This window comes from Vidua macroura, chromosome Z, assembly GCF_024509145.1.
Source record: "Vidua macroura isolate BioBank_ID:100142 chromosome Z, ASM2450914v1, whole genome shotgun sequence".
Taxonomy (NCBI): Eukaryota; Metazoa; Chordata; class Aves; order Passeriformes; family Viduidae; genus Vidua; species Vidua macroura.
In genome coordinates this window covers 60014198-60158376 of record NC_071611.1, presented here as the reverse complement: position 1 = coordinate 60158376, position 144179 = coordinate 60014198, and the positions used below count along the sequence as shown (strand labels likewise).

At 40.8% G+C, this 144179-nt stretch overlaps 2 long non-coding RNA genes across 2 annotated transcripts; one reads left to right on the top strand and one right to left on the bottom strand.

The window, feature by feature from the left end:
* Window positions 1-26521: 26521 nt before the first annotated feature.
* LOC128822525 (uncharacterized) lies at window positions 26522-112121 on the top strand. Its single transcript, XR_008441474.1, has 3 exons — window positions 26522-27117; window positions 53515-53614; window positions 111044-112121. It is a non-coding gene; the product is annotated as an uncharacterized LOC128822525 (long non-coding RNA).
* LOC128822524 (uncharacterized) lies at window positions 27929-33094 on the bottom strand. Its single transcript, XR_008441473.1, has 3 exons — window positions 32390-33094; window positions 29112-29452; window positions 27929-28000 (listed from the first exon to the last, which is right to left on the bottom strand). It is a non-coding gene; the product is annotated as an uncharacterized LOC128822524 (long non-coding RNA).
* Window positions 112122-144179: the final 32058 nt, after the last annotated feature.

Genomic DNA, 144179 nt, shown 5'->3' with positions numbered 1-144179 from the left:
ATGCGATCCTGTGCTTTTCAGGGGGACCTTCACCACCAAGGACAGAATCAATGGAACATTGTTGGGATCCACTGAGTGGTGATATTTTCCTTATTCTGTCTCTGTCAACCCCTTTCTGTCCTATTTTCTATTTCTTTCTCTCTCTCTCTCTCTCTCTCTCTCGCTCTCTGGTATTTACTATCAAATAAAACCCATACTATTGACATTGGCATATGGTCTCATTGGCACCTTAATTCAGGCAGGGGCATTTCTAAGAACCTTAGTACCCAGATCTTGACAGCAGCCTCTTCTAGGTCTTGACAACCCTTTTGGTGAGAAAAATGTTCCTAATATCCAGCCAAAACCTCCTCTGGCACAACTTGAGCCCATTCCCTCTTGTCCTGTCACTGGTTTTCTGGGAGAAGAGACCAAAACCCACCTGGCTACAACCTCCTTTAAGGCATCTGTAGAGAGTGACAAGGTTCCATCCAAGCCTCCTTTTCTCCAGGCTAAGCCGCCTGCAGCTCCCTCAGCTGCTTCTCAGCATGTTCTTCTAGACCATTCCTCAATTTCATGGACCTTCTCTGGTCTCACTACAGCACCTCAATGTCTTTTGGGTCGTGAGATGCCCAAAAGTGAACACAGCACTCAAGATGTGGCCTTACCAGTGCCCAATACAGGGGAACAATCTCTGTCCTGGTTTTGCTGGCTACACTCTTGCTGACCCAAGCCAGGATCCCATTGGGTTTCTCCACCACTTGGGCCCATGATGGCTCATGTTCAGCTGCTGTCAACCAGCACCTCTAGGTCCTTTCCCACCAGGAAAAGAGAAATCTCATCAGTTTCACCAAAGTGAAAGCTTTCCAGTCACTCTTTCCCCAGCCTATAGCACTGCACGGGGTTATTGTGACCCAAGGGCAGAACCTGGCACTGAGCCTTGACTCTGAAACACATGGTTTTTATAGTGGACCTCGGGAGTTGCTTACTGCCTTCTAACATATTTTAAGATGGAGAACAGAAAAGAGACATTATTTAATGCAATACCATTTTTGTATGGATTTAATTTTTCAGAATATTTCCTCATGTAAAGTGATATCCCAAATTTCTTGTCATTTGTCATTCCCTTTTTTTAATATGCCAGATATACAAGATGCCAGTTTGCTCCTTTCTAATTTTTCCTGGTAATATTTTTACATAACTTATCAGAACATAGGAGGAATGCTATTATAAAGAGAATTAGTCACATGTTTCTATAGAGAGATATAATTTTAAATGGAAAATTCTAGCTGAGAATTCATGGTCAGTCTACAGGTTGCTGTTTGGGTATGTTGTTTGGATATGCTGTTTGGATATGTTGTTGTTTACTCACAGGTTGAGTAACATCTGAATGAAGGTATTGAAAGAAAAAACATGAAAATTATAATCAACTGCTTATAATTCCAAGGCTTCTCAAGGTGTTTTTTTCTAAATTATGAAGTAATTTTCCTTAATAAGATTATTACTTTGACTGGGTTCTTCCTTCTGCTGCTGCATCACATACCCCAGAGGTTATACACTTTGTGCAGTACTGAGATGTTACCTGCTTGCAGCTTACGGTATGCTTTGTTTGAAAGACTGTGAAAAACCAATAGTTTGCTTTACCATGGCTCTTACTATTTATTCTAGTGTGGTGGTTTTGCATGGGAGGCATTCACAGAAGTGATGCAAAGCTTCCAGCCACTGGAAAGCGGTACACACTGTTGCATCCTGGGTTTTGGGTTCAGATTTGGGGTTCTGGTTCCATGTATCCTCGTGCATCCCCCATGTTATTCCCCCCACAGAAGTTAGCCCCAGGCTGCTGGCCATTGGGTATTCTCCCCTGCCACTCCTGTGACCACTCCCCGGTCCAGTCCCCGGCAGTTCCGTGCTCGTCACCTCATTCTCGCGGTCCCACTGGCCCTGAACCCCCATGTCCGCCCCCGTCGTGTCCCATTGGCCATTGTGGCCACGTCACCGCCACGGCGTCTGTGTTCATTGGGTGGAGAGCTCCAGTCCTCCCCTGTCCCACCCCTAGATCCCTCCGCGGCACCCCAGCCTCAGGGCCAGATTCATCCAAGCGAGGCTGGGAGCGGCCGCGGCTTCTCCATTGCGGCTCCTGCGACCAATAAAGCACCCAGTCGTGACACGGATGGGTTTAGACAATTCCCTGCCTCGTTGTTTCTTTCCCTTGCACCGACGACGAAGCGCGGCCAGCCCACCCCAGGGCGCAGCCGCAGAAGTGCCCAGAAGTAGCGGCGGCACCAACCCTGACGAGGAGTTGAGGCGCCAAGCCGCGTTCTCGGGAGCCGGTCGAGGCGGGAAAAGTGATGCGCCGCCAGACACACCTCTGTGAAAAACACATGTTAAAGACGAAAGAGACCAGGTGTCTCAGATTGAGAAGCAAGATGTATTCATTCACCATCTGTATAGCCGTTGTCTTCTGTTAAGTGAGCAGTTTTCCTTATCTCTTCCACAACCAAGCCTCTCTCAGGGGAGACATCTGCTGATAATGGGCTATTTAATGTCACTGCATGACTGATAAGAACTATAACATCCCATTGTGACATGCTCCGCCCAGAGGGAGGAGCCAAGCATTTGTACTGGGATATAACCTTGAGTTTCTGGAACATCAGCATGGTTTTTCCTGTACTGGAGGAACAGCTCCCTCTTCCACTGGAGGGAGACTACACCCCTTTTGTACAGGATCACTGCTCCGACAGAACCACACCTGACACTCCGGGAGGATTGCAGCCATAATTCCCAATTGGACTGCAGCCAGCACCCTGACTAGCAGGGTGTCAGGTTGTATTCTGACTCTGTCAGTGCTGTTTTGGTTCACTGCATTGTTTATTTATTTTTTTTTTAATTTTTTCTTCCCTAATAAAGAAAAACTACTTTCCCCTAGTCAGAAGCTGGAAGAAAGAACACAATAAAATGTATTTACCCTATGAAGAGGCAGTTTACATCATATTTGTTCTGTTTGCCAAACATGGAAAGATAAGGCTATATAAAGATAGTTTTTAAGATTTAACCTTAATCTAGGGGTAATTAGTTAAGATACCTTAATCTAGAGGTAATTTTTCCATAGGCATTATAAGCCTTCAGATCATTTTCATCCAATATGAAAATTGGATGAAAATTTTCTATTCTGAAAGTTTTTATAACTGTGAGAGTCTTAGCTGCCCACTTGCACTTATTTCTTCTGACAAAGCCAAACAGACCATCTGCTGTTTCTGAGAAACCTCTATAGCCATGCTGGCACCTAGAGTGAGGCTATGTAGCTGATCTTGGATAGTTCTTCAGCTAATGTCAACATCAGTCTTCTTTAAATATTTCTGTCAATAGCTGTGGAAGAGACAGGCATCAGCAAGATCTTTTCCCACTTTCTGAATGGCAACAGATTTCTCCAGCCTATGGGATTATAAAGTGTTATACTAGATTATAGTTTTGCTAGCAAGGAGAAGTATCTGTCTCTCCTGTTTCTCTATCCTGTTTTTATGGAGTCACAGAATATTAGGCTTCAGGAAGACCCTTCCTTTCCAACTCCCAGGCATTTGGATTTCCCCTTTGACAGTCAGTGATCCCAGACTGTATTGGACTACATCCAGTTACTTTAAAGAAACCTCATACTTCACCACTGCCTCCCTGGAGTTCCTGATTTTTGGAGAACAGGTCCAACCATGCTCTCCATCAGTAAGTAGTCCCATTCTTTTGATCACTATACTGGGTTTAGCCAATAAATGCAAATAGTCAGCCAGAGATGGACACACAGCCCTTGCACAGAAGCACCTTGGCTCAACCTCACTCTTGGGTGACTTAATTTCCCTGAAGTTAATGCTGTTTTATAGCAGAGTACAGTTTCAGCAGAACTGAGTTTAATTTACAGTACAAAACTCTTTTCTGTGGCTACAATATGTGGAAAAATCTCATGGTGTCCTCACATTGCCCAAAGAAGAAAGAGCAACTTGTTTTGCTCTGTTAGGTACTCAGGTGATGGAGGCACAGATAGCATTCTGATAATTACAAAGTAACTCTTTATGAATACTAGGAGACTAAAATTATAGTTTTAATTACAGAGTTAGTGAATAGACAAACAACAAGACAGAAATGGTTTTAAAAGTCTTCGTTGAAAGACTGTGAGTCTTCAAAGTCATGCTAGGCCACAGCTCATAGGTGTGCAACTGAAGTTAAGGTTGCACTGATATGCCTAATCTCTTCTCTGTTATGTAACGTGTCTGATTTGGGCCTGTCCCTCTTCCAGGCATGTTGCAAAATATATCTATTCATTAACGTTTCTTTGGACAGCAATGGAAAAGTTCTTTCTGAAGTGATGTAGGACAGCAACAAATCTTTTGTAACTGAGAGTAAGATATTTTCAGATCAGAGGACTTGATACTATTATTAACTATATGTTAGATACCTAGAAACTTTTCTAGGCAATCTTTCCACCTTAATTACCATTTAAATTTAAAGGAATACAAATTCTGCAAATCTTGACAGGGAAGCGGTTCTTTCTGCATCTCAGTTTTCTTCTCAAAGATACTCCTAACCAATTCAAGACCTTTTCAACTGCAAATGTCTAAGTAAACAAGGACAAATGGGGACATACAGACTATCTTCTTGGTGAGGGAGGATGAAAGGCTTGTGTGGCTTGCATGCTGAGATAGAAAAACCTGACTGTTGGTGGAATTTGTTCCATCTCTGTGAAGGAGTACAGAGACTGATGACCTGACACCACTTGTGTAACTAACAATCCAGCTGTGTAGACAAAGAAAGGTGAAATTAAAGCCTAATCAAAGCATTTCATCAAGACTCAGCACAGCTGTGCGCACAGCCTTATAACCAGTTTGATTGAACTGACTGGGCAGTGCATGTTTCAAGATGAACCTCATGGAAAGTGCTGGAAGGGCTCCATTTGTCTTCAGTGGGCTTTGGAGTAGGACCTTTATGTTCAAAGGCACTCTCCTAAGGTATATCAATGACATCAGGAGCTGCCTGGCCACTGCTGTGGGCAGACAGAATGTGCTTTGCCTAGCAGCGCCCCAAGCATCTCCCTTATGCATCTGCCAGTTTTGCCACACAGACCCTCTTAGTCCAAACTGTGCCCTGAATGCAGGATCTGTCCTTTTGTCTGTTAATCCCTGCTCCTGGTGCATGGGTTTCACAAAATAAGAAATGGCAAAGCAGTTAAAGAGTGATTTTTGAATCCTCCTCCTCCTGGTGGGAACTTAAACTTGCATCTCTTCTTAGTGCTCTCATTCCCAGCTCCCGAGTGAGCAGCAGGAGGTCCTTTTCTTCTACAGGAGCAGGTACTTAACAAAGTTGGGAAGACAGGGATAGGTCTTATAACACAAATCCATCATTTGCGTGATCAATCAAGCACTTCTCTCTGTCTGTGGTTGTGTTAGTAATTGTGTTTTGATAGATACGTGGCAGCAGCTCACATCAGATAGAGTAGCTGTAGAAACTGCTAGTGTTGCTTTGCTGGTCTCTGCTCACAAGGTTTTGGTAAAAATGCAGCTCGCATTATCTTCCTTCTACATCTTGGAAACAAAGACATCTGACTGTGTCATACAAATGGTATGACACAGTCAGATGAGGTATGACCTCAAATCTCTGAATGTAGAGATAGAAAGTGTGGTTTTGTTTTGTTATTTTTTATGAGTTGACATTATTTTCTCTCTTCAAAAAAGTCTGTGGTGTATTTGAAGAAACTCTGACGATTACTCATATTTGTATGTGGATTTGCAATTAAACACTACATGGTCAATATTTTCCATAATTTACTAAGATTAAGTAAGACAAATTAAGTGTGTCATTTTGCTTAAATACATAATTGTGTTATAGTTGTGTATCATTTATGATACACAATAATGGAACTTAAATATAAACCTTTAGAAGATTTTGTGAGCCTAATAAAAAACCCATCTTTTGTGCAAAGTCAGTAGCAGGTGAAAGTTCTGTCTGTTCTTTTATCTCACTGTCTTGTTCTTTTACCTCCTCAGTGTTCATGAGGGCATGTGTTTAAGATAAGTCACCAGACAATCCACACCAAAAAAAGCTGGCTACAGGGAAAAAATGTGTTCAGAGATGTTCAGGGATGTTCAGGATGTTCACCTGATTGCATTCCTTTGGGTCATGAAATAGAACAATCAGCTAACAACCTGAATTACCATCTCTGTAAGCCAAACCTGAGAGTATATTGCTGCCTGTATTTCCTCAGGGCAAAGCTAAGACACACCACAGAACTATTTTGAAGGCACTGCAGTGGCTTTTTTCCTCTCTCCTCTGATATGCAGGGAGAGGTGGCATGACCTGACAAGTTTCTGTACAAAAAAAAAAAATAGACAGAGGTGACACTAAAAAATAAGTCCAAGTTGGGAGGGCCACGTCACAACAGAGATGTCAATAAAGACAAAGAAAAAAGAATTAAGGTCTAAAAGAAGATGACAAGGCTCTCTTTTTCAAATATATCCAATTTCAGAAAGCAGTAGCTTTTATTGATGAGAAATCTTGAGGGAGGAAGTCTAGTGGAAATCCAAAGAGGTAACTCCTTTCTACTACCATCGTCTTTTAACATCTTCAGGTAGAGTAGGATGGGAGCTGGTGTTGCCAGCTCTCTTATTTACCATGTGGCTAATCAAGTGTAGCCATGGATAGTACTTCCACCAGGTCCTGTTGCTGGCACTGGAGGGGTCATCAGGCCACCCAAGGTACTGTGAGGGCTTAGTCCCAAACTGTGGACTGCCTGTAACATGGAAACACAGGAATTTTTGTCAGTGAATGTATCCTCGTGTAGATTTTCTTTGCTGTATAAAGGTGCACATGCTTTGGAAGCTGGAATTTTTGCTTCTTCAGGAACAGAGTTTTACTTCTTGGTTTTTCATGAAGAGAAGTTAGATTCTTACTGTGCTACCAGCTTTTGTCCCCCTTTGTCTTCCATTGCCTGCAGCAGGAAACCATTGCTCCCAAACAACAGATGCACATGAAACTGAACCTTCACAGCCTAGCTGTCTGACACCCCTGTCTCAGAAATTGATGTTGTGGAGCTGGCATCAAACAACCAGGTATGCCACTCATAATGGCATCTATTCCAGAGCAAAGTTTAGTCTTTCAATCACAATGTCTTGCTCTGTTTCTGTGCAGACACTGCACCCGAAATACAACCGGCTCCTGGTCCATCATCTTCCTGGAGAGTGCTTCCTGAGGACAGCACTTTTCGGATATTCTGTCCCACTCTCCGCCTGCATAAGCACTTTTGAGGCGCCTCCAGCTGCCAAGCAGCGATGTACACACATCAGCACTGAGTCACCTCTGCCTTATTATCAGTATTAGGAAACAGTGCTCTTTCTGGACATGCTGTACAGCTGTAACAGAAAGTACTCCTTCTGAAAACCGTCCTTAAATGCTCTCAGAGAGGACTTTGTCTCCCTCCAATGATTATTGAGTGCCTACAGGGAATAGCCTCCTAAATCTTTTAAAGAAGATGGTTTCAGTGATGTCCTTCAGATTAGAAAAACAGACCTAATCTGAGATCATCTCAGCTGACTTTTTGTGTCTTGTGGGAAGCAGATATTCACATAACCCTGCACTGATCTGAGTCATATGCCAAAATACACCTTTGAGGCAGGATGACAAGGTTTAAGCATTACACTTCTCTTGTACTTGTGACATCCTCTATCCATTAAAGATTTGTGCCTGCTATTGACAAATGCAAATACTTCCCTCAAGGAAGACCCCTTCAATGCTCTACAGCTGCTAAAGCTACTTTTCTTACATAGACAAGACTTGTTGTTGTTGTTGCTTTTTAATATACAATTATATTAGAACCTGTACCTGTCCTAGGCTTTTGTTTTCCCCAGCATTCAAATAGCTTTTAGATATGGTCTCCAATTTTTCTGCTTTTGTTTTTAAAAATGGATCTGAGAATGTGTGAGCATGAGGGAATATCTTCATGAGAGAATGTCCTTATGTGACGTACGGTTCCTAAGTTGTACAAAAATGCAAAATAATCTTTCTGCACATCACCTTTTGAGAAGAGGGGGTTTTGGGGTGTTTTTTCTGATAGCCTCAAGATGAGAAATACTGTAGATGCTCAACAAGGTTATTGCTTTTCAAAAGAAGTTCCCCTCTGCTGGTGGCTGCAATCATTGACCCATGATGCATGACTTCGCATTTGATTTGTATGTGCTAGAAAATGCTTTGACTGACACAAGTCACAACTAGAACACACTCTATGACTTCCATATAACTAATGTTATTTCTCTCTTGTCTCTGCAGCTGCCAGTTGTAGGGTGTTTTCTTTAGTTTAAAATAGTTAATAAAATATTGGAAAGGACAGAGCCATCAATTGAGCAGTAAGACTCGTGTCAGGAAAACATTTCATTTGAGAGTTTTTCCTCTGACACCAACTTTTGAGGTCTACTGGTTGACCACTTCCTAAGTCGTTACAGCATGTGTTGTACTGATAATCTGATAGTCTTCAGTCAGACTGTCAGGCATTGCTAAATCAAACTGCCCTGTGTAGAGCTACATAGTAAATCTTATCAGTCAACCCAGATACCTTATAAAAATCCATATTTTTTTATTAAATAAATTTTCCATAAAACTGTTACTTGGCACCCCTTGTGCTGCCAATCCTGCAATTTCTTCTTAATTAATCATACACCAGTTCTTCATTGTGCTGTGTCAGATTAACCATTAATTATTTCATTTTTCCTGTGTAACTTCATGTAATTAAAAAAAAAAATAGGGCTATGCATAGAGACAGAAACTTTATCATGAGTGATTCAGGACTGTCCTTGGTACTTTTGTTGAGTAGAAAAATATGGCAGTAATATATGTCTTTTAAGAAATGTAAATCGTCATCCACAAACACTCAAGCCCTTGCTGACAAATGGTCTTGACTAATGCCAATAATGCATCTAATATAATTTTTTTTAATTATTACAGGAAAAGCACTGAATTTTTCCACTCTCCTTCTATTTGCAGCCAGTGTCACCTTTGTTCTGAGACTGAAAATATCCAAAAGTCTATGTGCAAATTCAAATAGTTTTCCAAAAACATTATCAATTTTTGGTTACATAGAATATAACACTGTCCTAGAAAATTACTCATTTCAAAATGTATCATGAGTGAGATTTCTTGGTGTGTCTTTGGTGACACAGTAGACAATAAATATGGTCCCAAAAGCAGAGCAGACAAGATGAATGTAGACTTAATTAGTTCAGATGGGTGAAAGTAAGGAGGGAGACAGTGAGCAGTTCACCAAAGAAACCCAGTACTTCATGTAAGAGGACAGAAGGGTGATCAAAGGGCATGTGCTTGTCATCTGTTTGAGACACAAAAACTGCATAAACCACTGCCTTACAGAGAAGCTGTGGGCAACAGGAAAAAAAATCCCATGCTGAATGTTAAACATGTGATATATTTACCAAGCAGTAGAAAATGTGAGAGTCAGTGTTAGGACAATTTAGCAGGGAGGGTTGCTGCTGTTGCTATTGTATGGCTACAATATGGTGGGAAGTATTGAGAGTCTGCTTTTGTCACCAGGACAATAAACTGAGGGAAGAAAAGTTTTATAAGGAAATTTCAACACTTAGTCTTGATCCGAAAACCCAATCAGCAGTACCATCTGAAAAGAGTGGAAAATTGGAGGGAAACAAGGTTTGTCATACACTTCATCCCTATTTTAGCAGCACAGTGGAGGGGGTTTGTAAACAAACCAAGATCTCACATGAATTTTCTGTCACAAACAGAGCAGTAATGGTTTTAGGGAAAATGTGTGATACACACTTGACTGAATAATTTATTTCTGTTCCTGAAGGGGATCAGTGTCCACAGCTCAGTCTGTAGAGTCTCTGAACCATAATTGCCAGAATCCCCAAAAATGTCAGGGACAAACCAGGCTCTGCCATTCTGTCCCTCCAAAACACACACACAGGAGATCATGCAACAGTGCTAAATTTCAAGAGAGAAGAGAGATCACTGCCCTGTTGCCAAGAATGAAAAACTCCCGTGGCCAAGAATGAAACTATTCAAACTAGAAAATAAGGACTGTTCAAGAATTCCTGAACAGCTCAGTCCTTCACGCTAGTCTCATTTTAAAACAGTTAGGTCATAAGGACAATATGTGTAGCAGGAAATGTGTATGATTGTGAAAAGATGCCTATTTGTACAAAGGGTAAGTTTTCCTCATTTTTCCATTTACTAAATAGGTAACAAACCTACTTGTTTAACTCAGCACTGTCTTCCAGCAGTGCTGCAATGCTTTAATTACTTCTTCAGTGGAAATTGCTAATAATATCATAATTATTTGACTATCTGGTCTTTCCCATTTGAGAGCACAGAAAGCAAGCAGACTTCTGGTTTTGTCACTTGTTTTCTTAATCACATTCTTTTCTTCCAGTTTTAAAAGGTGATATGTTTTTAGGGGCAAGTAAGGGAGACAAGTAGCCACTTTTAGAAAATTAGAAGGCTTTTCTGTTGTCAGAAATGGATTTTAAAAGAAAAAAACTTACATTTTCTAAAAGGCAGGTGCTTGGTTTTGTTAATTTCTTCTGGAAATTGATAGATATTATTTTATCGAATGCAGCCAAAAAAAAAAAAAAAAAAAAAAAAAAAAAGTATTGAAATACTCAGTTATACTACAAAGAAGGAATACTTGCTGCTTTTTAGCCTACCCAATATTTGTCAATATGAACTGTATCAAGGATCAGGGAGAACTAAAAATAACATAATTTTACTTGTGTTTAAAATAGTTCCTTCTTCCACCTAAGGTAATTCCATCAACAAAGTAATCATCTCTTCACTTCTGAAATAAGGTTCTGAAATAATGTCTGTCTGACAGATTCTCACTCTGTCATTGAGATCAACACAGAGATAAACTGCTGCTTTCATCCACTTCACAAAATCACAAAATACATAACCTGAATTTTTAAGTGTGTGCTTAATAATTTTTTTAATTTCAACATTTACTTCTATTGCTCTGGACACAACAGCGGGGAAAAAAGTGCACGTTACTTCTATCCATTTTGATCTTGTTCTTTTTAAAGTGTCCAATAGAGAACAGAATTTGAATTCCATTTTATTAATTGTCTCTTTTCTGTTTGTCAAAATTGTATGACAGGCATTTAGGTAGAGTTAAGGAGAAGGAACTGAGCCTCTAACCATTGTATTTAAACAACTGTCAAACATAAAGTCACACATGAGGGCTGTTGTATGCATCTCTGTGAACAAATAAAAGCTTGGTCCAGAAAATAATCTTGATTACAACAATCCTTAGGCAAGAGAAATATTATTTTATTTGCAGCTAATTTGTTGTCATTGCACTTGCCTTTTGAATGTTGGTTGCTGAACACCAGATAAAATCTTTTTCATATTTATAAGTTCACCTTAAAATTCATTCAAAACAAAACAAAGCCGCATAATATTTAAGGAAGAAAACCTATGTATTTCACATGTTTGGGAAAAGTAATCACAAGCAAAGCAAATGGACTGTGTAAGAAGCAGGGTCTGCTAGCAAAACTAAAACCCTAATTCTTCATCAGAGCCCCAGTGAAAACAGTTTTGAAATGGATCAGCTGATACCTTAAATAGCAATTTTCTACCAATCTACCAAAGTTTTTGTTTTAGGCTCAGTAGCAGCAAAATTCTGTCACTGGGAGGGGGGGGGGTCTGTTACACACAAGAAAGCTAATGTTCATTAATAAACATGCATTTCCCTTCAAGAGTTAGTTCTGCTTGTGTTTTCTGGTGTAAGTGAGAGTTGGTGATCAGTGACTAAAGGGATGACTGGTGGGAACTCTCAGGTTGTGCTTCCTAAAGGAAGCTTTCCCTTTTACAGAGATTCAAACTTTCACCTCTTTCTCTGGACAGCAGCGGAACCTCTGTGGGGTTGTGCAGGTCAGTATAGGGAGGACCCGGCTGACAGAACCACTGCATACCCCTAACAGAGGGCAAAATAAAATTATTGAAATAAAATTTTAATATATAAATATATAAATAAAACAATAAAAAACCCAAAACCAACAAACACAATGAAAACCCCACTGAAGATATATATTACAAAAAATAAAAAGGAAAATAAATAAACAAACTAAAAAAAACACAACTCCTCTTTTTCATGGTGCAGATGTTTTCAGGTCTCATCTTTTTGTGTCATGTCTATTTCAGCAGCCCTCCTGTCTCCACACCTAGTCTCAGTACGATCCCCTTCCTTGGTCTCATTCCACCGCATTTGCTTCAAATTTCCTCCTCCCTTCCCTTGCATTTTCCTCTTACCCTTTCCAAATTTTCACCTTTTTGCTCTATTTTTTGCTTTGGGCCCTGGCTGATCCAGAGGGACCCTCCAGAGACACACCGCTGCATTTCCCAATGATTTTCCGAAGTTTCGAGTATCTCTTAAAAAGAAGAAAGTATCCTTTATTTTCAGACTTCGAATTTTATATTTTCCTTGCAAAGCACGGACATGGACGGTGGTGAGGCTGAACTTGCTCTCTCTCCCGCGTCACTGCCGCGTACCTTATCGTTCCAACACTATTTTTCCTGCCTATTCGGATGCTGCCGCGTTTCTTGCCCTCCACCGAGGCAGCGGGGACGGTGCTGCGCGATCCCCGAGGACGCGGCAGGATGCGCGATGCGCGCGTGCCGGGTGAGGCGCTCCCGCGTGGCGCCGCCAGGGGTAGGCAGCGCAGCAGCGCATCCGCCGCTCCCCCCGTCCCGCCCGATCCCCCCGCGCCGCGCACGCCGCTCCCGAGGGATCGCCGCTGGCACCGCCCCGGGCCCGGCACGGCCGCGCGCACCACCGGCGGCAAGGGGTGACTCTCACTGAGCGGAGAGGGGTCTGCCACTCGCTGCCTCTCTGTCCGTCTTACCGTCTGTCCTTCCGTTCCGGGAAGAGTGCACCACTCTACCTCCGGAGGTTGGTTTCTTCGACCTTTCTTTTAGTAACAATGCAAATGATGATTATTAATAATCATATTTATAATGGTAATAACACCAGGTATAGTGTAATATACTATTTGGAGGTTGGTTGTTTGGGAGAGATTATTGTATCTCCCCCCGCACCAGATGGGTAAGATGCAGGCATCGATCCGCTCAGGACAGCTTGAAAACCAGGCAGAAACAATTGCATCGTGATAAAAACACGATAATAACTCAGCTGGAGGGGGTGGGGGGCAGAGAAATATTTTTTGTAGTGGTTTTTCCTAATGCTGCAGTTTTTACTTGGTGAAGTTCGCTGGCTGTGGTGGTGTGGACATGGGGTCCCGGTGACAGCTAGGAAGCAGGTGGGGTCTCCATCATCCTGTACGAAAGTTCTCTCTGGATGGTGCTGCATCCTGGCAAACCACAGCAAAGAGTTTTCTCCACTCTGGGAGCTGTGTCCCTGCGTTCTGCTCTCCTTCCCGTCCCTGCTTTGGACAATCTGCCCATGAAGTAAAGGTTGTTTTTTCTGGAAGTAGGAGCAAAGAAGCAACGTGCAGCTAATGTCTAGGGAGAAGCTATCCTCTCAGGATGAGAATGTTTCCTCACCTGTTAAGGCCCGTGCATGGAAACTCTTCCTCAAAGCCGCTTTGCAGCTTTGCTCCCTTCTCACTAGCATCTACCCTTAACACACAGACACAGAGGCTTTTGTGCCGCAGGTTACGGGGATGCCTGCCGACACATAGGGACGCCTAATCCATGTGGTGGGGTGTGACACCTACGTGAGGGTTTCAAGTTTGCTCCTACACACAGTTGAATCCCAACTCCTGTTGGATCCTGGATAACAGGCTGGATCACTGTGGGTTGAACTACTCCTTAAGATAATTTCCAACCTCTTGGTCTTTAGCGAGTGTAGTTGTTCATATAGGTGTTAAAAAATACGTGTGGGAAAGAAAATTCATCCTGTTGTTTCTACAGTTCTTTGGGAAAATCATCCCTTTTAATCATGTCTGGAAAACATACATATACACCTAAAAAAAAATAAAATAGTAACTGAGGCAATTCATATCGCTTTTCATTTTTCTCTAATAGGAGTAATGATCCCAGCTGAAATAAGTCAGTGGAGCTCAGGGAAAAATTGGCTTATGTTCCTCACAAAGCTGTTTGGGATGAACCTATTCGTTCCTTCCCAGCAGGGAGACTCCTACCCCATTTTTGAGGTCGGGCAGGCTCATTTCTCCTTCCCACCCACACAGAAACCAGGAAGCTATCAGTAGCTCCCTTCCGACGGAAGCGTCCCGGGTCCCAGTGCACAAGCTGGACTTCCCGGTCATAGAATCACAGAACCTTAGAATCACGGAATCACAGGATCACAGGATGGTTTGGGTTGGACTGCAGTGGGAGTAGGGTCTTATCCTATTTTAAACACTTCATGTAAAACGTGCCAAGCCAAAGCATGTTCAGAACTTCTCGCTTTATTATTTAAGCACATTTTTTATAATAGCATTCTGCTCAGAGTTTGAAAAGGAAGGAAAAAAAAAAAAAAAAAAAAAAGGACTACATTTCCAAAGAACATAGAAAACTTTCTAACCCTGTTTTTGAGAAACGTTCAGTTCTCCACCAGAAAAAGTGTCCCCTCCCCATAACGGAAGTTTTGGCTGAGTAGCAGTTGCAGGACTGGAGTCTACTTTGAGCTGTTCAAATAACTAAAGCAAAAATATTACATTTAATACTTACGATACATTTGAAGTTATCATGTCTAAAGGAGAGGAGCACGAGTGTGTCCTGTTTAACGTCGAACTCTCTTCAGGAAGTACCACAGACCGAGCATCCTGATTCTGACTCTCGGTGCCAGACAGTTTTCAGAATGTCCTACTCTTATGGTTAGAAATCCAGGTGTGCTATTTCGCGATGAGAATTTTGAGGAGAGAAAACCATTAGAGGAAAGACGGAAGTAGAACTAAGCATTTCCCTTGACCAGAATCATTAAGGAGGATTTTAAGTGCTTCATCTCCTATTGTATGGTTTCAGGCTCTTAACAAGACTTTTTTATCTGATAATTATGTTCCGTACAACTGCATGGCTGGAACACTAATAAATTTGGAAATAAACTAATTTAACTTCAGCAGATTTCCTGCCCCTTTAAAATCCTTTGAAAAAGCTGAATACCTTGCCTTTACCTGCAAAGGTGAAAATTTATACATAAGTTAACAAGAGATAAATTTGAGATCTTTATTTTAAAACAAGCAGCCACACACCCTTGTAACTTAAACAACTGGGCCAAATTCTCACTCTTTAAAAATCTGGTGCACCAATTTCAATGGCTTTAGAACCAATTTGATGATTTTCTATCTAACAATCTGTTTTTTATCCCTCCTGAATTCTTAGAGTTCTATAGTAGCCTGGGGCTGACCTACCCAGAAAGAACTTAGGTGATTTCTGAAGTCAAAAGCAATTTTCGTTAATCCCTACCACACACACACACACACACACACACACACAAAAAAAAAAAAAAAAAAAAAAAAAAAATTACCCCAAAGCCAAAACAACAACAAAAGAGCAAAAAATAAACTAAAGAAAAAATACAAAAAACCTCAACCCCAACCCAAATAACTGCTGAAGAGGAAAACCTGGGCTTGAGTGTTTTCAAAAACATGCAGAGAGATGAAAAACAATGGTCCATACGAGAAAGTGAGTACATGTAATTAACAGCAGTAACGATAAACTGGGTGAGGAGAAAAAACAAACCTCCCACCATGCAAATTCAGGAGTTTCCATCTCTTTCATTCACTTCAGGTAGTGGAATATTAAAGCAATGATAATGCCAACTCTTCTCATTGTAAAATGAAGTCAGGCCTAATATGTTTTAGTTTTTGTTTTGAAAAAAAGAAAATGTTTCTGCATTCGTTGGAATGAATAGCATCATTCAAGGATTTTATTTAGGTAATTTAAGTAATAGGAATTCCAAGTAATAGGAATTCCTGGTTAGCTGTTTCTGTTATATTAATAACTGTATATTAACCCATAATCGGTAGAAACTAAAGACAATGTGTGAACATTTTATATGATACTTAAAATACTTTTTTTTTTCTGTTTATGCTATATTTATTTTCATATTAGTAGAATCTGGGTTTCAATATATTGTAATTCTTATTAGTTTAATTCGGTATCAGTAACTCAACTTCTTATTACATTATTTGGGCTTTGGGGTATAGCATATAAAACATATAAACATCCAGATATATGTTGACAAATATCACCGTTGGCCTATTTTCACTCTGTTTAACAAAACTTTCAAAAACCCCACAGAAATCACAGTCTGGTTGATGCACTCTGCTCCAAATAATTGTATGGCAAATAATATGTGTCGTCATTGGCATACAGAGGAAAGAAGGCTTGGAATGATGCTATCCTGGCATGCAAATCGCGCACAAGTTGTGATGGATGTCGCAGTCAAAACCGTGCGGAGGTACCCGCCCAGTACCGATGCTAACAATTTTCGGTAAAGCTTTGGGAGAATATGACCAGATAAAGGTCCGGCCAATAAATTGCAAGGGCTATCGGTATATCTGCAGTAGTGAAAGTTTCGAGGAGGTCTGGATCCAAATACTGAGACCCAAGACCCTCGGACCCCCTGTGCCCCAGAGTGCCGAGCACCGCCAGCTCTTCAGCAGCGACGCGCAGCGATGTTCTTCAGGGCCCCGCTGCCCTCCTGGGGGGCTGGCCGCCAGCGGAGTCCATCTTCCCCAAGAAGACTCTTGCCCATGCCCTCTGTCCCCTCCATCCCCGACGCCGACCTCCGCTTGCAGAAGCCTCTTAAATTTACCATCGGCCTCAGTAGGAATAGTACCGTTAATAACGACAATTAGGGGTGGCTCAGGAGGCGATGGACGGCGCGGGGAGGGCCATACCCACCCCAGCCGCCAACGCACCCGAGCCCCGGCAGCCTCGGCGTGGGACGCGAGCACGCCTCTCCCTCTCTTGGACCAATCTCGAGTACCCCTGAGTCCTATAGGCTAAGCCCCGACTCCTCACCCTGCCTGGCGGGAGGAAAGCCCCCTCGAAAGACGTTTCCCCGCTCCCGACGGCTGTCTGTCTTGGGGTGGGGGGGAACGGGGGAGGTAAGTGGGTGGGAAATACAGTGGCAAAGGGGAGGAGTGAGCCACGCCGCAGTCCGGTGTGAGGCAGCCTTCGTGGCCGCCCTCCTCTCTCCAAAAGCAAACTGGCCCTCCTTCCCCCCGTGACCTCTTCCTTTCTTCCCGCCCGTCCGAGAGGGACTGGGCTAGAGAAGCCTCTCCTGACATCGCTGCGAGTGATGGTGCTCGACGGGCGGCTGCAGAATGGAGGCCGCGCAGTGAGTACCGGAACGGGGAGCTCCCGGTGAGGGATGTGGGGGGAGCTCGGAGCGGTCCGGCCGTGCCGTGTCACCACGACACGTGTGTCCGGAGTTGAGGGCGAGGCGGGGAAACCCTCCTGTTCCCCGTCCTCTCTCAGATCTTCATGTCTTTGCCTTCCGAAATAACGCGCGACGGGAAAGTTGGGGTCCGGACCGAATGGAAAGAGGGGGGCGATCCAGGAAAGCATCCCTTCCGGGTGGAGGGATTCCCTGCGCCGCACCCCTTTTCTCCTTAACATCCTCCTGCCCCCTAATTTCTTGCCGTCAGTGACAAATCTTATTAACGTGAAGGGAAGCTATTGGGTTTCAAACCTGATTAGCTGATGTGGGCCCATGGGCCTCGTTAAATACACGCGCGGGAGTCCGTGGTGTATCTACACCGCACTGTCTGTGCCCTGAGTATCGCACCGCACAGGCATGGGGGGTTAGGGAGCGGCCAGACTGTCGAGTGTCCCTCGGAATGAAATCAAAATTAATGGTGTTGGAACGAGGTGGTGGGCGCATTCCACTGATTGCTCGGGGTGTGCCGGTCTGTACTGGAAAAGGATGGGGCACAGCCTGTGCCAGGGGACAAGGTACAGGTTTGTGTACAGGTCTGTCTTCTCCCGCTCAGCATCCTCTTGGGGGTGAAAAAAGGGGATCTGATGTCCAGTAAGGGCCGAGGGAGGTGTGGTGACAGCCCTGCATCCTGCTTTAAAACCATGTTCTCCTGCCAGACCTCCACAGGTCCCACAGCATGGCAACAGAACAGCAGTCTGGCATCACCTTAGCTCTGTTTCTAGATTCCCCTGTTGCTACTGAAAAGATGGAGAAGAAAACAGCAGAGGAAGTGGGCTATCATGACAAGTGGTTCTACGTCTCTGTCCTGGTCAATGTCCCGGGTTTGGGACGGGCTGCCCGATAAGCTCTCCTCCCGATGTTCAGTTCGGGAGATGCGCTGGGAGAGCTCTGAAACATTTTGTCAACAGGCGTACAAGCATCCAAACTGCGAGGTTTTAATGAGGGTGCTGGTGTCCCGGCTGGGCGGATTGGTGCTCCGGCAGTGTTGGAATCGGCAGCACTGTCCATCTGTCGTCCATTCGTCTGCAGGGCGCGGCACAGTGGGGAGACGCGGTGGGAGTGGGACGAGGACGGCGATATATTGCCCAGGGCAAAAAAGAGTGAGAACCGTCGTTTTGGTGTCAGAACAGTCATCGCCAAAATGATGTCAATGATGTCAAAACCATCATTGAGGTGGTACCAGAACAGAAGGACAACACCCTTCCCAGAAGGAAAAACGGACAAAAGCCACCACGACGTCTTCTTTCCTAGAACCTCTGCAGCCCATGGGTTCTGTCGTTGCTTCTAATCTTTATTTTTCCACCGCCACAGTGAAAGCGGCGCTCAGATAAGCTGCTCGGTCCTTTGGCTGAGATGCCTATGCTAAGAAAAACAACTCGAAATTGTTATCCTATTGAAGGGCAGATAAATTTACACTCGGGTTTTGCTATGTGGTAGATGTAGCCCAGTTTTGTGTCTTTCTCTCCGTGTGCATCGCTGGTACCTATCGGCACATGCAGCACGGCAACTTAAAAAATGCGAGGGGAAGACATATCGCACATGATTTTGCAACTGCATTTAAGCAGCGACGCTGCTTTTACATTTAAATATTTTATGGACATAAGCCCAAAGCGCCTACTGGGGAAAAAATTACAAAAAATCAAAAAACCCAAACAACTAAAAAAAAAAACCACCAACACACACACAACAGATCATGTTGTTATATTTTTTTCTGAAATCATTTCCTGGAGGTGAAGAAGAAATGTCCTATGAGAGACAGACGAGTTATTCTTCTGTCTTTCCACAGCCTGTTGAGATATGAGAAAACTACAAATTCCTAAGAGGAGATGTAAATCAATCACAGAAACGCATCGTCTTGGAGAAAGTTCAGCTAATGAGCTACCAAAATAGAAAAGAAACCGAAAAAAAAACCCCAAAAAAAACCCAAAAAAATAAAAATAAAAATAAAAATAAAAATAAAAATAAAAATAAAAATAAAAATAAAAATAAAAATAAAAATAAAAATAAAAATAAAAATAAAAATAAAAATAAAAATAAAATAAAAAAAGAAAAAGACGGGGCAGTTAATCCAATCAAATAATCAAACACGACCTCTACGTTTCTAGGACTACATATTTTTCCTGACAGTCTACTGCGTTTAGAGCTCTTCCCCGCCATTTCCTCGCATAAGAATTGCATTTCTGTAACATCAAACCCTTCATTTTCCTTACTTTATTACTTTATTACTATTAAAAAGAGGAAGGGAGAATCGAGGGAAGATAAAAGCCTGCTACGATCAGCTAATAAGAGCTTCCGAGAAAAAGGTCTTTCCACGCAACACCGGTACAAATTCAATAAAGAACGGAGGGCCATTCTGCAGGGAGGAATACTAAAATATTTTTGTTCCCTGAGATATTGCAGCTCCTCCCCCCGCTCCCTGCGTTTCGTAAGCCCGACTTCTCTTCAAACAGGCACCCACAGACCAACACCGTATTTTGATTGCGGCAAACAACATGCGAAGCGCAGTGTAGGGAGGGGAAGGAGACGACAATTATCACACCCCACCCCCTGTGGGGTCGAGGAGTAGAGAAGGGGCGGAGAGCCGAGAACACTGCCAGTCACCCGAGGACTGCTCTACCTGCAGATCATGCTTCTTCCTGCTAGGTATCTCTCTATAGCTTGGTTTTCTACTACCACTTTATTTTTTTTTTAATGATTATTTTTAAAATTTTGTTGGAGCAGAGTCCATACACGGCAGCCAGGGGTATCATTAGGACGGCGCTGAAAGGGGACGTGAGACGGACGGCAGGATCCGCACCCAGTGCCCAAGGACGGGCACCGGGAGGTGGCGCTGTTTCCCCGCCGCCGGAGAGGATGAGTGCTGCGGGGCTCGGGACGGCCGGGCCGGGCAGCCGCGGGCACTGGGCAGGACCGACCCCACGGAGGAACTGAATGTCCTCCCGCCTCCTTCCCGCCTTTTCTCCTGTCTCAGAAGTGGAGTCCGGCCTGCCCGGGCATTGTACACTGGGCGGGGAGGGAGTGGTAAACATGAACTTCGTACCTGCAGATTGAATTTAAAATCAAATCAAAACAAAACAAGGCCATGAAACAGGGGGGAAAAAAATTTAAACAGAAAACAAAACAAACAAACAAACAAAAAAAACCCAAACATAAAACCACCAAAAATTTAAAAAAAAAAAATCAAATTCACTCTGCTGCTAGGGACCATATTCACGGGAAACAGAGAGATAACAATGCATTCCAAACCTGGTCTTTCCGATGAGTTATTTTACACCTAGGTATAAACTGAATAGTCAAAAAAAAAAAAAAAAGAACAGAAATGGCATCAAAAAATTTGGTTCGTTCCTCTTCAGCCTGTGCTGCAAGCCAAAACCATGCTTTGCACAGAGTCGCCTGCTCTGGCCGGTCAGCCCGGGCTGGAGCTCAACTTGCATCCTATATGCTCGCCAAAATACATCTAACAATGTGTTTGCTATACTTCAGCCTCTGGAAACCTTAACATTTAGTGATCACATGAATTCTGGATGCAAGAAACACAACTTTCATCCCCTCTGCTGCTGCTCCTCTTGATTTCTGCCTTTGTACCTCTAATAAGGAGACATGTTCTTAACCACAAAAAAATGGTCATTGGCTATTTATTATTATTTCCAGAAGAGGTACACAGTGAGGGTATATACGCCCTGGAAGCTTGTGTGTAATTTTTTTTTTTTTCCTGTATGCACAGATAAAACTATGGTTTATTTTTTTAATTTGAATGTTTTTATCTGCACAGATAAAATTCTGGCAATTTTTCTCTTATGGGAAAAAAAAGAACTGTCACGCCAAACTTCAATTATTTCACCAAATATTATCTGTTTGACGTTCTACATTTTTTCATTTCAATATTTCCGTCTTGCAAGGGAAACAAAAAAATAAGAACAAAACGAAAAGTAAAAAGAAAAGTAAAAAGAAAAGGAAAGAGAAAAGAAAAGAAAAGAAAAGAAAAGAAAAGAAAAGAAAAGAAAAGAAAAGAAAAGAAAAGAAAAGAAAAGAAAAGAAAAGAAAAGAAAAGAAAAGAAAAGAAAAGAAAAGAAAAGAAAAGAAAAAAAGAAAATGAGAAAATACTTGTACTATACCCACAGTACCTGCACCTTCACTTCTCTAAAAGATAATGCATATATGTAGAACAATATGCAGTTCGGATTATTTACATATAGTATAAGAAGACAGGGATGAAGAGAAGTGGCAGAAAATTTAAGTGTAAAATGCAGAATACTGTGTTTAGAGAAGGATAGGTATTAAAAGCATTGGTGGGGAGGGGAAAAAAAGGGGATTATAGGGGAAAATGAATGAGAATATGGAAAAAAGGATTTATTTCAGGCATTATTTAGAATCCAGCAATGTGTCTCACGCAGCGGCCACCCCAAATCAGCATTATTAGCGCTGTTATGTATTCATTTATTTATCTATCCTTGGACAGGAATCCAAGAAATCGCCAACGTCGGTGGCATTTCAGTCACCTTGGATGATTTGTGCAGATGCGCAGCAGAACATAGGCGACACTGGTTTTAGCGGTAGATCCGATATTAGGCCGATATTAGGCAATGTGTATGCGGGGTGGCTGAGGAGGGGCAGGGGCTGTATTTATTGTTCCTACTCCACCCGTCACGTTTAAGTGTCAAGTGTCTGGGATGTGAGGGGACACGTAGCTCTCCCTATGCTGCCCGTGACCCCGGCAGAGGCGCAGGCAGGGCGAGGAAGGGGTGCGTTGCCACACTTCCAGCTCCAGGGCTTATACAAAAGTGACCGCTGTGATTCGCGGGGCCGCTGTGCAGTAAAGCGGGGCCAGGAGGGGAAAGGAGAGGGAGGGAAGCTGCGAGGCGGACCCCTAGCATCCCGTCAGGGGGTTGGTCCGGGGTCGGAGGCGGCAGCTACCTCCGTCCCGTCGTGACTGCAGCGAGGGCCGATGTAAGCCACCATGGGGTGTGGGGGACGATGCGCCATGCGCTGCAGGGACGGAAAGACGGACAGACCCACGCTCACTTTTGCCTGCCTCCCCGCACACGCTAATGCGGCTCCGCAAGGGAGCGACAACTGCACGTGCGCTCACGTGTGCTCATTAAAAGAAGGACATGGGCGGGGAATGGGTTGCATCCGCGGGCAGGGAAGCGCCGGCACTTGCTATTGATAAAAATGTGTAGAAATTGTGCTTTATTAATGGATTGCTGCTATATGAGCTAATTTGATGGATGACCGTGTCGAGTGCCGTTTTGGGAGAGTATTATTTTCTTACACGTTTTACGTGTAGGCACATGACTGTTTATTACTGGGTGACATCTCAGCGTAGGGCTTATAAAATTGGAGAGAGAAATAGCGCTGGAAATAACGTTAGAAGCGACGAAGAATTAAAATATACTTGCGGTGAAGCGGGCACAGGGTAAGAGACACTCCAATCTTTATTTTAAAAAGTACATGCATAACAGTCTTTGGAGAGGGCTAACTTTTGCCCGATATGTCCATTCTGGTAGGTCATTCATAATCTACTCATGCACTTGAGCTTTCGAAAAAGAAGAAATTGTATGCACGGCCTTTTTTCTTTTTTTTTTTAGTGGAATAACGTTGTGTGTTTAAAAACAACATTCCTGGACTATAAAAACAGAGCAATCTTCTGGTTTTGCTATTTAAACTACACTTCTTTCTTTTCATTATGCATTAAGGTAAACTGAAAAGTGTTACCTGTGATTGTAATATAATTCAAGTCCTATGGATTTCTAGATAAAGCAAGTGTAAGGCTACAAGCAGTATTTAAAAAAAAATTCTAAACCTCTTCTAAATATCGACCTCTTTCTATGAAGAATTAGGTACTGGATTTAGATATGCACATGTTAGAAACCGTATGTCACACATTTAATAATGCAGCACCTAAACCAGAAATTACAAAATGTCTTTCTCGGAGAGAGGTCTCCGTACCTGGCTCTGCATATTTTAAGAATTTTGAAATAAACTATTTCTGAAATAAAGGCTGATACAAGTGCACTTAAAGGCCGTAAAACAGCAATGAAATATTTTAAATCCATTTAAACTGCCCCTATTACACCCCTTATCTATATTGCCTTATACCTTAAAATGGGGCAGAAAGGGAGGGGGGTGTTAGTGATTTGTAAAACTTTGTTTTCTTAATATGAAGTTACTTAGACAATCAGCTTCCAGACTCCAACTAGCGGTGTGATAACAGAGCAGGGTAACAAGACCTTCCAGACTTTTAAATGTCCAATAAACATCTTGTGCACTTTGATTTGTAAAACTAGCACTGTTCATAATCTGTAATCTTATACAGAATAGAAGCATGGAGGAAACTGGATATAAAGACACATACACTGCAGAGTCTCACCAAAACATAGGGAAATAGGAGTGGGGTAGGGGAAAGGACAAGTATATTTAAAGAAGTAGAAAGGACGGAGCAAAGGACAAGTGGTAGGCTGCAATTTCCAGTAAATTAAAAACAATGCAAATATACCTTACACATGCATCAGTATTAAAAGTAACACACGCTGGAGCCAACAGGAGCCAGGAGAAGGAGAAGAGAATGGCGCAACGGTGGATCCCGGCTCACACACAGAGGCCGCCTGCGCCCATACGGGCTCTTCTACGCGCCGCAGCCCGTCCCCGATCGCTCATTTCGGGGATGTTTGTTTGGTTGATAATGATAATGATATCTGGAAGAAAAGGGGAGGCCCTGCTAATTCCCGTAATTAGCATCTTCGCAAATAGGGACGATCGCTCCCAGAATCCGCGGTCCCTTCTCCGAACAGCGGGATTTGCATATTCTTTTCTTCTTCTTCTTTTTTTTTTTTTTTTTAATGTCCTACTTTCGTTAATGTGTAAACGGATGTGCAGCCTCCAGCTGACGTCAATAGACGCGACCTCTCCGCTAAGCCTTGAACGTGAAGAGGGGATGGAGGGACTCGGGGCGAGGGCGCAGCCGCGGAGATGCTCCGCGCTGTTCCGCGGGCGCACAAGCTCCCGCCCGCACTCTACCCCATGAAATAAACTCTAGCAGCAGGAGCAGTGCTGCCCAGCCCAGCGCTTGGCCCCAAAAGAAAGCCGACCTCACCGCAGCACTGCAGAGTCCGTCCAGCCTTTTCTATCTTTTTTCTTTCCATTTTTTGTTTTATATATATATGTATATATATAAAATAGTAATAGTAGTAGTAGTGGTATTTGGACATTATTTGATGCTTCTTTTCATCAGGAGACGAGTGGAAAATAGAAATTTCCAAGCAATTTAAAATATAATAAGAAAATTCCCCCTGCCTAGCCAAAGTGTTGCATGACAGAGGAGCGTTGAGCCGGTGAGGGCGCAGCATTCATCCAGGCGCTGCTCTGTAGTGCATCGCAGGTACAGGGCTCGGAGAGAGGAAGCGGGAGAAGGTAGGCTGGCGGCCAGAGGGGTGGGGTAGCCCTCATCTCGGGTATTGCCCCGATCTGCAAGTCCAAGCCGCTCTCACTGCTTTGCAGTGATGCTTTCTCACTCCACCGAGAAGAGACGCGGTGTAAGCGGGGATTCGGTGTACCACAGACACCGTACTGGTGGGGAGTAGGTTAGAGCATTCTGTCCTCCTCTTTCCCTTCCCCCACTCCTTTTGGAGACTGCGGTGTATCGTGATGTTTGGGAGAATTTTCACTTCCTGGGGAACTTCAGACTTCGAGGCGGCAGGGTGAGATGTAGCCGCTGGCTTAGAAACCCGTGGTGTTCTCTCCTTTTCTGCTGACATTATTTACACTTTTTCAGCTTTCTATGAACTGTTGCAGAGAATCTCTGTGGAGCTTGACACAACCGTTCCTACTGCATATTCACACACTGCTTCTCCCTTCAAATATCTCAGCTAAACTTAAACTTTCTCCAGGAAGCAGAAACCTGAATGTGTTTCTGACCGGGGGAGCGGTGAGCGGTGTCGACTCTTACCTTTTTTTTTTTTTTTTCCGCGCAGCCGGGCACTCGTGCTGAATTCCTTCGGTTCGATCGGGGCTGGCATTTGCATCCTCACAGAGCTCTCTTTGTCCACCGGGTCTCCGAAGGCTCTGCCGGCAGGGAATGCCCGTCTGATCGGGGCTGCTGCGGGACTCTCCCCGTGGAAACATTCGGCGGAAGTCTGCGACTGGGAACGGCAGAGCGCCTTCTCTCTCCCTAAAGCCAAGCGCCGGGGGGGATAGACGCCTGTCATCATAACAATAAATATATATATGGATGGATGCATACATATGCATACACGTACAGGTGTCTGTGTAGGGGCATCTGTAGGATGCATATATGTGTATGTATGTATTTAGTAGTTTTTAAGAGTCGCCCCTCCCCCTGCCAGCCCCCACCCCTCGCAGCCCCCTCCCCTCCGCGGGGCGCCACGTATATCTGACCCAGAGTGAGAGGCCAGCACGATATCGGCCCACCTCAGTCACACCCCACACGCCCCCCCAGACAGGGGTTAGAGCAGGAACGAGCCGTCCTGCCATCCCCTCACCTTGCGTACCTCACTCTATCCCTCCTCCATCTCTCCCTCCACCCCTCCCTTATTGCACACCTCCTGTTCCGACGCTAACCGAGACTTCTTTCCGTCGGCCCCTGCACCCTAAAACCTAGGTGGCTTTTATTGGTGTTTTCATGCTGTTCTCAAACTCGGAGAAACGGATGAGAGGGGGCAGAAGGAAATAGCAGCGCTTTGGGACATCTTCCTCCCAGTGACAAGAGGTCACGCTAGAAGTTCACCTGACAACAGGAATGGGAAGAGTGTTTTTTGTTAACACCATGAGTTTTCCTGTTTGATTTTTTGGTTTGTTGGTTGTTTTTTTTTGGTGTGTTTGTTTGGTTTTTTTTTGGGGGGGGGGTTGTGTGGGGGGGGGGGGGAGTTGGGTTTTTTTACCTGCTGTTGACCGGCTGATTGATTTTGAAAAAAGTTGCACAAAATATCAGTGCCTCCCAGAAACAAGACTCAGATGAAACTGTTCTTCAGAAGTTAACTGGAGGAAAACACCTTAGGAAACTCGACAACTCGACCCTTTTTTTTTTTTTTTTTTTTTTTTTTTTTTTTTTTTTTTTTTTTTTTTAAAGAAATGGGAGCTTCCCTTCTTCTTCTCTAGGAAAAAAAAAAAGTACTCATTGCTCTTCTCTGCACTAGACATTTATAATTTGTTCTGTCTGTCAGAACGGGACTATGAGAGGTTTTGGTGCAAATTCATTATCTCTGGCAAAACATAACATATAGTAGGAAGTGAAAAAGACCGTGGCAATGGATGAAAAACAATAGGGCTTCAGTTCATCAGCAACAAAAGCGTTGGGGAAATTGGTTGAATTTCGGAGCACGTCCTCCTAAGCAGAGAGGCTGGACTACACCTTGGCCAACCCCCACAAAAACTTGCAGAACCTCATATACAACAGTTCACTTTTTACTCCGGGGTGTAGGAAACAGTGAGGAAAAAGAAAAAAAAAATGGTAAACCCAAGCCAACTTTCTCCATCTCTCTCCCGTTTTCATGGATGGAAGATTTTAAACTATTTTAGAGTCATTGGAACAAGAACAACACCGTGGATCTAAGGGACACTTTTAAATAGGGATGGAGAGGGGAAATACTTGAATTTCTGGAGACCCGACAGAGCTTTTTCTGCTCCTGGGGGGCTTGGCTGTGGGAATCTTTGTTTGACACCAGGGACGCAACTCACGCCCTACATGTGGGGTAAAAATCATTCCCTGATAAAGGCGAAGATATGTAAGTACTGCAGTGTTTGTGTGTGTGTGTGTGTGTGTCCTGAATTACCTGCAAAATTTGGATGCTGAAACCTCGACAGATGGAGATTTCCAGGGTGCCTGTGAGTTGGCGATGAGGCCGGCCCTCCCCGGGTAACCGGAGCAGGTCGCTCGGCTTAGATCTGGCTACCTTCTTTCGCTCCGGGCAAGGGACATTTGATTAACAAAGGTTTATGACTGGACATAACGGCTTACGGCGGTGAGCCGTTTTTGTGTGTCTGATGCTAAACCTGTTGGTCGTGGGGCTCTATTTGGTGCGGGAAATGTTAATTATCTCTCAGACTGCCAGCGGATGCTGAGCTGTGGCTTCTCAGGGAGTATTTTTGCAGTGCCTAGTTGCCCTCGGAAGGTGTGCAGGCACAAGAACAAACACTCACAGAGCTGAAGAATAGCAGTTTTCAAACCACACGAACGAACAAACAAACAAAAACCCCACAAAGTGGAGGGGGGGAGGTGGGAGAAGGGGAGGAGAAATGCAGGGAAAAAAAAAAAAAAAAAAAAAAAAGAGGGGGAGAGGAAAGAAGATAAGTCGGAGTCATATCTTGCAGCTGGTCAGGGTGCAAAGGATTGCTCGCCGCCTTCCGCTGCCTTCCATGTAGTGGGTCACTCGGAGCAAGCGACCATCACTTCTCGGGTTCTCTAAAATCCATCCCTGCCAAAATGGCTCCGTTCAGCACAGGAACGCACCTGGCAATGGAGTGTCGGGGACAGGACAGTTCCAGTGGAGTTGCGGGAGCGCTAGTGAAGAGCGGCCAGGCCACTCACCCTGGCCCGGGCGTGACCCTCAGCATCCCTCTATCCGGGTGAAACTGCCTCATCGCAGCACCTAAGAACAGCACTGCTGCCTGGGAAATAACAACAACAACAACAACAACAACAACAATTTTTAGCTGAGGCTGTTGTGATCGATATAATGCAACGAAAACCAACAACTTATATTGTATTTATTTACCCCCGCGGCCCTTGATAAGCTTGCAGAGCTGTAAATAGAGACTATACCTTCCTAGTAATTCTGTTTTCAGGACATCATCTGTCAGGAACATGTGGGAAATATGGTGGGAAAAGGCTGGTATAATATATTTCGCATGTTTGAGCTGAAGGCTAGGTGGAGCCTCCAACCTTTGTTAAGTAACTGGCAGTTTATAGGACAAAAAATCCAGATCTGCCTATACAGTTTCCATCCCAGATCTGCCTCTATAGTTTTCACCCCTTCTGTTCAGCAGCCCCAAATAATATTTTTAGCCTTTTATTTTTAAGTGTAATTCTCCAGAAATAATAATGCAGTAAAAAATACACATATTATATTATTCATAATATTTCCAGTAAATATTGATTACCGTCTTTAACCCTGCAGATGCAGGAGTATATCCCTCATATTTGTTTTGTGTCATCTTAAACCAACTGCAGGAAATGTGGCCAGTTTTTTCCACCTTTAATCTAGGGTCAAGCGTTTTAGTGATTTATCTAATAATCCCAGAAGTTAATATACTTAGCACCTTCTAATCACATAGATTTATCTATTCATATATATTTCTGGACAAGATGTTCAATTATGATCCTTTGCTTTTTACTGGGCTATTTTTAAGATTTAAACAATGCAGACAGACCATAGGTAGTGACAGCTGCAACAAGAAATAGTAATGTTTGTTTGTTTATATATTATATACTATATTATATACATTACTGAAAGAATACATGTCCTTTAACGGCACAGGGATTCCACGTTGTAATCATCAACTGTTTGAGGGTTTGGTTTTTTTTTTTTCTGTGACTTTGAATTCTTGATATTCTGTCTTTTCTTATTTCTGAATTTGGATTTGTAGTAGATACCCTTTTGCATACTCTATGTTTAATGCAAGAGAAGTATAACATTCAGTTGCCTGTAAAATGAAATTGTGGTCACAAAAGAAATGATAAGCCACCTTCATTTGAAGGCGAGGCACTTGAGTGACTTACCGGGATGGGAGAAAAGGGATGCCGCTCTGCAGGGAAAAAAGGTTTGGACTGTACTGGCACGTACTGGCATGTACTGGCAATGTTTACCTCTACATGAATTTTGTTATAATTTAGTGCAAAAAGGGAATTTCTGCAACACTACACCCTTCTTATGTCACAGCAGCTTAAGTGGGGTTCCTGTGTGTCTTCCCAAAGAAGGTGGTGTTGCTGGAGATAGGATGGGGGTCTGATTGCAATAGTTAGAGAGTCATAAGCATTCCTCTTTAAAGTCAATAGAGATGGTTTGCTCTTAAGGAATCCATACGGGATATTTCTTCTTTACATCACAGACATCTGGAGACCTATAAAAAGATTAGAAAACAAGCATGGTAATCTAGAGGCAATTAGCAGGAATGTGCTGGAAAGCTAGAAGGAAAAAGTGTTATGTATTCCATAACTTCTAATAGGCAGGTATTTCTACAGTAACTTTGGAATACGTTTTATACAGTTATGTCAACTGGAAGAGAGTGGGCAGTGTTAACAGCTACTTTTCACAACTGTGCTTTGCTTAAACTTTCGACATGCTGGGCAACAGTCCAGTTTTAGAAAAGTGCTTTACAACTGCTGAATATATTTTTGTATTCAGAATAAGCAAATAGTTAAACAACTCATGATGTTGTTGAGGTCCTTGATGTCTGAGAGCTAGAAAATGTAGTTGGTAATAAGGCTAATGAACAGCTGGGTCATAACCATCACATTGCCTCTTTTGATGTGCTTAGGCTCCAATGATTAATCAACAAAATACGTCAGGTGTATTGCAGTTACTTCCGAAGTTAGTTCGTAAGTGAGACTGTGAAAAGAAAGCTTGGTGTTTTAGAGATATGCTTTGTCTCTTTGAAAAAAATGCCAATTTACTATAACGTACCTTGCATTTAAATCTGATGGTGTCACAGCTGGTGACATGCATGCGTTTAACATGTATGTATGCATCTGTGTTAATATGGATTACATATACACATATGTACATATGCACTTGTATGTACGCATAGGTGCACACACACACACATACACACACACACACGAACATGAGGATCACTTGTAATTTCATGTCTCTGAATGAAAGAATTTAATGCATAAACTCACAAGCCTGTCCTTTGCAACACATGCTTGATCACCAACAATACTGCCCCTAGTTACTGCCACAAAAAGTATCTTTTGCCTATCTGCCAACTCAGAAAAACTCATATATACTCATTAGAACTTTGTATAATAATCAAAGTGATCATGTGCCTCTGGTTGCATCAGATACCTGATTCAGTTGCCCCAGTTGTGCCTGAACAGTCCAAGAGGTAATGAAGCAGCTCAGTAAGACATAATGCAGCATTATAAAAATTCTAACAATTTTGTGCCAGTTCTAAATTTTCCTCAAAGAGCACTGCCACAAGTAGGTCTTATGTGTCCCAGGTAAAAAAAAGTGTTTGTTGTTTTTTTCCTGGTGGAAAAAACCAGTCCATACCAGAATATATAATACTGGTTTAAAACAGAAGTGTTCAGCTTCAAAGTCTTAGAATCTGAAAACACAAGTATATTGGTAATGTCCCTGCAGGATTCAGATTTAGCAGTTAGTAGATTGCCAACGTCTGTGTGCTACTATTTGGTGGCAGTTTTAATTTCGGGTCGTGTCTTACAAATAGGATTGTTTCCCCATTTTCATGTTTATGTAATTGCAATAAAAATGGACTTGTTGTTACAGTTGTTGTTTTATAGTGTAACCACATACACCTGCATATATATTTTAAGACAAACACATAGACACATGCACCTAGACTGACACACGTACCTATGGCTCCCCTGTGTACACACAAGGGGACATAAGCTTTATCATACAAGCAAGCTCTGTAGCCGACACAGAGCATCAACAACTTCAGTTTAACCCCTTGAATTAAAAAAAAAAAATCGATCTAAAAATAGCAATGTATGTAAGTGAAGGTTAATTTACAAACTAATGCACTTAAATGCTGTGTGGACTATAGACTGTGATTGTATTTGGACACAGATTTTATTTTGTAGCTTAGAAGAGTAGAAGGATGAATTTTAACCTAGTATTCCTTTAGGAGTTCTGAGCAGTCTATAGTCTGTGATGAATTTTTTGATGTGTATCTTGTACTGAACACAGCACACAGGAGCTGTTGAAATGCATTTATTAATTTCAACAGTAAGCATGGTAGATCACAGTGAGAAGGTTCATTTTATCACATATAATCGAGAGACCTTTAATATTTGCACTTGAAAAAATTCTATACAAATTATATTGTTAAATAATTCAAAGTGTAATGTTCTTTTAGCAGGGGGCTAGGGTGGGGTAGGAGGAGCTGAGAAACTTAAATCCTAAAATTCTACATAACGCGTCAAGACTTTCCTCTGTCAGTTCCATGAGTAACACCAGCATGCAGTTCTTTTCTCTTAGTACGAGGTCAATGAAAATAAACGGTAAATCGTTTAAAAATAAACGTTTTTATTACGGAGTTTCATCAGATAATGCATGGTCTTGGTAAATATTGCTGCAAATGTTTACATTTGTTGCTTTCTAACACAGACACAGAAACGTGCACAGGCTGGGAGGGAGTGGAGTGTGGGGAGAAGATCAGAGAGAGGTTATAGAGGCTACGGAATACGCTGAGCCTGCTGCTCGCAGCTTCCCGCAGAGACAGACGGAGGAGAACGCCTCGCACGACCGTCCCGCTGTAAATACCTGAATCACGATAGGCGCGAAACACGACAGAGATGCGGAGTAAAAATAAATAAAAAGGCACACCCCTTGTCTCCCCAAAGCAACTAACCAACAAAAAAAAAAAAAAAAAAAAAAAAAAAAAAAAAAAAAAATCCCTCATAGATACAGAACGACAGGGAAAATGGGAAAATTGTCAGTGTAATTACACATCGACTCATTGCGTAGCACAACCCCCCTCCCAGCTTCCAAGCGCAAGGCCCCGCTCCCCGCCGCGGCATCCCTCCTCACCAGCGGGGGCTGCCCTAAGAGAAGTGCAGCAGCGCTCCCTGGGGTCGGACAGGCTGCTCGTCCCGGGGGAGAGAGTCCTCTCCCTCGGCCTCTGGATGTTAGAGCGGTCTGTGCTGCAGAGGAGAAAGAAGGTAAAGGCGGCGGGCGGATCCCTCGCGCCAGGGCGGCGGAGGCGGCGATGCTGGAGGCGAGACCGGACTCGGTTCCAGCGCCGGCCACTGGTGGCTCATGCATATCAATAGCCGTGTATACTCGAGGTTTCTCATGACATCATCATTACCTTGGTCTCCCGCGGTCCAGGACCTCTGACCTTGACGGGCTGGCCCGCATTTTGGCACTGAAAGCCTTCCAATGATGGCTCTTTTCTCCATCTTTCAGACCGGGGGCAGCAGCAGCCGGCAAGACCGCTGTCTCCTCCCCAGCTTTAGGAGCTCCGAGAAAGAGCGAATCTCCCCCCTCTAAAATACACACCCAGGAAAGATATTTACAATCAAGCTGCCACCTTTTGGCAAAGAGCTCTATGCCGTGCACAATCTAAGGGGATCAGGAACCTCATCCTCGAATCATCTTGTTACTTCCTACTGAAATGGATTTTCCCCACCTTCTTGTTCCTCCTTACACTGCGTTGGAAATTGCCGAAGGCTCTCATCTTTATAGACGCTAAGGAGTCTTTCGTGAAAACGAAGCGATTTACAATGCAAATAGGGGCCTGTAAAGGAATGGATGCTCCTCTCTCTTAACGCAGCTTACGCAACTTAATGGCTGGCTTTATTTTCTGGTATTAACAGACGAATTGTTGGCTACCCCTGCCGGAAATTACTGGCTGAAACAAAAAGTTCGGAATAAACTTTGAAGGCAAGGGATCGTTTTGTAGCTGCACATACAGAAATACTTACATAAAAGGATGACATTTTAAAGCCGCACTAGTGCTCATGGAGGAAACAATGCTTTTGCCAGAAAGACTCTGGATTGTAGCAATGACGAAAAAAAAGGAAAAAAAAAAAAAAAAGCTCTGAGGGAAGCGAGTTGTTATCTTTGGTTATCTAGCTGTATGAGTGTTTTGGTCTTCATAAAGCTAGATAACCGAAAGTAAAAACTCCTTCATGATCATCGTACAGCATGTGAAAATTAAAGACTGCTGCAAGAGACAGTAAAACTCGAAAGGGGACAGGAATACTTATTGAATCTAACATTTTTACAGCTGAAGGTGAGACTGGAGGAAGTTAAATGGCATAATTATTCCAAAATATGAAGTTGTCGCATGGCACAGAATGGACATTCACCCACTGCAGAGAGAACCTGGTACTGATGGTAAACAGTGTATGTGCAACTATTGCTGTTGAATAAATAAATAAAGGGAAACCCAGAACAGTTCAACGTTAAACAGGACTAAGGATATTTTTTTTTTCTATTAGAAACCTAATGCTGAGTTCCATTTTTCAAAGTTATTCATTGCAATGAAATGGCCTTAAAAATAAAGGTGATAGTTGGTGATGATGAAGATGGTGGTGCTGATGATACAGAGCTGACTACTGAACTGAGGAAAAAAAAAAAACAAAAACAAATGCAACAAACCAACCCAAAACCTGTGTGCATCTGAGACAAAGCATTGAGGTTAATTTCAAATCATGTGAAAGCAGACTTTCAGAAAAAGTTTACACCGGATGCAGGCAAGCTTAATAATTTATATCTACTTAGAACTCGGCGGAGTTGCACAAAGATGGAGAAAAAAAATAATTGCCGATTTTTATTCCTCTATTCAAAACGCGAGCATAGATGCTTCTTTGTTTCGAGAGGGTTTCCTTGAGGAAGCTACTGAAGCAGAAAGACATGATGGAGATCGCCTCCCCCCGTCAAAGTGTAAAAAAATGTTCTATGCCTTACTCTGCACCTAGCATTGGAAATGAAAGTGACATTTACTCCAAAACCCACGTGTGCGCCTCCTCTCTTTTTGTTTAAGGATGATCAGGTCTATCCTGGAAACAGCTCTGGTATTCCATACAGAAATAATTAGGACGTACAGACCTGACAAAAACACGGAGAGGAAGGGGGGCGGGGGGAGGGGAGGAGGTGGAGAAGCAGAGGGTCTGTCTTGCTTAATTGATTCCGTTAAAAGACGTGCAGGAGATGTGAACGGCTGGGTGCTCCCATTCCCACGCTCGGGGCAAATGGCAGCGCCGTGTCCCGGCGGTCGGTGACAGACAGCCCGGCGGGGGCCGGGGCCGGGGCTGGGGGAGCCCACCGCCGGCACCCGGGAGAGCATTTCCCACCCACTGCCATCCCAGAAATGCTGGTCGAAGGGACGGGGCTGCAGAACACGCCCGCTTCCCCTGCACCGCACCCCGCCGTGCCCTCCGCGGGAGAAGGGTGGAACTTGCACCCGGGCGGAACTTGCATCCTTCTCCAGCGGAGGTCGCGAGGGGACGCGGGTTTTGGTCCCGATGGAGGAAGGGAAGGTCAGGGCAGGCGTGTCGGGATGCAAAGAGTCCTGTATTTTCAACAAATATTATCTTTATAATTGCGGCGGTTTAGGCACCTCTCGCAGTGAAACTGAGGAGGATTCATTGCCCAGAATAACATATTTTCTTTAGACTTGACCTAAAGGTTTTTCCAGAGGCACGCTGGAATGTGATACTGAGTCAGTAACCGAACGTTCTCCACGGCAGATTAAAATAAGATCAGCGATAAGGGAACGTGGGTTAGCAGTCTCCATCTGTCTGGGGCAAAACCTTTGCGCGCCGCTTTTTATAACTATTTAATTTTATTTTGTATTTTCACTTTGTTGTTGAACTGCTTATAAAAAGCATTGGTTTGGGGCTTATAATGGGAATATTTACCTTCACGCCATACACTGCACTGTGAGAAGGATGGAACAAGGAGCCAGCCAGCGTGTTCTGGAAGCAGCAGGAGTACTGTGTAGCTAAACCAAAAATTTTTGCCTCAAAAGTTATCCCATTCTCTCTGTAGCTGTTAAAATAACCTTAGTTTCGGCCGGAGGGTCCTCCCAGTGGCCGCCGGCAGTGCCGGCCGGGACCCCGGCTAGACTCTTTTGAGGTTAAACCTCCGTTTTGTCTGCACTCCATGTGCAAAGTTTTACTGCAGCAGCACCTGGCGAGGGGAGCTGTGTTTATTTACGTCGCAAACGTGTTTGAGCCACCGGGCTTTCACCGCAGAGTGCCCGCCTCTCATTTAACGGCTTGTCTAGGGGTTTATTTACCTAGACCCATTGTCTACTACAATTAAAGTTTACATGACAAAGTGCGCGGTCGTGTTTCTCAACGAGCTTCAATTAAAGCGATAAGCTGTTTTCTGGGGAAACTCCTTGTTTACTTAGGCATGAATGGAGTTAATTTACTTAAGCTGTTGCTTGCATCTTGGTCTTCGGTGTAAATTTGTGAAAGAAAACATCAGAGAAAAACAGCAGCATTATAATCGCGTGTTTGCCATTGTAATCTTAAATGGTTTTGTACCTTAATAATGTCACGTGATTATCAATCAGTAAAATATTATTGGCTATTATTGCTATTATTACTATTACTGCTCTTACTCCTTCACTTCTTCAGGAGCAGAGACCCATTTCTCTGCACCTTTTCTTCTACACCGTAGACTTCTGACTTGGGGAAAAAGATCATGTGGAAATGTGATACCAGACCCTCATTTTTATGCTTTAACAGGCTCATGCAGCAAGTAACTAGGAAAGGTAATCCTTTCCTAGGATTATCTACCTGTTACGTGTTGTTCCCTCAAAACTTGTGTGGAAAAAAAAAAGGTTACTCTATCAAACAAAGGAAAAGATTTATGTTATGGGAAGTGAAACCAAACCCTAATCCAAAAAGTTGAACTGTAAGTGGGCATTTCTCTCCAAGCCAGTTCTAGCACTGGAGGAGACCGGATCAAGTTTATTTAGCATACCAGTGCATTGTAAAGCAGTTGGAAGGTAGTTGCAGGTTGTGTGAGTATGCATGTTAACTAGCACGGATTGGAGCTTATTCCTTGTGAAAAGAGAACAGCAGATTGCTGTGCAAGGCCAATGTTAAAAAGGCAGCTGAATTTAACACCATCTGGAAGAAAAGATCCCTTGACGACTTTCTCACACCGTCAGACAAAACTGGTGTCTCTTGTTCTGAGTCCTTGTCTCTGCAACCGCACAATACTGAGTCATTATACTTTTGCTGAGAGAAAATTTGAGAACACAATATGGGCAACTGGTGAATGACCAAGTTTCATTATGCCCACTTAAGTCGATTGAAATCTACGTCTAGAGTTATGAATGCCAGCATTGTTTTCCCCAGCAGGGATGTACTAAATGTCAGCACAGTGTAAAGAAAAACTTGAAGTCTGCAAATAACTTCCCAGATCTCAATTATAATATTTTCCCACACTATAACTAATATCATTGCTAGTGCCTACAATGCATGAAATACAACAAAAGAAGGCAGAGGAAAAAAAAAAATGAGTTCATTTACAAGTTATTTCAGCCAGACAAACACTTTAATTTTCTTAAAATTACTTCAGCATATAGAGCTGGATAATCATTTCCTGAAAATTTCAAGCAACCAAACTGCTTCTTATGAAATTTTAAAAATAAATTGTGCAAACAAACTTATATTCAGCAACTATTTTAACCCTTCAGCTTAGGACTGATAAAATATTAGTAGATGTACTTTACAGTACACAGATCACTTTTTATTAGTCTAGCAGATGATTTCTTCTTTAAAGTTTAGCAGAAATGACACAAGCAAAGCAATGAGAAATGTATTTCTTCAGGTGCTGGAGAAAATCCACCAGGGCATCTCAGTGTTGACACGGGTACCAGAAGGACAGTTTTCAGTTCTCTCAATTTTTAACTACTGGCTTTTTACCTTCACTTTATAATGCTTTCTATTATGAGTGCTGTTCAGGTCAGGCCTCTGCTTAGGATTCATGCACAGTGAAGACTATGTAAACGGTTCAAAGGCATGGTGAAGAGTTAGTTGTGTGTGCTTTGTTAGAATGTCTGTGTTTCAAACCTAAGTGACCATGATTCTGTCTGCATTTCATAAAGCACAGTACAGTTCCTGGTATAGATACCTTGAAATGATGAGCAACTACCCTTGTGCTGAGTAACACATCCCTTCAGCAGCTCCACTTCCTGCATTTCTTAGCAGTTCCATCGCTGCACTGGGAATGCTGGTACATGGGGTAGGCAGAGGACTGGTGGGGTAACATGGCAGGTGTTGGTCCTAGATAAATTATTTTCTGACTTGCTCATGCAACCAGTCGTGAATGAGGGGCAGCTGGGGCCATCTGGATCTGGAGCAGAAGCAGGACAACACAGGCAGGTGATGGGGAGGTTTAAAGGGAAGCCAGTTCTTCACCATTCCCGGGCCTGCTGTACAAAAGCTGGCAGCTGTTGGAGGAGGGAGTTCCTTTCACCTACCAAAGAAGTGTTGTTTGTATGAATGGATATATTCATATGCACACCTCCACTTTCCTGAAGTTGCCATTAATATGCAATAGCATAGGGTAGATTAATTATTTTTGTTTCAATTAAAATTGGTGTTGTGAAATATTTTGTTTTGTAGAGAAGTCAAGGACACACTGCGTGTTACCCAGATCCCTCCCTTCCCATGTGAATTAAAAATAGTTTTCTGACTTCTTTTGGCTAGAAGGAGGGGTATATGTAAATAGCTGTCCCACAGGGACACTATTAAAAAAGGCCATTAAAATTTTTAAAGCATACACCACTTCCAGAGATTGCTCACCCTGGAGTAAGCACATTTATTACCCATTACGTCCTTCATTATTTTAATTTAGAAGAAAGAAAATGTCAGACTTTGATGATTAGATTTTCTATTAAACAACAAGTGCATGAGGTAAATATTAGGGCATTTCTTATTGTCCTTTCTGGGAGTGGGAGAGGAGAAAGGAGCTCTTTGACTGTGCTCTTGCTTGTCAATAGTAACTTGTTTTGTTCTTCCTGAAGCTCTCACTGGTGTATAAACATATAATTATAGACATACATTTGAGTATGTATACATTATATATCCATAGTTTATGGTGTAAAGCTGGTGTGACCCTGTCAGGGTCAGAATCTGACATGGATGAACTTGTGTCACCCACTTTGCAGAGATCAGGATTGAGTCTGACACCAAGCTGTACAGCCTGATTTTAGGGATGTATGCAGTAATGCAGTGGAAAGGGAATGTTCAGTCTGTGTCTTAAAATCTAATGCTCAAAAAGCTATTTTCCCCATAACTCCATACAAGTAATGCTAATCCATGCTTGGGGAGGTGGGGAAGGGATAGGAGAGGGGATGGAAATTCCCCTGGCAAATGAAGAGGTTGCGCTTGGCCCTTGGATTCTCTGCCAGGCTGCACTTCCTTCCATGGTTCCCCAAGCCGATCCTGGTGGTTTGAAGCCCAAGCCACAAATCCAGATCCACGGCAGCGCCACTGAAGAGCATCCCCAGCTTCCACAGCCTCAGCCCAGCTGAGGGGATGCTGCAGTCCAGTCACTGGGCTCCATTCCCACTGCTAGTTTAAACTAGGTATAATATAATAAATACTACATCCAAGTAAAAATTATCTTTGTTGAGGTAATACATGGCATGTGACTTTAAATTTAATTTCTTTGTGTAGATTCTTGCCTAAATTAATTGGAAAGCTAAGCATCATTTTCTGTTTTTTTTACAGTTCCTCACTTATGTATCCACTTCAGACATCACTTTTATCAGTTTGGACAATAGAATTAAGTCAAGACTGGTGACTAGTGTAGATAAAATGTAGCTGAGTAATAAAGAGCAAGTTTCTATTATGACAGTGAGTAATTTAAGCAAACCTATTGATGCCCCTACTCAGAAATTCGGCAGATTTTCAACCTATACAAATGAAGAGCTAAGAAAGATTGTGTCTCTCTTTATTTTAAAATGCGATTGTTGTCAAGACAGTCACCATCAAGTTTGGCAATCTTTTCTGGCAATTTATGTGAGTAAAAATTGAACTAAAGCCAGGATTTCTAGATTCCCACCTATTATTCTATACAGATAGTAGTGCAGACACCAGTTTCTGCATTAGATATAGTTTTTTAAGTTTACATCCCTCTATTGATATAATTTGATTCTCCCTGCACAGCACTTTGGTACAAAAGCATAGTCCCTATATTTTTTGATTGCAAGTCTGAAATTGCTGTGGCTATTAAACGTGACCGTTTTAACTCATTAAAAAAGCTTGTTCTGAACTTGAGCCTAAATTGTAAAAAGGAAAACATCTCTAAGAAAACAAAAGCAAGCAAACTAACAAACAAAAAATGCCCCCTCACCAAACCCAAATAACAACACCAAGACCACAAAATAAATCCTGCTTACTTGCTTGATCAGGTGACTTAATAAAGTAAAAAATATTGTCAGAAACATGTTCACCTAAGACTACAGTGTCTAAAGTAAGGAGGGGGATTATTTTTCCAGTTGAAGTGCAACATTTTGCAAAGTTTTTTTCCGTGTCTGGTATAAAGGCAATTAAAAATTATAGATGTTCCCGTTCCAGTAAATAAAAAGGTTTAAAAATTTATTGCTTCTGAATGTATTTTGTGTCAAAGATTAATTTTCAAATTAATCCTTCAAAGCAGTGGTTTAGGTATTCTAATATTACTTCCACATTTAATTCAATATGTGGAAAATAAAATGTTCATTATGTAATAATGAAGGATTATGTAATAATGTAAGGATTATGTAATAACAGTGATTTTTCTAACTTTCACAAGTATCAAAAGATTTTACAATTTAAAAATTAATCTCAAAAATGAAGCTACAAGGTACCAAAATCAGCATATATATATATATATATATATATATATATATATATTTACTCATTTTAAATGAAAATCAAAATAGTATTTCAAAGGAAGTGGTATTTTTGAATAGTTAACAGAAAAATACTGCAACATACAATATGAAAATAAATGCCAGTGAATATGATATTGTCAATGTGTAAGTGGTGTTATAGTTGTTTGAAATTAAAAGTATGTAGGAATATTTCAAGAATGTAAATGATACCTCTAAAGTAATAACAATCAAAAAGGAATACTTGATAATTGCATTTTGTTTTTTTTTTAACTAAGCATGAAATGTGTGGAACAGAACGTGGCAAAAATCTCCACACAGATAACTGATATTATTTTGTTTTTTCTGTCTGTTTCTCAATCCACTGTCTGATTGTTTTTCCCCATGTACCTGGAAAGCAGTCAAAAGCTAAAGACAATGCATACGCTTCAATGTACACTTCCAGGAGCTCATTCAAAGCCTCCAATTTTGAATTAAAATGTCATTTATTTCTTGACTTTTGCAAAAAAAATTTCACTCATTTTGGGTCAGATTGTGACACGGATTTTTAATTAGAATTTCCCACTGACTGTAATAGGAGTTTCTGCTAAAAGATCAGTTGCCTAGTGGGGATCACTGTGAGATTCCTAGAGAAGAAAGAATCTGATGTCTCATAAAAATAGCATACTGATAGAGAGGTAGCTGTATGAAAGCTGGAAAATGAAAGAAGAATTGATACCAAATGATACTCAGAAATAGAAGTTAAAGGTGTTATTTTGCCTGTTGTGTCTTCTTTAGGCCATAAGTGAAAAACTAGTATGTTTTTTAATTCTTCAGCCAGAGAAAGGCCTCAATTCAGAACATTGCCCCTAATCTTGTTCTTTACTTTAGCATATGTTTTGAAAAGTACTTTTTCTTTAGTAAACTGATTCTGAGAAGTTGTCGTGGTTTGACAGAAGTATACACCCAAAGTTGCTCTAAATTCAATATTCTGTCCAGGGACAGAATATTATTCACTGCTGGTGAATAATTAAGACTGCCACTGACTTAACTAAGCCTTATAGGCCTAAACATTCCTCTAAAAATCACTGTCTAAACATTTCCCTACTGATAGTGTTTCATGCAGAGGACCTGTTTCAGCCATCCTGACTTTCATGGTATGATATTATGTGTGCATAGAGTTTAACTGAGATTAAAAGGCCAAATTCTCATCTCATCTGTACAAGGGGTCTATCTTAAGTAAAGCTATTAAGGTCAGAAGAGTTACTTTAGATTTACAACAGTGTAGTAAAAGCATATAGAGTATATTCACATAAGAGTTTTTATGCTTGTAAAGGTTACATGCTTGGACACCTAAGTTTTCTCTTAAAGATAAAAATTTTATGTCCCATATTAGATGCCTATCTAATTTACATATTCCCGTAAGTTAGTGGTTCATAATTAGTACATAAATGCAAACACTATAAAATAATCTGTCTTTGAATTTGAGGAGATATTGTGTGCAGAGGAATAAAAATATTATCTTTTTTCTCCAGGTCAGTAATGACAGTCCATTTCTCTTCATGGAGGTCTTATATGGACTCAGTAGTATATTTGATAGCATCCTTTGCTAAAAATGATCTTGCCTTTTACAGATGTGGTCTTAAACGCATGGAGGCTGTGACATTCATGGCATAATCTATGACAGCCTAAAAAACAGAGGATTCATCTTTCCAATTCCCTCAAAATAAAGTGAGGGAATCACACTGACTTTGTAAGGGTATTCGCCTCCTCCAGAAGAAACTAAAAGACTTTTTTTTTGAGTTATACTAATGGCCAAAAAAAAAAATACTTGGCACACTTACCACATGATCTATTCACAATTTTGAACAAACTTTAATGCATCAATAAGATCGGTAATTTGACATGATGTTTTTCCACTTAGTTTAGCTATGTCTTTAGATAAAAACAAAAAATGTATATATATAGTATATGCCATTGGACAAAATTGGATCAGAAAACAAAACACAGCTATGAGTGCTTCCTTGACAAAAAATATACAGTGTAGTATGGAAGGCAAGATAAGGAGAGCCACAGTGGCTTAGGACTAGTCTATTTTCTCCTATGCCTAATTTTTTTGAGTTAGGTTGACTGGAAATAATTTTGTTGCTGTGTTAAAAGGAGCCAAATTTTTAAACTGAGCATAACATTTTATAGCAAAAAAAAAAACACTAAACAAAAAAAAAACAAAAAAAAAAAAAACACAAAAAAAAACACAAAAACAAAAACAAAAACAAAAACAAAAAAAAACCAAAAAAAAAAACACACCAACACTCCTGGAAAGTATAGAAGTGACCACTTTGAAAGCAGGAGAGAAAATATTTTGATAGATAAAGAAATCCAGGGAAAAATGAGAAGGAAATTTACAATACCCAAATATAAATGTATTATAAATTTTGAGATAACCAAAAATCTTGCATAGGGGAGAGTGTTACTGGCAGGGGTGTGAGGCTTACAGTGGGTTTACATAGCAAACATAAGTAAAGCACCCAGAAAATGCTCTGGTAGGTAAAAGTGGAAACTAACCCAATTAGCAATGAACCAGGGTTACAGAATGACAATGTAAATGTAGCTGAGATTCAGAGCTGTTTTTCAAGCAGAGTTATTAGGATTTCAGGTTTTGGAATGAATAATCTTGAACAAAAGAAAATGAGGAAAACACAGTATATTTATTGAATATCAATACACCAGGGACTAAAATTACTGGTGTTTGCTGAAATGCATATGGCCACCTTAAGAAACAATATGGCCACCTTAAACAATAACTCAGTTAGGTTTAAGTATTATCTGCTATGAAAATACATTTTGCATTGATTTTTTATTTTTTACTTGTAAAAAAACCAGCATTTTTTTCATATAATCACTCTCAGTTAAAGTTTGAGATGCTTTTGTATTTTTTCTGATATTAAAATTTTACACATACATAATAATCGCTTTGGAACAAAGTGTAAATCATACTCCTTACAATTCAGTATTTCAAGATAGAATTTCTGGTTTCATTAGTATATTCCCTTACATGTAAAAACTGTCAATTCTGCCTATCCATTAATGCCTTATAGTAACCTGCTAGAATATAAACTCTAAAGCAGTATTATATTAATTTCTCTGGTACTGGGGTTTTAACTGCTCCTTTAAGTAATCTTGATCAAATGATCAAAATGATCAAATACCTGTAAATAGTTGCAAAAGTGAAATAGTCATAGGTGTTATATAATAACTCCCACCATAGAAAACAAGGTAGACTGCATTTAATAAATGAGATAATTTTCAAAACCTGAAAGGAATATTTTCCTTTCAGGACGAGAAGAAGTGGTGTTTCTTAAGGTAAGCTACATAATTGATGTGTAGAAGTCACTTCCAAAAGCAATAACCAGGATGACACTCCAGCAGAGTATTAGGTATTTTATGACAATTCAAGTTGCCACAGTTATGTCATATGAGAAGTAAACTGCATATAGATAAACAGTCAACAAGTCAAATAACAAAACTTTTCCTCTGGACTGATAACTTCATCATGGGCCATTTCTGTTCGTAAATTATTTTTCTTCAATTTAGATAATGCTGGCCAGCTGGAAAGTCAAGTCAATCTGATCCAGGATATCAATTCCCATTCTTTTTTCTACTAGATACCTAATTCCCACAGAATTAAGGGAAATTGCATGTGGCACAACAGTGATTACAAACTCATTAGGATTGTGATTAAAGGTTTTGTACAAAAAAAAGCCCAACAAAAAAAAATCCTTAGAGAAATTCTATTCTTATATAGAACATAAAACAATGTGATCTTTCACATCTAGAAACTGAAGATATTTTAATTTGATAATTTTATACAACATCAATGATTTTATAAGATATGGTGTGTTAAATCTCAGAAAATATGATTGAGACAAGGCTTCCTTAAGGTACTTGCAAGGTATTCTTTCTTTGATATGGCTATTTATTAGATCAAATACTCGAATGAAATTTAAAAATGAAGCTTTCTTTTTATCTGTAAGAGTACTGTAAAAGCATAAAGCCCCTTCTTCTGTAAAATCTGATGTAAGCTCTACATTTGTAGCCCTTCTCTGCAAAATTTTATCCACCCTCCTTTGAGACAGAGGAAGACTCCTTCAAGTCTTTTGCATGTATTTTCTTTTACTATTCTGGTTTCTTTTCTGTCTGATTTTTATATAGCTTTTTTCTTTATGGTTTCCAATATGCATTTTTTTTATCTTTCCAAGTCTCAGAGACCTCTTCTTCCTCTTTTTTCCATACACCCTTTGACTTTCCTACCCTTATCATTCAAGTATGATGGATGACCTTTCTCTTAAGTCAGTGACGTAACTCTATGTCTAGATTGTTTGTACTGTGTGGTTATATGGTTATCTGTCACACCAGACAACTTCTCCAAATTGGTTTAGTACCTTAAAAAACAAATTGGCATAAATAAGAGAAATTCCTGTTCTTTTTTTTATGTGAATGGGAAATGGATATTGCTGGAATCATTATTTGAAGACTTCACCCATTGTGACAAGGATCACAGGATCAAAATTACAGTGCATCTTATGTATGCTTAACCATCATAGAAGCAGTAAAAGGCAAGGCGAATTTACAACCCTGCATAGTATAAAATACCTCAAGATCACCTTGATGTGTGCATATGCATACTGAAACTACAGAATATGGAGATTTTAAAGATGGATTAAATCATTTCAGCTCTATTTAGTCCAGTTTCCATAAAAAGATATGTATACTTAAGTTTTCTTAATCAAGCCTGCTCATGTACAAATATACACATAAATAAGACATTATTGCCATCTCAGCACTGGTTTTAGTTTTTGCTAAAAAAACTAAATTTATTGCTCTTTCTTAATTAAATTTAAATTATGAAGTCATGTCTCAGAATAAACTGGTCTCATTTTAAGACCCAGGAAGTATTATTCTTGTTTCTCATTGATTAAGAAGTAATATTTTTTTTAAATTGTGTTATCTGCATTATGTGCTAAATAAAAATAAAATTAAAATTAATGAAAGTGTCTGTTGAGGATCTCAGACTTCTGACACATCACACAGTCAAATACAAAGTGTCCATAACCAGAAATCAGAGTCATTAGATGAACTAAGGAAGGTGGAAGGAAGAGTGCAACTCCTTTTCATAGATCAAAACAGTGACCATTATGAAATGCAGCACAGCAGTGTTGCTTTTTTGCACTTTTTACTTTTCTGTTTGAGAATTCTGGTTGTAAACCTACAAATCCAGGGATGATATTAATTTAGTCAGCTGGACTTCACACCAAGACTTCTTTGCTGCTTCATGTTGTATCACAGGAATGACCATTCTAATTGGCTTTTTTTTAGCATAATGATATTTAAAAAATATTTTTTCATAGTATTCTGTGAGAAACTAATTGTGAAAATTATACAAAGTATAATTAAAAAAGTACTCAAAAAAAAAAGTACTCAAAAAAAGAAAGTACTCAAAAAAATTCAGTAATGGATAGATAAGGTTTTATTATTACTATTATTTTTCTGTAAAATAGATAAAGTCAATGCAGTGGATAATTCTCAGGCATTTGGCTGTACTTTCATGCAAATGCTTTATATTCTAATTCAACACTTGTATAGTATGTGGTATCGTCTTGCTTTCTTGTTATATTACCTATATTATTTCATGAAATTTCATGCATCTTATTTCATGAAAATAGGAGTCTTCAAAACAGATATATAGTTTGTTCTGGACAAGGATATCTGCATTAACACATATTTGCAAAAGCACAAACATTAGCATTTTTGGTACTTCCATTTCTGTCATGGTAGCAAAGACTTACCTACCTGCATTTTCACAGGTCACACAAACATTGATGTAATAAGATTTTTTTCCTAAACTAGGGTTTGTGATTTCTTAATGCTGCTCTATTGTTTTGACTCTGTTCAGTTCCGTAGAAATAAAGCGTGGTGAAGACCTAATAGGTCACCTTATGCTTTTCTTTTCCACTAAGGGATTGTTCCTTAAAGTGTTTTATCTTGAAAAGAACAGGAGCCCACTACTGCCCTGGGAAACTTTTTAACGGTATAATAGAATTCACTTTGTTCATCTTACATTTGATTTTTCTTCATTTCATTCAGATACATCTATTAATGAAAATAACCTGACAAACAGACAGTATCATTTTCCAGACACATTCCCAAACACTTGGAACCTAATTCTGCAGTCACTACTAATGTAAAATGATGAAAAGTTAGTCTCCAAATACAATTCCGTGAGATGCTGGGCACACGTTGTTAAGCTTTGCATGTCTCTCAAACTCATCACCTTGTGTGAATTCCAGGCCCTTTTGCCTTTGTAGGAAGATTTCCTGATAACGTTGCCCTACCTTATTTGACCTAGATATTTGACCTTCTTCTGCCCTCTCTTTTTCACTAATGATGTTACCAGTGGTGCCCTGGCTGCCTACCTCGTCTGTGTCATTTTGTCTCCTCCTATCCATTCACATCCTTAGCAAACTGAATTAAGAAATACCCACCTTCTCCTTAGCAGAGGAATTTCAGGAATTAAAGGAATTAAAGCAAGGTGTTTGTGATATTATTGAATGTTTATTAGTATATTTATTTTGGAAATTATAAATATTAAAATAATCAACCACAAGGTAAAGTTGCTTTTGCTAAATAACGGAGGCTATTTAATTTTTGCTGTCAGGTATACATCACTGGTCTAATTTGATACTGTTGTCAAACTTGTGATGAAATTGCAGTAAAAGTAAACTTTGGGGAAAAAAAAAGATGTTTGCTTTGGAAATACAATGCCTAAGAAAGCTAAAAAAAAAAGCATTTTAAAAAGTTTAAGGAGGCTAAAAAAGCTTAAAAAGTTAAAATTCTTAATGTAAAAATTTAATGCTTAAAAATGTAAATGTTTCAAGAAATTTTAATGCCTAACAAAGATAGAAAGTCAAAGAAAAATTATGCATTCTTAGTAGTAAAACAGTAGTAGTAGTTGGATCCTGAAATTCCAATAGAGGAAAAAATCTGTAATTTTCCATAGGCTTTATACTCCAACATTAAATACAGCTTGGGCTTAATGTAAATTAAGAAATAATTTAAAAACTAAGAGAAGTCCTCTGTTCCTTTTTGTTCTACAGTTGTTATTTGTACAACAGAATTCTCCTGTGTCCTTAGCCTATGGAATAAATGTGAAAAAATATACAGCTCTGTAATTTATTTGAAATGAAACCAAAGTTTTCTTTAAAATATTTATTTTAAAAATCTTGTGTTTTGACATTTTTGCCAAATCTGCCTTCTCATAAATCAGTCTCCAACAAAATCAAGATTATGTGAAAGTGACCTTGGTAAAATCATGCAACTTAATGCCTTTATTACTTATCTTTCTCTTTTCTTTGAGCTACAGAAAATTTATATCAAAACTTTCTTCTGTAAACTTCTTTTTAGGTGCAATGATATCCTTGTGTATGCAGCAGAGAAACTTTCTTGCTGTCATTCTTAGTTACCTTACTGTATTTCTACAAACTCTGAATTGAGAAGGTGAAGTTTTATCCCTTAATTTATTGACACTATTTATTTGAAAGTGAGAATCATAACCACAAAGAGAGAAAACTCTGTGTGTACACTTGCTCTCACACATCTACCAACTGCCAGATAACAATCATATATTCTGATTTTCTTCATATACATTCTTGATTGTGTTTCTTCACCTACTGATCCTTCTACTCTGCTACATCCAATCACTGCTTTCTTGTGGAAATTGGTCTATTGGGAGTTCTGACCCTTCACACAGGATTCCATTGTTCAACACTGCTCTGCTCCAGACTGTTGCATTGCATCACAGAAAGAGCCAGTCTTTCACTTTATCTAACTAAACATTGGTTGTTTGTTTTTTTGTTTGAGTCCAGCAAACAAATCAGAATAGGGCCTGATTTGTCAGCTGAGGGATTCTGTGAACAATTGCAAAATCCATGCCTACATTTCAGTAGACCCTGTGCTGGGAAAATCTGACTTAGAATATATTTCCATGAAATTAAAATTTGAATTTTAAGTTTAGAATTCATGAAGCACCAGATGAATAGGAAAAACTCTGAATATTATAGGTTTTCATGCACAATGGTGACTTTCATACAATACATTATTACGTTTGGAGTTTTTTAACCAGCTGAGTGCTAGGATCTGGATTTTGTTCTGAAAAAATTCATTTGCTCTGAACAATTTCTGGCAAAATTATGCAACTGATTGCTTGCCTGACTGTTTAATTTAATGCCCACTTATGCAGAAGTATGCCAGCTACTTATGCATAAAAAATGCCACTGGTATCACCTATCTCTTATCTTAGTCACTGACATTGTCCAGCTTCACTTAGTTTGTGAAATACAAGAACTCTGCTCGACTGCAGATTAGTACACGTTGTTGTAACACTAAACAACACTTTTCCAAGCCTAGTCCTTAAAACTTTTTATTCGGATTTCCTTGGTACAATCTGTGCTTTTACACAACCTTCTGAGTATATTATAAATTTTTCCCATAGAGTCTTTCATTTTACTGTTATTTGCAACTTTGCAATATTTTGCTACTGCTGCCATGCAGTAGTAAACACAAAATTAATGAGAATTTTGGTATCTTTCATTCTGTACAGAAGAGATATAGTAGTTCTCAAGAATGAGTACTTCTCAAGTACTAGGATTTAATGAAGTTCTGTGGGAAACTAAAGATAGCAGAAGTTGGGTTTGTTTTTTTTTTTCACCCTGCCAAATTTCATGGAAAATCTTGCTTCAGATTTCTTGTCCAATGTCATCCATTTTTCCAGAAATGATAAGCACTTATTTCTGCTGCTAAGTGAAAAACACAGAGCTTGTAGAAACCTGATTTTCAAGTATTAATATATTAATGCTCAGATTTTTTTCTTTTTAGCAATTATCTATGCCTAGTGTCATTTTGCTGTTTATATTACAGTAGAGATTATAGCAAAAAAAAAAAAAAAGTAAAATCAGTCATCTTACTAGGAGTTTATTTTCAGGTGTTTTTTCTTCTTGTGTTTTCAGAGTAAGCAGGCAAGTGAAGCTGCAGAAAATGGCACAGCTGATTGAGGGGATTGTTTGCAAGAGTATTTGCAGTATCATCTTGAAAATAATTTTCTGAAAGTTGGAATGAAAAAGAGGAATGTTTTGATGCAGAATCTAGGAGGAAGAAAAAAAATATTTAAAACAAGGGTCAGCATTGATAACTCAATGAAATTGCTGGAAGGCATACTTTTGCTAATAAAAGTCTAGCACTTTTAGTCCAGGAAGCCATTTTCTCTTACAGATGCTGCCCATAGCACACTATAATAGTGGTGGTGGACTAATTGCTGCATCACTAACACCTGTCAGCATCACCTGGAAATGGTGAGTGACTGAGGAGAGTGCCTGAAATCCTGGGGGAAAAGGGAGGTGAGGGTATAATTAATAAGCTTGTGAGGGGGGTGGTGAGTGGTGCTTCTGCACAAAAGGAGGGCAAATCAAGGATACACCAAGCCATGGAGTGCAAGGAGGGCTGTTCTGAGCAGCAGTGACAGAAGAAGATGTGTGGTGAGTGGTAGCCAGATCTCCTGGGTAATAGGGCTTACTGGGAGCTGGGCTGTTGCAAGGCAGTCAAGATGTGAGCAGGAGAAGGGGTGCTCAGCAAGGGCCTGAGGCTGCTGTCAGAGCAAGAATAACATCTGAAGGAGGCTCAGAGCCTGCAGTAGCAGCAGCAGGGTGCTGACATACTGGAGGATGCTTAAGGGGCCTTTGCTCAGGAGATGGAGATATGAGTCATGTAACTCTCTCCTGAACCTGCTGCTTATGGAATGACCATTGTTAAGCAGCCTGGAGAGAGCACATTTGCTGCCTCCACTGGAATGGGAAAGCTGTTTCCTTTGGACTGGAAAATATGATATTTATTGATTTTTTTAAAAAATAAATCTTAAAAATTACAAGCTAGCATTTCCAATAGCTGCTGCTCAAGCTTATTTATAATTTCTGTCTCACCAGGATCTGTAAGGTGGCACTTGCAGCTAAAATTTTTAATGAAAGAAGGCCTTTTTTGTGTGACCTTAATCAAGTTCTAAAAATTGTTCTCATATTTAGGAGTTTTATAAACACTTAGTTTATAAAGCCTGACAATCTGTAGGAAAATACTGACTTGACCACTGTGTTTACAGAAGTTTGAAGTTGTAACAAGAGCTTAACTTTTCAATAAATTGCTTCTCACACTATATGGAAAAATCTCTAGAAACTTAACTTTCTTCACTCAGTTCATAGCAGTAACATCACATATGCATGGTATAAAAAATTAGCAATCCCTTAAATGCCATCAGTAAGCAAAATAAGTCTTTGTGTGTCTCCTTCATGAGAGAGAAATTGTAGTATTTTGGAACCTAGCATATACCAAATTAATATGCATATATCTATATATGACCATGTCTACGTATAAACATTAAACTTGCATATATAAATGTATAAAAGGGTAGATTTTACACTTAACCATATGTATCTGTTGATCTACTGAATGGACCAAATTTTCTTTCTCTTTCTCTCCCTCTGCCCCTGCTGCCTCCTTCACCCTATCTTTTTATTTTTGGCAGAGAAAAAGAACCTTACCTCTGAAAGAAAATTACCTCTGTTGTCTTGGCTGTATGGCTTAATTCACTGAACTAAAGACTAGGAGTGAAAAAGGAAAAAAAGGAAGAAACCTACAACTGCAATAATGTTGAAAAAAAAATAAATTCTGTTCTTCTTGTGCATCAAAAACATGTCACTTTCAATTTTGCAAATGTTTATGCACTCAAGAGTCCCCTACAGGGTATTTAGATGGCTCATATGCATAATATTAAATTGAGATATTGCAGTATTGAGATCTTGTTTGTTAAATTCTTCTTGGAAGGTCTTTCATGCACACAGAAAATTGCTTCACTATAGACAGCCCTTACTCAAGTGTAACCCTGTTGCAACTCAGGCTGAAGAAGCAGTTACTCCAATGAGATAGTAGCTTATTTTCAGAAGTAGGCTACTGGAGCATGTTTGTGAGGACTGCAGTCAGAAAGTGCTCTTTGTAGAATGACACAGTTGTAGAAATTATCTGAGGATAAACACAACAAAGAGAATACCATATTAGTGATTTATCCTGTATTTCTTTTTTAAAAAGTAAGTTAGAGATAATTCTGTTGAATGGTCCTTCTTTTTCCCAACATAAAGTCTTTTGATACTATTTGAAATTACATTACTAGGAAATGCAGTAAACAGGTTTTTTGGGTGTATGTTTAATGGGTTGCTATGAAACCAGAGTTGAACTGCTTTGTGTTTAATTTCTTTCAAAGGTCCCTGTCACGTAAACACCATATTTCAAGCCAGGAAAGGCATGTTTCTGTGTTCCCATACTGAATCCAAGGGGCTTCTGCACAGATTCACTTCCCTGCCCCTGTGCTAATGTTTGCTGGCTCAGGGCCAAATGCACGTGCCTAACTCTACGTGAATTAGTCATACCAATGAACTCAAATGGGGGAGGTGACCTTATGAAACAGCTACATCAGGGATGTACAATACATTATTATTAAGGCTGTTCTGCAAACATATCTTGCATTGCAGCCTGACACAACCTGAAAGACAGCTAAGTTGTAAGAACCTTTCATTTAACATAAAGTCTAATGCAGCCTTTGTATGTGGTTCACTTTTTAAAGAAAAGAAAAGAAAAAAACCCCAGCAATTAGTATGTTTCTAACATGATTAGCAAAACACTTCTGAGAAATGCTTTCTACAAAAATGTGCAGTTGTATTTCATGTCATTACATACTTTTAAAATGCAAAATTAATTCACTTCAGAGAATGACAGTATCTGGAGGATATAGACAGTGAATGCCCTTGCCTATATTATGTTTATTTATCTTTGAAATTTGTAAAAAGATATTTTACACAGTTTCATTGAATATCTTGAGGTTATGAATGGCACTGCATTTAAATTATAAATGATGCCTTTCCATTTTTCTTTTGACTGTCTGAAATTTATTACAGCTTCAGAATGACAACTTGTGCTAATCACGGGGATAAAATAATTCAGCTAATTAATTCCTTTCATCAGAAGTGTATTTTTTACCCAGACATGCAAAGCACACAATTATTTTGTTAAGGCAATATTCATATGTAATATTAATGTTCTTATAATTTTACCTTTAATTTTAATTAAAGGAACACCGGAAAATATGTGCTCTCTTACATCACTTAGGTTAATGTGCACTCTAAAAATAATACTTAACCCTAAATTTCCTTTTATGTTTACATCTTTGTGGTATGCTTTCCAACGCTCAACGCTTGGCCACAGCATGCAGCTAACGTTCCAGTGGTCTGCTTTCTTCTTTTATTTATCTGATCTGCTTTGGAGTATGTCTTGAAAAAATGCTGCTTTATGTGCATGGGATGCATACAGCTGAATTCGGAGTTTTGGTGCCATCAGATGGACTTGCTGCTGGAAGTTGTGTTCCCACACTCTTTAATCAAAGTCTCGATCTCTTTTTCCCAGTTCCTCAAGGGCTGCTTGCAAGATTGCTGATATATTTGGCCTAGAGCTAAAGATAGGTAAGCCTTCTGTAGATATTTAGCTCCATTCTCACTAAGTATCCAAATATTGTGTGGCACGACCTGCTCCGTCCTGGCTGCCAGAAAGTGAGAGTCAGCCATCAACCTATATGTGATGCTTTCTGGTGAGGAGGCAATGAGACAGATATTGGTCTGAAACAGTCTGCAACCTATCACCCATTCTTGGGCCATGGAAACAACAAAGGAAAGACAAGCTCAAGTCGGATTTGAGACAAAATGGGACAGCTTCAGTGCAGTCCAGGTTGCTTGTATTTCTGCTCTTGAAAAAGAATTTAGTCTGGTCTTTTTCTTTAGATTCAAATAGTTTGGAACTTCAGCTGGTAAAATGGTAGCAAGCTAAGTACAAAAAAAACCCCTCCACTAAGTTAAACAGACACTGCTCACTCCTGCAAAATTATCTTATGTATTGCTCATGCTCTAAGCTGCTATTTTTGTCTAGCAAATATTTTTCTAAAAGAGATTTACTGCATGAACCTCCACTAGTAGTAATGCCTTATAACAGTATACCTGCTTTGAGTAAAAATCCTCAGTCACCTCAGGAAACAGTAAATTATGTTTTTATTCCCTTTTCATAAGTTTATTTACAGACAAAGTAGAAGATATAATTAGAATTAGGGTTAAAACTAGGAGGTTTCAAGTGCTTTTCATTTTCCTAGGAACTGCATATTTCTATTTCATTTGCCCTTTTACTCAAATACAAATGAATTTATTATTGCCCTTTTACTCTAATACAAATGAATTTATTAAGAATGTCAAAGTGAAATATCGGAAATATTTTTCTGTAAGTATTTGTGTCATGCTACCTCTAAAATTAGTGATTCATCTCTAGTTAGACGAACATACACCCGCACCAGTGTATTGCACATAGAATCAAAGAAGGGAGGTTTTGTCATTTAAAGTTTGATTTAAATTTAAAAAAAAATTACTAAGCTTTATAGCAAACATTTTTCTAATATTCTTAATAATTCTGTGTTTCAGAGCATGGCTAGTGACCTATCTTCCTGAGGAGAATGGCTGAGATGTCTTTGAAATTATTCCTGGAATTAGACCAGCATAAGATGTCCTCTACCAAAGTGAGGTAATACTGTTGAAAGGCAAGAAATCTGAAGTGATGTATGTCCAACTGTCTGTGCATTGACAATGTCAGCTGGGGAAAAGGTTCCCCATGCCTGGGGCCAAAGGAAAGAGTCAAAATGGGTAAAATGTGAGGACATCAGGCTCTTCTGAGGGATATTTGGTTGGTGAAGCCAAAAGCTTTTCTAGGTAATTTCTAGGTGCAGGTTTTGTTAACAATGATAGCCCAGATTTCTGCCATAATGAAGCACCTTCTTGTAGGTTAACTAACTAGTCATTTACCTAACAATACTCAGCATAATGGCAAACACAGGAGTGGTGTAGCTTTGGTTAGTTTGTAGAGCCTTTAAAACCTCAGAGATGCGGCGTGGGTTTTTGCTCTCCCCGGCTGCACGCAGCTCTTGGGAGCCCGGCTGTGGCGTAGCTTCCACATGCTGCCAGGGTTTGCAGCACGTGTGCTAGGGACCCGGCAAAGAGGAAGGAATTTGTCCATTTACTCCGTGCTTGGCAGGAACGGTTTATTGGTCACACATGGCGCAGTTCGATGGAAAGATGCGACCCCTCCCGGCACTCGCATGGGAGAAAATGGCGCCTGGCTGCCGGCGGGATAGGGCTTTATGGAGGGGCGGGGCGAGAGGATCCACGGCCTGCCGCCCAATAGGGGCGGCTGCCGTGGCGGTGACGCCAGCAACAGCGACCAACCAGAGAACCCCGCAGGGGCGGGCACCGAGCCAGAGTGGGCTGAGCGGGATCGTGTGGCTTGGGGTGGCCAGCACGGGGTTTCCCGGGGCCGGACGGCAGGGTGGTTACAGGAGCGGCACAGGGGTAAGATCCGGCAGCGGGGGAACAACACGGGGGAAACGCGGGATTACAGAACTTATTTTAACATAAATTAAAAACCCTAATCTAAACCCAAACTCCGAGATGCAACACAGAGATTCCACTATGAGAAAATCAGACCATTTAAAATGATAGTGTGGGCAGTAAAATTATGTGTCATATTACTACTAAGCCTTCTGCTAGAAAATTCACAAATTCTGCTTTCTTTAACTCTTCACCAGAACAGGTTTTGGTTACAAATCTTTTCTATCAGGGTGGACCTGACATAAAATGAGGTCAAAATCGGCCACTTTAGGATTACACACATAAATCAGACAAGTACAATTTGCCAAGTGATATGCATGAAAACGAATTTTCTTGCTATGGAATGATTTTTTGAAATGTTTTATTTAAATGGTATTAGCTAGAAAGCAGAAGAAAATATGCCCTGGTCTGAGGTATATCTGTCTCACTCTGTTTCATCAAGGTTACATAAGTTATGTATGGCATTTTCATTATGGATAGTAGTCTGGCCTTAGCAAGATTCTAATTATTATGAAATATATTTCACTAATTGTTTCTCCCTTGTGAGTATTTGAAAAATTGTTTCTGTTGAAAAGAGTAAATGATAAACACTGTTTGTTAAGATGTCTGTAGTGTAAAAGAAAATACTGCTTCTCCTAATAATTTCAGCAAGACAAAATTGGTACCATTTTAATTATGTTTAATTATTGTTTAATCATGTTTAGTTATTTAATTATGCTATAGGTACATTGTGCTTCTGCCACCTTTGCTTGGAGGAGGAATAACTTGCCAACATTACTGTTGGCATTATGCAACCTGAAAAACCTGCACCCCCCAAAAAATCAGGGTGCTCAAATTACTATCAGAAAATTAAAATGCTAAACCCATTGCAAGCAATATGCTTCATGTTCAGAATTTCTATTTATTCCAAAAGTGTGACCTGATTTCAGTGGGAAGTCTGTAAACAGGGGGTTGAAACTCTAGGTTCTTAATAACAAAATCCTCACTCCAAAAATACGTAGGACAAAGGACCAAACTGATATTAAGAAAAAGTGTGAACAAAAATGTTTTTCACAAGTTTGTCAATGTCAGTAATTTCTTTCAGTTGTCAAAACTCATGTTTACAGAAGTTCATTCAAAGATAACAAATGTCTTATGTATTAAGAAGATGTATAGATATCTGAATATCTCTTAAAGACAAAAGTTGCTGCACTTCCTAATAACTATCTCAATTGCACATCTGTTGTCAAGTTAAAATATGTAACAAAGAATACACACACACACATATATATATATATATATATATACACACAGAGTTCTCTTTAAGAGGAAGTATGTACAAAATTGTGTATGAATTCAGATTGGTATACCTTGGTATACAAATGCCCCTGTAATTTCTAGTGTTCCCTAATGCTAGAATGCTAGAAGAAAATGAAATGCTTATGCTGTCTGAAGGTCTTTATGCTTTTGAACATCTTTATTAAAATGTATATTATTCTATAATACAAGTACCACCTAATTAAAGAAATATTTTATTAATCTGAAGTTCAACAAAATGCTTAATCTCTTCAGGATATTTAATGCTACCTCCTATCTGTGAAAACATTCATAAGATCTCAGACTGAGTTTGCTGTTGTTGATTACCTCGGTCTTATTTTAGATATATGTAACTCAGGTGCTGGTCTTCCCTAGTAAAAAGGGACAATGGAAGACAACTTTAGACAACAGAAAAGGTAGCTTATCTAGAAGGTTAAAAACAGTATTCCATAAAATTAAGACTCTTGGAAAATACCTTAACTCAAGGTATTCTTAATAATTAATTTAAGAACCTGTTTTAAGCTGCCGTTCTATGCAACTGTTTCTTCAGGAAAGCTTTGAGATTTCATCTGAATTCCAGTGTAGGTTAATCCCAGTTTTTAAGGATACAGCAAGACTCACCAAGCTAGCCAAGAATATCAAGGTGCCTTCCCCCTGGAAAAGGGTTTGGATAGGACAACTTTTATGTTCAGCTCAGCTGACTTGGATCAGTAAGGTGGGTGTAGCTGATATGGTATCTGTTCATATTTCATATTCTGAAAAAATAAATCATTTTTGTATAATAGAAATGGGGTGTTTTATTTTTTTAGAAATCCTAAAACTTATACAGTGGCAGCATTAGCTGCTCTACTTCTTTGCCTCTATGACCTGATGAATTTGAATATTTCTTTGCAAGTTGAGCAAGACTGAGTGTCCTCATCTAGAAATTGCCCATCCCTGGCAAAGGGGAATAGTTCTGACTTTCTCTGTAGAGATGACAAATAGACACAGCCTATAATAAGGCCAGGAAGAAAGATTTAGATAGAATTTAGGCTGGCTGCATCCAGGCCAGCTTAATTTATGTAAGTCCTTCCTTTTGGCATCTCCTCTAGCTCTATGTCTGATAGGCCAGAGTCTGGTGGTGCATTTGATATGTTTGAAGAGTTGAACATGCTCCCAATAAGGTGACTCTTTTTTTTTTTTTTTTTTTCCCTGAAAAGAAAGGGTCCTGAGCAAAGCTCTGTCAACAGCATCTTCCACTCTCCTGCCACAACCACTACTATGACCCATCACTTGATGATTTTATGCTTTGAGGTTTTCTGGTGTTTTTTGTTTTGGGTTTTTTTTTTTTGGAAGGGGGGAGAGAGAAGGCTTTTTGTTTGTTTGTTTTATTAAACTGTGTGATAAAAAGGGCTCTCCTACTCAGAAAGGGTATTATTTCAGTAATTGGGATGAAAGCTAGTGGCCAAATAAATGTCAGCAGCAAACACAAACACTTCTTTATCTACAGTTTTGTATCATAAATGCTATTCAGTTTTAATTAACTGATCAGCAAAAAAAGTAATAAATAGTTTTCCTGTTCTTCCAGGGTCTACATGTTAGCGGTTTTGTCACCATTTTACAGAAAAAGTGTGTCAGGCAGTGGAGCATATATGGCAAAAATAAAAAGACAAGCCCTTCTTGCATTACAATCTTGGAAAACTCAGTTTGTGAGTTCTGTCTTAAAGTTTCACTAGAAGAGAGTTGTGCAGTTGAGTTTTAGAAAGTTTAGCGGTGTAAGAATTAAATCCTCCTTTGAAGCCATTATGATACTGTCACATAGTGTTTTTCTTAGTTATTCAATCAGCAGAGGCTGACGGTAGGACCTTCAAAGCTGTAGTATAGGCTGCATTCATTTGAGCCAACAGAGTAACCGATAACCACTGTCAGACGCTTTCCTGTACATGGGCAGTGCTTGGAGACATATCACGCGTATTTTGCCTCCAAGCTATGCATCAGTGGAATTTAGGGTAGGTGGGCTGCTGGGCTCTGCATCTGGAGCTGGGGTGGGCTTGGTAACCCTGCAGTTCTACAAGAATTTTAATCATATGGAAATTTTACTTGCAAAGTGGGTATTTGTTGGCTACCTATGAAAGTAAAATCATACAGAGAAAAAAGGCTTTATATAAACAGAGCAGAATTCTTCTGAGCACAATGGGGACATGTCTCAGTTTAGAGACAAGTTTAGGAGAAAACACCTTGGAATGAGTGTTTCCTCCAAAAGGATTCAAGCAACTCCTTTCTGCCAATAGGAAATGAATACTAGTGAATGAAAGTGAAAAAACCCAAATAAACAACTGTTTATTGACAGACAGAGTGACCACATGACACAGGAAAATGGTAAAGAAATGCTAGATATTGAAATGTCAGACCTTAACCCTGCCACCCTCTCCCCCTCCACCCTGGGACAAAACCCAAAAATGCCAGGGAAAGAAAAAAACAGCAGCACCTTGCCACACGGTGGGTAGAAAATGGCATGGGCATTCAGGAAAAAAACCAAACAAAAACTAAATATGAGATTCAAGTAGCAGTTCAGGCAAAGAGACATGAACTCTGGTGTGTTGGTCCCCTCTTCACAGCAGATGAAGCAGGTGGGCTTGATGTGCTCTCTCTCAGTGGCTGGGCTTTTTCTGAGGTGTGGAGCCAAAAAAGAGCCCCTTGCCTTTCCTACCAGCTCCAACTGAACCCCTCTCCTGCCAGTAATCCTCTCTAATCTTAGACCAAAACCAAATTTTCCAGTTCACTTTGAAAAAGACGCCAAAGGATTGCTGCTGCAGCATCTCCAAGGACAGGGAAGGATAAAAAGGCTTCTTGCCTGGACTAACAAAAAAGCCAAGCTAACCAAGCAAAAAAAACCAGATTGCACGGCACCCTGGATGCCTTAGGAATGAGGCTTCGAAAAAAATGAAATGCCAGAAAGCCCAAGGCTTCCCACTCCCCCAGACCCACCCTAGAGATTCAGCAACTTGTATTGGGCATAAAGCAGGAGGATTAAGGAATAGAGTACCATGATAAAATCACCCCAAAACAGAAAGAAAGTAAAACAGTCTTTTTGTTTCTTAAATCACATCTGAGTGTACCATAAATCAACTTCCATAAATCAACTTTTTAAAGTTTGTGGTGTTTTTTTGCCCTTAGATGCTCTACATAAATCCCTTGGCAACAGTGGGAGTGCTATAAATGTATGCAAACACATGCATGTACGTATGTATTTAAATAAAAGTGGGAGACAGAACATGGCTCTTTTTAAACACATAGGGCAACAAGAATACCCTTGGAGAACTCTGTCTGAAGATTGCAAGGTTGGCTCTTATTTTCAGTGATAATCTTTTCAGTTTTAGCTCATTCTCTAGAGTGAAATATTTTTATTAAATAGTTACAGTTTCTTCATTGCTTATATATTCTGTTCAAGATATGGTGCAAAGTTAAAGCTGTGAGAAAATCATTGATGGATGTTTAATTTGATTAATTCCAAATTAAATCCACTGAGTACCATTGCACTACAGTTTTTTGTTTACAGCTCAGCCACCATCAATGTAGACTTGTGAAAAATCAGCATAAAAATGTTAAAGGCTCTGTTTGAATACAGGCCAATATTAGGCTGCAGTTTATGCATCAGCATAGGGGAAGAGCAGGGAAACAGACACATTTTTTGACTTAAAATGTCTTCTTTGACTTCTAGAAAAATCTTAGCATCTACTTGTATGAAAACAGTATGTTTTTTTCTATTTTTCTTTTTGGTAAAAAGTAAAGTAGCAATTTTTTTGAAATTTCCATAAGAGAGAAAATGCATGTATTTGATTACAACATCAACATAAAAAAATGTGTGGATCTGGATAAATGTTTGTACATATATAAAGAAAAATCAGATTTTGACAGCTGAAACTGAAGCAATACTTCCACTCACCATCTCCAGCAACATAAGGTAGGATGAAAGCAACTGCAGTGGTGAGCCACCCAAAACTAACAGCAACTACACAGAGCAAGTGAGTCAGTCCAAGTACACAATCTACCTGATGAATAAGCCAAAACCAGCCCTACATAGATTTATTTTCCTGTTTGAAATCTGTTGAAAGCTTCAGAGATTACTTTGAATGCTTATAGCCGTTGACTCCCTTCTGCATTAGAGGCTGGTCAACACCTTGCATCAATTTTTGAGTGATTTGCTATAGTGATTTGTTGCATTTGAGTGATTTGTCTCTGCTCTTCTGTGTATGAATAGTCTTAGAAAGTAGTTTATTGGAGAAAACAATCACTAACAGAAAATTTTAAACAATTACTAAACACTCATGATGTGGAAATTATCAGTCACAGCCATGAGCCTTAAAAGTCTCATTCCAAAATATTATTAGCCCAGCAGGAGAAAATCTTATGTTACTTATATAGCTAAATAGGGATATTGATATAGAAATAAATATTATATAGAAAAAGTATTGGTTATTTATTAAAAAACAAAATATATCAGATATGTCTTTGATATAAGTATATCAAAGATAATGGAAGATAATTTGCAAAGATATTTGATGTGATAATTCACCACAGCAAAATAGTCTTAACTTGGGGAAATTTGTTTCATTTATTGCCAATCCAGTCAGAGTACAACAATGAGAAAAAAGCCAACAAATCTTTAAACACCTTCCCTCAGAATCTTCCCCTCCTGCTACCATGAGAAACTCATATATTCCTGCACCTAACAATCTTCAAGGAAACTCTTCAGATCTTCATGCCTATGAAGGCAATTGCTTTCCCTGTCTTGTGGGCTTGTCCTGGAGATGGGTATGTAAAGGCAAGGTATGAATAGGTTACTTTTAGGTCTGTTTTCCTCATCTCTAGTTTCTTTTCAAAATTGTCATCTGGGATGTGATGACTCATAACCATGTTTTCTTCAGAAACCTTCCACGGCTGATGCCTGTCAGCTTCATAAGTATCTAATGAAATGAAAAGCACCCTGCTGACATTGCTCCCAGGAGTTTAGACTTCCTATACTTACAGATTTGTCATCCTGGACAGTGTATTTGTCTGAAACAGCACTATTGCAAAAGACTGTGTAAGTTAAACATTCCTCTATGGAGTGTGAGTTGACCTTTGAATCTCTTTCAATGAAACCTACTCCTGCAAGATCCTGTCCATAACAGATCTTGACTTTGATCTTATTTCTCCTACATAGGGAAAGTGTCTAGAGTAAGATCTTGAAGGGATTCTTAGGCAACTCATATTAAAGCTCTGTAAAATCAGTGGTTTACAGGATGACCTTCATCCCATGTCTCCTCAGGGAGACACCAGGGTGACTGACTCAGGTCATGTTGATGGTCACCTCTTGGTGAGGGCTCATGGTGGGCAGCCAACAGGAAGGAACTCCTGTCTTCTGCAGAGAAAGATGTTGCATAGACTGCCTGTTCAGTGTGGTGATTTCTGTGCCAACCACACACAGAACAAGACAGAAGCTAGTGTAATAATATGCATGACATGACAAAGCCTTTTGGATTTCTTAAAATATCATTTATAGTTATTGTAAAACCACTGCCTGATAAACAAGGTTTGGTTTGGGAAAGACAGCACACAGAACATTGGTATGGGTGTGTGTGCAGAACTCACTGATGGTTTGGTAGTTTGAGTGATGATTTGACAATTCTGAGCCCCCATATGCATATTCCCAGACTGTATCTGTCAGCTTTTACAGAAAGTCCCTCACAGAAACATAGCGATAAAAACCATAAACTGCTATTTCCATGTATGAAAGATGACCAGACTACTCAGCACAAGAAACAATTGCAACAAAATAATGGTAGCAATTAAAAGCACTACATATCTCACTATTTTGCTTAAAAATGTGTACCAAACAAAGCTGCCAGAATTGAGTAATTTTGGCAGCTACCAGAAAGGCATGGACAAATTCTTAGAGGTAATATTTCCTCTCTTGTATTGTGGAGCTATTTTATTTATGCTGCATCATGTTGATCAGGTGTAACCAAGTTTTCCACTGGAAATGCTCTTAAACAAGGTAATGAGGACAGCATCATCTTCTTTAAGAATGGTTTGAGAACACCCTCCTTTGAAAAAGAAAATACCTTTTTGCGTTCTGATTTCTATGGGAAGGTGATGATGGTAGTATTGTAAAAATTGACCACTACTACAACCTTGCTTGGAAAGAAATTTAATGATATTGTATTTGAATAATTCTACTATTTCCACCAGATTTTAGAAATTAACAAAATGGTTAATCTCCCATGTAGGAATCTTACAGTAGGGAAGGTGCTTAACATTACAGAATCACAAGATGAAGTTCAAGCTTCATCTAGATTATTCCTTCCTTTTTACACCCTAGAATTCTACTGAAGGAAAAGACTTTTTCTTTTTTTAAAAGAAACCATGCTTCCCGCAAGGTGGGCCCAGCTGTGTAGCAGCCAGAGGGAAATTTTTTTCCCTCTCAAGGGGACAACTTTAAGGACTCTATCACCTACTTCTGAACAGCAACCAAGAAACTGTATTCCGAAACCTTCCCTCTCATTGGTAGATCCATGAAATCAGTGGAAATCTGGATGAATCAGACTGAAATTTCCATAACACAAAATAACACTTGTTGCAGTATAAGAACAACCATTTCAATTCTTTGGAATTGAAACCGGGCTGTCCATGTTGAGCTGTATCAGTCAAATTAAGCAGTTTACAATATTACTTTATCAAGCTACATATAGTTAGGCATATAGCAGATATCTCACTTGTTGTAAATAAACAGGTACTTCCTAATTGTTACATCCCACTAATGTGTTTGCCTAAACTGTTATCCGCAGAAAAATTAAAAGTGAAAGACTTTTGGAGCCAGTTTAGACACTGACTTCTTTTTTCCTTAAGCAATAATAATTCTGTAAGTATTTTATCAGCAAGAACTTAGATCTGATTTAATGTTGAATTATATTGATAAATCAAATGTTAATACTGGATAGCGGGAACAACTTCAAAGAAGTGAAAATGTTTACCCTGTATTTAGGTTCTGCTTTGTCACCATGCTGCACTCTATATCAGAACAAAGGCTATATGCATAATGAGGTCATGCAAATGAAGTTAAATCAACAAGAGTATGGTTGAGGAGGGGACAATCTAAAACATGGCCATAACTATAATGACCAAGCGGTAGAGAATTGATGTGTTTGGTGCCAGCTCATTTCAATTTATTTTTCTATCACATTTTTGAATGTGTAGACTGAGGCTCTTGAAAGACCAGAATGAAAAGATCTCTTTCTGGACCAGAAGGATTGCTAGTGTTATTTAACAGATTGTCCAGATATGCCTCTCTGACCCACAGCTATTTACTTTTCTTTTTTAAAATAGAATCATCATGGTAATAGTTAGCAGCAGTAATGGAGAAGAGAGAGAGAACCCCTGCTCTGTGTTTCGGTGAGAGTAGTTTTTTACAGCTGTGCTGCACTGTCTAGATGTCAGCTCCCAATTTCAGCCATGATGGAAGCTCCAAGTACAACTACGAGCTCAGAGTACAAATATGAATTACAAATTCATATATCTTACTTCACTGCCTCCCTCCCCCTCTTCCAATGAATATAATCTAAAAATATCCTCCTCTAAATTGCTTTACTGCTGAGGCAATGTCTTGTAAAAGCACTATGGTTATTTACAGAAGAAAATAAAACCTTAAGCTCCAGAATGAATAAACTTTAAGCCTCAGAATAATGTTTATGCGAACTGTTCTGCATTTGACTACAAATAAACTATCTTTTTGATTTCGCTTCATGCATGCATGCCCACATTAAGAGCAGTAGTCTTTTACTTATGGAGAACTTATGAGGAAAATCCCGTTACTTTAAATTAAAAAGGGGGGGAAAGTAGATGCTACATATGTACATGTTGTGAGATTCTTTTATTGTTGTAGCTCAGTAAACATAATTTATATTGGCTTCTAAAAAAGTAATATCAATTATTTGTTCAGAAGTGGATCTCAAAGGAAAAAAAGTGGGAGGAGAAAAATACACAGAACTAGTACATGGAATTAATATTAGAATGATTTTTAAATTTTAGAGCCAGATTCAGCAAATTTACTTAGCAGAAACTACTCAAATCAGTAATTTATTGTTATTAAGTGGTTTACTTAATAGGTGTTGCAAATTGCAGAATAAAGCCCAAATCTGTAAATATTTAGAAAATAAGTCATACATTAAATCCTGCTCTTCACAAAAAGGAAATATTCATTTAGCAATTGTAAACTAATGAAAGGCTTTCTTAAAGAAGTGAAAATTAGATAAGTAGAAATTGCTTCCTTTGAACTAGTTAAATCCTTTCTATACTCTCTACCAAAAGAAAAATTAAAATTAGTAACTCTTTCTCTAACACTTTAACTCTTTTACAAAAAACCTTATCACTGCCCATATCAGTGTGGGGCTTAATCAGCACAATTGACAAGCATTTATGAACATTTTAATTTCAAATGCATTTACATACACACATACATATGCATACACACTCATTTTATACAAGCTATTTTACACAAACAGAACCTTAAGTAGTTGAAGTACTAAAAAAGCCAATCAACATTTTTTTTCATATACCCAAGTAAGTCCATAAACCTCTTAAAATTGTGTCTTTAAAAAAACTGAACAGCTAAATTATGGAAATACAGAATATTTGCCAGTTATATATTGATTTTTATTCAAAAATCCTGCAAAGATATAGGCCTACCAGTGATACAAACTGTAGTAACAGGAAAAAAACAGAACACAGGAACTTGTAAATAAATCTGTGAATAACAAGAAGCAGGGATGCTAAGATTTGAATTTTATCAGTACACTCCTTTGCTTGTAAACTGTAAGGTAGGCAGTTGTGAGATGCAATACTGCCAGCTCTGCAGAGGGGAGTGTTTGTGTGTGTCTGTGTGTGTGTGTAGGATACAAAGAAGAAGGGAGAGGAACAGAGGTGGGGACATGTAAACACAATAAAGCATAATAACATTCCTGAGGGTCTGTGTCTGCTCTGGCCCTCTGTATCCTACTGCTATCAGTACTGCAAGCAGGGTCACTGAAGCAGATGATTGTCCATCAATTGCTTGTTTTTAATTCAAGTATTCTTTGACATAGGAAGAAAAACATTTATAACTTCAAGTACAGGGGGAAATGAAATGTTTACTTTAATCTAATTTTCAAGATACAGCAGTGCCTCACATGTTTCACAGGCTGCTTGCCAATTGTAAAATACTGGCATACATCTTAGTTACTTAGCATGGCTTATTAGGAGTGAATTAATATCACTAATTACATTTTATCTTTTAACAACAACATATTTCAAAAAATTACAGTTTTAGCAACATAAGATGAAGGTGAGCCCAAAGCTAGCAGTTCATTTGTGTTATTTGGCTCCATAGAGGCTGTTTTGTGAAAGTATAGGGTATCTTTTTTCTTTATTTGGTGGATGTTGGGGCTTTAACAAAGAGTGACTGAGTTGGCTTAACAAAGAGAAGGAGGGCTGAGTATGATGTTTGCAAGAGAATAACCACCTTCTAGAGCTCTTAAATCCAGACTATATGTAGTGCATGTCCTGAGTGGCTTTTGTTTTCCATGTCTTTTGGAGGCTTTTAGCATTTGATTTTTTTTTCCCCTGCATCAAAAGTCAAGTTAATTTACAGGGCACTATTAGTGATATGTTTTCCTTGGTTTGTAGTTTTTCATGAAAGGTAGGCAGCTGAGACCAAGCCTTGGGGTGAGGGGGAGGTATAGGATGTACAGTGTGTGCCCATGCTTGTAAATTTGCTGTACGTGTGACAGCAGAGCTAGGAAAACTTCCCATCCTCATTTGCATCCTGAACATGATCCAGGATAAAACCCAACTGATTTCCATATGGGATTTAGACTTGACATTTATTATTTAGTTCACAAACCTTTCAAAGGAAAGTTTGTTTTCCCTTCCTAGATGGAAAAATCTTCTAAGATAAATAAAGCTGGTTTAGCAAAGTAGTACATAAATATCTTTGTTATGTTCCTTACAAATTTATCTTATGTGATAACCAGGCAGATTCTTGCCATCAAATTATTGTATTTTGCTCCTTGGCAATTCAAAAGAAATATCTATCAACATCTACTGCGTTCCAGTTGAAAAATGTGTCTGTTTAATTCTAGAAGTTTACTTGCCATAAATAAAATTCTAAATCATGGTTTTAGAGGGAAATCAAAACAATCTCAAAGAGATATGTAACAAAGATTTTACATATTTCTATCTTTATGAGGGGAGATACAGTTTTCTACCTGCTCTGTGCATCAGTTAGTGTTTTCCAAGCAGCACGAAAGATACAAGTAACTCTTACATGTGAGTGTGCAGGTAGTGAATTTATAACAGACAACTATCTGATTTTTGTCACCTAATAACTTTATAAAATATTTTGGTAATGCTTAGCACTCTGTCTTAATAGCTGGTAGTGATAAAAATCCGTAATCCAATATTTTAAGAAAATTTTAAATAAACCAGACTGTTAGGTTGCACGTGGAGGGGTGAGGGGCAAGGAGATAAAGACACTCACCCCCAGATGTTCGTGTGGCACAGAGAGCTTTATTCTCCTGGGCTACCCTTTATAAAGACTTTTGAAAGACCTGGTCTGGATATTCTCATTGGTCTGAACTCCAAGCCCCCTTGGGATCTGGCCAGTGAAATGCTTGCAGCTTCATAAGAGATCTGACTGGGAGAAGCCCCTGTCAGTCAATCCCAGGGCTTGGTATATGATATCTGGTAACACCAAACCTTCATTTTTATTGAGAGATAGTACAATGCTTTGATGCCTCACTAATTTAAAGTAACATGTTACAGTTTTTACAGTGCTGCTCTCCAAAAGGATCTCCCAGTAACTCTGATGTCAATACCTTCTGTTACCTGTTTAGTAGCTTTTCAGGATCAGGGCATTAGTTGGCATATCCACTTAAATGTGGATTCCAAATCTTCAGTTTTTCTGAACAGCTCCTGAAACTTAGCTTGGTATGAAAAGCAAGAACAGAGGACAAACACCAGCTCAGTCCCTATGCTGCTCCTACAAGAAAAAAATATGCCCTGAGAACACACAGAGACACAGACTTTGTGTTTTCCTATTATGTTTTATTCAATAAGTTTGTGATTACATAGATTATCCAGAAGCCATGCCCTGATATTCATTTTGGCTCCATGTCTGTAAGGCACTAAATGTTTTTGGAGGATTCTTTCTTGTGACTGTATGGAGGTCTCTGGGCATAGAACCTTTGTGAACAGGCAGGAGATGGTGGTAAACCTTAGTCACTTCTTCTGTGGCTGATAAAAGCTCAATACCTACTCAAGCAGAGAAAATTCTTATACTTATATCAATGCATATCCACATTTTCTGAAACACGTTTAAGACATTGATTTGATCTTCACAGATCCTCTGACATATTATAAACTTTAGCCATTCTGAAAATGCAGGGTTGAAGGGACCATACTGGTCTGTGCGGCTGGGAGGCACATGTACCAATGCGCTTGTGCAGATACATGAGCACTTCCATGAGCCTGGGTCCTTGGGTGCAAAATATTCCCTCCTTTCATATGCAGTAGCACAGCTGTAAGTTATATTTGCAGTGTGTCACAGTCAGGTTTACATTGTGTATATACATGGTCAAATAAATGTAAACTGTCTGATTTTACGTCCTTGTGTAATACAAAGCAAAAACTTCCACACTGTTTTATTACCTTCTGGCTAATTTCCCCAGTTAAATCTAAGACCTCGCAAAATAATGAAAGACTTTCAGTGAACCCTTCTATCACACTTGTTCCACAAGGAGGACAGGACTGTGTTTGTGTCCATTAAAAACACCATACAAAGTAGCTTAGAAAAAGTAATGAATAAAGCAAAAAGCACATGTACTTTTCAAAGTACAAATGCAGTGGTGTATTTACGTATTTAAGAGAAACAATGAAATGCATTCTTGAAATATATGAAGAGTAAATAAGTTTTACTAAAATCATATACAACTAAAATTGTGTTCTCCCTTTTATGTAGTCTGCAATATATTTTCTGTTTAGACATATGAGAATAGAATAATTTCTCTTATAATTGAAAGATTCATAGAATAATGACACTGCATGTTTTACTAGTGACTATTTTGAGGCATGTAGCAGTGGAAAATAAAAATATTTTGTTTTGCAAATTAATTAATTTTATAACAATATCCAGTAACACTGTTATTTGTAATGGAATAGGCAATTTAAATAGTTTTTTGTAAAAACCTAGTTTTCTCAAACTTTCTGTTGCATGCTATTGTGTGGTAAATATCTACTGATACTTTGAGGCCTCAGAAAGCTTTGCACCTTCATTTACAAGTAACTTTACTAATCTTAACTGATACCATGAATTTGAAGATCTAGCTGGTGTGCTGGCCAACTCAAAATACCAAGAACAAAAATGCTCACAATTAGTAACTAAGCAGTAAGTTTTTAGACTTACTCTTTCAGTTAATTTCTCTAATAAAAATGTATCAAAACCTCTATGACATACAACAGATCTGGAACATAATTACAGTTTGCCATAACAGCAAATCTGTGTCTCTGCAGTTAAAATAAAAATGAGAGGAAAATCTTGCTCAATTGTTCTATCAAGTGGGTAATCATTATTGAAGTAATTAGACAGATCAAACTCATTTTCAGAAATCAGCCCAATTAGTGAGATTGTTTTACTCTTGATTGTTATCTGTGGGGAATAGAATAATAACATATAAAATACCTACAGGAACACTTTTTCTCATTGCATATAAATAATCTGCATTATGATAATGCACACCATATATGAATTAAAAACCTGAAGCTTTAAAAAGTAGTCTGCTACTGAAGTATTTGAATTTTAAAATATTTTATTCAAATTCCTACCAGCTCACATTGTTATCAGGAGAGTTTAAGGAAATATTAAAAATACTATAGAAATAAAAAGGATATTTGTCACTCTCATTTAATTGATGTATGCTCCTGTCCTATAAATGTCACATCGGATAATCCTGAAAATTACCATAAATATCCAGAATTGTGCATATTTATGATGGTATTTTGCATAGCACTAGTAGCAGTTTTTTTGGAGGGGCTGTGAAGGGAGGCAGATGGGTGAAGACTGAATGATCTAGAGGACTAAATTTATTACCAACATCCTATAAACAGTCTCAGCAACATTTTTGTTTTGCTTATTTTACAAAACCAAAGCAATTTGCCTTGCACCACTCCCATAATGCTTTCAATTCGCTGGCAGTTTTGTACTCCATACTTAGCCAGAAAAAAATAGCCTGAATAATTTTCTGAGGGATACCGATATTAATTAGAAACATCTTTTCCTATTACAGACTCCTGTAAAGAAATCCAAGAATGAGAAATCAGAGGTGTGCTTTTTTAAATTTCCTTATTTTTCAGAGGCAGAAGGGTTGCATTTCCAGCAAATGTTCACCTGACCCAGGTGATCCCATCACAGATTCAAGTGCATTCTCATTTCTGCACCCAAGATGAGGCCCAGAAAACATTAAAGAAAACTCTTAAAAGTCTGGGAGAGACAGAAAGTTTTTCTTGCCTCTGGCTTAGTAGCATTTTATGTTAAAATGGAGAGCAGAGTTAACCAGAGGCTCTAGAAGTAATTATTGGCAGTGTAGCACAGATGTTTGGGCAAACAGTGATTGTACTTTCCACCAGTTCCCCAATAGGAACAACAATTGGCATTGTCCTCCACTTCACTGAGTGCCTTTGGAGAGGGAGTTGGTTGCTGGTGGGAAACTGACAGTCAGACCCCACTCCAGAGAAGCCTCTCCTGATCCCAGTGCAGCAGATTCTGGCTTTTGGCATCAGGGGTGCCAGCTGCATGGGGAGAAGCCAAACCTGTCATACCATGTTCTCATCAAGACTTCAGTGTGGGGGGCAGAAGTGCCTAGAGCCTAACAAAGAAACAAACCCAAAAGCAAAGATTAGGCCTCTTTAACACTTGCGATTCCACCAGAGAGGGACCACTGCATTTGTTTCAATTGTAGGGGGTTGTTATTGTTGTTGTTTATTGGGTTTTTTACAGGCAAGAGCACAACATGAGCAAGGTGGTGTTTTATGTGGCTTTTTTACACATCAGACCATGTAGCCCAGCAAAATGCAGTTCTCTACAATTGCATTTGCAACAACCCTGTCAACAGTGCTCAAACCTATGCTTTCAAAACACTGATACTGTTGATACTGCACAGCTGCCATCCAAAGTTCTCCTTCACACTCCAATCACAATATGATTGCATGCTTTTGGATGAACAATTGTGTGCATCTTTTTGTGTTTCTAAACTTAATCTACTCTTCAGGATCAATATGAACACAGGATGGCCACAAGTTACTTCTCAACCAGGTTACAAGATCTTCTCCCTGAATGATGCATTCCTTTACAAACCACTCCACTGATTTACCACTGCTTCTTTTGGGGCCAAATGCTGCTCACCGTGAGAACAGAAATCAGAAAGTAGTGATGAGTTAGACTTAGTCTTGTGTATCCCTTCCAACTCAGGACATTCCATGATTCTAGTTCTTCAGTTTCACTTCATCTCGTGTTCAGAACAAGGTGACCTAATCATGGTCCCAACACAAGAGCCTTTTGCATATCCCATTTGTAGTGGAGCCAACGGAAGTTCTGTGTTTGCAGTTTGAAGAGTTAAAGCCCTGGTCTGCAACTGTGTGAACTACAGTGTCTGCAGGGAAAGTTGGGATTAAGCAATGGAAGTATGTGTAATATGGCTTGTGAAAGCCCCCTCAGCAAAGACTCAGGATCTGGCCCTGCAATAAGCGTGTTTAAATGTAAAGATACACCTAAACCTGTGAGTACCTGTGTACTTGAATGTACATCACCAAAACAACAAATTGGGAGAAAACACACAGCTGTTTGTTGAATTTGTATCACTAGAAAATTTGGAGTCTAGAGGTTTTTTAAATGTTTATAGCCATAAGTTATGAAGATATAGGTAGATATGGGTGCACATAGAAATATTTCTATTTCAGTGTCATGATTTCATGTTTTTATAGCTGAGTATTTGTGAGAGGAAGCCAAACTCTGGAAACAGTTCTTAAGTGTTTCTTGTACCAACTTGTTTATATTGTTAACTGAAAGTGGCCAAGAAGTTTGACAGGCATGATGGTGCAATTATTGTCATTCCTGTAAGCAGTCATCTGCAGAGGGGTGTACTCTTCACAGATGCAATATGAAGTTTCCCTTTTTTAATGCTGTATTTAACTATCTATCTACCACAGGATGCTGTAAAGTGTTTTAAATGTTAATATTCTAAAGAAGACAAGGGAATCTTCATTGAATGATCCATTTGCCAAGCTGAAGGGTATGTGTAGAACCTCTACAAGAAAGATCTATAATAAACCCCTATCCAAAAATCCAAGGTGAAAGTTTGATGAAGGCAGACTCTTACTACAATACAATGATGCAGAAGGCTGTAAGCAGTCTTTTGTTTAGAGAAGTATCTGATTCTTAAATAGCAATTTTACAAAACCAAAAATCCTTTACATTTTGTGTTTTGTACTGCCAAAATTTGTGTAAGGATGGTTTAAGATGTTTTTGCAAAGTTCAGTTCCTTTCAAGTACGCTCTGCTACCGTAACAAACTGTGTAAATATTTGAAGTATATCAAAACTCATCATTTTATGAATGCTAGCATGTATAAAAAGGTCTCCAATAGGCTAAAATATTGCTTGTATGTTACATTTACTAAAAATTGTATTTCAAGATGTTTCTAAATATTGATTTTCTCCTGACTAGGTGGCAAGAAGAAAAAGTGTTTATAATGCATTTGAATCACAGAACAAGACCTATTTCACAAGGTTTACCTTACAACCCTCTGTGATCTCAGTTAATATAAGCCCTGTTTCATTTTTGCAATTTTTAATATTGTTATGACATATCATTAATTTAATTTGATTTCACAAAAATTAAGAAATGCCTTTCTGTTGAGGCATAGTGTTACCTTTTCAATGTATAATGGTCTAGTGTTTTATCAGGATTTTTATGATTGAAGACCTATCAAAATAAAATGTCTTTCTTTGGGAAATGATTCTGCAGATTCAGAGAGACAACAGGCATAAAAAATCCTACTTTTAGCAATAACCTTTCTTATATTATTTGGTACTGTGCTTACTAATCAGAAGCCCACTGTTGTGACTTTCTGCTATTTTTTGAGGTTGCTTATCCAGTACCATAAACATGATTGTTGTTAAACTGAGCAGCACCATTTTCAAGGTAGGGTAAAATAGTTAAGTGATGTCTGTCTATAAGGAAAAAAACAGTGTAGTTTGCAGCTACACTGCAACATTTTCTTTACATAAACAAGTGAAATTTGTAATAATAGAATCTAAGTTTGTTATACATTACAGAACAGTTATATATATTCTTAGACATGTAGCTAGTGCAATCAAGTATGTGTGAGAATTATACAAAGTACACCTGCACTGTTTCATGGGCGATTATTTGTCCTTTTAAGAGTTTCTAGTTAAATATGCATTTTTATTGCATATTTTTGCATATTTTGCATATATTTGCAATTTTATTGCATTTTATTTACAAAATAAATAAAAACAGAAATAAAATAAATAAAATAAAATAAAATAAAATAAAATAAAATAAAATAAAATAAAATAAAATAAAATAAAATAAAATAAAATAAAATAAATACAGAACATAAATAAAATATTTAATAACAATAAATAAAAACAGAACATAAATAAAAACAGAATATAAAAGCATTGTTTCGCTTATACTAACTGCTACAGATGTGTCATGAGGGCCTAACACACATGAGTATCACACAGAAATTAAATAGCCTCTGTGGTTCCTGTATACAAGGCTTTTATCTCATTCATTTAAATATGTGATTGTTGGTGCCAGATCCATAGAGAGAATCTTAAGATAAACACTTTTTTGAAAATCTGTTGCTGGCTAGTCAACAATACTGCAGCATTCAAATTCCTAGGAGAATTAGGAGATATTTATTTGTATTCCATGTTTTAAATAGCTTTTGAGAAAAATTAGACTGCATAAGCATAATCCTTTGGGGAGATTATTGAAACTTTTTCAAAATAAAATTTTTTATAATGGCTCCCTCCTATTTTGTTTGAAGGCAAAAAGTGTTTAAAAATCAAAAAGTTGTTTGGATTCTTTATATGAAAGTGAGCACTTATATATAAACACATATATACATACCTCTAGATACAATGTTTGCAGTATCAAATATGTACATATACATACACATACACTAAAATATATATTGCATATTATATATAATTTTACTGTGATCATATTATGATAAAATTTCAGTGTATATATATAAAATACATGTGTGCATACTTACATCAATAAATACGTGCCTATTTCAATACACACACTTATAAATACGCATATCAATACATGGAGTATGCATCAAATTTTTATTTCCATAAGCAAATTTTCATGCTTTTCATGTATTACTACAGTATTACTATAAAAAAAAGAAGAATATATCAAGTATAATATAAAAATACCAAGTATGCTTGAACAAATAGAACAAATTCATTCTTACATAGCTTAAGGAAAAACACATCCAGCAACGACTTGTAAAGTTTGTGTTTTCATTTCTCCTTTACTAGGAAATTTAATGAATAAAAGACAATAAAAACTACTAAGATGAAATATTTCCCATGTTGTTTACAAATCCTTTAATAAAGTTTTGAATATGCCGTATTTTACTTAATTCTGTAGTAGTCCTGTGAATAGTTTTCATCAGCACCCTTACTTAGTCAATGACACATAAGGTGAATGAAAATTGCACAATTAGACTTTGAAAGGAATATTAACAGTGCTAGCAAAATCACCAGAGCAACTTTGCAAGATACTTAGTACCTTGTAGCTAATCTGCTACAGACTCATGAGCAGGATAAACTTAAAATTTAAGTGTGTTCTCACAGTTAAAAGATATGCATAGGTTTAACTGTTTTGCTGAGTGGAAAAGAAAATGAATAGAACTTTGTTGTCCTGGTTTTTGGCAGCTACTTGAACAGTATATTTCTGTGTTGAGAATGGTTTCTTAGAATAAGGAAAATAATTCAACAAATATATAGGATTTACATTTTGTTCTCAGCCGTGCCAGAGACTTCTTTGTGAGGAAGGTCTGCTTCCCCTCCCCTCCCCTCCCCTCCCCTCCCCTCCCCTCCCCTCCCCTCCCCTCCCCTCCCCTCCCCTCCCCTCCCCTCCCCTCCCCCTTTTTTTTTTCTTTTTTTTTTTTTTTTTTTTGTGTCACCTCCTACTCCTTAGAATACTAATAATCCATAGGTAACCTCTTCCAGTAGTAAATTACCCTTCAATCCCTGCATCTCTGTGCTCTGTGCCAGGTGTGGAGAGCTTTGAGATGTTGCTCATACCTGTGCTTGGCTCAGACTGTACCTGCTAAAAAGGTGCAAAATGATTGCACATGGGAACTCAGAACTACTCTTGCCCATATGCAATGAGGCACAACCAACATTTATTATCATCTCCCAGATTTTCTGTTAGTAGTTAAGGCCAAGTGAAATAATTTATTTCTCACTAGATTATAAAACAATTTGCAGGTTGTATTTTTGAGCTGAAACTGGACCTGTAATTATTACCAGGTAAAAGTATAAAGCCATGGTATTGTGTTCATAAAGAAATTCATGTAAAAGGGAGAACTTTGAGAATGCCATAGAGTTGTCAATTTTCTTCTGTAAGGGAGAAAACTGGTACATACAGAGGGAATGTGATCAGGACTGTGGATCCAGCACAGTCAAACCAGCAACAGTTAAAAAGTGCTGCAGCTGCAGAGTCCTCTAGATGAACAGCAGCAGAAGCGATTTAAAAGTTACACTGGAGCAGCCTCCCTGGCTGTTGTGGTGAGCAGCACATAGGACCCTTTGGAAAGCAGCACAGAAGCTGAGGATAGAAGCTAATGTGAGAAAAGATACTCACTTCTAAAATTTTAAAAAGTTTATTAAACCTTATCAAAAATTCAACAGAAGACTGAATAGAGAAAATATTACAGTGCCAGGAGCAGAGGATTTTTCCCACGTGTTCATCCACACAGTGGAGGGTTTGCCTTTTAACCCTTTAGCCCCTCCCGAAGTTCTGTCCATCAACTCCTTCTTCCCTGTCCAGTGGTGGAGTTTACTTCCTTAAATCTTGACTGGAGGTCAGGTGCTGCCACAGTAACAAGCCAATCCTCCCAAATGTCCCAGCTACCCAGGTTATCCTGTGATAACAACACAAGGGGGGTGAAACACTATTATAAATCTATAAAACTTCTCTTAATATATATATACATAATATTTGCCTTTTAATTGTGAGAGTCAGCTTTAGTCATCTATCACAATCCCCCCTTTTCCTTTTCCACAAGTTACTTTGCTCAAACAATTTAACTCAACACGTCATACTAGCATCTGTTGATGTGGGCAAGGACAAAGGGAACTGAAGAAAAAAAAAAATCCCTGCTTTTCCCTAGACACCCTTATCCAGAATGAACAAAAGGACATCACAGAGGTCTGGTATGGCTTTGACTCTCACCTACCTTGCCTATGGGGTGTACCTTGCTCATAGTAGTTGTATCTTAGGGGTGAGTACAAAGGCCAACCCAGTCTTGCCCTCCACTCCCTTTTGTATTAAAAGACAATTGAGAATAATAGAAGTCTGGTATGGCCTTTTTTTGCCCCTACCTTACCATGCCTACAGGGTTGCTACCCGCAGCAGGGTGATGGAATCTTCTTGTAGCGAACAAAGGGGCCAACCCGGTCTTGCCCTCCATTCCTTGTCTTACTTCTTAAGGACAAGTCCCTTGTATACTCCACAGATGCTTGTAATTCTTGTTTATTAAAACAGGAAAACAGTTCTCAAGCTGGCTGGTGGAAGCTTAATTCTACTTTTTGGGCATCTTGTTGTCTTTCTGGTTGTCTCTCAGTCTCTGCTTGAGAGTCAATCTCGTTTCATCTAGCCTGGATGTTATAATCCATTCTTTGGGTTCTTCTACTGGGCCTTTAACTCTTTTGACGTGAGTCTATCCCTGCTCTGCACAGCTGACTTGGTAGTGAGCAGTACCTGAAAGGGACCTTCCCATTGAGGAGTTAAAGGCTGATCTCTCCATGATCATTAACCAATCCCTGTGATTAATATTATGGATTCTGAAATCCAGGGTGGTAGTTTGAGGAATTGCCCCTTTATGTCTTAGTCCTTCTAAGATTTGCTCTATAGACATAATATATTTCTTGGCATTGGCTTCCCCTTCCTCATAGGTGGCAACACTCTGGGGCAAGGTCAGGAAGGGTAACCCAAACATCATTTCATAGGGTGAGACCCCCACATCTGACTGAGGTTGGGTTCTAATTCTTAACAAAGCTAGAGGGAGACATTTGAGCCATGACATCTGGGTTTCAATCATCAGCTTAACTAGAGTTCTTTTGACAGTTTGATTCATCCTTTCACACAACCAGAACTCCGTGGATGCCATGGAAGGTGTAATTCTGATTTTACTCCCAGGGCTTGAACAACTTTTTGCAATATTTTAGAAGTGAAATGAGTTCCTTGGTCTGAATCAATCCTGTTTACAATCCCGTATTAGGGGATGATTGATTCAAGAAGTGTTTTACTCACAACATTGGTATTGGCTTTAATAGTGGGTACCATGTCTACCCAAAGAGTCAAGTGATCTACTATCACTAGCAAAAATGTCCACCATTGTACCTGGGGAAGCTCGATAAAGTCTAATTGGATACTTTGAAAAGGCCACTGTGGCGGCTTCCTGCCATGATCTCAAGCAGTCGAGAAAATAGCACTGCCTGTGAGAGACTGAGTGGCCGCCACATGAGTGCGGGCACCACAGGGTTATGGCGTCTGCGTCTCTGGTAATGCTGAGCGCTGTGGCGTAGGTAACGCAGCTTTGGTAGCTTCACGCTGAGAGGAGACGAAGGGACGAGAGAAGGACGCTCTGTTTGTGAGCCCTAAGAACTTTTATTCCCCCATGCGTGGTCGGAACAAAACACTCTCAGTGCAATGCAAAACAAATGCCGCTGGACAAAGAACGACAACAGATTAAGTAGGGGGTGGGTGGACAGGGGTGGAAACCTGGCTCGCCCAATGGGGACAAACAATAGAGGTATGACATCAACTATAACAACCAATGGTAACATAACAGAGGTGGGTACAGCATTCTGGGATGAATAGAAGGGCTAAAGTAGGGTAATTGATGCAGAACTTTCATGAAGAAGCTGGGAGTGGTTTCAAGATTGACACCCCAACAAGGAGTGACACCCCTTGACTGACAGAACCAAATAACAAGAAAACTGGGAGAGGTGAGGAGATTGACAGGTCTGAGTGGCGGGAACTTTCCGGTAAACAACTTGGAGCAAACCACTGTGAAAGGAAAAATGGGGGAGTACAAGGAACAAATCTAACTAACATTAATCAAATCCTTGACTAAATCAACCCAACCTACAACAGGCCCTAAGGCTAGTTCTTGTCCTCCTCTGGGTGTTTTCCTCATGAATTTCTTATTCACTGGCTGGCATATCACACATCATTCAGTTACTTGCTTAGCTATTCCGAAAATTCCTACACAGCCCCAGTCCCCTAGAAATTGATTGCTTAGCACTTGAGTACCCCAATGTGCTGTACCATATATGCCTTCAACATTTTCTTGGCAATGGGTTTATTTAAAATTTGCCTCCCATCTGCTAATCCCCACTTCCCTTCATGATCTTTCTTGGCTCCTATTTTAAGGAGTTCTTCCTCTTCTATCCCACTGAATACTGGGACTTCTTGCATTTCTCTCATGGGGATTAGTAATATCATTAGTCTTTCTGTCCCTGATTCAGCTGCATTTTTAGCTTCAAAATCTGCTAAATTGCTCATTCGTGCCTTGAGTCACCCTTTTTTGATGTCCTTTAACATATACTACTGCCACTTCCTCTGATAATTGTAAGGTTTCTAACACTTCTAAAAGAAGTTTTTCTTGAATCAGTCCCTTTCCGTTTGAATTTAATAACCCCCTCTCTTCCTAAATTTTTCCAAAGGTATGCACTACTCCAAAAACATATTTTGAGTCTGTATATATTGTTTCTCTTTTCTTTGTTAACATATCCAGAGCTCATTTTATGGCATATAACTCACATGCTTGAGCTGACCTGTTGGAAGGTAACTTTCCCTCTTCTATGGCTACTAACCCTTCATCCACTATAGTGTACCCCGATACCTGGTGCCCCTGGACTACTCTTTAAGATCCATCAATGTACAATCGTTTTCCTCCTTGGAGTGGTTGATCTGTTAGGTTCTCTCTAACTTTAGTTTAATAGTTTATAACCTCCAGGCAATTATGCATTAATTCCTCATCTGGTTCTCCATGCAAAAATGGGCAGGGTTCAGTTGGTTACTTATGATTAGCTCTAAATCATTATCTATTAAGATGGCTTCATAATTTAGCACTTGGGAATCAGTGAGCCATTTCTTAGCTTTTTGGCTTAGGTTACTTCTAACTGAGTGTGGGATATATATTTTTAGTTTTCCCCCAAAGGTTAATTTTTTGCTTTCTTCTACAAGTATGGTGGTCACTGCCACCGCCCAAATGCAGGTTGGCCAATCCTGGCTGACAGGTTCTAGCAGTTTTGATAAATAGGCCACTGGTTTCTTGGATCCTCCCTAATCCTGGGCTTATACTCCATGTGCTATCCCTTTTTCTATACCCACAAACAGAAGAGTTTGTCTAAGGCAGGAAGAATCAGTGACAGTGCATTGACTAATTTTTGCTTTAAAACATCAAACTTTTGCTCATTGTTTTCTTCCCCACCTAATCTCATTTTGTACAAGAACTGAACAGCTTGCATGTATCCTTCAATCCATAGTCTATAATACCCCAACAAACCTAGAAACTATGGGAATACTTAAAATCAGGGTTTTGGGCAAGTTGCAAAAGGCAGTCTTCAGAGACAGCAGAACTGCAATTAGAGCTAAGCAGTAGCCATTAGATTTTACAGCAGAAAAATTATACAAGTACAAAGTAAGGACAAATAGAACAATGGTCAGTGTATTAACGCTTGGCTAGAATAACTCCCTATGTTACAGAAAAGTATATCTCACGAGATATTAGGAAGTTCTAAGCTTAATAATGGAGCTCTGTGCAATGTATCTTAAGGCTTAGAAGCAGGTATTGTATTTGAAATAAGCAAGCATTGTTTTAACCAAAGGTACGTGTGCTTATAGTGGTTGGAAAGAACTACTCTCAATATGCTTTTGCTTTGTGTGATTGGTCAAAAATCTTTTAAAGTAACATTAAGATCTTTGCTGCCTGAGATGTGAGCCGCTGGCATCTTCCCATTGTCATAACCATGTAATGAGTCTGATGCTGGAAAATAAACAGCTTGAGATGCGTTCCTCAGCAGTCCCATGCTGTTCGTGATTTGTACATGGTCCCCCAGCCGGCGATAGAAACCTTCTGACTTCCCTCTTAGTTTTTGCCCATGGGAGTGAGACTACCCCAGTAATTCTCTCAGGGTTCAGTCACCAGCTCCCTTGACAAATCACATGTCCTAGGTATTTTACTTCCCTCTCTACAAACTGGAGTTTCCCTTTTGATACTGGAAGTCCTTGGTCTCCTAGAAAATTTAACAATGCTATGGCAGATTCCCAAATTTTGTTTTCTTCCCTTCTTGAGAGAAGCAAATAATCTGTATATTGGATAAGCTTTATCTATGGTTTGATAGAGAACAGTTGTAACACTTCTCCTAGTGCTTGACCGAATAGATTTGGGGATTTAGAAAACCCTTGGGGTAACCTAGTCCACTGAAGGTTTTGTTTTGTCCCTGAATTGGGGTCTTCGCATTCAAAGGCAAATATATGTCTACTTTCTTCTGCTAGTGGGCAGGCCCTTAAAGCATCTTTTAGGTCTATCACACCAAACCACTGGTGCGATGGGGGGTATTACTCAGTAGTGTATAGGGGTCAGGCACTACTGGGTATTGATTCACTGTTCTCTTATTTACTTCTGTCAAGTCTTGGACCAGTCTGTAAGTCACATCTGACTTCTTTACTGGTAATATTGGGGTATTATGGGAGGACATACATGGTTCTAAGGTCCCCTCTTCAATTAGGTCCTGGATCACCGCCTGCAGTCCTCATCTCCCTTCCAGGGAGAGTGGGTATTGTCGTACCCAAATAGTTAATGAGGACTGGATGGTTCTCATTAACTATTTTTATTACAATAGGTTTCATGTTCAATTTGCCTTGATTTCTTGGTTTTGCCCACACTATTTTATGAATTTTCTTCTCATCTTCTTCCCTTAATTGGAGAAGTTTAACTACCATTTTCCCTTCCTCTGGAAGTACTCCAACATCCAACTGCACCTAATCCCATCCCAATAAATTGTACCCTGCTTCTGGAACTAATAGAATCCCAATTCTTATTTTATTTGTTCCTTCAAAATTTCCTTGCTTCATAACTGAGATTTTTCACCCTTTCCCTTTTGCACCTGCACATACTACCTGCATGGTATCTTGACCCTTTTTTCACCCCTTTGGAATTCTACAAACACAAGTTCTTTCAGTCCCCATGTCTACTAAGAATTCAAATTCTTCCTCTTTCAAATTCTTCTGAGGACCTATTTTAAGTTGTCAAGGACTCCTGATGGTATTCTGTCCCAGGAGGTAGAGCCCCTGACATCCCTAATCTCCAACTTCTCCTTTTTGCTCAGTCTCATAGACCCTCAGGTCCTTTTTCCTCTAGGGGCAATTCTTTCTGATATGCCCATTCTCTTTACAGTAAAAGCAAACTGGTCATAGGTTTCCCCATTTCCCAAACTCTCCTTTTTGTGTCCAGTCCCAAGAAACTGCATCCCCCCTCTGTCCATCTTCTTGCATTCAGGGTTCCCCTCCTTTACATGGGTTGTTCTTTACGTTCTGGTTTCCTTCTTTAATGGTGATTACCATTACCCTGGCTTTTGCTTTGATGTTCTCTTCATCCCTCTTTACATATACCTTCTGTGTCTCTCTCAAAAAATCTTCTCATCTCCTTTCTTGCCAACTATCTAGCTTTTCTAACTTTCTCCGTATGTCTGGCCAAGCATGAGTGACAAAATTTATCTTTAGTAAGATCTGTCCAGCTACGGTATCAGGTCAATCCTGAATATTGCCTCATATTCTTCCTCAATCTTTCTAGCCACTCTGTTGGGGTTTCTTCCTTCTTTTGCTGTTCACCAAAACTTTACGAGCATTTTGATTTTGTGGACCTGCCTCTTTGGCACCTCTTTTAATTTATGCTCCATACTCCTCTATGTCTTGCCTTCCCCCAGTGCTGTTGTAGTCCCAACTGGGGCACACTATGGGCCTTTTCAGGTCCCCTGGAGGTCCTTGCACATGCTCCCTTTTCCATATCCATATCCCTGCTACCTGGATCATCTGTCTTTCTTCTGGTGTGAACAGCATGGTCATTACCGATTACATTTCTTCCCATGTATAAATACTGAGCCCCAGAAACTGGTCTAACTGCACCACGAAACTAATGGGATCTTCTAGTAATCCTTTTAATTCTTTCTTGAACATTCTCACGTCAGAGGAACTTAGAGGTACGATTACAAATCCAGTTATTCCCTGCACCCCCCAACAGGGGTACTATCCCTCAGGGGATATAATCCTATGGCTTGGTTCCTATCCCCTGCTATGCTTTCCTCTCATTCTGCCATCCTCTTTCTGGTGTTTTGCCTAGGCCCATTAGGGCAGAGGGTATTGGAGGTGCAGCTGGGGCTACTGGAGTTGGAGGGAATAAGTGTTTTAACGGGTCTCATTCTTTATTTTCTGATACTTTAAACACGCTCACCTTTGAGCTCACCTACCCTCCCAGCAGGGAGCATAGTCACTTTCTTCCTGATTGAATGGTTTCTTAGCTCTTTCATAGATGTTTAATGCCCAACATATTTATCTTTTGTCTGATCTATATCTTGGCCAGTATACATGGTCGCTCCTAATTCCCCCTTTGGTCTATTCTAGTATGCAACACTGAAGCATTTTGAATTCATCCTTATCTCTGATATTATTATATATATATATAGAGTATATATGTGTATATATATACGTGTGTATGTATATATGTATATACATATATATACATATACACATATATACACACACACACACACACACACATATATATATACACTATATATTTAGAATATATGACCCCTTATCTGGGGTCATATTTCCACTGAGCTAGTTTCCTTCCCAGTGGGCTATCTGGAGGTATTGGAGATACCTATTGGTATCTCTTTAATTTCCACTTCTCCCCCTGGGGATTCCCTACTGGCCCACAGTTCCATCCTGACCTGTGATGGCCTACAGCTGGCCTGTAAGCCTCAAAGTATAAATAATTACAAATATGTGATCACTTACATAATTACCTTACTTATATAATTTGACTGGTAAGAGCAGGCCCAGGCCACTAGGGACTCAGGCTTCTACTGGCTGGTTGACCAGGAAGTAACTGGCTCAGCTAATGAGGACTAACCTCATGGGCTTCTTAGGTATATAAGGAGAGAAGATCTCAATAAAGTGAGCTGTGGCTGCATGAACACAGTGTATCTTGTCACTTGTCTCTCTCTCAAACTGTGACAATTGGCGGACCCTGACGTGATCGCAACAGCTGCCACCAATAGAGCGGGGAGACAGAGGGGGCAACCAGGAAGAGTTGCCCACAGCCTTCGAGCTGCAAAAAGCGGTGTTCACAGCGCCGTGGGGAAACCAGAAGGAGGTGCCTGCAGCCTTTGAGCTGAGAAGAACAGCATATAGAGATGTGATTGGTCTGGATCTACTTTTATTTTTTTCTTTTTGTAAGTGGAAGACACCACCAACATGGGAGCAGGGGCTTCAACACCGGAGGACCCCCATTTTAAAGAAAAGTTTTGAAAAGTATGAGGACCAGGCGTTATTAGCCCTAATAATGCGGTGTGAGAGCCACGGACTGGACTCGTCAGAAGAGGCCACCCTAGATTTAAAAACTTGGGAGCAGGCCGGCCAACATAACCTCACTGCTGCCTCTACAGGAGATGACTGCCATTTCTGTTATCAAACCTTGGAGACTAGTAATGAACATGATAGAAATGTTGCAGAGCGAGCAGGTGGTGAGGATGGCAGACGGATCACAGCTGGCGCCGTCTGCTGAAGCGAACGGTGAAAGTAGGGCGCTGAAGGAGGCAGCGGGTTGGGCAGACGCTGTGCCGGGTTGAGAAGGAAAAGGATGGGTGCAGAAAAGTACAACGCATCAGGAGGCCTACAGGCAGAGCCATGGAACTTCCCCAGGCGAGGGGGACCTACCTGGGGAGTGCCCTGACACCCTCTGGGACCAGGATCTGTTGGTGGATCCCCCTGGCCCTGGGGCCACCAGTGGAATCACCCCAAGCGGTTGTGCTGTGTTAAATGGGCACTCTACAGCCCCTCCGTGCCCTGCCACAGCTGCTGAGACCTCTGAAACAACTGGCCACTTTCCTCTTCCACGTGCTACTGCCCATTGTTCTGCAGTGCTGGCAGAAACCTTCATATTAGCCCAAGAGAAGTGCGCATGGTCAGTAGAGTGCGCTGCCACCAATTCCGAGGGTGGAGAGATGCCGTGCTGCAGCCCTGCTTTGAACAGGCGCTCTGCCACTCCACCGTGCCCTGCTGACCCAGCTGAGACCCCAGAAGCGGTGCTTGGTAGGGGCGGGGAGGTGTGTCACTGCTGCAGCCACTGCGAGGCACCCAACCGCCACTGCTGCGAGATGCTTTGTCCCTGTTGCCAGGCTATGCCCAGCCACGGTGAGAGCCCCAGCTGCTGCACAGAATGCCTGTTGTTCCATGCCCTGCTATTAACCATGGCAACATGGTGCCTGTCACTGGCTGTTGCCAGGCGCACGACTGTCACCAAGCCCTGCCTGCCGCTGAGCCATGCTCTACAGCTGTCACAAGCAGACGTTCTGAGGTAGCACTTAGTTGTGCTGACTGTTCCCATAGCCACGGAGCACTTTACAGTTCCAACAGTGCCTGCACAGACCCCGAGCGCACCAGAACCACTTCCTTCCAGACCCGAGTCCTAACAGAATGTCATGCCCGGGAGTAGCAAAGAGTCCAGGAACCCTCAAATAACTGCTGCTGCGAGTTCACTGGAGCTGGAGCTGGCCCTTGAATGTACACCAGCAAGGGATGCCAGCAAAGAGACCCAGAACCATAGTCCCTCTGCAGGGCACCACCCTTGCCTTACTGCCAAAAACCTTGTTTGATCCTGTGTCTGTTTGGCAGAAGGTAAAACAAGCCGCTACTGGAGACAGGGACTTTGAAGGGGCAGAACTCATTGATGTGCCTATGTCTAGGGGCTGGGAGCCAGAGGATGGGACATTAGCAGTTTTCCCCATGGTAAGAGGCAGCAGAACTAATCTAGACAAATAACACCCCTTTCCAGTGGCTAGTTCTTTCTGAACTGCACCAGCTCATAACCAAACACAGTTTACGTTCGCCTGCCATTGCTAATATAGTACATTTCTTAACAACATATAGTACATTTCTACTTGATATAAACATATAGTACAACATATAGTACATTTCTACTTGATATAAAGCACCTTGCTAAATTAATGTTTTCAGTGGTCCAAAACATGGTGTTTGAATTGGCATGGAAAAGCAGTGCAGAAAAACAATTAAAAAATCTTAATTTCCCAAATGAAGATCCACGTTATAAGGCAGGGATCTCTCAACTTCTAGGGCTGTCACCACTGGGTGATCCATGACTCCAGGCTAGGCTGCACCCAAATGTTGCCGTCATTCTCTGATATGGACACCTATCCATTGGGAGCCAGCCCAAGACCTCCAAAGTAGTTTGACAGAAACCAATGAATAGGCAGCAGCTGACAACAGTCTTTAGTTACATCCCACCTATCTTAACCAACCTGGTAAAAGGATTCATCAGGCCTTGTCGGCAATGATGAAGCACTGTATTCAGAACACGAAAACATATACATTGTAATGTTGGTAACAAAAGATGTTCTGGTGATGATGTGAAGGAGCCCTGGAGAGCAATGGTTGTCTCCAGGTGAGACAGTGTGATAAACAACACTAATTTTTAAAATTTCAAAGGTTTATTAAACCTTAACAAAAATATAACAAAGGATTAAATAATAAAAAATTACAGTGCTGGGAGTCTCCGTGACCAGCAGCCATGTGCTTATCCACAAAATGGATACTCTGCCTTTTATACCCTTAGCCCCTCACAAAGTTTTGTCAGTCAACTCCTTCTCTGCCATCCATTGCTGGAGATTACTTTCTTACATCTTGATTGGAGGTCAGGTGTCATTTTGCTGTGCCTCCTAGTAATAAGCCGGCTCTCCCCAAATCCCCTGACTATCAAGGCTATTACAAGGGGGAGGGAAAAGAGGACTATGGGAGGACATATTCCAATAACATCACTATATATCTACAAAATTTCTCTTAATATACACATAATATCCATCTCTTAATTGTGAGAGCCAACCATCACACTACTTATCTAAAACAAACCCCCCTTTTTCTTTTCTATAAGTAATTTGGCTCAAGCAATTAAGTCTCATTTTCGATTCGGATAATCTACTCTGACTTCTCAAAAAAAGGAATTTTTTAATGAGTCACAGTAGCATCTGCTGATGTGGGCAAGGACAGTGGGAACAGCAGAAAAAAATCTCAGGTTTTCCTTAGATACTTATTTGGAATGGACAAAATGGGATCACAGAGTTCCGGTATGTTTTTTTTACCCCCATCTACCATGCCTATGGGGTTGCTACCCATAGCAGATGTATCTTAGTGGTGAGTACAGAGGCCAACTCAGTCTTGCCCTCTAGTCCCTGTTGTACTAAAAGACAATTGAGGAATGTTAGAGGTCCACTATGACCTTCTTGCACCTACCTTACCATGCCTACAGGGCTGCTGTCCACAGCAGGGCTATAATCTTCTTGGTGGCAAACACAGGGGCCAACCCAGTCTTGCCCTCTATTTCCTGTCTTACTCCATTTGTTTCCTAAGGAAACTGCCCCAATACTTATGGTTCCCTGTGTACTTCCCCTCAGCAGATGCTTGTAATTCCCATCCATTGAAATAGGACAATTACATTAATAACCAATATGGTTCAAACTCCCCACCCGAAGTGTTAGTTAAAACAGTCCTTGAACTGGCTGGTAGAAGCTCAACTGTACTTTTTGGACATCTTCGAGTTTCTTTGGTTATGTCTCACCCCAGCTGAATGTTATAGCCTATTGTTTGGGTTCTTTTGCCAGGCCTTTAATTCTCTACTCTCACTCTGCAGTTCGCATAGCTGATTCAGTAGTTAGCAGTACCTGAAAGGGACCTCCCGACCGAGGGGTTGAACTGAAGACAATGCACATAGCACAGCCTCAAATATTTCATTATTTGAAAGGGTAATGAAAAGGTAACTACTTAAAGTAGTTACCCACCATTGTTGACACAAGGGAACTGTGCTGCCTAGGAAGCATTACAATCACAGAGAGGTTTAGCACTTGGCTTGGCATCCCAATTTGATGGCAGCAGTTTCCAGGGAATGTGGGTTAGAAGAGCAGTGGATCACAGCGATTGCAGATACCCCTGTTATTAGGGATTTAATGGAAACTTAAATTTGATGGAAATCACTGTACACAACTTTACAGAAATCTTTTTGCAAATTTATATGTAGAGGCAAATTCCTCTCCCTACAAGAATAGAGCATACACAGAGAGCCAGGGGCCACTCCAGGCAGCAGAGCTAGGTAGTGCACACATACAAACACACATATACACATATGTCTGTTTTCCCAGGTGGGACAGCAGCTGGATGCATGGAGCTGGATCCAGAGCCATGTCCTTGGGCATGCCCAGCCCATGTGTGCATAAAGGGACATGGGCAGAACTGATGCATGTACACACAGTTACCTGCCACTTGCACAGAGCTCCTGTGCACCACGGTACTTGCTAGTAGCTCACACTTGTACACCCAACCTGCCACACCAGCACACGTCCTAGAGACACTCACCTATGTACAGTCTTTACCAATGCACATGTGCCCACAAGCATGAGATCTGCTTGCACATAGATGTGGTGGTTTGTTGTTTTACAATTGTTTTCTGTTAATAAGTTTATAATGGTTTGTTCCATGTACCCCTTTCTGTTCCCCTAATGGTTTAGCCCTAAGTTGTTTACCTCAACATTTTCCCGCCAAGTGCCTGTCAGTCCCTATGTCAGTCTTCCCAGTCCCTCCTTTGTACCTCCCTTGTCTCTTTATATGTCCCTGTCAATCCCCAGTTCACTGCCTGTCAAGTTAGACACACCCTGTTTGTTCTGGAAAGTTCCTTGTCTGTTACCCCATGCACAGTTTCCCACTGGACTGCTAAGCCTGCGCCCTCCCCTGTGCTGTCTCTATTGGATTACCCCAGTTGTGTTCTCCTCCCCTAAGATCCCCTCAGTGGATATGAGTTGTTTCCACCCCTCGTACCCTCCCCTCTTTAAAATGTGATGCCGTTCTCATTCCTGTGCTTATTTGTCCCTGAATCCTCCTTGGGAGTAAAATACCTTGGAATTCTTACAAGTAGCTTTTTCCTAATTCTTTGTTTCAGCCCTTCGTTTCTGCTTCGGAGCTGTGCTACCCACGCCACAGCCAGCCACAGGGAGCAGCAACTCCCTGTGAGCACTGCCACCCTAGAGGTCTCAGGAGAGATCTGGGGGCAGCCCCTCCTGTTGAGCTTTCTGGCCATAGGGAGTGTGCTAGCTGGGAGACCTCCATACTGTGGCTGCAACTGGGCAGTAATGTATAGAGCCTTTGCACACCAATGTGTGCAGCATCACACACGTTAATATACACATATCCCATACAGAGCCATGCTCACACCTGTAGAACTTGTGCACACTCACAAGCACGGAGCTGTGCACAGACTCACTCATACCTGAAATTGTTCAATTTTACACATGTGTAAACAACAGTGTACACATCACGTGTACACATCAGCATATCTATGTGAACAGCGCTGTGCACACCAGTACACATGTACACTGTGCAAAGCAGGACACGTACATTCGCATCTGGACACACTAGAAAACATGGGCACATAGAGCCATGCACATCAGGACACACTAGGAAACACGTGCACACAGAGCCGTGCACACAGAGCCATGCACACTGGCACACGTGTGTACAGCACTCTCCCAGATCTCTCCTGGTCCCAGCACCCCTGTTGCCACACCACTGGGCCAGCACTGGACATCCCCGTGCTTGGTGTCCCACAGTCACCGCTACCAGTGGCAGCACCCTCTCTTAGCTTGGGTTGGCAAGCTCTGGAAGTTATTGTACTGAGTGCACACCAGAAGTCCACTACGCTGAGTGCTGTGCATGCTGCCGCCCCAGGCGGAGCAGCTCCACAGCTCTCTTTGTGCCAGTGGGTTAGGAAAGCTGTTGTGACTCCTCGCCCTGATTCAGTGCAGTCTTCTCTGATTGGCAATTCTCACCATCACTCCAACACCCTCTGGTGACCCTTAATCAGGTATTTCTAGGCTTTTGGGTCCCCTTAAATCTAATATCTCTCTATCATACGAGTCTTACTGGCTACAGGGTCCCCACTTTCCTCTTCTAGGCATCCCGCCTGCAGCTTCTCTGCCCCTCTTCCACATGTGTCCCATCAGCCACGGGGTCCTTGCTTTCCTCCCCCATACATCCCACCTTATTTGTCCGATCATCTAATATCCTGAAGTTCCAACCAGGACAGTTCCTGTGTACTACTTGTCTGAAGCTAACGTTTGTACATTCTGACTACAGACAATCAATCTGGCCAAAACAATCATGAGGATGGTACTTATCTTTCTCCTCTCCTTTTACATTATTGAGTCTCTTGCTCTCTTTGGGGTGTTTAACCTCCTACTTACCCAGTGACCAGAAGAGAAGTCAATCGAGCGACCAAACTCAACAGGGTGCACCTCCCTCTCAAAATCTCCCAGGGTCATGGAGATGAGGGTTTTATCCTGGATGAACCCCTCTTTGTGAGAAACAATGCTCACTTTTAAAATTTCAAAGGTTTAATAAACCTTAACAAAAATACAACAAAGAACTTAATAAGGAAAAATTACAGTGCTAGGAGTTTCTGTGATGAGCAGCCACGTGCTCATCCACAAAGTGGATGCCCTGCCTTTTATACCTTTAGCCCCTCCTGAAGTTTTGTCAGTCAACTCCTTCTCTGCCATCCATTGCTGAAGATTACTTTCTTACGTCTTGATGTAAGAGGGGAAGGTGTCGTTATGTCCTGGTAATAAGCCAGCCCTCCCCAAATCCCCTGACTATCAAGGCTATTACAAGGGGGAGGGGAAAGAGGACTATGGGAGGACATATTCCAATAACATCGGTACACATCTACAAAAGTTCTCTTAACATACACGTAATATTTATCTCTTAATTGTGAAAGCCAGAAATCATATTACTCGTCTGTAACAGACACCATTGACTTATTCTCTGCTGAGAGTTCCATCTACTTCCAGTTGGCTTTACACTTTATCAACCAGATCTTACCCAGGTCTCATCCATTTAATCTGGATCTCCAGTGCAAAATACAATCTCAATCTCTCCATTGTTTCTGGGTCAGTTAGCGGCTTTTAAAATTACCAGATCAGACACCTGGTAAAGTGTCTAGCAGGAGATCAGGAGAAACTTCAATGATGGCCAGAAATATCTGGCTCTGCCTGACAGGCTTTTTGTTTCTGTCACAGCCATCATAGGACAGCCTTGGTAACCGGACACCTAACTCATATAAATGTTATGGCTCAGACAGACACCCAGCTTTAACTTGTCAAAAAATGTATAGCTGAAAGATACACCACAAATTCTTTAGAGATACAGTATGTAGTAGTAGATTATTCCTTTCCAATGCTTTTAAATGAAATTGCGGTTATTTAATTCCACTTAGTTTGTGTGATTTTTCCCTTGTATTTTGAAAGAGTTACTGTAATTAACCATGGATCTAAAGGCTCCCAAGTTTGTTTCTGTGTGTTTACAAGGGCATAAGCACTTGACTTCACATCACACTACATCAGTGCAGCTGAAAAGGTTTAAATGAACCTTTCCTCCACTTCTTAGAGTTCTTTTTAAGCCAATATATTTTGGTGCATAGAGGAAGTCAATGATGTCCTGCAGGTTGCAATAAACTTAATATCTGAATTAAGGCATTGACTGAGTTCTCAGTACTCCAGAATGAGTTAGTCAACTTCTTCAACTCAGCATTACGGGATATTTGGGATTCATTGGAGTGGTGTGTTTTTTCTGGGTACTTTCCAATTTCATGGGTTTCAGTGCAACCCGGGTCCAGGTATAAATAATATATTCTTGTGAGGATACTAATACATTGCCAAAGTGATGTTTCATGCTTCATCACTCCCCAACTCACTCTGCAAAATACAACAGAAAATTAAAATATCAATTTCATTACAGGGAATTCCCCTCTGAGTCCCAAGAAGATGGAAACGCTTGTTGTGCATCTGGCTTTGCTAGCAGGAGAAGATTTAGGCAACAAGATTTTTCGTGACTCTACTCCAAGAAATGTTTGGACAGCAATGGGCTTGGACCCAGATAAATCTGCTCTCACTATTCTTTGTGCTATATTTCTTGGAAAATTAAGAAAAGAGAAAGCAATGCTAAACAACTATGAAATAACAGCACAACAGCAAAGAGCAACAGTGTAGTACAGTAAGGTTTTTTTGCACAAAAAAATTTCCACCACTTTGTATGCATGTGCATGCAAACACAAATATTCTACAACATTGCAACATTACTTAGGTAGAGTAAGTATAGATATTATTCTAACACCAGTGTCTGTATTTCTGGATGATTTGCAAGGCCATGCTAGTAAATACCAAAACTCTCAAGACTTCTGAGTCTGATTTTGTCTGGTTTGGATGTGTTGTGAAGCCAGCAATCCCTATTGGCATCAGTAGGTTTTGCAAGGGTCAATTTTATAATTAACAGGATAAATAGGAGCAAAACATCTTCTGAAAACCCTGAACAGCTTTATGGGAGATGTAAAATCTTTTGTTAACTAAACTGAGAGGATAAAAAAAAAGGGAAGCTTTCAAATTTGTGAACATGGCTCATAAGAGATACAAACTTTCCTGCAAACTTTATCTCTTGCACTGAGGCCATGATAACCACAACAAAATCATTATAAAACTGACTTAGAGAATTTAAATATTTTATTTCTATAGACCTAAAATTAGGGTCTTTGTTTTTTGACACAACCTCGTACATTCTTGCTTAGGGCATTCATGATTTATAGTGGTCATGTATTCAGACTAAACTGGCTTCAAGGCTGTGTTGCTCTTCTGGTTCTTTCTATTTCCTTTTCTTTTTGTATTCCATTTTGTCCTGAGAAACCTTTTATTTCAGTGGCTTTTTTTCCATTTTGTAGACCTAAATCTTCCACTGATAAAATCAGTGAGATCTATGTCACTGGTGGTTGAAGAAGTACAACAAAGCCATATTTCTTGGCTAAAATATATCAGGCAATGTTTCTTCATGTGATTTTAAAAGTGGGTTCATGCAACCTTTTTTTCAACAGATTAACTTGCTTCCTTACTTACACAACTTATGACACCTCTCTACTTAAATAAGGAGTAAACCATAATGTATCACTGCTTCTTTGCATGAGATCACTCATGGATAAGGGAAATGTCTAGCTGTGGCAATATTGCAAAAATAATGTCTGGCCTTTTTATGAATGTGTGACAGGGGGAAAAATCTGTATCCAATAGTTACGAATAGCTCTGATAATCTGACATATTTGAATAACTTATATCCAGAAGTCAAATATTCTTACTGTCTCGTCATTTTTTGACCAAGAAATCTATATCTGGCCTTAAATGGAGTACTAATTATTTTAATTTTTGTTGTAGCCTGCTAATTGGACCATGTTGTACTCATGCACTGTTGAAGGAAGGTTAATAAACAGTAGGAAAAAAATAGACTTCTGAAACTCAAACTGCAATTAGTCGAGATTTTGTAATGTTTTTTATATCTGTATTAAATGCATTCCATGTTGTTCAAAACTAGATACTTTAAATACATTATCTGGTCCTTTGATAAATAGAAATAATTTTAAGACATAAAAGACCTGATGGTGTAATTTAATTTTACCTTTCAAAAACACAAAGCCACACCAAGCAGATTACAAGAGAGGAATTTTGATAATATTTTTTTCCTGCAGATTAAAAACAGAAAAATAAGCAAGAAAATAGGAGGAGAGTGGAAAGGGAGGCAATAGACAAAGAGGGTGGAAGCATCATATTAAATAATCTTTGCTATAAGTTTTAATCTAAAATGAGAATTATTTGATGGGCTTATCCAGTAAATACCAAAATATATAATCAAGACAACAGAATATTTTTTATCAGTATAAAGTCAGGTAGTGTGCAGCTGGCTTGTTTTGTCATAGTAGTGCTAGGAGAGCCTGATAAGAAAAAATAAGAAACCTATCATTGTGTTAATAGCTAAGTTAACACCAAAATAAAGTAATATTTACCCTGCAGGAGTAGCAGCTGTGTTGTACTATTGTATTCAGTGGCCTACAAGGTTCTTAGCAATGAACATAACGAGCTGTGCCTGGCAAGAACAGGCAACTTGCAGCACCTCAATACAGGCTCAAAATTAACTTACTTTTAATGGCTGCATAATTTTCCATTTGTAAATGATTTTCAGTTCTTTTCAGTATTCTTGTAACAAACATCAGTACTGGCGTCTTGTACATTTTGGTGTTGTTTATTGTTGGCTTGTTGCTGATGGTTAGCAGAAGAGAAACGTTCAGGTTCTGTTTGAGGAACTTCAGGGCTCTGTTTTAGGCAGTTCAGCCTAACAGAATTAAGCCTGACATGTTTCAAGTCTAGTACTTTGTAAAATAAACATAAGACAATGATTTAGATTTCTAGTACAGCTCTTGAATTGTATGAGACTCAAACTTTCCCAGTTGCTTTGCACATCTATAAATAAAGACCATAAAGAAGAGTACAACAGGATAAATCAACATGAATTTGAAGTCCATATTAAGGAAGCACATTAAATGGTCCAGTCTCACTGAAACAAAGTGACCCTGTGGCTTCTTGCAGTTTAAATTAGCTTCATCAGGATGGGATCATCTGGATGCCCACTGCAGTGTCCCACCAGTAAGGCTTCAGTAACTGAGCTGGCTTGCAGAGAATAAGCCCACTTTGCATCAATACAGCAGGCTCAGACGCCACCTATTCTGCTCTCCAAACTGTGATGTATAACAACTTCATTGTGATAAATTGAACTTGAAAGCAGCCAAAGGCTATGAGGAGAGACTATGACAAAAATGTGCTGTCAGCACTGCCAAAAGCTGACCTGGCAAGTAGGCTCAGAGACAAGAAAATAAAAGACCAGGATCCATGAACATAGCATATTGTTTCATGTTTAAGTATGATCCCCATACCAGCAAAAATAACAAATGTGAGCTAAATTTATTTAAATATATTCCACAGCTTAAACATTTGCTAGCCGCTCTTATCCAACTTTCCCAGCACTCTTGATTTGTTACTTAGAGTGGAAATATAATGAAATATAGCCATCATTGTAACAGCTTCTTTGCAGAGACACAATGATGATTAATAGCTAGCAGCAAATTCTCACATGGGCTCTGAAGCACTATAGCATTAAGCAACCAAACACTCCCAAATCTCCCTTTTCTGTTCCACTGAAAAGTACTCTTCATGTAACTTGCAGGTAGGAACAAAGCCTATCTTAATTCCAATCAGCTTTTCCTCATTCAAAGAAACTTTCTCTTTTTCATAATTGATTAATGTAAATTTTTCTTTCATCTTTCACTGAGCCTGAGACTCTGCTTTTTACTTGGTGGAGACAGGAAATAATTTCAGTAATAACTGATTTTACTTTGTCCATCTAAAATATATTTAGATACTTTTCTCAGTTAGTTGATCTAATGCATATTAAAAATAACACAAAACTGTGTTAAGGAAGCCTTAACTTTCTCTTCATTGAAAGATTATTAAGCACAAGCACTGAGAAATGAGCTGAGAGTAGCACTTCTAGTTGTGTAAGTCAAAGACGGGAGAGCAACAACAATAAGCTGCCTCAAGTTATTGTATCAATTTCCATTCCCATGAGAAACTTTTAGTTGAAACTGGAATTAATTCACTTTTCCTTGCAGAATGATTTCAAAGATAAGACTTTGAATAGATATATTTTATCAGATTTATTAGAAATACATTATTTTTATATTAATGTTGTATTCACTAATGTAAATTTATCATTTCTCCACAAATGTCCTTGCCACGTTGATGGAGAAAAAATATTTTTAGGGAAGTTTTAGTGTTCCTTTCAACACTTTTACTGTGGTAAAACTAAACTTGGAGGGAATAACACTTGATTTACATTAGAATAAGCATAGAGCAGAGCAGCAGGATACAATTGTGTGTTTTTATTAGGGTAAACACCTTTAAAGAGAAAGGAAAATTGGCACCAGTGCAAAAAAAAGCTGAAATCTATGAAGAATGTCAGTTTTGCTGATGCTCTGGAGGAACTTAAAAAATCTATAACTCCATGTATGTACCACATACACTGTTAGACTTTGCATATTATTGGTGTTCCACTCATGAACTGATGATTTGATCTGTCCAATCCAGGAAAACGTTCCTTGTCCTTTGCATATTAGATATAATATAGATGAAAATTGACTTTGAAAGTAATATAATATCTAGGAATAAATAGTGTTTGCTGTAATTATTTCATCACCATGTGAGATGAAGAAGTAAATACAATTGTCACCAATCTTCTTTTACACACATTTAAAAATAACACTATGGTCAAGTTGTCTGTTTATTTGTTGGGTTTATTGTCCAGAAGAAGTTAAAATCTTAACTCGTCTCACAAGAAATTATTTTGAAAGAATGCAAAATATCTGAGAACCATTTCAATTGTTTGTTATTCACAGAAAATTATTATTTGGTTTGTTTCAGAGATTAAATTTTATAGTGAGGTGAATGGCACAGCAGATTTTCATCAGAATTTTCTTACAATTACTTGGGAAATAACATGGCATATCAAAGTCTCTCACAAGATAGGATTTCTACAAAGTGTTTCTGCACTTTGTAAGCACATTTGCCCCTTCTGTGTGTTTTAGAGATTTTTTTTTTAGCCCTGGTGTAATTTAGCAGATATATAGAAGATTTACTACACATGACCCAAAACTTGAATCAGACTCACAGGATTTTTGCCATGTATTATTAATGCTCAGTGAAGTAAAGGCTGCATTACTGACCTGGGATTCTTCTCCTCTACCAGTGTGTGACATTCTTTCCTCTTAACTGAAAGATATACTGCTTTAAAGAAAAACTTGCATTGTTTTCTCCTGGCAATTCCACTTTTGACTTTTAATTGAAATTACTCAATAATTAATTGAAAGAGTTAAAGATAATGCAAATTCTAGTAGCTAATAGTGACCTGTATTGAATAATACTTGCATTGGTGTTATTTAAGAGGGAAATTGGAAAATAAGAAAATTCTGATTGGAAATATTCCCAGAAACTTGGAAATCTAAGCCTGCATATGGATAAAGGAGATCCATTCACTGGTTTATGGATCCCAGGTTCCTTAGTTGTAGTCACAAATTGATCCAGTGTCTTCTTTGATCCACTGCTTTTTATTTGAAACTCTAAAATAGGTGTAAAAAATGTAAAATCTTGTGTAATTGGTGAACTACACATTGTGCATCTGAGAAGCTTTATGTGTGCTGTATACTCTGGCAAATACATAGAATTCATGCACACACCTGATGGCCTCAGACAATGGTATGGAAGTAACTGGTATGGAGGGTTAAAATCACAGATGTCGTTAAAAACAGGACTACACTCCCAGTACTAAAAGTTATTTCAGCATTTATTGTAATAAAAATGAAAGGCCTAAAGCAAGGGGGGCCACGGGCTGAGCAGGAGCATTCCCATCGAGGATGCTGCAGCACTGGTGCTGGGTCTTCCGAGCAGCGATGTTCCCAACATTCCAGGTGGAGCGACACAAGTTTAGTGGGTCAGATGCCCCTTTTTATCCTGTTTTTTGTCCATTTGGATTGGTTTCTTTTTGGATCCTTCATATGCATGAAGGTTTAAGGTGCTTGATTGGCCCATTACAGTTCTGTCCAGGCTGGCTCGTTTTGCTGGGGGGGGGTGGTGCACTTTACTTAGGTGTATTATAGTACGCAGAATACCGTATTTCTGACAACTAACCCTTTAAACCCCTTTTGTCATAACCAAACTAACAGTACATGCTTAACAACTATCAAGTGTTCTACAATAGTTTCTAACCTATTTTTTAACAATCCCCCCCCTAACTATTTGATCAGGCTTCCAGCCTGCCTCAACCTTTTAAAGTTCAATTTCTACTTTTCGCAATTTCTTGTACTGTTCAAGCATATCTCTGGCATTCTAATCACTCTGTTCTTTTATTAGCATTACTTTTTTGCCATTTTCCCCTTCTACATTACCTTACAGCATGATGCTGCCTTGGACAATGCTGGTTACTATCCGGACTAGACATGGAATTGTACATGGCAGAAATATTACACTTACTAGTGCACACACTACAAAGAAGACCAATTTCTTCCACCATTCACCATTTCAGGTGAACAAGTTGTCCCACCAATCAGATTCTCCAAACAAGGCGGTCCATTTTTGCGTTCCAACATAGATTTGTTTCCTAATATTTTGAGTAATGTTTTTAATTACATGACTGTGGTCATCGATCTCTAGCCAGCATTCTGGCTAATATTAAATTTCCCACAGCTCCCTCCTTCCTCTGCGAGGAGGCAATCTACTGCCAATTGAATTTGGTAAATTATTGATCGTGTTTGTTGTTGCTACTGGTTTAAGAGATCAATGGTCAGAGTTGTTTGATTTAACATTATTTCAAGTACTGCTTGTAAATGGATGATTCGATTGAGCATAAATACTGGGGTTCTGTATCCCCAGGATCCATCTTGGGCCCAGGTAGCCGCCCCATTAATATTGATAATCTTTTCTGGGGTCTAAATTTCATTGTTCCAATTTTGGGTTCCGCCAAATAAACTCCTTTTTTTTCTGGCCAGATCATCATATCCTGGGACTCCCAAGTTTGATTTTGAATCCTTAGGCAGTAAGAAATAGGATGGTTTTATTGCTCCAATTGTGCAACTCCCGGTCCACCATCCCAGTAACTTCACAGATGCCATGTTGCCACAGATACGAAATAAATTTTTAGGTTCATCTCAGAAATTGGAATCTTGATTTGTTATGTTTCCAATATTTGGATAGGGTTTCTATTGCCCAGAATGAATTCATATAATCTCCTAAGCATTCAAACATTTTTTTCACTGTATACATGTCTACTTTCAGTTTTTTCTATTGACCAGTATGAATGGGGAGTTTCTGGGATCCACCTGCTGTGTGTGTGTGTGTGTCATTTGCTGCTAGATATCTTTTACATGGTGTTTCTCCTACTTCTATATTATACATTTTCTCTTTTCTTGATAAACACTCTTCCTCTATTATTGTTGATTTTAGCTTCCACTCTCCTCTTCTTTTGGGTACTACCATGCTTTTTCTTGATGTAACCTATTTTAAAATGTCTAGGGGACCTAAACTGATACCATCCCATGGCCAAATTTCACTTAAATGTGTCCTCCCACACACCTAACAGTTAGTAAAATTAAATTCTTTTGTAATCTTTTTCACCATATCAACAAAAGGATTCTTACCATATATTTGTCCCTCTCTATCCCTTTGTCTTTTCAATTGCACTTCTTTCTCTTTGAATGTATCCTCTAAGTTCGTTTCACTTGCTTGTTCAAAACATACCCATCTTTCTTTCATAGGACACTCTCCTGACATCCTCTGGCTTGGGTTTGCAATATTTTTAGCCAGCCAATATATTTTATTATCCTTTTTACAGGTTGTTAACTGGGAGTGATCAATACATTTGTGATTCATGTTTGTGTGTACTCTGATAAATATACTTACTGTAACTCCTGTATACAAGGGATAGTAACACTTCTCACAAGTGGTTCCTTCACTTCCTCCAAAGTGGATGAGTAGTATGAGTGGGAGTCTGATACGGGCTGGCCTCCTCACCTCTCAATCCACAGGGATTTTCTCGGTGTCCAGAGAGTTTTTCCAGGAGGTAGTACCCAGTCCAGTCTTGCTTCCCACCTCTGGTTTTCCCTTCTTCTGGAGACATTCTGCCATGATCCTTATCATACTGACTCCATTCCCTCAATTTGGCCCCAATTAGGGTTGCAAGGAGAGTGCTCTATGGAACAGTACTAGAAACTGAGATGTTATTCTGATTGTTGATTCTTAGCTAAACAAAACTTAAACTTATACTATAACAAATATTAGCAAACTTTAAGGATATAAGGATAACAATGTAGATGCTTCCCGTGGGGGGTTGTGTTCAGGGTTGTGCTTTTTTTGTGCTTTCTTCAGGACCAGCTTCAAATCTTTATCGTCTCTGCTGGCTGTAGTCCTCAGCTGGGGGTTGTACTGGACCCTTCACTTGACTTGCATGACTCCAGCCCTGCTCTTTTGTTCTTACTGCAGTGTTTGTTGTAAGCAGCGTCTGGAAGGGGTCTTCAAAGCGAGCAGTTAGTGGAAGGTTTTTCCATGACTTACACAATACCCAGTCTCCCAGGTTAATACCATGTATTTTACAGTTCAGTGGGGAAGTTTGGGGAAGGTAGCCCTTTTTCCTTAGTTCTTCTAGGGTTGTTGTTACTGTTTCTATATATTTTTGTATTGTCATCCTCCCTTCTAGATGTTCTCCAAGAGGTAAGCAAGAAAGGCAGCCTAAAGAGAGACCCCTGGATTTGTTCTGGGTCTTGTTCTTACTTGTAATAGGTCTAGTGGTAAACATTTGACCCAATTCCATTGGGTTTATCTGACCAGTTTTGTTAAGATATTATTTAAGGTTTGATTCACCCTCTTGACCCTCCCAGAACTCTGAGGGTGTCAAGGGGTGTGTAACTCCCACTTTATTCCCAGGGCCCTGATGACTTGTTGCAGAACACTGTATGTAAAGTGGGGGCCATGATCCAAATCAATAATATTTACTAGCCTGTGTCTCCGAATAATTTCTTCCACAAGAACTTTTGTCACAGTTCAGTCTGTCTCCTGTCTCATGGGGAATGCTTCAACCCAGTGGGTTACATGGCCAACTATGACCAATAGGTGTTTATACCCTTGGGCTGGAGTTAATTCAGTGAAATCAATCTGAATACTCTGGAAAGGTCTTATGGCTAATTTCCTCCCTCCCAGAGCAGTTTTTCACATCACCTTTTTGTTGACTTTTTGATAGGTTAAACACTCTCCTGTGATGGATCTGGCTATTTCCCATTCCCAAGTAATATTTCAGGAAATGATCACATATTCCTTGTGTTCCCCAGTGAGTTAATTGGTGTATCTCTTCCGTCACTTTCCTGGTTATTATTCGTTTGCATATTTGTCACCCATCTGGGGTCCACCACTTTCCATCCTGTTTTTACCCCTCCCATTTTCTCTATTTCTTTTAGCTCTTTGTCATTGAAAATTGGTACCCACTCTTCCCTTATTTTTCCCTGGTCTTCTTTTACCTTTAGGACTATGAATGGGTCCCCCATTCCTGAGGCTGCTTCTTTGGCCACCAGGTCTGCTAATTTGTTTCCTTGGATTTCAGGGGTATCCCCTTCTTGGTGGCTGTAAATATGGACTATGGCAATTTCTTTTGGTCCTCTTAGGGATTAAAGTACTTCCCTGATCAGACTTTCATGTGCCAGATTTTTCCCTTTTGAGTTAAGGTATCTCCTTTCTTGCCAGATTTTTCCAAAGTTGTGAGCTATCCTAAAGGCGTATTGAGAATCCGTCTAGATTGTCCCTGTATCGTCTACTAATAAATCTAAACCTCTCTTTAGGGCATATATCTTGCAACTTTGTGTAGACCAATTAGAGGGTAATTTCCCTTTTGCTTTGATTTTCCCCTGCTTCAAAAATGGCATATCCTTATTGTAATGGCATTTCCCATTACAATTTGAGAGGATCCATCTATATACAGGACCCTTCTATATGGTAAGGGCTCTTCTTCTAGGTCCTCTCTTACTTTTGTTTGTATCTCAGTTAGCTCTATACAATTATGCTCTAAATGTTCCATTGGTTCCCCGGCTAGGAATTGAGCAGGATGTAAACATTTTGAAGTGACGGTCTATAGGTTCTCGATATTCATCAAGGTTTTTTCATACCTCAGGATTTGGCTGTCTGTTAGATACTGAGGAGGTTTTTGGTTTAACACTGTCCTCAAGTTGTTGGGTGTGTGTACTTGAATACACCCATTGAATGTAAGCTTTAGAATGTCTTCTAACACAGGTTGAATACAGGCAGGCCTGTATTCTCTTGGAACCGGATCCAATAATTTTGACAGATAAGCCACCAACTTCCAGCTTCCCCCCCAATCTTGGGTTATTACCCAATATGCTGTCTCTTCATTAACATCAACAAACAGATCAAGTGATTTTCTTAAATTAGGCAGACTCAAAACTGGGGCTTTCATCAATTGAGCCTTTAAGTCTTGGAACCATTCGGTATCTTCCAGAGTCCAGGCTACAGGTTCTGTGCTTATTAAGTTTTCATACAAAAATGTTACAGTTTGAGTATACTGATCAATCCATAATTTACAATAGCCCATGAGACCTAGTACGTTTCTTACATCTCTTTTAGTCTTGGGTGGTGGAATTGACAGGATCCCCATAGCTCTTTCAGGACTGAGCTTTTTGTATCCTTTTCCAATTAGATGCCCCACGTATTTTACCTCTTCTTCTACAAATTGGAGTTTTTTCTTTGATATTTTTAATACTTTTTCTCCAGTACTTTTAATCCTTTTTCTCCCAGGTGTCACGATCTGCTCGTGCGGGGTGTTGTGATAGCTCGTTAACTGATCCCAAAAGTGCAAAAAGGCAAATAGCAGGGGACCATCAGTTTAATCACAACAAATGCACCTTTATTTAGGTACCAACAGCAAATGTGATAGATGGGACAGAAAAGGGAAATAAAGAATAGAGAGAAAAGAGGGGAAGGGGAATATAGCTACCGCCATCCGAGACAAGATCCTCAATGGTCCAGCCACATGGATTTGCCATCATCCGTGGGGCTGCACCAAAATCTTCCCAAAAGGTTACAGTTTATATAGTCTTTATCCGAAGTGAGTGGCATCTGGCCAGAAGGTGGGCAAGATTGATGGGCCATTGTGTAGAGCCCATTAGCCTGTGAAGCAGGTGCAGGCATGCAGGTACAAGCCACCGCTTGTCACAACCTGTTCAAACACAACGTTCCGTAGGAGCACAGTGAGCACACCTGCTAACAGTCAGTTGGCAATCATCTGCATCCACCTCAGCCAGGCCAGAACTCCTGTCAGGGGTCGTCAGGGTCCTTGTGACGGTTGTGAGGCAAATGCAGGAAACTTCAGACCGTCTCTCACACCAGGAAATTTAGTAAGCTTCTACTGGCCTGTTGGACTTGTTTTTGATCTTTGCCAGATATTAGTAGCTCATCCACATATTGAAGAATTTGTATTTCTTCCCCAGGTACAAAGGACTTCAAAAGATCCTCTAAGGCTTATCCAAATAGGTTAGGGGACCCTGTGAATCCCCGTGGGAGGCAGGTCCACCTTAGTTGTTGTTTTGATTTGCAGTCTGGGTCTTCCCATTCGAAGGCAAAACAATTCCTGCTCCCTACTTCTAATGGACAGGCCCAGAAAGCATCTTTCAAATCTATTACTGAGAACTATGCATGTTCTCATGGAATTTGATTGAGAAGAGTATATGGATTTGATACTATTGGATATCTGGAAATAATTCATTTGTTGATTTCCCTCAAATTCTGCACCAATCAATAGGTTCTATCAGCCTTTTTGACAGCTAGAATTGGTCTATTATGTGGTGACATTCATGGTTCTAGTATGCCTTCTTCCACAAGTCCCTGTATCACAGGTGTTAGTCCTCTCTGGCCTTTAGGGAAGATGGGATATGGTTTTATCCAAACAGGGGGAATTCCTGACTGCATTTCTTAATTGGTGGGATATTTAACAACCCTCGCCCTCTTCCTTCTGCCCAGACTATTGGGTTAATTTCTCCTATATCCCATTCAGTTAATAACATTATTTGGGGTACCATCCTCCCCTCCTTTGGCACTACTCCAATTCCCATCTTTACTTGCAGGTCCTGCCCCCGTAAGTTACAACCTAGTTTCGGGATATAAAGGAAATCAGCCCTGCATTCCTTTGAGTTGCCTTTTGTAATTATGCTCTCTAGAACCTGGGCTCTGAATGGTTCTCCTTTCACTCCCTGCACTTGACAGATCTTTTTGCTTAGCTGAGCCCCTCTGGGGAGCTTCATCACACAGGATCGACCAGCAGCTGTGTCCACTAAAAACTCATATTCTTCGCTCTGGAGGCCAGTTTCTAAGTTTAGCAGGGGCTCTATCTGGTGTCCAATCTCATCCCCCAGAGGGTAGAGCCCCTAACACCCCTAATTATAATTTCCTCTCAGAATCTCTTCCAGAGTGTCCTGTTCTTTCTCAATTGCTTCATCCATTTGTAATTTTTTACAGAACCACCTAACATGCCCTTTTCTGCCACAATAATAGCAATACACATCGTCTAATGGTGTTTTTTTCCATTTAGCCAGCTTCCCTTTATTTTCTGCTCCCCTTCTTGCCTCCCCTCTTCCCATTTCTACACTTTCTCTTGCTACTGTCACCATAATTTTTGCTTTTGTTTTGTTCTTATCCTCATCTCTCCTTAAATGAATTTTCAGAGCTTCCCTTAACAGATAGTTAATTCCCTTCTCTTGCCAGTCTTCCAATTTTTCTCATTTCCATCTAATGTCAGACCAAGCTGTGGTAACAAACTGTACTTTTAATAATACTTGGTCCTCTGGTCCATCAGGATCAATGTTGGAATGTAACTGAAAATTTCATTTTAATCGATTTAGTCATGCCCCTGAGGACTCATCCTTTTCCTGACTCCCATCAAATGCCAATTTGGTATTGCTGCTTTTGGGTACAGATTCTTCTATGCCTCTTATAATTAGGGTCCTGTAGTCTTGCATATTTCTCTGGCCCTCTTCCTCGTTGGGATTCCAATTTGGGTCAACAACAGGAAGTTTTTGCTCACCCGGGGGTCCCGTACAATTTTTATCCCTGCTGACCTTATGACCTGTATCTCCTCTGAGGAGAAGAGAATGTTCACAATAGAATGTAGCTCCCCCCAGGTATATATATTGGGACCCAGAAACTGATCTATTTGCTGTGCTGTGCCAGCTGGGTCTTCTGTTAAACTAATCAACTCCTTTTTAAATATTCTTACTTCAGAAGCTGTCAGGGGTGCATTTATAAAACCTATTCCTCCCACCCCCCACCTAGCAGAACTTCCTTCAGGGGAAACAGCCTGTCAGGATTTACCTCTGGCCTTACACCGCTTTTTGATCTGGTATTACAGCAAGGGCCAGCATCCAAAGAGTGGTATGACTGCCTTAGTAATTCTTTGTTATCATTTTGGGAGGGTTCAGTTTTTAGGTTGGAAGATATATCCATAGGTTTTTCTCTCAGGGAAAGGTGTTGTATTCTTACTTACAGGTTGAGTATGCTGCAAGTTAGTGGGGGTAGGAGGCAGTGAGGAAAAAGCATCAAGGAGTGGATATATATGAGGGAGTGGGGTTGTTGGAGGGGGTAAAAATGACATGGAGATTCCCTGAGGAGATAGAGGAGAGGCAGGGAACATTGGAGGGGATAAAAGTAGTTTTTGAGAAGCAGGAGGCTCGGTGTTAAGTGGGGATGTGGCTTAATAGTTTGGAGGAAGAGTTGGTGGGGCTACATAATCGAGGGGATCCCATTTCCTTTGAATAACACCCTCATTTTCTTTATCCTTTTCCTCTGATTTCTGGTCTTTATTCTTTTTTACTTTGTATACCTTAGAATCTCCTTCTAAGAATTTGACCCAGCAAGTAACATACTCTACTTGTTCTGAATTAGGGTTTTCTTGGTTACACACTTGCTGATCTAATAAATTACATAAACGCTTATCATAACCACTTCCATACCAGGGCCACTTTAAGGACTTCTGTTGTAATTTCCTCTTTGGCCAATGTTCCACACAATAATAAACCATCCTTACTTGATCTAATTTTTTAGTTTTTTCCCGCTTATTCCAGTCATCCAGAATATCACCAAGGGGGCTCCCAAGAGGAATATTCTTACTCTTTTTCCTTCCTCATCTACTGTGGGTCTGACCCAGGGTGACTTTTAGTTATTATAAGCTTTTGGGCTGGTAAATAAAACTGCTTAGTGTTACCGGCCCTTTTAAAAGTTCTGGTTTACTCCTTTTTTTTTTTTTTTTTTAACTTAAGAGAAAGAAGATCTCTTTTTGTTTATGCAGAAAGGTCCCCTTGCAACAATGGACTTTGGTGCCCCTGGACACTCTTCTCTAGCGTTCTTATCTAAGGAGGACTTACTCTTTGTCACTCACACACACACATTCATTCATACCCTCAGGCCTGTTCATTCATACTTCTCGACTTCTGCTTAGCCAAGTTTTTGGTTGTTGGTGCCTCACCCACTCACACTATGTAAGGTAACTTTCTTCAACACCCCAGAACCTTGTACTGATACCCCTAAGTTTCCCCACTGACCTAGGTTCAGCACCCCGTAAATTTCCCCTTTATTATATTGAACAGAGGAAGGAAATGTTAGCAAATCTCTTAGACTTACACGAAGCAGACCCCTGTTGCCAGAGACTCACTGGTCTGTGTAGTCCCCCACCCTGACCCCTTCCACCTCCCCCGTGGTTTGACTATCCCTCTTCCCTAGAGACAGCCTCAGAATCAGGGGTTCGGACCTCTGCACCTTGCCCAAGCTGAACTTCTTACCGCCCATACCCTGAGGAATGGGCCACGCAGCCACGGTGTTAAGAAGTCCTACGATACTGTAGCCTCCCTCGCCTTGGGGTCGGCCTGTCTGGGCTTCAGTACTGCTGGGCCTCTGCGAAGCGCCCTGAATCTGGTTGCCTCTGGTGTCAGTTCACTTGTGAGGTTGTCTATGTATGACTCACTCTCTCCCCACAGTCCCACACACCTGGGGAACAATGGCTTGTCAGGCTTTAATGGGACCTGCCCAGGTGCTGGAAAAAGGAGGTCTGGAGGGGGTGCCTCATTCGGTCTTCCCTCTTTTGCTTCCCTCCGTTCCCAGCCGGTCTCCTTGCAGAAAGCCGGAACCATGGTACTAGGAGGTCTTTACTTACTTTGGGGCTCCAAGCTGCTTGAGCTGCTGGCCCCATCTCAAATGCGCTCTCCACATACACACACACACACACACACTTGCCCCCCACTGCCCCCTTGGACCCTCCCCCTGCCAGCGGATAGGTGATACTTACTGGCTAGTGTCCCACTATGCTGTGCCTCACGTGTGCCTCAGGCCTTTTTCCCAGATACCGATACAAGGTCCCTCCATGGAGGAGAGGTGGCTGTCCTGTCCTCCAGTCTCAGTTGGGTGAGGTCGTATCCCAGACGAGTCCCCAGCTGTTAAAAACAGGACCACACTCCCGGAACTAAAAGTTATTTCAGCATTTAATATAAAAATAATTAAAAAAAAAAAAAAAAAAAAAAGGCCTAAAGCATGGTGGCCCATGGTTCGAGCAGGAGCATTCCTGTTGAGGATGCTGCAGCACTGGCACTGGGTCTTCTTTCTTTCTTGAGCAGCGATGTCCCCAGTGTTCCAGGGGAGCGGGACAGATTCACTGGGTCAGATGCCCCCTTTTTATCCTGTTTTTTGTTCCTTTGGATTGTTTTCTGTTTGGATCCTTCATTTGTATGAATGTTTAAGGCACTTGATTGACCCATTATAGTTCTGTCCAGGCTGCTTTTGGGGGGGGGGGGGGGGGGTGATGCAGTTTTCTTAGGTGTAATATGGGACGTTGAGTACTGTATTTCTTACAACTACCCTTTTAACCCTTTTTACAATATAATAATCAAATTAACAGTACATGCTTAACAATTATCAACTATTTTACAGCAGTTCCTAACCTATTTTTGACAATTGCACTTGCCCTGCCTACCGGGAGCCACCAGCGCCCCTGCTGGCTGTGACCATAACTACACCAACGGCAAAAGTGCCTGCGCCAAAAGAAGGCTGTTACTGGGTTTATGGTTCTGTTTGTTGTCACTGTCATTGTTGTTGTTTGTTTGCCTTGTTATACATATTAGTAAAAAACTGTTGTTCCTATTCTCATATGTCTGCCTGAAAGCCCCTTAATTTCAGAATTACAGTAATTCGGAGGGAAGGGGTTTATGTTTTCCACTTCAAGGGAGACTCCTGCCTTCCTTTACAGACAGTCTTTCAAACCGAGAGTTTACCTAACTTGCTAAAAATATTAGATGGATACTACCCAAGCGCACAGTCAAATATTCTTAGACCTTGCAGAAGCCTAGTTTAGAATTTCAGGCTTGTATATCCAGAGTACCTTACACTTTGTCTTCTGCTACACAGTGAGCTTCTAAAAAACAGACTTCAGCTGTCTTCCCTCACTGCAAAGATTGATAATTCCCCTTCTATCAACAATGCTGAGATATTTTCATATGCACCAAATCTTTCCATGCTTTCCATATTCATACATCAGTATATATACCTGAATGAGTACAGCAGTTGCAGAATTGCAGGTTAAATCTAGGAAAATACTGCAGTACAATCTGATTTTGCCATCTTTACTAACATAGGATAGTAACTTAAGACTTAAATGGAAAACCTGCTGTAAGTTACTATTCATCAGGAATAGGGGGCAGAATCTACTGCTTCCTGGTTTTGGGAGGTAAAAAGTGGTCATTTTGTTTCTTTTTCACTCTTGTTAACACTAAATATATTCCTTTCACCTCTCCATCTTCAGCCTTTTAAAATTTTTCTGCTTTGGCAGAATTTTAATACAGGTATATAATGTAGGTTCATCACAAAGACAGTCCACAGAATAAAGTTCTGTGAATTCTTCTGCCATAAAACCTGTTCTCTCACATGATTCTTCTCTTTTTGTTATGTTTTTTTTCCTAGAATCTAGGAAAAAATACCCTCATTCTTGTTCTCTGGGCAGTCTTGACTGCCTTTTTCTACACTTCTTGAAAACTCTGTTCTGCTAAGTTCCAGGATATCAGAGGTCTGTCTGTAAATCCCTCTGTGGCTTTGGAGCTGCCTTCCACTTCATTGTCTATTTTTTGAGTTTGGTGGCAGCATATGGGCTTACCTACATTCATAGCAGCCTTTAGTCACTTATAAGATCACAGTACTAGATAACAGTGTCACTCTGTGCTTTGAAGATCTCTGACCTGGTATGCCGACTAAAGTGGTCTAACTCTCCCTATAAGACCACACATTTTTAAGGAAGAAGAAACTCTGTGTTGTTCAGTTCTTCATATTTTAAATTTCCAGGTATATACAGTTCTACGTTTCCAAGTTAGTCTGTTTTATTATCCAGCTCCAGATCACTTCTTGTTTCCTCTGTAGGCTGACAACCTTGTGTTGATTGAACCTAGATTTCCTACCTGTATTAAAATTTTGCCAAATATGGGGAACAAATGCATATAATTGTCTTGTGAAACAGACCTGTGAATACACTGGCATTACATTTTGTGCTTAATCACAGCTGCAACAGCCTCTCTTAAACAAAGATGCCCAAAAGCTGTAAAGAAAACCTACTTCCATTCAAAGTCCACTCAAGTACCCAGTGCACAGCTTTTTCCTTCTAAATCCCAGCTCTGAAAATAATGGAAGAAAAAAAAAGTCTTGCTGAAGGTTTACCTAGAATACGCCCCCATCTTCCATTTTTTCTATTATATTTTTTTGCCCTGGTTTCTGTATTTTCTTTAGGTCATCAGTGAGAGCAATAGATCATGATTATTATAATGGACACAACTATCCCATGATACCATATTTCTTGAGCTATATTTTTGGATCTTTGCTGACAATTTCTCCTAGTTGCTATGAAAGCAGATGGTGCTTTCTGCTAGAATTCCACCATTCCTGTTTTCTCTTACTTTCACCTTTAACCTTTTACTAACTCTAATGAACCGCCAACATTTTTATGTTTATCCAATAAAGAACCTTCTGAGAAAGGAATTTTTCTCCCAAGCGTAATAGAACTTATTTCTCCAAACTCTTAAAACAAATAGTTCTCTGCAAAGAAAATAAGCACTTTGTACCCCTTAGGAAATAAGAAAGCTGTTCATTAGACTCAGCACATGCTGCATCTTAGCTGAACATGCAAAACAAAGCTGAGTAAAGAATGATGTGAGTAAACACTGAAGGGACCTCAGTGCCAGGAAACTTCGATGTATTGTGCTATCAGAGGAGAAAAGGACATGGAGAAGCTATGGAGTTTTACAGCTAACGGTAAAAATGAAGACAAAGCAGATGGCTACTGGAGATATCAAAAAGAATTACTAGGATTAGGATACAAAGGCATCCTTTCTTCATCAATTCACAGAAGACAATGTGTTCACATTTTCACATTCAATAGGATTTTTATAAGTTTTGAGAGGCACTGGAAAATTGTAGCGGATCCAGTTTGGGGGGGAACAAGATTATCATAGTGCTGGGGAACTTGGCATATAGTGAAAGGTTGAAGGAATTGTGTTTGCTCTGCCAGGGGATGATGAAGTTAAGAGGATCAAAGAATCTTGTATCTGAAAGGTATTTATACAGTAAAAGCTGTTCTTGCTTCACAGTGATGCATGGTGACGGGACAAGAGGCAAAGGGTACAAACTGCTGCTTGGATAGAAGAAAAACATACAAAGAGCACTCTAAAATATTGGAATGGTTTGCTCAGGGAAGTGGTAAAGTCTACCTTGTTGAAAATATTCATGTCTTAGTTTAACAAGGCCCTGGATAACCTAATCTAAAGACTAAGAAGTTGGATCAGATGATTTCGAAAGGTCTCTTCCAACCTAGACTTCTCTATTATTCTGCATCTCATACTAGATCTGAGTTTAGCATCAGGTAAAAACCCTAGAATAAGGCTAATTTTAAAGGCTATGTTAAAAATTAGCATACATTTAGCATTTCAAAACAAAACATATATTTTAAAATTATTTCTTTTTAACAAGGGTAAACTTGTTTGGCAGTTTTTAAAAAAAATGAGAGTTCCAGACCAATGTGCTCAGTTCTTCAGCCAGCCATTCTCCACTTTCACGTCAAACCTCTCTGCCTTCTAAGTAGCTCCGACAACCTGTCTATCTCAGATGTCTATCTGTCAATCAAGAATAAGGTGCTGTGATCTTCAGTTAACATAAAAGAGTGACTTGGATTAAAATGTTTTTTGCAGAAGCAATCAGAAAATATAATTTTGTGAAAACTGAATTTTAATTGTTTTGATTGTATTCCACTGTGGCTGGTGTCACTGAACATATTTTATTGTGCCTCCCCTTTGATTCTAACTGCTCACATGCCCTTTGAGTCCTCCAATCTCCTTTGTTAGTTTCATAATCATCAAGTCAGCTAGCACTCCCATTTTGCTGCCTCTTATTTCCTACTCCTTATATTACCATTTGTCCTAAAATAGTTCATTGGTTCTCACGTCTTACTCCAGTGATGTGCTCTCAAACTCACCTCTGCTTGGTACTTATAATTCTCTGTGATCTTCCACACCAAATCTCTTTTCTCTGTTGATCTCCACCCCTTAACTGTCCCCCCACCAAGACTTGCAATTTGACAGTATCTCTCAATTTTGTATTGCATCTGCTGTGTACTTCTGACAGTGTAACATTTATTTGGATTATTGTCTACACTTATAGGGTCTTTTATACTGTAAACTCTTGATCATTTCATCATTAGTTTTTGCCTTCTGAGATCAGAAACACTATCTTTCTGTCTCTGAAGTCTCATATTCTTTTTTCCATGGAATTAAGAAGGCCAAGTGATTTCTCTCTTCTGTGGATCTTTTCAAATATTTTTTGTACATCTGTAGAATAACTATGCTTCTGTTCCCTGTTCAAGTGCTGATTTTTACAGTCTATTCTGCCTTTTCTGCAGCTTCATGTCTTTCTGTTGTTGACTCCACATAAGGATTCATCAAGTTCTTAGAATCATGAAATCTAAATAATTTGAATTTGAAGGGACCTTAAAGAGCATCTAGTTCCAACTCTCCTGCCACTGGGGGTTCTCCTCTCCTTTTCCGTCATGCCCAGTCATGTTCTTCCCTGTTGCTATGCTCTCATCTTGTTTTCTAAAATCTTTGCTCTACTAAAACCTTTGCTCTGATTCTGTTGCCATTTTCAGTCCCATGATATGCTCTCAGTGGAGAAGAGGCTGGGCAGCAGTCATTGGACAAGATAAATGAAGCTTCTGGAGGACTGTCTCAGCTGTTCATAACATCCTCTTCTTCTGCTCTCCAGGCCAGGACTCTTACTGTGGTACAGTGCACTTCAACATCTAATCACTTCAACTGTCTCTGGGATTAACTACTCTGTTTACCCAAGAAAAATTGAAGAGGAAAACATCCAAATGCTAATGGTCTGTCCCTCCCCGTCCCGGAGTAGACTTTAGGTCTCCAGTCTTTTTTCCTAATTCATTGAGTAATGCTGTTTTACTACCTGCACAGTGATTCTTTCAAAGCCACACTTTTAAATGGCACTTCCTATTTCAGCTTTTTTTCAAACAAAACAATTGGGTGTGATCTCCACAACTGCACCAATTGCAAATTTAGAATAAAATATAAGGCAGCTTGGCACAGCCTCAGCTACAAGCTGTCTGGGGACTGTAATAGTCTTGGCATGACTTAGATCAGCCTGAAGATGATCTCAATGACCCCTATCTGTCCAATGGGAACCCCTGCATTGGGTAAAGATCAAGGAAATACTTAAATATTTTACCTTGCCTTACCTGTCTGGTCATGATTTCTCCCTAACCAAGCACTCCTACAATAAGAAATGGCAAATGGTGGTGTAGCACACTGTGTTGGTTTTGCATAGCTTGATCTTTTGGTGAGGAGGGAAGAAACCAACCATGGAAGTAATTTTTTCTGTGGGAAGCTGCTAGAAGCTTCCTCCATGCCTGGCAAAGTCAATCGTGGGCTGGCTCTGAAAATAAACATGCTGCTAAGACAATTAAATTATTTGGTAATGCCTCTATGATGACATATTTAAGAAGGAAAAAAAACACATGCATTTCTTCTTTTTTCTTCTTGCAGAGGTGGCAAGGCGGCCACTGGGGCCCTTCCCAGTGTGGCTGGGACCATGCAGCCAGGACTATCTCAGCACAGTCCACAGCAAACTGTGCTTGCTTGGCTGCTTTTAACTAGCCATGCTGAGGGCAGAAGGGCAGAGGCGGCAGCAGCAGCTTCTCCTTTCAGCGCCCCACATGAAGAGAGGCACTGAATGGAGCTGGCACTGTGGCAGCTGGCGCCACCTGCGCTGTGCCGGTGGGGACCACGTGGCCAACAGTGAGGGACATGACAAACAATTCCCCAGTGCGGAGCCTGGATGCGATCAACCCTATAAGAACCTTTCAGTTTATAGAACTTGATAACAACCAAATCTACGGACACCAATTCTCTCCTAAGTCTGAGAAAAGGAAAAGGGGAAGACACATGAGAACAACATGGGGACACCAAGGTCAGTGAAAGGAGGGAGGAGCAGGAGGTGTTCCAGGCTTCAGAACTGAGATTCTTCTACAAGCTATGGTGAGAACTATAATACAACAAACTGTTTTCCTGTAACTCATTAAGTGCATGAAGGGATGCAGAGGTCCACTCGCAGCCCGTGAGAAAATGTGTTCATGCTGAAGCATGTGGATGCTGAAAAGCTGTACTCTAGTGGGAAACTCGAACAGAGAGAGAGAATATAGAGAAGGAGAACCCTTTCTTCCAAACCAGAACAAATCATCCTTAAAAACTACACCCCATGAACTAAAATGACCCATGCCATGTAGTTCAAGAAGACTGTTTTGCCCGTGGGAGTGACACACATTGCAGCAGGTTGGGCAGGACTGCTACTCCTGAAAATTAGAACCACATTGGAGAAGTTCACAAAGAACTGTCTCCCATGGGAATGACCCCACAATATAACAGAAGATAGTCCTCTCCCTAAGTGAACTGAAGAGTTTTAGAAGTGACAAACTGAGTAAAAACCCCATGTTTTGTCTCCCTGCACTGTCAGTGAGAAGGAAAGAAGGGCTGGGGGGGAGGAGGAGGAGGTGTTCTAAAGGTTTATTTTAGTTCTCATTTTCTTCTTTTAATTCTTTAATAAATTTTTCTTCATGCCTTTTAAGTTTTGAGCCTATTTTTGCTCATTGAGTGTTTTCTCCTAATCCTTATCTCACACTATAAGCCTTTTGGTTTTTCTTTCCCCCTCCTCTGCTCAACTATAGCAGAGGAGAATGTGTGAATGGTTTTTCATGGGTGTCTGGCTTCTAGGCAGTGTCAAACCCTGACACACACAAAACCACTGCAGACAGACTTGTGGAACATGACTCTTTGAGTAATAATTATGTTCTGTTATGATCATACTGCCATAAATGCAATTAATAAGAATATGACCTCCTACTTTCAGCATGTACTTCAGATGCACATGTACTTCAGGTTTTCTATATGAATCTCAGCTTTCTTGCATCAGTCTACTCTGGCAGGTGCTGAGGAGAGAAAGCACCTCTGTTAAAATTCATAGATCCAGTTCAGGAATGGACTGGGAATTAAGGTCTCTTCACACAAAGAAGAGGAGAAAGAACAAAAGGTGATGGGCGGTTGGGCATTTTCTCTTTGAGAAGGGAAAAAGAAATTGTGAAACCCAAAGTAAAAAGTAGGTGAAAGAAATGGTTGTATTTATCCAGCCTGCTGAGGATGACAGTATTTCTTCAAAGTTGGAGGAGTCCTTGACTCACAAGGCTTCAGTGATCTGGCCATGAAACATCACAAGGAATCTCACCTGGAAAAATGATTAAAGGAACTGAGGTCATGTCAAATACAAAATATAAATGAACATATTACTAAGGAAAATAAGGAGTATGTAAGTGCTCAGGACATTGTACAGGCTCTCCATGCAACAAGAAATCCATCAGTCACATGGATGAGGATAGCTTTGCTTCAAGGAGGAATTTAATTAGGGACTGGAGATACATGAAAACCTATTTTCTCACTGTTATGTAACTTTTTGTTTGCTTAGTTAGAACTGACAGCATGCTAATTGACCTACAATACATGAAAAGGAATCCTTTCTATTAACTGGTACCACTAATAATAAAATTACAGCATACTCTCCTGGAAAACAGTACAAAAATAGGAATAAATGTAACATGAGAGAAAATTACTATTTTCATCTTCTGATGTGGAAATTACACATCAGTGTAATTACCTTTTTAAGATGGTAAGTACCTTTTCAAGATGGTCTAAAATGAAAAGTTGGGGTGGGCCCAGTTATATTAAAAAAAAAAACAGGTGAACTTCAAATTCTCTTTTTCTGAAAAGCTAAGGTGTGCTCCTTTTTAAGCTAGTATAGCTCAAACAGTGAGGGAAATAAGGGAACTACTGTGCAACTTCCATGTGACTGACCTCTTCGATTTGCCCCAGTGAACCAGGTCTGAACCTGAAATATGCAGAAAGGCATGATAGGGAGACCAAAAAAAAAACTGTAGAAAACGCCATAGAAAGCTTTTAAGAATCAAGAGCCAAACTTGCTTGAATTTGTTAAGTGCTGGTTCATGGATGCAAGACATGCAGCAATCTAAATTGTGATGGGATTTGACAAAGGGTTATGAAAGTGAAACATTTCCTGCAGTTTCTGTGCTCATTTTGTGTGCATTTTCTGCTTTGTAATTGAAACAAAAAAAAAAATCTTGAATTCATGCCTGAGTGTCTTAGCTTTTTAGTGTGAAAAATTTTGCTCTCATGCAGTGATTTGAATTGCTCCAGGAAAAAAAAATCTGTGAAATACCAGGAATAATGCAAAAATGTATCACTGTTTGACAGTATCACTGTCAAACTATCAAAAAGAAATCAAACTTTCAATATATAGCTAATAACACTGCAGTCTACAAAAGTGCTATAATATATCATGTCCAAGACACACTACAAACCCGGTATTATTTCTGAACAAAGAATCTTTGAAAAGACAACCTTTCATCAGAAATCCTGGTAAACTTACACCAGTGTCTTGGTTTGAAAGACAGGTGTCTGCTAAGGAAGGCAGGAGCCTCCCTTATGATGGAGAATGTAAAACCCCTCCCTCTGAATTATTATCATTTTGAAATTAAGGGGCTCTCAGGCAAAGATATAAGGATAGGAATAACAGTTCTTTATTAGTATGTATAACAAGGCAAAAAACCAACAAATATGGCATTCCCCCACACAATGATGTACTGCAGATATTCTGGAGGTTCACCCTTTTCCAGTACAGCCTGGATCAGTCCATGGCAGATGGTGGGGCTGTGCTTCCACCCCTGGGGCAGTCGGTTCCAGGTGCATTGCACACCCCTCCTGGTGAAAGCAAACTGAGGCCTGCATTCTGAGGCCAGAGGAATGGAGAAAAACACATTAGCAATGGCAATAGTGGCATACCACTTTGCTGCCTTGGACTCCAGCTCGTACTGGAGTTCCAGCATGTCCGGCACAGCAGCGCTCAGTGGTGGAGTCACTTCATTCAAGGCATGATAGTCCACAGTCAATCTCCATTCTCTATCAGACTTGCACACAGGCCAGATGGGACTGTTGAAGGGTGAATGAGTTTTGCTGACCATCCCTTGGCTCTCCAGCTCATGGATCATTTTGTGGATGGGGATCACGGCATCTCGATTCATCCGATACTGCCAGTGGTGCACTGTCAAGGTGGCGATTGGTGCTGGTTGCTCTTCCACCTTCAGGAGTCCTACTGCAGATAGGTTTTCTGATAGTCCAGGCAAAGTGTTCAACTGCTTAATGTTCTCTGCCTCCACCTAGACAAACCTGGACCCCTCTCTCACCCTTGAAAAGTTTAGAAATTTAATAAGAAACAATCTTTAGATTCTAGAGTCTGATAACAAACAGTAGGAAAAAATCTAAAGGGAACATTTCTGAATATTGTAACAATGAAATGCTTAGTTTAAAAACCTATATCATCAGTGTGAGTGATGTATTTAATATTTGTATATTATTTAAGATATTAATGTATATTTAGGCATTATTGATTCTGATTATGTGGGACAAATTCATGCTATGGTATCTGTTAGTGAACCCTCTGTTGCTATTCAAAAAGGAATTTGTATTGCTCAACTTGTTCTTTTTGTGAGTTACGTTCCAATTGCAGTGAATCAGAGTCATGGTACAGGAGGTCTTGGATCTACAGGGCCACCTCAAGTATTTAGTACTCAAAAAATGGCAGATCAACACCTAGAAAAGGAATGCATTATAACAGCCAAGGGGCATCATCCAGAGACCACAATAATAAAAGGTTTGATTAACATGGGAGCAGAATTAACTATAACTTCACTACTTTTTTGGCCTCAATCATGGCCTCTCACTCAAGCAGGTTTTGAAATCATGGGGCTGTGCAGCTCTACTACATATATATATATAATATCATTATCAAGGGTTGCAGATGTTGTCATAAAATCTTAGGCCATGAGCCTGTAACTATTGTGATATATGTATAATAATAGTATTTTAAATAGGATTTTCAAAATAATCATAAATTGCAATCTGCTTTATCTTATTTTATGGGTTAAATAATGTATCATTTACCTTCTCATCCTATTTTGACTTTGACTAGGGACATTCCTTTTTAAGGGAAACAAATTTGTTCTCCTGTTCCAGTGGAAGGTACAACAGTTTTTACAGATGGACTGGGGAAAAACTGGAAAAGCTGCTGTACCTTGGGATAAGGATAATTGTTGGGAATATGAATTTGTAATTCAACAAGAGTCTCCTTAATTGGTCAATGTGTATTCTCTTGTGGCTGCTTTGGCAGTAAAAATGGTACCTAATGTGTTATTTCATCAATTTTTTCACCAAGGTAAAATTTTTTCACTTAGGCATTGTGGCAATAATTTAAGTTGTCACAAAGTGAAGAAAAATCAATTATTTCTTCTTGTCCTCATTGGCATATGACTCATATTTCATAATATTAGGGTACCAATCCTAGAGACCTACTCCCTTTGTAAGAAGGGCAAACAGATATCACAAAAATGCATGAGTTTGGCCATTTAAAGTCTGTTTATGCTAAAATTGATATCTTTGTTCATGCCATGGGTTGCATTGGCATTGGCAGGTAAAGCAGCTTGGGCAGCTTGACATTATTAGTCATTTTGCCATGCCTTTTCTATTACAGGTGTTTCATCACAAATAAAGATGGATAATGGCTCGTCATATGTTTCACAAAAACAGCAGATGTTTTTCTGTGCCTGGGGTGTTGATCATTCTCTATGTTTCAATAGGCCAAGCAATTTTTTGAACATGCTCATGGTGTTTTGAAGCATCAAGTTTAAAAATAAAAAGGGAGAATGTATAGGGAGTCACCTAAAGTGAGATTAGATAAAGCGGTTTATATGCGTAATATGCTTTATATGTTTTTACATCCTTTACCTAATTTACAGTTGTCTCCTATATTCTATAATTTTTCTTCTTTGAATTCTAAATAGTCAAAGCGTGTCTGTGTAGTTATCCAAGTGGACCTCACCTTATCTCTGAATGCTAAATAGACTAGGCCTATCAGCAACACTTGTTTATTATCTAGAGGAAAATCAAACCCTTCAAAAGCTGGTGGGGTAGGCACAAAGAACTGGTTGAAAGGTTGGGAGAAAAATTCCCCCGCTGTCATTTCCTCACAGTAGGTATCATTCTTAAATTAATTCCAAAAACATACACTTATTCTGTAATAGCCATGTGCCCACTTTCCAGAGGAAATTAAAAATCCACAAATTCCTCACCTTATCAAGCCATAAAACAAAACTGGTAACAGCCACAGTAGCCTTAGTTATAGGACCCATATTTAGATAAGGGGCTGCAAAAGGGAGACATATAGCCTTGACCAGGTGCCACCCAAACCAGGGTAAGCTACACCATATGGTTCCACCTAACAAGGTTTCTATATCCAGCACACAAAAAATTAGGTTACTCAAGAATTGATACTCCTTTGTCACCCTTTTTCTCTTGATGTCCTTGGGCTGCACGTTGGGTGCCAAAATTTGTCTTGGTTTGAAAGACAGGTGTCTGCTAGGGAAGGCATGAGCCTCCCTTGGAATGGAGAATGTAAACCCCCTCCCTCTGAATTATTCTGATTTTGAATTAAGGGGCTCTCAGGCAAAGATACAAGGATAGGAATAACAATTCTTTACTAGTATGCATAACAAGGCAAACAAAACAATGACTATGGCATTAACAACAACCAGAACCAGAAACCCAGTAACAGCCTTCTTGGCCACGGGCACTTTCCCCTTTGGTGCAGTCATGTCACAGCCAGCAGGGGCACTGGTGGGTCCCGGTGGGCAGGGCAGGTGTGGTGAGCCCCACGTGGCTGCAGGGAGCGCTCTGCACAGGCAGGGAGCACGTGATAATGGCTGCTTTGTCCCAGACAAGAAATGGATGGAAGAGAGGCTTTCCTTCCCAAACCCCCAGGGCAGTTGATCCCGGTGCCAGCTGGCAGGTATGAGCAGAAATCCCTGGCTGGTGGACAAGATGTATCAGAAGCTCTGTGGCAGTAGTTAAAACTGTGGGACATCCTGGCAGGGCAGGGGATGTGGAGCCCAGCAGCAGAAGAAAGGCAGCTCCCAGCTGGGTTGTGGTAGTGGCAGCGAATTCCTTTCCCCAAGCCGCAAGTCCGATCGTCCTCCTCTGAAGCCCAGAGTGAGACTCCAGCCTCATGCTTTATCTGCCCCAAACCTCACGGTATCTCTCTGCTTGGAGAGAAGCTTCCAGACAAATAGGAAGTGTAGCCAGATGCTACACTCCTCTCCCAGCCTTGGCCACTTCTTTTTTCTTCAGTACCCATAAGTACCCAGTAGTTAGTTTCCCAGCAACTTACAGGAAAAAAAATCTGTAAGTAAAAAAAGAAAGAAACCAACCCCCAACAACTAGTGAGCACATTACAATTGTAACAGATGCTACTCTTAAATCTCATAAAATTGCCTATATTTTGGTATTTCCTCTATGAGTTCGTATCTCCCCATGAAAATATAGCAAAGTCAAAACCAAAAAATTCTTGAAATCTTTTTCATGCTTTTGATAATTTCTTTAAATAATGTTTAATTTGCAATAACTCTTTGAGCTGTTTAGAACAGGGTATTTTTTAACCTTTCTTTCACCATCCTCCAAGTAGCTGTTAAAACAAAAAGAAAGCAATTGAGTTATTACCTATATAGTAGACAACTCAATTTGTTGCAAGGTAATCTATACATACCAGGGTGTCTCTGTATACATACAGAGTGAGGTCTCTGTACCTCTTTTAACACAATTGCTTCTGGGTGAAATTTTTAGTTGCAAAATTTAAAGTTTTGCATACTTTTTGCTGAATTATTAAACTTCTTAAAATAAATTGTGTATTCCACATGAACTGCAACTTTTTTCTTGATATAATAACATTTCTGTATTATGCAAAATATACAGAAACCACAATTTCCCTTTCTATTCAAACAGATTTTAATTTAAATTTGTCTGAATGGGCTAATCTTTGCTATTTTTATAATCTTACAAATTGTTTATATTTTCTTTTTCTTGTCACAGTTCCTATGAACTTATTTTAGAGGTATTGTGAACCATCATGCACATGAAAAAGCAACTTATTTTCATAACTTTTTGGTCAGAAAACCTTTTCAGATTATTAAGATTGAGTACAATTTTCTGTTTTACTGGAAAATAATTACTATTCTGTCAAAAATAAAAGTGGTATTTCAGAGGAAAGATTCCTCTTTAGCTAGTTAAAAACCTTTCAGGAGGATAACTTTGTTATCCACTCACAAAAAAGAATGCAAAACAATCATTGTTTATATGAACAGTGTGTGAGAACTGCAGTAGAAATATGTAAACATCAGAAGGCATGCAAACTTATAGAAGAGCTTTAAAACTCTCAAAAGAACAGAGCAACAGTAAAACTCTCAAATGGGGATTTTCTTTTTTTTGCTTGTGAGGGTGTAGTTGTATTGGTATGTGGCTGGATGCCAGATACCCACCAAAGCCACTCTATGCTCCCCTCTGCAAGTGGACACAAGAGAGGAAATATAATGTGTTTTTGACTTGAGCTAAGGACAGGGAGAGATTCACATACAGATTATTGTCACAGACTTGACTTGGGGATTTTAACTGAATTTATTACCAATCAAAATCAGAACAGGAAATGAGAAGTAAAGCAAATCTTAAGACTACCTTTCCTCCAATCCTTTCATCCTTCCTAGGCTCACTTCCACCCTATCAGTGGCACAGAGAGATGGGAATGGGGGTTATGTTCAGCTCATCATAGGTTGTTCTTGCCGTCGGTCAGGGAGATGAGTCATTTCCCTGCACCAACATGGGGTCCTTTCTACAGGAGGTCTTCAGGATCTTCTCCAGTATAAGTCTTTCCCATGGACTATAGTTCTTCATGAACTGCTCCAGTGTGGGTCCCTTTCCACAGTGTGCAGTCTTGCTGGTACAGCCTGTCCCAGCTTGTGCTCCCTATGTGATCACAAGTCCTACGAGGAAACCTACCAGTGTGGGATCCTCTCTCCATGGGTCTGCAGGTCCCTGCCAGGAATCTGCTCCAGCACAGGCCTCCCAGATGCTCACAACCTCCTCTCAGGTACCCACCTGCTCCAATATGGGGCTCCTCCACAGGCTACAGGTGGATCTCCATGGGCTGCAGGGGCACAGCTGCTTCACCATGGACTGCTGTAAGAGACGGTGTGAAGTTTCCCTCATCTGCCTCATGATCATCCCAAGGACAGAGGGTAAGACCCTTAAGACTCTGACTGTAGTTCTGGCCTGGTTGAGGTGGATGCTTGCCAAGTGATTGTTCGCAGGTGTGCTTGCTGTGCCACCATGGTAAACTGCTTCGAGCAGGGATTGGCAATTAGCAGCTTGTTCTGTATGCTTACACCTGCTTCACAATCCCCACTGATCACAATAGCCCATGAATTTCCCCACCTCTTGGCCAGATACTCCTCACTTCAGGTAACTTGGTGATTCCCCAAGGAAGGTCCCTCATTTGCCTCACAACTGCCATCAAGAACAGAGATTGAAACCCCCCCTCAAGGACTGAAACTAAGACCCTTAAAATTCTAACACAGGGGCGCTGGCCTGACTGAAGTGGGATGTCAGCCAAGTGTTACCTGCAGATATGTTTACTAGACCAAGACTGGTTTCCTATGGTAACCAGTCCCGAAACAATGGGTCCTGCTCACTGCGGGGACTGATTTGTCCTGTTCGGAACTGGACTGTCTGTACTTGTTCTCAACAGACTTATTCTCCATTGTCCTGTACCTGCTCCCTTGACATACTATAAAAGATCCCTGAGTTAACCAAAGACTTTGAGATTCTCCCTGATGTGACAAGATGGGTCTATTGGCGGGACCACGAGGATTTCATCTCTCTGTTGGTAGCTATTTCCTCCTTTTTCTCTCTCTTTCTGTCCTTTATCTCCATTCTAATCCTTCTATCGCATTTGCTGTGGGCACTCAATAAAAGGTGCATTTGTTTTGACTGATATTGAAAATCCCCTTTCTGTGCTGCTGTTTTTGCCATCTGAGATCAGTAAAACAAACCATCATGACTCCCGCTTGTACCAGCAGATCATGACAACTGCACAATGGGCTGCAGAGGAATTCTAGCTCCAGTGCTTGGAGCTCCTCCTCCCCCTCCTTCTTCACTGACCTTGGTGTCTCTAGAGTTTTTCCTCTCATACATTCTCACTCTGCTCTTATCTGAGCATATTTGTAACTGCACAATAATTTTTTTCTCTTCTTAAAATATCTTATCACAGAGGCATTACTACCATTTCTGATTGGCTTGTCCTTGGCCAGCAGTGGGTCTATCCTAGAGCTGTCTGGCATCAGTTCCATTAGACATGGGAAGCTTCCAACAACTCGGAGAAACTACCCGAAGAGAAGGCTACAGGCCTTCTCTGCTACCAAAACCTGGCCATGCACACCCAGTACAACTGGTCAATTCAGTCCTAAGCACTCATGTATCCCATTACCCTCCATTAATTTGTACAGTATTGCTGTAGTCAACAAGCAGAATTTCATGAAGACTTAAACATTGTTTACATAGGCTTGTGAGTATACAAATTGCCTTTATGGCACTAGGTCTGATTAGATTAGTCAAGATGAAGTTAGAGTAGTTGTTATTTGTTGTATTATAGGATAAAATCTGAAGGTAAATAATACTAATGCTTTAGCAGCACTTGTGTTCACAGGGTACAATGGTTGTTTTGTTGGTGTTTTTGCTTTTATTCCTTTCCATTAGAGAGTGTCATAAACATTGTTCAAATAAGGTGTTTTTCTTCAATATTTTTCCAAGCAAAATATGGTCACTTCATTCCAAATATGCATGCTATATGGATTTTAAATGCTTTGACCATGTTAGTCAGTTGTATTTGTTAAGTATGTAAAATATATATGTATTAATCCATCTCCTCTTCAAGCTGCCTTAAACTGTTTGGTAATGATGCCAGTCCCACTAGAACCAACAAAAATATTTTCATTTGATTTCATCAAGTTTCCAATCTGATCTCTAGCAAACCTGTCTAGGGCATCATAAACACCATGTTTTCTTTCACAGTGAATACATTTAGGGTTTTTTTTTCTTTTTATTTCCCTTCTTATCAACTTTAGGTCTTTGCTGTTCTGTTTGCATGAGCTCCACAGGTTGTGCACCAGTGCAGCAGAATGAATGGACTCTTTTGACCTACACAGTCAATCTCAACCTTCAGTTCAAATCTACCATCAGCAGAGAATGGCATTTATAAAAGGATTTATCCTTACGCAATACCCAGGCAGCATGCTGTCTGAGGGCAGGAGTTAGTAATTTCCTAGAAGGTCGAGTTGCTTCTGGACATGAAAGTCTGAGACGTTTCTGGTTGCCTACCCAAAATTGTCTGTATCTGTGAAGTTTCTGAAAATCTCCTGAAGCTCTCTGAGAACAGCATGGATGTGATCAGCCCACACTAACTACAGGAGAAATGGGTAGGAGGATGCTGGAGGAGCAAATGGCAGCCCCTTCTGCTTGCTTTGCTGGTCCCCATGTCCTGAAAAGCCAGGATGTCCACTGCTTCTCTGATGAAGGGTCTAGTCCTTGAGGATCATCAGTAGTGATACTGAGGAGACAAAAATCACAGTCCTTTTTACCTTTTCTGTAGAGCAATTTGAACTCTCTAATGAGACCTACATGGCTAGCATGGCCACATGCTCTTATTTGATCTGGTGCTGACACAAGGTGAGATGAAGTTGTTTTTCCCCAGTGATCAAGAAATCTAGATGTAATTTTCTGTCATGGAGACTGCTTATGATTTGTGGAACTCAGCTAGTTCTGGCTAGTTCTCTTCACCTACAGCACAGCCTTGGCAAGCCTCCTGAAACTTTGTGGGTCAGGCCCAGGCAATCAAGGCAAAGAAGGTCCCGTACTTCACACTTAATTCTTAAGAGTCAATACCATCTTCTCTCCGGAGATTATAAAGATATCTCTGTCTTCTGCTGGTTCATCCATGACAATATGTGTGTAAAAGTGCTTTAAAACACGTAAACCCATTTTGAAATATTGGGTTTTCCCACTCCTTTCAGAACTGTAACTTTAGGGGGGTTTGTTTATTTAGAGTTTGTTTGCTTGTTATGTGGCCTTGCTTGGTTTTGGCTGTGCCCTGGATGTAGGAGGTGCTTCAAAGCAAGGACACACTTAAACTGGGTCATCTTTTGCCACTGAGTGGAGAAGTTTTTATTGAAACTGTGCAGCAGATTCTTCAAATCATCTTGTAGTCTCTGGGAAATTGTGGAGTACAGAAAACATGCCAGTGATGCTAGTGGATACTTGGAAATTCAGGAATCTGTTCCCTCTTAATTCCTTGTTATCTGATCTTATTTTAAAGATTAATTTAGAATTAAAAATGTAATTAAATTTATTTTATATCTAGAGTTACTAGACTGTACCTGGGTCACATTATCCAGCTCTTCCTTGCAGCCATAAAGACTAGAAACCAAATTTTTTTTTTAGATTAAAAAAGGGTTGTCTTTTCTGGGAATTTCCAAAGTTTTTATTTTTGTACAATCAAATGGTTTACAGAATTGCACTTCTTTCTATAGCACCGGAAATATTGTCCAAACCAGCCAAATCATGGGAGTCAGACACATCACAAACCAGGCTCTTAGTTAAAATCTATATGACTATGATCAATATGGATAGATTACACATTGTAATCTTCAGCTAAATCATAAATCAAGTGCTGCACAGAGATCACGTTGCATTCCCTAGCCATGTACAGACTAGAGGATAAATCCTACTGCCATGGGATAATTGCACTTACAGTAGTGTCACGTTACTGGAAACAGTTAACATCAGTTGGCCACGTTGAAGAAAACAATAAGGACCATTTAGCTCCAGATGCAGTCCAAAAGTCTGGGGAATGCACGTTGTCCCCATCCCCAGCACATCTACATCTCTCCTCTCACTTCAGGAATCAGTGTTTCCATTCCTATGGAGCTCATGGAGGAAAGTGATATCACCAAACAGGTAAGTAAACACATCTCTGAAATCAAATCCAGCAAGATGTGGGGTATTTTGACCAGAGAATAAAGTGAAGCATGAAACACAAAATCTGGAATAATTTTGAATTTTCTTGGAAGGAAAGAGTTGTCTTTTTTCCTCACAAATGTATAACATATATTTTTAGTTCTTTTTTTCCAATACCACCTAAAAGGACTAGTGCATCCCCACAAAATGCCAGGGACCAGGGGAACTTTTCTGGAGAAACACAGATTTTTCAGGGACAGGTCTTTTGTTAGAGTTGTGATGCATTACTTTTCTTTGGACATAGATATACAGAATAGCAGAGATAGCAACATAATTTTCTATATTAATTTAATATCATATGTACACCAGCTCGATAACGAAAATATTTAAAGGCAAATAAATTTTAACTGCAGAAAAGCTTAGCAAATCAAATCTAAGCCGTTGACTATATAATGGAAATGTTCAGCCAGGGTAGACTCAGGAGCTCAATTTCTAGATTGCCTGAAGTGAATTTTTTTTCAGGAAGTTGGGTCAAACCAATCAGTGGTCAGGTTTGGATATTGGCACCTGGAGTGACCACTGAAAGTATGGACATGCCTCTGAGAACACAGGGGGTTGAAAGCAAGAACTCCCAGGGGAACTGTCTCTTTGGTTCCGGTCTTCAGTGAGTGCAGGCTCTCCCCTGCCCAGCCACGGGCTGGGTGGGGGAGGGGAAGCCACACGGCCTTGTCCAGGTAGGCCGAGGGGGCGGAAGGTCTGGAACCGAGCCAGCTCCTGCGGACAGAAGGGTGGAGAGAAGCGGAGATGCCTTTGTTCCCCCCCCCCCGCCAAGAGGGAAACAGAGAGCCTGACGGCACCTGGAAATTTGCCAGAGGAGAAGGAGAAAGGGGGGGGATGATGCCCAGCATGGGAGTCGGGAATGCTGGGCAGAGATATCAGCCATCCAGGGAATCTGAACTTTTAACCCTTTCCGGGAAATGAGGGCTTTGTAAAATATTACTCCTCCTCGATTTGTAGTGGAAGAGAGACAGTCCGGGACCTGAGATGTTAGAAGAAGAAATATTTAAGTGGGAGGAGATGATGGAGTAGCTTTTGGCTGGACTTTTCTTGTTAGCCATAGACTGAACCAAATTCTCCTGCAATAGAGACTGCATTTTAGGGGGATGCAGTGGTGACCCAAGGAGACCTGCTTCAGCAACCACCAGCACAAGAATGTCAAGAACAGAGGAAAGCTGAGGAGGGAATGGTGATGCCCTCTGTCTTCGGGAAGAAGATGATCTCTGTTCTTGGACCCTTGGCCCCAGGGGAAAATGGGGGGGACTGTAGTCCCAAGATGAGAAGCTGAACTGTTGTATCTTTGGGACCGTGGCAAAGCATCCTTAAAGGAACCCTGTGAGCAGACTGTCCATGCACGGTGGTGAGAGCACTGTAACATGGAAAGGAGAGTGTCACACTGGCAGATTTTTTCCGGGCAGTTGCCATGTGTGACATGGAAACACAGGAGGTGGCAACTGTGTTTCCTGGGGGGTCTGTGGTGCAAGAGAGACTCCTCTCTCCCTTGATAGATTGAGTATTGATTATTTGAAGGGTGGTAATTTGATCAGGAATCCCGGGTGATGTTTCATGGTGGGTGTTTTGGAAATTGGGAGGAGGAGGGGTGTTTTAGAGGGTCTTCATCCTGGATTTAGTGTGTGTGTCTTTTGAAGTAGTAGTTTAATAAAGTTTTTTTTTTCCTTTGTTATTACGCTTGGGCCTGCTCTGCTCTGTTCCTGATAACATCTCACAGCATTTATTTGGGAAGGTGTATTTTCATGGGGGCGCTGGCATTGCGCCAGTGTCAAACCATGACACCTGTGGTAGAAAAATGTGATTTTTCCAGAAAGATAAAATCTAAATTTTCTATAGCAAAAGTGCACTGGCAGCAGAAGCAAAGAATCACTCAATTTTACTAGATAATTGCTTTTGTCTCTTAACCATGACAATTGCATACTGAGCAGCAGAATTGAGATTTCCAATGAAAAGGAAGATTCAGTTTCAAAAGTATTTTTTTAAAGACAACCATGCAGTTTTATAGACACACGAAGAACTACAATTATGTGGTATTCTGAAGCTGAAGAAATAATATTTAAAACATACACACACTTCCTGTTGTCCTAGATTGCAAGGCAAGATGTATTCTGTTTGCCATCTGTGGGAGGCGTGGCAGTTATCTTCTGTTAATTGGGCATTTTCTTTATCTCCTCCACAACCAATCCTTCCTCTGGGGAGACATCTGCTGTTTATGTCTATTGAATGTTACTGCATGACTGATAAGAGTTATTTACAGCATCCCATTATGAGATGCTCTGCCCAGAGGGAGGAGCCAAGCGTTCCTAACTGGATATAATCCGAGGTTTTGGGACACCAGACTTAGCCTTTTCACTGGATTCCCAGAGGAACAGCTGGGTTTTCCACTGGATCTTCAGAGGAAGACTACACCCTTCTACAGGATAACTGCTCTGACAGAACCACATCTGCCACTCCAGGAGGACTAGAGCCATTCCAATTTGGACTGCTACCAACACCCTGACCAAAAGGGTGTCAGGTTGTATTCTGACTCTTGTCAGTGGTTTTTCTTTCGTATTTTGTATGCATGTATTTTGTTTGTTTTCTCTTTTCCTAATAAATTGTATTTCTGACTTGGAGTCTCTCACTGGTTTTGCTTTCAAACCAGAACACCTGTGAAACTTACTAATTCCCTTTTCTGCTGGTTTATCCTGATTCCTTTTTCATGGAAGTGGGTCATCACAAGGATGACAGTGCTGAAAGTCTCCTGTTTTTTTTTCTTCTGCAAGTACCCAGTGTGATATTATTGGACTGTACGTACTATTCTCTGTTCTCAGAGGCTGAACATTCTACGTAGTGGCAGCAAAACATGTCATGGAGGTGTTGCTAGAAAGAATTTTCTCCATCTACCTTTCTGGTCCCTCCACAGTTCCTGAATGTTTTGGTCTCAACTCTGTGGTAGTGTGTTTTTCTGTTGTAAGCTTAACGTGTTTCTTGTTGTAAGTTAAAAAAGGTTTGTTCCATTTTATCCCCTCTGTATGCTTGGTTCCTCTTGAGTTGTAGCTTCCCATCTCCCTGTCAGTCTCCCCAGAAGACCAGATCCTCCCCTTTATTCCAGATCCTTCCCTGCCAATCCCAAAGGCACTGCCCTCCTCCCTTGTTTATCAAGGTAACCTCACCTTTTCCTCCAGAAACTTCCATGTCAATCTTACTTCCCCCGAAAACCCGTTGGTGTATTTCGTCCTCCCATGTTATCCCTCATTGGTTGTTTAATGAAATCTCCACTTCGTACTCCTCCCCTGTTGTCCTACTATTGGTTAAGAATTGTATCCTCCCCTTGTACCCACCCCGGTACTTAAGCTGTTGTAGTCCTGTTTGAGCTGTCATTTGTTCCTGGATTGTCTTGGAGATTAAAATCTCTTGGGAATCCACACAATTGATCCCTCCCTTTCCTTTGTTCTGGATTCCTTGACTCAGGATAACACCAGTAGCCCCACAGAGCAGCCTGCTGCTTCTGGGAGCCAAGCAGCCCTGCTTAGACCACCACCCAGACTGGCCCAAGGGGTGGATAGGGGGTGGCCTCTCATGGGACACGAGGTAGGGCTAGCCATGGTCATCCCCAAGCGGCCACCCATGTCACAGCTCCAGACCTTATACACTGAATGTCATTGCATGGGAACTAAATAAAAATGGGAAAGTATTTTTCCATCCAGAATTTGAAGAGTTGATATTTTATAGCTAGGAATATATACATTCTGTATATATAAGAAAAATAAGGGCAGATCAAGATAAATAAAGCGAAATTACACTATTTTCCTTTTTTCTTTCCTTCCCCTCCCTCTACAGCACTCAAGTGACTGGGAGTAATTTGGGTCAGAAAATTATAGATAGATGAACAACTACCTCCACTTCATAAATGTTTTAATATCCTTAGTTACGGTGTTGTGCTCAGAGATTACACTATACTAAGCATTATATCAACCATTTTACTAACCATGGGTTTTTTGCAGCTTATAGTACATTGATTGTTCCTTGTAAGCATTAAGGCTTTCTGCCAGTAGAGAACAAATAAAGCTATGTGGGATGCTTTAGCTTAGATTAGGCTAGTTTCAAACCACACTGATGGGACAGTTTGGCTCGTGAAATTTACATCATACTGCAGTCTGCTAAAGACTCCACTTGTCAGCAATGAGACAAATGAGTATTTCAAAATATCCACATTTTGATCTTCCATTGCCACCCATGAACAAGTGACGCTGCACCCCGGTTGCAAGAGAAGGGAGTGGCACTGGCTGTTAGCAAGCCCCGACTCTGCTTTCCCTGAAGCGCGTGTCACGAGCGGCTGCCCCCCTGCCTCTGGAGTGGGCCAGCAGAGGGAGGCGGTTCGGCCATCGGCTGTGGTCCCTTACTGACAGAAGCGGCCAATAATAGTGGACCCACGTCGAGGGACTGAGGCGAAGGAAGAAGGAAGGACCCTTTGCTTGCGTCTCTGAGCAATCTTTATTCTTCCCTGCGTGGGGGCAGCGGCACAGGTGATTCAGTGTAACAACTTGAAGTAAAGGCAAGGCAAAAGGGTGCGAAGTAGGGAAAAACAGCAGCTTTTAAGGGGGGGCTGCTTAACAAAAAATCAAGGGCTACATAGGAGGAGTATGGGGTGGATATGTTGGATATGTGTAAACATAAAACCAATAGGGAAGGGGAGAGTGCATACTTAAAGTTCCAATGAGTGAAGGAAAATATCATAACTGACAGGGAAGCTTCCAGATAAACAGGTGTAGCAAATAATGACAGACAAGCTGCAGGAGCAGGATTTAAAAGATAGGGAAGGGTCTGGAAATAAGGGACATATACACCAGTGCCACTCCCTTCTCCTGCAACTGGGGCGCGGTGTCAGCTTGCTCCCAATGTGGGGCTCCGTGAGGCAAGCCCCCATGGAAAGGACTGTCTCCAGAATGCCTGGATGTCTCTGTGCAGTGAAGTCTCTGGACTGTCAGGCACTGCCGGTGAGACTGCGTGCTTTGTGGTTGCCGCAGCTCCCAGCAGACAGGAAGGAAAACCCCCTCCAGCACCACGTGCTCCATACGGGAGGGGAACTGTCCAGATAGGGATGGTGCAGCCTTTCCAGTGGGTGGCACAGGGACTAGTTTGGCAGGTGGCAAACCTGCCAAAGAGGTGACAATCCCTCCACTGGAGGAAGCCAGGCAAGATAGTGGCTTTGAGGTTCCAACACACCAGCTTTTCCTGCTGAAACCGTTTGCCCAGTGGTGCCCAGAATAAAAAACCTGGTCACACCCACACCAGGGTGCTAAACTCTGCTCCTTTCCTTTGTAACCTGACTGTGAAAAATATGTAGCATCTTTACAACTTGCCATGGGCCACAAAGTAAATGCCTCAGCAGCATACCAACAGTTTTGCTAAAAAATGAAAATAATCATTGCCTGTCTCCAAAGGTTAAGCATCCAATAATAAAATAGCCCTACTTCAGATCTCAGTGTTAGGGACAGAAGAAAGGTATCATCATTAAAAATTGATTACTGCCAAAGAATCTCTGATTTTAACTTGATTGCATTCAGTGTAAATAAAAGGAGGAAAAGTTCAAGTACAAATACAACATACGCATCATGTTGTTATGAACAAGTTCAGTAGAGTTAAAGTTGTTGAAATACTTACAATTGTAATAAGCTGATAATTGTTATTAGACACCCTCGTTGTACCCCCATCTTGTGTTAACACCCCACATCCACTCTGGTTGTACTCTTGTTGTATTACCCCCACTGTTACTTTTCCCCACTGTTAAATCCTTTTACTTGTACCCTAATTGAGCCCCTCAGGTGTTGCCTCCACTGCTCCCAAAATGGCGGCCAGAAACAGCTCCGGTAATATGCAAATTAAGCAAGGCAGAAGGAAATCCAACAAAAGGCCCTGGAAACAACGAGCCAACCTGGAAATTTGGAAAATCAAGTGGCTAGACTTGTTGGGGAAGAGTCCCCCTATACTATCAACCAGGTTTTGGAAATCACCACCACCGAAAGGTAATCAGACTGAAATGAGGACCCTAGTTGACGAGCCGGGAGACATCTTCCTAGGCACGCCCGCGAGGACGGGAGTCCCAGTTCTGCTGCAATGCAAAACTGGTTACCTCCTCCTCTGCGTCGCCGAAGGGAGCAGCGGTGATGTGCGCGACCCCTCGGGCCCCCACCCAGAGTTGATCACTCAATAAAGGCCTTTAAAAAGGAGCTGGTCTCCTGGCCCATTTCTATCATGTGGGGGCTTGTCCGGGATAGCCACACCCACTGAGGACACCAGGACTGGGACGGCCGCCCACCCTGGGCCTCTGGGACTGCTGGCTACTCAGACCGCAGGACCACTGGCTACTGGGACCAGCAACGCACAGGAGCGCCAGAGGAGTAAGTAACCCTGGTGGCGGGCAAAGGGGGCGTGCGAAAGGTGTGTGAGTGAGACGAGGGCCGACAGCTCGGACCCTCGAAGTGATTGTGGACCCCTAATACCGCGGTTCCGGACTCCCACGAGGGGGCCGGCCAGGAACGGGGGGAAGCGAAAGGACTTGTTGAGTGAGGCGTCCCCTGGGGATAGTAAGGTCCCCCCCCCAGACGTGCAGGGGATAGCCAAGTGTGAGTGGCACGCAGTAGGGCTAGGTCTGCCTTGGTAAGACCATTGCGGTCTGGGTAGGTCCAGGCGTGTGGAGTACCCAGACGGTGTGTGAGTCACACGCATTACAGGGTGCCTCCAGGCACTGCCGGCACCAAGTGCCCACGGAGGTCCTCGCTTCTCAGGACCGGGTCAGACGTGCCGTAGGTAGTGCGCTGCCGCGGTCTCAGGGAGGAGACCGTGAACCCACGGCCAAGAGCACTGGGGTGGGGAGTCTTTAGACGAAGGCAAGGACAGGCACCACACATTCCTGCACACATCCCTTTCGCCTAGGCTGTTCCACTGGGGAGGGGTAGTCAAGCCGGATCGGTGGACGGCAAAGGGGTCGGGCCCCGCTTGGGTTGATCCCAGTTTCTGGGAAGGGATACCCCCGGGTAACCCCATGGAGTCTCCTGGAACCTTCCTACCTCAGTTTAAAAAATTGAGGAAGGCAGACACAGTATTAGAACAGGACGGTCTAGCCCGGGGAGTGGACTCGTGGTCCGGCCTGCCGGGTGGCTAGACAAGGGGAGGTCCTGGTGCCCAGGAAGGGGCTTCTAATACTAGGGACCCTGGCGTGCGTCGAAAAGGGTGCTCAACAGTCTCTAGGGTAGAGGCAAGGCGCGGGAGTACATTTAAGGGGTTGGATCACTAGGATAGGCCCTAAGGGGGACGGCAAAGGGACGAACTCTAGAAAAGTGTGATTGTAGTGATTTACCCGGGTAAAAGGAGAAAAAGTGAGTGACCCCCATCCCTTCTCTATAATAAAAGTTACTCCCTGGTGTGAGAATGGAGGAATGAAAGAATAGGAAGGGGTTTAAGTTATCTCCAAGGGGGGGGAAAGGCCTGTGTTAAAGTTAGATATTTAGTTAAAAAGGAGTTTTTAAAGTTGCTTATAGATTTGTGTTGCCCGTCTGTAAATTCCCGTTCAGGTAGGGGCACCTTAGAGGTTTGAGTTGTCTATTTAAGAATGGGTCAGTGTGTGAGTAAACAAGGAGGCCCCCTGAAAGAAAAAAGGAAAGTAAAAAGCATTCCCATAGACAGCCCACTAGGACAGTTACTAAACCAGTGGGATTCTAAAGAAGCCACTAAAACCCTTGACCAAGTTAAAATGATTTATTATTGTACTGAAATTTGGCCAAAGCTAAAATTACAAGGGAAGTGGCCCTGGTATGGAACTCATGATCCATGGATCTGTTCGCAATTGAACTAATACCTAAGAACTCAAGAAGATCCTGATACAGAGCAACTGACATATGCCGCCTGCTGGCAGACCAAGGATGCGGGTAAAGGAAGTGTGAAAATTTGTAAACTAAAGAAGAGAGAGGGAAATAAGGAGGGAAGTGAGGAAGAGCAAACAACTACCAAGACCTGGGATCCTCTAGATCACTTACCTCCTCCTCCTCCGATTTACCCAGCCCTAAACTCCAGCCCCTTACCTGTCCCTCCCACAGTGATCCCACTACCACCTCCTCCTAATGTCCCTATCCAAGACCCCAATCCTGTTCCCACTCTTCCAGCGATAACCCTAGACCCTTCCTCAACTTCTCTCTCCACCCCGATTTCTTTGCAGACTCTAACAACCAACTCGACCCTTCCCACAACTGTTCTTTCTCCTCCAACCACTTTACTTCCCCCTAAAGTTTCTAATCTTAAACTAGAGCCTTCACCTAATCCTATAGTGACTTTCCCATTTTCTCCTAGCTCTGCTATATCTTCACCTCACTCCTTGGCTCTTCCACTGTCACCCCAAAGTCTAACTTCAAACCCCAGTTATATGAATCTACATCCTTCCCCCTCACCTGCATCTATCCCCTTACCCCCTCCTAATTGGGATTTGAGCCCATCCCCTTCTTCTGCTAACCAGCAAGACACTATAGACCAGATAACTCCAACTCCCCAAATTGATAACACTATTGATGGCCCCTGGTGCAATACTAGGTCAAGGACATTAAAACCTGAAAAAATTATGCCTCTCAGGGAAGTCCCAATGGGAGGAATGTTGGGAGGGATAGGATTTGTAAATGCACCACTCACAGCTTCAGAGGTTCGGAGTTTTCAAAAGGAGTTGGGAAATTTGGTAGAAGATCCCGTGGGTATTTCAAATCAGGTGGACCAGTTCCTTGGGCCCAGTATTTACACCTGGGGGAGTTGAACTCCATCCTTAATATTTTGTTTTGTCCTGAAGAAGTCACGACGATAAGAGCAGCAGGCATACGGATATGGGAAAGGGAGAATAGAATAGGGCCTCCTGGAGACATTAAGATGCCCCTAGTAGATCCAGGATGGCATCCGAATCGGGAAGAAGGCAGAAGGAATATGAAAGACTACAGATCTCTTATAATTAGAGGTATAAAAGAATCTGTGCTCCGGAATAGTAACACTAAACTGGCCTTTGAGGGTACTCAAGAAAAGGATGACACTCCAGCAAGTTGGCTCAATAGGTTAAGAAGAAATTTTCAATTATATTCAAACATAGACTCGGACAGCCCAGAAGGGCAAGTACTTTTGAAAGCACAATTTGTCACTAAATCTTGGCCAGATATTAGAAAAAAATTAGAAAAGATTGAGGACTGGCAGGAAAAAGGTATAAATGAGTTGTTAAAAGAGGCCCTGTGAGTCTATTTAAGGAGGGAAGAGGAGAAGGCAAAAGCAAAGGCCAGAATAATGGTAGCAGTTGCCAGGGAGAGCGTTGGGGCTGATAATGAACAACCAACACGTTCTCCAAGAGTAAGTCAGGGAAAGCCAACACCCTCGGGAGGGCAATATTGGGAAAAACCCGGTCTCAGGAGGGAAGGGGAAAGACCAAGAAGAACAGAAGGATCACCTAATGACAGGGCATGTTATTATTGCAGGGAAGTAGGACACTTTAAGAGAAATTGTAAAAAGCTGAGAATGGGCGAAACAATGGCGCAAGAGTAGGAGGCCCTAGAGCGGGTCTTGAGGGGTGACGACTAGGGGTGTCAGGGCTCTATATGTTGGGGGATCCAATGAAATACCAAGAAGAGCCCCTAGTAAATTTTAATGTGGGTCCCCAAGAGGAAGATTTTGAATTCTTGGTAGATACTGGTGCTGATAGGTCTAGTATTAATAAGCTACCCTTGGGAATGACTATTGGGAACAAAACCTGTGAAATATTAGGGGCAGAAGGAAAACCTTTTAGAGTATCAATTATTGAAAAGATAAAAATAGAAGGAAATTCAAGGCAATGTATAGCAGATATAATTTATTTGCCTAATCTGGAAACCAACCTGTTAGGAAGAGATTTACAAGTCCTGCTGGGGGTGGGAATTATACCAGAAAAAGGGAAAATGGTGGTTAGACTCATGAGGTTAACCCAAAGTGACATCAAAGAGATTTACCCCGAGGTGTGGGCAGAGGAAGGAAAATATGGATATTTGGATATTCCACCAATAAAAGTAGAGATGCACAAAGACACTCCTCCCATACGGGTGAGGCAGTATCCTATATCACCAGAGGGAAGGAGGGGATTGGTACCTGTGGTTGAACATTTACTAAGGGAAGGTATCCTGGAACCATGCATGTCCCCACATAATACCCCCATATTGGCTGTTAAGAAGGCTGAAGGAAAGTATAGACTGGTCCAGGATTTAAGAGAAGTAAATAGGAGGACTATTGCAAGACACCCAGTAGTGCTAAATCCATATACATTATTGAGCCAGATCCCAAGAGAACATGCTTGGTTTACAATCATAGACTTAAAAGATGCTTTTTGGTCATGCCCTTTGGCAGAGGAGTGCTGGAATTGGTTCGCATTTGAGTGGGAACATCCAGACAAGAACCGTGAAATGCAATTGAGATGGACACGCCTACCACAAGGATTTACTGAATCCCCTAACTTGTTTGGGCAGGCATTAGAGGAGTTGTTAGATCAATTCCTTCCAAAGGAAGGAGTAAAAATGTTACAATATGTTGACGATCTACTTATATCTGGGGAAGAAGAAAGTAAAGTTAGAAGTGTCAGTATTCAGCTTTTAAATTTCCTAGGGAAAAAGGGGCTGAAGGTATCAAGAGATAAATTACAATTTGTAGAACCCGAAGTCATCTATCTCGGGCATGTGATTGGAGGGGGGTATAAAAAACTGAGTTCTGAAAGAATTACAGGAATTTTATCGATTCCTACTCCTAAAACTAAGAGGGACATAAGAAAACTCCTGGGATTATTTGGATACTGTAAATTGTGGATAGATAATTACACACAAAGTGTAAAATTCTTGTACAACAAATTGGTGGACCAGGAACCAATTAGATGGACAACAGATGATCAACAATTACAAGATCTAAAAGATAAATTATCTTTGGCCCCTGTACTAAGTTTGCCGGATCTTGGGAAGGAATTTGATCTTTTTGTAAGCACAGAAGAAGGAATTGCCTATGGGGTACTTACCCAAGAATGGGGAGGATCTCAAAAACCAGTAGCCTTTCTATCAAAATTATTAGACCCTGTAGCTAGGGGATGGCCAACCTGCCTGCAGGCAATTGCAGCTACAGCAGTTCTGATAGAAGAGGCCCAGAAACTGACCTTACAAGGAAAGATTAAGGTACACACCCCACATGATATTAGGGCGATTCTTAGCCAGAGAGCACAGCAATGGCTTACTGACTCTAGGATCTTAAAATATGAAATTATGTTAATAGACATTAATAATTTAGACTTTGCTACCTCTAAATACCTTAATCCAGCTCAATTCCTTTCTGGGGAACCAGTTGACAATTTAGAGCGTGATTGTCTCACGTTAATAAACATGCAAACAAAAATGAGGGAAGACCTTGGAGATGTACCCTTACCTTATGGGAGAGTGCTGTTCACAGATGGGTCCTCCAGAGTGATCATTGGAAAGAGAGTTTCTGGGTATGCAGTAATAGAAGGAAAAGACATGAAAATCTTAGAAAAAGGAAAGCTCTCTCCAAATTGGTCAGCCCAGTGCTGTGAGGTTTATGCACTAAAAAGAGGACTGGATTTGTTGGAAAAGGATTATGGCACTATTTATACCGATTCCCAATATGCATTTGGCATAGTTCATACATTTGGTAAGATCTGGGAGGAGAGGGGATATCAAAATTCTAAAGGTAAAAATTTAGTACACACAGAACTAATAAAGTTAGTATTGAAATCTTTGCAGAAGCCAACAGAAATAGCAATAGTACATATAAAAGGACACCAGAAAGGAGATACTTTTGAAATAAAAGGAAATAAACTGGCTGAGCAGATAGCTAAGGAGGCAGCTTTGGAAGTAGGGGAACCGATTAAGATTTTCAAGCTAGGAGAGAAGCCCGAACAAAGGAGCGACAAAGTAGAGCCAATATTCAGTGAAAAAGAACAAAAGGTGATAGAGGAACTCAAATTATGCCAGGGGGAACAAGGGGAATGGTTAACCCAAGACGGAAGGAAGTTTTTGAACCAAGTGTTAGCATGAAAGGTACTAACAGAAATACATCAATTAACACATTGGGGAACCCAGGGACTATGCAACCACTTCCTTAGAGAAAATATTTGTATTGGAGTGTACGAATTGGCCAAATCAATAACTAAAGGATGTGTCATTTGTCAAAAGATTAACCAAAAGGTAATGAGAAAAGTAGAACTTGGAGGAAGGGAATTGGCTTTAAGACCATTTCAAAATATTCAAATAGATTTCACTGAAATGCCTCCAGTACAGGGATATAAACACCTATTGGTAATAGTGGACCATCTCACCCATTGGGTAGAAGCTTTTCCTACCAAAAAGGAGACTGCAGAAGTGGTCCAAAGATAATCCTGGAAGATATCCTTCCCCGGTATGGTTTAGTTAACACCATCGATTCAGACAGAGGACCTCACTTCGCTGCTCAGGCCTTACAATGGGTAATCGAGGCTCCGGGAATGAAATGGAGGCTACATACCCCATGGCACCCCCAGAGCTCAGGCAGAGTTGAAAGGATGAATAAAACCCTTAAAAATGTATTAACAAAATTAATAGCTGAAACCAAATTAAATTGGCTCAAGTGCTTACCTTTAGCCCTGTTACTTATTAGAACGAGGCCCCGAGCAGACATAGGGGTCTCCCCCTATAAGATGATGTTTGGGCTTCCCTTTTTACTGTCCCCCTACAGTACCGGAAACTATTTAGATGGAGAAGAAGCGACCCGGAAATACTTAGAAATCATTGGAAGAACATTGGAGAGCCTTAGAAAAAAGGGATATATACCTCAAACCTCTCCCTACGATACAAATGTGCACGCTATTCACCTGGGGGATTGGGTACTAATTAAATCCTGGAATAATGTCCCTCTAACACCTAAATTTGAAGGTTCCTTTCAGGTGTTGCTGACCACACACACCGCAGTATGGACCCGAGAAAAGGGCTGGGCACATATCACTCAAGTCAAAGGGCCAGTAACACCACCTGACAAAGGACCCAACTCCCTTGCACCATCCGCAGGACCAGTAGAAAGAACCCCATCCACCAACCCACAGGAGTGGACAGTAATCCAAAGCCCAGAGGACCTAAAAATAATTCTCAGGAAAAAAACAGGAACTGATAAAGACTGAAGGACAGAGTTAAGGAGTGTGCTTTATGAGTTGGATGAAACTAATCTTGTGAATGTTATAAATTGTTCTAAGTGTTAAAAGATTCAGAATTGTTCTGAGTTAAGGAGTTATAAGTGTTACAAAAAAGGTTAAACCCTTCTCATACAGAAAATTAGTAAGAATTCTCCTGCTGAGTCTTCCTAAGAAGGTGAAGAAAAAATTAGGGAAGAGAGAGTGAAAACAGCCAGTGTTGAGGGACTTGATTGAATCTATAGGGAGACCTTGGCTCCAAGAGGCAAGACCGGGGGGTGTCGGCATGAGAGACATGGCCCCTACCGGACTCTTGGGAAAGTTAATGCTAATGCTACTAATGCTACTCTCCTCAACAGAGGAGAGAACACTTGTACTAAGTGTTATCACCCTATCTATGATGGGGAAGACCTGAGGTCCCTATTCAGAGTCCACACTAATATTAACCCAAGCTGTTTTAATCACTCTCAGTTAATTAGCTGTCAAGAGGACGGGAAGGTTTATTGGACTACCAGAAATACTGCCTCTTATAGGCAGCGCCTACTTGGGGAGTGCCCAGTAGGAAAAGCCTGGTTCTGTTTCGAACATGAAGGACTAAAGGACCTAGTTAAGGAAAAACAATTGATGTGGAAGAAAGATGATCCCGACATCCCCTTAGGAAAAAAATTATTCATAGATTTGGTTGAAAAGATAAGCAAAGAACTAAATTTGACCAATTGTTGGATTTGTGGAAGTACCCAAATGACAGAAATTTGGCCTTGGAAGGGAATTAGTTTGAGCCCACTAGAAATTCTGAGATGGAAACAGACAAAACCAGAATATGAACTTTTGGCATCTAGGGGAAGAGAAAAATGGGATCTAAAATCAAAAATAATAGGTGAAGAATGCATACTAAGAGTAAGGAAGAGATATAGCACCCCTGTAGGGAAGATGGCATGTAAGAGATATCTATTAGTAAAGAATTTGGAGACTAAATGTGTCCCAAGAGAGCCCCATACGTACTGGGCCGTCGGGAAAACAGAAAAGGGATGCATATATCACGAAGGATATAAACTTCATAAATGCACAGAGAAAGGAATAAACCTCTTTTGGGGAATCAGAGAAGTATCAAAATTCTGGGAATTCCCAACTGAAGTTGGAGATGGGTTCTGGCAGGTCCCAGGATATTTATTCTGGATTTGTGGGGATACAGCATACACGAGACTTCCAGGGGACTGGGCAGAGAGTTGCACTATAGGGGTCATTAAACCAGCCTTTTTCCTACTACCTAAGAAGTCAGGAGCACACCTAGGAGTCCCAGTATATGATGACCTAAGGAAGGATAATAGAAAGAAAAGAGATCTAATTGATACGGGAGGTACACAAGTATGGAAAAGTAAAGTGTGGACCCCAGAGGAAATTATCCGAACCTATGGACCAGGTACTTGGGCTCAGGACGGATCCTGGGGCTACCGGGCTCCTATTTATATGTTGAATAGAATAATCAGACTCCAAGCAGTGCTTGAAAAGGTGTCCAATTGAACAGCACTAGTATTTGAACATATAAGTGACCAATTATCCCAAACCAGAACAGTAATTTATCAAATTAGATTGGCAGTAGATTACCTATTGGCAGATGAAGGAGGAATATGCGGGAAATTCAACTCCTCTGAGTGTTGCTTGGAGATTGATGATAAAAGTGAAGTAATTAAAAATATTTCTAAATCTGAAAATTGGCTTATGTGGGAAATCAAGAATGGACTCCTTTAATAAACAGTGACTGGTGGGATGAATTTTGGTCCTTCAAGGGGACATGGTGGAAAAAGGCTGTGTTTGTAACTATTTGTGCAATAACTGGATTATTGTTTCTACCCTTCCTGTTCCCCTGCCTAGTTCGGATACTAATATCCACAGTGCAAGCAAGCATCCAACTTCCCGAGACCATTAACCAGAAGCAAACAAAGATTATGTTAATGGAAAGCCAGAAACAGAAACATGAGAATGCCGAAGAAATATACAACCAATATCAAAGACTTAGGAAATTCTATTTTCAGGAGCCAGAGACGGCAAATTGATGCGGGCATCCGCCCGATCAAATAAATAGAGGGGGGAGTTGTTATGGACAAGTTCAGTAGAGTTAAAGTTGTTGAAATACTTACAATTGTAATAAGCTGATAATTGTTATTAGACACCCTCGTTGTACCCCCACCTTGTGTTAACACCCCACATCCACCCTGGTTGTAGTCTTGTTGTATTACCCCCACCGTTACTTTTCTCCACTGTTAAATCCTTTTACTTGTACCCTAATTGAGTCCCTCGGGTGTTGCCTCCACTGCTCCCAAAATGGCGGCCAGAAACAGCCCCGGTAATATGCAAATTAAGCAAGGCAGAAGGAAATCCAACAAAAGGCCCTGGAAACAACGAGCCAACCTGGAAATTTGGAAAATCAAGTGGCTAGACTTGTTGGGGAAGAGTCCCCCTATACTATCAACCAGGTTTTGGAAATCACCACCACCGAAAGGTAATCAGACTGAAATGAGGACCCTAGTTGACGAGCCGGGAGACATCTTCCTAGGCACACCCGCGAGGACGGGAGTCCCAGTTCTGCTGCAATGCAAAACGGGTTACCCCCTCCTCTGCGTCGCCGAAGGGAGCAGCGGTGATGTGCGCGACCCCTCGGGCCCCCACCCAGAGCTGATCACTCAATAAAGGCCTTTAAAAAGGAGCTGGTCTCCTGGCCCATTTCTATCAATGTTTTCAAATTGAAAGTCTGATAGGTAGACAAAAATCTAAGGATATGTTGGAGAGAAATGTTTAGGATTAGAGGTGTGAATGAAAGTTAAGTGGTTTATATTTACACAGAATCTAGAAGACAGCAAAAAAATCTGATTACACAAGAACAGGCAGCACTTTTTTGGACGATAAGCAGAGAAGTGCTTACGTCATATGAAAAAATATTAAAGGTATGTTAAAGTAGGTTAATAAACAAAATTAACTGCAATAAATATGAAAGAGAATTTTTGTTTAGGTTACTGAAAAGTTTAAGATATGAGAAAGAAATTTATGATTTCTTGACAGAAATAAATAGATAAAAGGATTTTTAAAAGACTGACTTAGATTGATAATTTTTGTTACAAGTACACTGGGAATGAAACATACCCTACAAAAACTGGAATTCTATTAGCAAAGAGTTGTGATAAGCCAGATGATGAACCAATAGAGGAAGGGCTAAGGGAAGGACCAAGGATGGGGTGACATGAACTGAACCAACGAGGAAAGAGGGAAGGAGTGGTCTTACAGAGAGAGCCAACAGGGGCAACGAGAACAAAGGACTTTCTAGAACAGGGGAATGAACAGTTTCTGACTGACATGAACAAGGGAGGTTACAACATTGATGAACAAGTCTCCTTATCCTTGTGTAGCCTCCCACGGCAGTTCAGGGGCTCCTCCCACATAGTTTAGCTTTTGATTAGACTTAAAAGGCCTTGCAACATGAAGTTGTTAGCCATTTTTGTGCTGGTTTCATGCGTACAAGGTCTGGGTCCAGATGGTGTGCTCAAGTCTTGATAAGATAACAATAAAACAAAAACCTAAAGACTGAAAAAGTCCTGGGCATCTACTTTTCCTAACAAAGAACTGCTTCAAGAGGGTTTCCCCCTACCGGGGGAACCCCCAACTTAGGGCCCACAAACTCACAGATCTCCATCTCTGAGATGAAGACCAAGACTTTGGAAGATGTATTTCAGCTAAACACAACAAAGAGCAGGGCCCTTGAGCTCAGCACAGGAGACAACAGATGAAATGTAGTGGCCTGTGATAGTTGGAAGGTCACGGTGGTCCCAGACTTAAGCTTTGTGAATTTATGAGTAATAAAGGTAAATATACTTGACATCTCAGTTGCAGTTGCAAATGAGGTAGTAACATACTTTTTGAATTTCATGTTATATTTGAAATTTGAGGGAGAGACATAGCCTAGGAAAACAGGTTATCCTGTGGGGAAGAAATACAAAATGTTGGGCCACAAAAATTATCTGTATATTCTTCCAAGGTCATCCATGGCTTCTGCTTCAGGACTGGAGTAAGTTTAGGAGGCAGTTGATCTGAAGTATTTTTGTCACATATGATTCCCTGACATCTTATGGTGAGGTGCTACTCCTGTAGACCTAGAAGAGGACCTCACCAGCACTTGAGGCCCCTTTGTTTCTCTTCTCTCAAATATGCCATTTCCATGGAATGTCAGCACCTGCATCTGCACTTGCAGGTGGGGCCTTTGTGCATCCTCCAGGTGAGCAGATATGAGTCCATCACTTCCTGTCCTTAGTCAATAACTTAATTGACTATGGCATTTTCTCTGGTGTTGTGGCATGTTTGGGGGTCTCTCCAGGGTACCCCTGGGGGGGCCCCCTAAGCTGTGAATTCGCTGGTAGCAACAGGCAGGCAAGGAGACTCCACACGGCTTCTGAGAGTGCCAATTAGATGAAGGTTTATTTGGGGTCCTACCCCTGGGAGGCAGCATGGTTTTGGTGGGGGGAAGGGGGGAAGGGGGAGTGAGGGGGGGAAAGAGGAGGGGGAGAGAGGGGCTGAGAGACCATTGGCCACGAGAGCCGGCTAAGAGAGAGAGCCTTGTCCTCTCGGCACACTTAACAGGGAGATTCAAAGTGGGTGCGGAATAAGATTGGGCCAATGGGATTACAGACACGTGATACTTCAGGGGAGGATCACAGGCTTGGAATAAACCGTACATTTTCGAGGGGTGAGACAGAGCATACCATTTAACTAAAATGTAACACCACAATTCACCCTTTTTTGTTAGAAAAAAGATGAAGAGAATTATGACCACTAACAATTTAAAAATGAAGCAGTAATTACAATGTTTGACAGCATAAAATAAGTACAACTGCAGTGAGGATAAATTGAATACACTATAAATAGTCCATTTGACTTGCTGTTTGCCTTTGGTGGTAGGTATTGTTCAGTTCTGAAAGGATGTTAACACAGTACAAAGATAAAATGAGTATTTAATTGTAATAAACGGCTTATGTGGGTCCATATTGCAGATTTTTAAATGAATTTAAAGCATGGGCGAGTGCTTAAAGGGCTTCAGTATTTGGCACTAAGCTCATATGAGAGTTTTGGGATTGGCCTTTTCAGCATGACTGGCCCAATGGTGTCTTTACCTTTTCCAACTGGCTTTTCGGGCCACCATAGCCCCCAGTTTTAGGATATGGTGCCGACTTCTGCCCCCCCCCTCAGGGACAGGGAATCACCTGGAGCCCCCTGGACTCCAGGCATGTTTGTGGCCTCAGATTCTCACCCTTGGATATGAGCTTTACCACTGCTTTCACCTTCCAACCAGTTTAACCCAGAAGACCCCCGGTTTTAGGTCGTTAAAAGAAGAAGGAAAAGAAAAAAAAGAAATTTGGCTTCAGCTACTGCCTACACTCAGGGAGCATTCACCACAAAAAAACGCAAAATACTTTCCCAGACACCATTTTAGGTTATCAGTCACCCTCAGAACCTACTGAGGACAGCATAAACCCAAAAGCAATTCTGATCCAGCAGTCTAATACTATCTGAACACTCGCTATTCAAGAAACAATTAAAAACTGCTCCTTGTTGGATCTACCCTTGTGACCTGACAGGCCCCTCCTTTCTAAAACTGAAAACAGGACAATCTGCAACATGAACACACACTTAAACTAGAAAAGCATAATTGTAAAAACTACTTCATGGGGATGGGAGGGAAACTGAGAGAAGACAGGTATGGGATAAAAATGATAAAAAGGTTAGAGAGTTTTAGGATAAAAGTTCTAGCTGATGAGCTCTTTTCAGCTAGAACAAGTGGATAGGGATTGGGAACTGGGGAGGTTACGGGGAGCCAGGGACTCTGCGGAAGAAAATCTTTTCGAGGTACCCTGTGTCTTCGAGTGGTTTGCTCCTGGTGAACTATCCAAAATAAGGAAAAAGGCGGTATGGATTGCAGAGAAGGATATCATCCTGCTCTTGGAATAGCAGGGAAAGAACATAATGAAGTTCAATTTACAATTCAACTAAATATACAAGGCTGTTAAAACTGGTATTACAAAATTATTTCAGCTTTGGGTTTTGGTTTCTTAGCTCCTTCCCCAGTTCCAGCTCCCACCCTGTGAGATTTGGAAGGCGGAAGGTGGGAACCAGGAGCTGAAGGGCGGGGCTGGTTCAGGAGACACAGGGAAGGGGCGGAGCACGGGGGAGAAAAAGCGGGAAGAAGGGGGTTTAGGGAAGGAGAAGTGCAAGATGGTGCCGTGCGTTTGGAGTCATCTTGGCTGACACGTGGTCGTGGCTATGTTGGATAATCCTGGGGTTTTGTTTAGGGGAAGGCGGGTTAGGGATGAAGTTAGGGAGAAGGGGCAGCGAGGGAGGGAGAGAGTAAGACTGAGGAAGGAGGTCACAGAACTGACGAAAGCAGTTTTGGGGGGTGCGGTGCTCGGGTCATCTGGTGGGCTCGTGGAAACTGGTGGGCTTTCGCCGCTGCTGTGGTCCAGGGCATCGGCTGCTTGGGTTCGGCGCTCCGCACGGCCTGCCCACTCTGCAGGGTCTCTCCCACCGCCGCCAGGCAGGGGCTGGGTGCGCTCCGCGCGGCTTCTCTGGGTGCCGGGGCGCGCGCGCGCAGCGGCGGGGTCGTGGCGGCCCGGGCCCGCGCCGTGGCCGCGCCGCACTGGGGTCGCGCCGTGCCAGGGCCCACCGGGGCCACGCCGCGGCCCGGGCCCGCGCTGGGCCGGGGCCGTGCCAGCTGGTGGTGGTGGGATCACGGGGCATCTGCGCGGTGGTGACGGGGCCGCATGGGGCCACGGCTGCGGCCCGGCGCGGCCACTCCGCGGTGCTGAAGGCAAGGCTGAAACGGTGTTCCGCGGGGTTCTGCGCTGTCCCAGCAGCTGTCCCACAGAACCAGGGCCTTTAATAAGCAGCTGTACGCTCAGCTGCAAGAACATGGGAAGAAAAAATGAGTCATCAGCCCTCTGAGGGTAGTGTAGCAGCTCTGTGGCATTATGATATTTCTTTGTGCTCAGACCATTGTGGTTTCAGACACCTGTAAAATTTCTCAGAGGAAATTAGGGGTGGTCTAGTTAATTCGTTTTTTAGTCTGACATCGTGGTACATCAGTGCAATTGCTCTGTAAAGGGAAGTTGCAGAAAAATTACTCTTTTTGGATAACACCTGGAGGACGTCAGCAACACCAAAGTATTTCTAAAAAGTCCAGTTGTGGGCATGCAGAACAGGAGAGCTTATTCTGAGAGTCTGTACTTCTGGAGGGCTAAAGGTAATGGGCTCATCTCTCCACAAATACACATTTAATTTTGCGGGTTCTGGCTGGGCAGTGATCTTTTGTGAGGATGATGCCTGCTTTGCTATGAAGCAGAAGAGGAGTGGCTCACATGTCAACTGATCAGCAAAGGC